Source organism: Carcharodon carcharias, chromosome 21 (assembly GCF_017639515.1).
Source record: "Carcharodon carcharias isolate sCarCar2 chromosome 21, sCarCar2.pri, whole genome shotgun sequence".
NCBI lineage: Eukaryota > Metazoa > Chordata > Chondrichthyes > Lamniformes > Lamnidae > Carcharodon > Carcharodon carcharias.
In genome coordinates this window covers 24430505-24533903 of record NC_054487.1, presented here as the reverse complement: position 1 = coordinate 24533903, position 103399 = coordinate 24430505, and the positions used below count along the sequence as shown (strand labels likewise).

At 43.5% G+C, this 103399-nt stretch overlaps 1 protein-coding gene across 1 annotated transcript; it reads right to left on the bottom strand.

Moving 5' to 3' along the window:
- Positions 1–1556: 1556 nt before the first annotated feature.
- Positions 1557–99200, bottom strand: LOC121293045 (nuclear receptor-interacting protein 3-like). The gene is made up of 9 exons (XM_041215637.1): positions 99020–99200; positions 94795–94953; positions 93326–93440; positions 78524–78851; positions 57264–57440; positions 36565–36647; positions 18589–18728; positions 6578–6630; positions 1557–4163 (listed from the first exon to the last, which is right to left on the bottom strand). Exons 1-9 carry the CDS (start codon positions 99198–99200, stop codon positions 4041–4043), a joined length of 1359 nt encoding a protein of 452 aa, XP_041071571.1. The 3' UTR covers positions 1557–4040.
- Positions 99201–103399: the final 4199 nt, after the last annotated feature.

The following is a 103399-nucleotide window of genomic DNA, read 5'->3' as shown; positions in this document are numbered from 1 at the left end:
TTCTTCGGTAGAAGCCATCCAGGGACTGCTCTGGCGGCTTTTTAATCGGCTGCCGGGTCGCCATTGGACCTGTCGGACATTAAGGCCAAGCCTCCATCCCTGCCCGCCCTTTCAGGCTCATTCAAAAGCTGCATCTCATGCTGGGCGGGCCTTAATTGGCTCGCCCCCGTAAAATCGCGACATGCTGCCGATTGCGGGCGGCGGTCAGCTTCCTGACCACCCCCATCCGCCCCCACCAAGCACCCCCGCCAAGGGTAAAACTCTGCCTAAGATGATCAAAAGTGTTATTGCTGCTGGTTCTTGCTTTAACATTCTCACAGTGCCAGATTGCACTCTGTGCTGTTAACATATTTTCCAAACATTAATAAACAGTTGATAGATTTTCTATGTGATTTTCTTGCACCAGGGGCTATTGGATCATCTGGGCGATTGCAAGCAAATCAGGATGGGAGAGGACCACCCCAATGGACCTCACGAAAACTTTGATTCTTTAAATAGATGGTTAAGTCAAATTGGTGCCCCTATGAACATGTGCTCTATTTTCTTGTATTCTGTGCCGCAGATGATCCAATAGCTCCATGCACAAGGAGAGGAAAAGCTGCTCCAGGTAAAGGGGGACTTAGTAGCATGGCACAGGATGTGATAAGACCTGGGTCTTTGCTTGTGATTTGCATCATTACTGAGTTCTCAATCCGAGCAAGTCACTTTCTCAGTGGGGCAAGGAGACAGTATGAGTGAGTTAATCTGGGCTTCACTCCTGATTGGCTGGTTACTGAGCAGTATTGGCAGATGCTCAGCAGCAGCTTACTGGGGAGAAAAATAATTTAACATTTCGATTTAATGGAAATAAAAGCCTTAAGTTAAAAATTAACTACATATTTTCTACTGTCATGTGCATCTTTTTTAGTAACTGGACAAAAATTTGGCAGAAGAATAAGCAGGTATAGTATTAGACAATGAAAAACATGATGTAGTGTACTTACTAGAATGTGTGGTTGTAAAGGGACAACCGTTAGCTTATTGAAGCTTGAAAAGACTGATGGCTGAGCTAACCCATCTGTTTCATATATTGCTGGTTGTAGATCTAGCAAGGATTCACTGGACCCAATAAAAATCCATACTTTTGGTATCTACATTTGGATATTACATATTGCATAGCCAGTGGTGTAGTTAGCAATCAAAAGTTCTACAGATATTACCAAATCCAATCCCATCTCCCACAATTCTGGGACTTGAGCATAAACACCAACTTGGCAGACATCATCATAAATATTGCTTCATTTCTGTATCGCTGACATCACCTGTATGAAATTGAGCTATGCCGTGAATCTCTCCAATTGATTTGCCTACTGCTGTTGAGACAACGCTGAACAAATCTAAATGTGTTTTTATGCTTATCTGCCCAATATTGCAACCACTATTTCTGATTTTTTTGTACACCACTATACAATATATCCAGTGTTATTGAATCCCAAAAGCAATCTAGTATAAATTAATTTTTGTGCAGACTGGTGAGATTGTTTCAGTTGAAAATCAGAAGCCCAGGTACACTCTGCTGTTTGACAACACCAGTTTATTGTGAACAATAAAGTGCACACCAGAATGACAAGATAACATACAATACTGTTGGGAAGACATTGGTCAATAAACATTATTAGCTAATGAGCGCATAATGCTGGAATGTCTGCTCTGGAAGAATGCAATTTGCAGTGGAGCATTCAGGAATGAATAACATTGATCTTGTATAGTATTGCAAAATAAAACAAACCACCCAAACCAGAATCAAATACCATGCAGTACCTCCAAAGTCAAATGACAAGAATGTTGATTTGCCCCGATCTGAATGGTTTTCGTTTTTTCCAATTTCAATACTTACTATTATGAAACGAATTTAATGAGTGACAAATAGTTTGGACTTACTTTCCCTTCTGCAGCTTTCCCCATCCCCACAACTCAAATTCTAGTTCTTTGCTTCCAATGTTTATTGTATAAAAGAAACAAAGGTTACCGAGGAAGTGGGAAACGCTTTGTTAGTTTTGATTTTGCAGAAAAATAGCTAGCTATTTTGGAAACGTCATGTGAGTTATTGATAGGTTTTGACAATTATGGTGACAATTCAGTAAGATTCAAGAGCTGCATTTAATACATAAATTGGGGTTTCACTATGAAAAAACATGGAGACACTGTCCCATTTATAGGGAGCATGACAAACTTGAATATTTAACCTCGTCTTCCAGGTTAAATGGTTTATAAATATTGCAAGTAAAATAATGTTCAGGCTATTAAAATATATATAGCTACAGTATTAGTCTACACCACTAACATGTATATTTTCAAATGAGTTTTTCATGTTCCACATGCAGTTTGATAAATGTTAACAATAATCTTTTAAATTCTGATTTCCATAATGGGAGCTCCAGTAGCCACAAAAACACTATGTTACAAAGTAATGGGACACAGATCCTTAACATACTGCCCCACTTTAACTTGTTGCACATGGCATCACAGGGCTGAGCTCAAGCCAAGATCAGACACTTTATTCAGAGGGAGGGAGGGAAATCACCCAGAAGTCAACCAGTTGCACAGCTCCTAACAGTTGAATTAACCATACCAAGCTTAAACATCATGTTGTCCAGGAATATTTAAGTAACGGGAAAAAAGAAATACTGTATAAGAGTAAAAATACAGATTTTTAAAATGTATTTGTTGGTAATAGCTCTAATGTGAGAAGGGATTTCCCTCTTATTTTTATTGGTTGCCATCTTCTGTAATATTGAAAAAATGTACAAAGGTCAAGAATATTTTGTACTGTTTTTCATTTGAATGAAGTGAGACACTGTGCTGCACAAAAATGTAACATGTTTGCTGACTGGGGTTCTTTATTCCTATGTTGTTCCGAAGTCAGAATGATGGATGTATTTTAACAGTGGGGTAAGGTTGTGTCTGTTGGAATATTACCCAAATATGGGGTTATTGGCAAAAGATTTGGCCACTGAAATCCTAAAAAGGGAACTAATGGGGCCAGGTTTGGTGCAGTCGAATTCTAAACAGCATGAATGAACTAAAAAGGATTCAGTTTATTGGAATTTTTTATAATGGTAGTGAATGTGAAAGAATTTATTTGTTGGAGCTCTATTTATGTGACACTGACGACAGTTTAAGGTTATAGAAACAGAAAATTTCTATCCGCCTGCCAATCATTGAACTGAGGGAAAAACTGTTGACCTTATGATGAACTGGATAACGTTGTGATGCTGGAAATAGCATACAACATCTCAAGTTTTTGACAGGCTGCAGCTGTTGCAATGTCTACTTAAGAAATGGTGTTGCACCTGAGCACTGAAAGTTTTTTTTGTTTTAAATAGAAAATTTTAGAGGAATCTTTTTCTAGTATACTTTCTTAATTAAAACTTCATTGATGCAAATCTCTGTAGTATAGAAATAATTCAGTTCAAAAATACATCCACATTTGCCATTACTTATTTCCATTACAGGACATGCTTCTGTCAGGGACTTTCTGCTCACTGTTACATCAATATTTTTCAACAAGATCAGATCGATTGTTCCTCACAAATCCAGGTAGGCTGTTGTAACATTTGGAACCAATAACGCAATTAGACTGGGCAACACAAAACAGCCATAAGAGGAAATAACCTTTCAAATGACCTATTGTTAAAATTTAATTTTAGTTGCCCGTTGCTGAAACTATTTTTAAAAAAAGCAAATGTTTCTTTCATGCCACAGCACATAAAACCGGGAGCAGCAAAAAAGAAAGCAGAATGGACAGGCCTAGTATTCCCAAAACTAGTTAAAAACCTAAAGTGGAACAATCTTTTGGTGATTTGAGAGAATGGTGGTAGGAAAGGAGGCGGTTTACATAATTGTCCTCTCCTCATCTCAGCCAGCTTACTCCTGTTGTGAGACAAGCCAAAGATTACAGCAGTCACAAAGGGTCAGAAAAAGAAAGACTGAGTAACCTCAGGGTGTCAATCCGTCATGTGAGCTTTTTTGTTCAAAACACTAGATTATAGTGTGCTTTTTCACTCATTCTCTTCCTCTTCATCCTTCTCCTTCTCCTCCTTTTCCTCTTCTTCATTTATGAATGGTAGCTGTGTTTTTGACTTGCCCAGCAGCAGTGCTCCCCTTTCCAAGTCAATCACACACTGTGGGTAAGAAATACAATATTTTTTTCATGGAAAGTTCAATATTGTGAAAGTAACTGAGCTATTGATTTGCTATTAATGATGGTGAGAGGAAATTGCATTATTCACCAACTTTGGCACTTCACAGAGATGAAAATGGACAAGAAGTATTGGTAGGAGAACAATTAGAAAAGGCAACTGAAGGCTTGGTGAAAGATTAATTTTGAGGAAGCTTTTGAAGAAGAAAGATTAATGGTTTATGGAAACCATTCAATTGAGGTTGGAGAAAGTTGATGCAAAGAAGATTAGAACTGAAAAAGTGGAGGGTATGCACTATCTGGATGAGCTTGCAGTGTTGAACAGAAACATGGCAGAAACAAGGATAAGCATTATGAATTTAGGTTTTAGGGCAAGCTAGAAGTCAATGTAGGTTAGCAATGATGGTGGAAGGGAAGCAGAACTTAGCGTGGATAGGTTGCAGATGGTAAGGATTTAAATATGGAGATTATGTTGTCATCTTAGCTCAGTTGGTAGGATTCTTGTCTTTGCATAGATTGTGGGTTCAAGCCCCACAATATTAACAGCCGCAATGCTGAAGATCTTTCTTTTGCATGAAATGTCGAATAACATCTATTTGTCCAGCTAGACACAAAAGATCCCATGGCACAATGAAAAGTAGAATGTTCCCATTGTACTAGCCAAAAGTGCTCCCTCAAATGACACCAGCAAAAATTCATTAACTAGTCATTCATCTCATTCACTGTTCATTGTTCTTATGGCTGTTTGTCTAAATAACAACAGTGATGCAGTGATTTATTGCAAAATGCTTTGGGATGTCCTGAGAATATAAAGCACTATATATAGCACCATATAAAGGACGAGGGAAGATGCAAGATTTTAAAGAAGCTGGGAATGCACTTTGGAATGCTGACTGGAAAGAAAGTGCCAGTGTTAATTCAGAGGAATGGGGAACTAGAGTTCTAGTATGAATTGGGGTGGAGGGGAAAGTGGCGGAATGCAAGGGGTTGGGCAGTGCCAGTGTGAAGTGGGAAATTGGAAAAAAAGTATCAGCTTAATTGAGGAAAGACAAGCGTCAACAGCACTGGATGATAGATACCAAATCAGCTGCCCATTATACATTTTTCATGATTATAATTTCCATTGATTTCAATGTTAACAAAAATTAGGAGAGAAGCATGATGGCAGCTGATTTAAGTCACTTTATTCTATCGCTTTAAGTAAAAATGACTCTCAGCATTTTCTGAAACTTTTGCCAATTTTCTAGGTTGGGATGTATGAGGGCGATTCTCCTTTTGTGTTCTGACGGGGCACAACTTCCACACCATGCCAGAGCAGAGGAACAGAGGCCAGAATCTTTGGGTTGGCACGCGGGGCCAGGCCCTGCTCGCCGATGTGTAAAATGACGCGTGGTGACATCAGGTGTGCGTCCTGACGTCACTGCGCATCATTCAGACCTTCAGTTCGGCGGGCGCGCACCAGAGTCGGTTGCGCGCCTGCTGAACTGTCAAAGGCCTATTAAGGCTATTTAAATATCAATTTAAACAATTAACATAGCTGCCCGTCCAACCTTAAGGTTGGCGGGCAGGCAAAGAGTCTAGGTGGCCTTCGCTTTTATCATGAAACCTCATCCACGGGCAGCATGAGGTTTCATGAAGGTTTTTAAACTTAATTCATGGACATGTCCCAGTCACTATCGCTGTCATGAGGGGACATGTCTTAAAAATTTTTTTCTTTCTTTATTTAAATTTTAAAAAATCAAACTAACTCAGGGAGATTTCTGCGCTCTTTCGTGCCGCCTGCTCCCGCCCAGACCCCCCTGACGGGGAGAAAATTCTCCCCAAATGGTAGAGATGGTTTAGAAGATTGGGATGGTTGACAGTACTGAATACAATCAAAAAGTTGAGAGGGACAAAAAGGATGATATGCTAAGGTTGCAGTCACAGATTATGTCTTTGAATTTCATCAGAGTAATCTTAATACTGTGGATAGAAAATAGACTGAAGAGACTTGAACAGATAAATATGTAATGAGTGGGTTGTGGTGTGGGTTGGAGTATATCAAAAAGCAAAGAGGTTTGAGATAGCCAGTTCCTCAGCAATAAAAATCATCCAGCACAGTTTGATGTGTTTTGGGTGTCCAGTGGGTGTGTGACAATGGTCCCAGAAATGAGTCATACTGCGCCCATTTTAAGCCCATAAAATGAGCACATTGAGGTTAAATGTATATTTCTATAACTCTACACTAACTCTGGACCTGATGGCTTCAAAAGCAAACCATAGAGAAGGAAACAAAAGAAGTTAGATAGATGGATAGAAATGGAAAATAAGAGACATACAGAAAGACAGAAATGGAAAAAGATTGAAAATAAAAGAGAGACAATTCCAAATAAAATTAGAGACAGACAACTTACTTACTTTGAGAGACAGCAGTGTCTGAAGACCGAGGGACAGCTCACATGTCTCATTATCTACAAAACAAATGCACAAGTGTTACATATCCCAAAAGTAGGACAAAACAAATTCAGATCATTTAACAACTGCTTTCCAGGCTATGACTGAACAGTAAAGTACAAAAGCATTGAGGTGAAACATTCTTCCATCTTCTAACTAGTCCTCAAATTCATCATTAATTGGCATGAATCTGGAACATATGCTTTGGAAGACCATGGGTCTGAAAGGCTTCTTTACAGGATTGGAATTGTACAGAGCTATATGGGAGCTCAGGGCTAATTGGTGATGAACTGAGTTTGTACTGCTATATTCTGGTACACTGACAGCTCACTCTCTCCCAAAACCACAACTATGATAGGTAAAATCTGAACAAAATCTTCCCCTGAGATGGCCTTGTATACTATCTAATGACCAGTTACAGTTGATAGAGGTGTAGTATTATGTCACTGCCTATCATCTTACCTAGGGAATGTATGCCATAAAGAGACCTAAAAGACATGAAATTGATAAAACTGATAAAAACTGTCACCTTTGCCATTAGATAAGTAAAGTTGAAAATTATACTTCAGAAGGACTTTCATCAACATTGGACAAATAATTTTACAATACATCCTCTGACTACTTACTCATCAGTCAACTCAATTTTAATTACAGTCCATGGCTGTTTCCTATTAACTAAGGAGTCCTTTATACATCAATGCTGATATGCAAGCAATTGAGCTTCAGGATTTTCTAATGTGATTTTCTACCTATTCATGGAAGTCTGTGACATAGTTCTATGGGCATCAGTGGCATTTTAATATCAATTTGTAATCCTTTATTTCAAAGCCTAGAAAATGTTGTCATGCTATAAAAATTGGGTGTGTTGTGAATTCCATAAGGTCATAATTTGCTCAAGTAGGCTTCTTAAAAAAATTTCCATTGCAGGTAATTATTTTCATTTTAAATTAACAGTTTTGCTTCATGCATTATTTTTATTTTTTGGTCAGTTCTCCATGTTTGCTTTTTTGCTAGTTATCCCCTCACAAGCTAGATAATGCATGCACTACCCATTTTTGTCAGCCTTACAAAACTGGGTAGCAAAAGTATCCTTTCCTCAAAGTGTCAAACCAAGAAATTAATCAAATCAATTTTGGCCTGACAAGAGATTGTCTACAAAGTCATGAGTAACAGTGGATTTTCCCCTTGAATATAAACTCCATTCCATACCATAAGACTAACAGCACTGTGGGTGTACCTACACCACATGGACTGCAGCGGTTCAAGAAGGCAGCTCATCACCACTTTCTCAAGGGCAACTAGGGGCGGGCAATAAATGCCGACCAAGCCAGCAAAGCCCACATCCCGAGAATGAATAAAAAAAAGACCTGGATTTATTTATATTACACTCACCTGCTCTCATCAAGATAAAGAATTTCTTAATAGACATAACTTCCACTTAAAAAAAAACTTTAAGCCTAGTTCAAATTCATCTAGAAATATAAGGTATAGGAAGGAACTAATTTGGATCTTATTCTTTAACAGTTGCAAAGATAAATATTGTTGGAGGATGATAAAATTATAGATGGGTGCTGCATCCAACATTTTCACATTTTTCTAATTCTCAATTGAGTTTACCTCCAGACATCACCAACTCCCCTGACTTCTTTGGGATTAAGATGATCCCTAAAACTTAAGCCCCCAAATTTTCATTCAGTGTGTTGTGCCACATTTGTGTGAACGTGAGATGAGTTATGGCTGCCAATGCATTGCAGAGCTATTTCCACTAGAGTTTCTTAGGTCAGGTATTTGCATATCCATTGGAGAATTCATTGGCAAAAATACTGTGCGTAATGTTCTGGAGTGTTTAGAAATTAGAGTGCAACTTAGAAAAAGCCTGACATTTGCAAAAAACAACCTAGGTGAGCAGCAGGTAAGTAACAAAGTGCTGAGAGGTAACAACTGTAAGTCAAGTGAAATTGTGCCACTTTTCAAGAATGCCAACCATAGGAGCATTTGGGAAAAGGAATCAGAGAAGTGACATGGGCATGGCATGCGAGCATAAAAGAAGAATCCACAATTTAAATGAGTCAGATCTACAAAGGTCTCCTCAGTGGAACAGAGCCAAAGGAGAGACAAACTGCTTGATCTCTATGTGAGGAAAGTTCCAAAAACTATCACTTGAGCCGTGTGGGGAGAGGTGCCACTAGCACTGAGTGGCAACAATCTCATCTCCAGAACAGTCAGCTTCAAAGGTTTCTGCAGGAACACACTCAGGTGTCCGTGATCTTGCACCTCTTTAAATTGGATTGTCTTTCCTCATTCTTCCAATCAAAAATGATCACCTCACACTTTACTTTGTTGAACTTCATCTGCCATGTGTCTACCTATTCAATCACCCTCTCTATGGCCGCATGAAGTCTATTACTATTTTCCCCACTGTTGGCTACGTTTTCAAGCCCCATGTCATCTGCAAATTTTGAAATTGTACTGTGCACATCACTGCCCTTCAAACAATCCCTTTTCTGCTAATATACCTATGGAAGATCTTCAGATACCCTTTCATTTTAGCTGTCAATCTATTTTCAGACTGTTTCCCTCTGCCTCGTTTCCTTTTCCACTTCTCCTATGTACTTCTTATCAATCTGATTCCTCCTTGTATTATGAAGCTGATATCTATCACATTCCCCCTGCTTTTCTACTTCATTCTACTTTCTGACTCCGATGTCATCCAGGGAGCTCTGGCTTTGGCTGTCTTCCTTTTACCTCTTTTAATAATGTACCTAGACTGTACTTGAACCATCCCCTCTTTAAAGTCACCTAAGTTTCTGTCTGTCAATCTTTGACTACAATTTACCTGGGCTGGATGCCTCCTCAGGTTTCTGAAATTAGCCCTCTTCCAGTTAAGTATTTTCACTCTAGATTGCCCCTTGTCCTTTTCCATAATTAAGCTAAACCTTAAATACTGTGATTACTGTTCCAGAGACTCTCTTCAACTGTGACGTTCTCCACTTCATTCCCCAGGTCTAGATCTAGCAATGGCTTTTTCCTTGTTGGTCACAAAATATACTAATCAAAATAATTTTCCTTCAAGCCAGCAGTGGTGCTACTGAGTCACTCCTGGTGATGGACATTGAAGTCTCCCATCCAGAGTACATTCTGCGCTCTTGCCACCCTCAGTGCTTCCTCCAAGTGGTGTTCAACATGGAGGAGTACTGATTCATCAGTTGAGGGAGGGCGGTACAGGGTAATCAGCAGGAGGTTTTCTTGCCCGTGTTTGACCTGATGCCATGAGACTTCATGGAGTCCAGACTTGATGTTGAGGACTCCCAGGGCAACTCCCTCCTGATGGTATACCACTGTACTACTACCTTTGCTGGGCCTGGGAGAGGACATACCCAGGGATGGTGATGGTGGTGTCTGGACATTATCTGTAAGGTATGATTCCTTGAGGATGACTATGTAAGGCTGTTGCTTGACTAGTTTGTGAGACAGTTCTCCCAATTTGGCACTAGCCCCCAGATGTTAGATGGTTCTGCAGGGTTGACAGGGCTGAGATTGCCTAGGTTGTCCGGTTTCATTCCTTTTTTGTGACAATGTGTAACGGTTTGTTACACCGAGTGGCTTGCTAGGTCATTTCAGAGGGCATTTAAGAGTCAACTACAACGCTGAGGCTCTGGAGTCACATGTAGGCCAGCAGATTTCCTTTCCTAAAGGGCATTAGTGAACCAGATGGGTTTTTACAACAATTGGACTTTTAACTCCAGATTTTTATTGAATTCAAATTCCACTATCTGCCATGGCAGGATTTGAATCCAGATTCTCAAGCATTAACAAAAACAAAAATTGCTGGAAGAACTCAGCAGGCCTGACAACATCTGTGGAGAGGAAGACAGAGTTAATATTTTGAGCCCGTCTGACTCTTCATCAGAACTGAAGAGAAATAGGAATGTGAAATATAAGCTGTTTAAGGGTTGGACAGGTGAAGCTCAATAGAGGGCCAGTGATAGGTGGAGGCAAAGGAGAGATTGCCAAAGATGTCATAAGCAAAAGGCCAAAGGGGTGTTGACGGTGGTGATTTAGCGAAAAGATGTGCTAATGGTGTGGTGACATTAAGGGTGGAAAGCAGGTTTCCATTGTTTCCAGGACTGTCACTGACCTCATCTCCTCTGGAGATCTTCTGTCCACAGCTTCCAACCACACAGTCTCTCAACCTCGGATGGCCCGCTTCTACCTCCTACCCAAAATCCACAATAGGACTGTCCCAGCAGACCGATCATGTCAGCCTGTTCCTGGCCCACAGAACTAATTTCTTGCTTTTTTGACTCCATTCTCTATCCCCTTGCCCAGTCTCTTCCACCTACATCCACGATTCCTCTGATGCCCTACATGACATCAACAATTTCCAGTTCCCTGGCCCCTTCACCATGGACATCCAATCCCTTCTACACCTCCGTCCCCCACCGGGATGGTCTGATGGCTCTCCGCTTCTTCCTTGAACAGAGGCCCGAACAATCCCCATCCACTACCACCCTCCCCCGTCTGGCTGAACTTGTTCTCTAACTGAACAATTTGTCCTTAAACTCGTCTCACTTCCTCCAAATAAACGGTGTGGCTATGGTACCCGCATGGGCCATAGTTATGCCTGTCTCTTTACGGGGTATGTGGAACATTCCTTGTTCCAGTCCTACTCAGGCCCCCTCCCACAATTCTTTCTCCGTTACATCGTTACATCGATGACTGCTCCCGGTGCCACTTCATGCTCTCGTTTGGACCTGGAAAAATTTATTAATTTTGCTTCCAATTTCCACCCCTCCATCACTTTCACATGGTCCATCACCGACACTTCCCTTCCCTTCCTTGATCTCTCTGTCTCAATTTCTGGCAATGGACTATTCACCAATATTCATTACAAGCCCACTAACTCCCACAGCTACCTAGACTACAGCTCCTCACACTCTGCTTCCTGTAAGGACTCCATCCCATTCTTTCAGTTCCTTCACCTCTGTCGCATCTGTTCTGATAATGCCACATTCCAAAGTTCTTCTGACATGTCTTCCTTCTTCCTTAACCGAGGTTTCCCACCCACGGCGGTTGCCAGGGCCCTCAGCCGTGTCCGGCCCATCTCCCGCACATCCGCCCTTACACCTTCCTCTCCTTCCCAGAACCATGATAGGGTTCCCCTTGTCCTCACTTATCCACCAGCCTCTGCATTCAAAGGATCATCCTCCACCATTTCCACCAACTCCAGAATGATGCCACCACCAAACACATCTTCCCTTCACCCTCCCTGTCAGCATTGCGTAGGGACCATTTCCTCCGGGACACCCTGATCCACTCCTCCATCACCCCTACATCTCAACTCCCTCCCACAGCGCCTTCCCATGCAACCGCAGAAGGTGCAACACCTGCCCCTTTACTTCCCCTCTCCTCACTGTCCAAGGGCCCAAACACTCCTTTCAAGTGAAGCAGCATTTCACTTGCACTTCCCTCAATTCAGTTTACTGCATTTGCTGCTTGCAATGCGGTCTCCTCTACATTGGAGAGACCAAATGCAGACTGGGTAACCGCTTTATGGAACACCTTAGGTCTGCCCGCAAGCATGACCCAGACCTTCCTATCGCCTGCCATTTCAACACTCCACCCTGCTCTCATGCCCAGGTGTCCATTCTTGGCCTGCTGCAATGTTCTAGTGAAGCTCAACGCAAACTGGAGGAACTGCACCTCATCTTCTGATTTGGCACTTTACAGCCTTCCGAACTTAACATGGAGTTCAGTAACTTCAGATCATGAACTCTCTCCTCCATCCTCACCCCTTTTTGATCCCTTTTTTTTCTAATAATTATATATATTTTTATATATATATTTTTTTCTTTTCCCACCTATTTGTATTATTATTTTTTAAAATTTATTTCCATCCATTGTTTTATCTCCAACTTTTAGTCTATTTCGATCCCTTACCCCCACCCCATCCCCACTAGGGTCATCTGCCACTTGCTTATCCTGCTTCCACCTTTAATGTCACCATTAGCACACCTTTAGCTTATATCACTGCTGTCAACACCCCTTTGACCTTTTGTTTATGACATCTTTGACAATCTCTCCTTTGCCTCCACCTATCACTGACCCCGTATCCAGCTTCACCTGTCCATCCCATCTTAAACAGCTTATACTTCACTACGGCCAGGATTTTCCCCTCGGCGATTTGGGGGCGGGGCCTGCTCGCCGAGGGGAAAATGACGCGGGATGATGTTGGGAGGACCCCCCCGACGTCATCCCGGTCCCTTTAAATCTTTAGGAAGGCAGGCGGACAGCGAAATCAGCTGTCCACCCGCCAACCTGTCAATGGCCAATTGAGGCTATTGACAGGCTAATTAAAGTAATTAAAGGACCTGCCCGGCCACCCTTAAAGCTGGTGAGCAGACCAGGAGCCCCAGCGGGCTCCTGATTATTCATGAAACTTCATCCACTGGCGGGATGAAGTTTCATGTCAGTTTTCTAAAAAAGTTATAAAGTTTATGTGTTTTTTATTAACTTGTCCCATCTCGTGTGACATTGTCACATGAGGGGGACATGTTAATTTTTTTTATTTTTTGTATTTTTAAAGTTTTTTGGACTGTCACTGGTCTCCCTGAGACAGCACTTTGCCTCAGGGAGAAGTGCGCTCTTTCGTGCGCATGCGTGAAAGAGCGCACCTTGACAAATGGGGAATCCCTCCCCCCCCCCGGAACAGGAAGCACATAGCGCTTCCCATCGGGGATGCAGCTGGGTGGGCCTTAATTGGCCTGCCCACTTAAAATGGCGGCGGGCCCCGTTTCGGTGGCAGGGGTCAGCTGGCTGCCCGCCGCCAAGCCGGTGGGGCCTGCACGCCATCCGAGGGCAAAATTCTGCCCCACATTTCTATTTCTCTTTAGTTCTGATGAAGAGTCATACGGGCTCGAAACATTAACTCTGTCTTCCTCTCCACAGACCTGCTGAGTTTTTCCAGCAATTTTTGTTTTTGTTTCAGATTTCCAGCATTCACGGTATTTTGCTTTTATCACCAGAGCATTACCCTGGGTCTCTGGATTATTAGTCCAGCGAAAATACCATTGCCTCCCCCTCGTAGCCCTTAAAATTTGGTGGCCCTTAAAATACTCTAAGGCAGAGATAAAAGATAATAAAGGATGAATCACAAATGTAGATTTTAGTCTGTAGATCACTTAATCATGAAAGGGAGGTGGAAGAAGAGATATCCAAACAAATTAGGAAAATGGGTTATATAAACACAATGATAATTAATCATGGGTGATTTCAATTTGGCCGGAAGAGGTAGGTAAATGGGATTAGGGACTGGAGTTCCAGCAATGTGTACAGACTCCTTTCTAACCCAATAAGTAAAAAGCTCAACAAGAGTGGATTCCCTATTGGATCTAGTAATACGGAATGAGCAAGGTAAAAGAAGTCAGGGAACATCTGGGCAATAGTGATCAGAATATTATAAGCTTTAAGGTTATATTTGAGAACAACATAAGTATGACTAAGACTGGGGTAATAGATTGGATAGAGTCCAGGGAAAATATATTCCAATCTTCTTATTGTGTCCATAGACAATTTATACATGGCCCAGCCAGAATTGGACACATTTTTGCGCCTTGTTGTTGAATTCGGCAAGATCTGCAACAGTGCAGGGTTCCTCTAGCGATAGGCATTGCAGGAGATGTTGCATAGTCTGTGGCTCAGTTCCACATTCACAAGTTGGGCTGGTTGTATATCCCCATTTGCTTAGTGACACCTCTGAACAACCTACACCAGTCCTAAGTCTGTTAAGGCACTTCCAGGTTGCCCAGTTGCAATTAGCTCCTGGGGGATGGCTTTCATCCAATAGAATTTCCATCGCTGGGGGTTGTTCCAGACTGGCGAGCTGGTCTTTCCACAAGGCGATGTGGGCTTCAGATGGGTTGATTGTAATGGAACAATACTGTTCATGAAGCTCTTCCTTGACTTTAGGCGGCTGGGTGTAGGTGTATGACCATGAAGAGGGTGCCTCTCATCTGATGTTTGACAGAGTCGCTCTTTCTTGCTGGCTACCATTCTTCTTATATCAGGGGGAGCGATACCCGCCAGGATATATAGGCTGTTGGTGTTTGTTGGTTTTAAACAACCTGTGATAAGTCGGCAGCTTGCATTCAGAACGGCATCCATCTTCTTAGTATGAGTAGATCTTTCTCATGCAGGGCAGGCGTATTCGGCAGTGGAATAGCAAAGAGCAAGTGCACTGGTTCGCAATGTTTTCGAGCTTGCTCCCCATTTTGTGTTAGTGAGCTTATTCAGAATGTTGTTTTGTGTGCTCACTTTTGCCTTTGTCTTTTTGATGTGGTTCTTGAGGGTGAGGCATCTGTCAAGGGTGACTCCTAAGTAGATAGGGTGCTCACAATGCGTCAGTGTTGCTCCACACCAGGTTACCTTAAGCTGGCGTTTGGCTTCACGGTTTCTGAGGTGGAATGCACAAACTTGCGTCTTTGATGGGTTTGCGTGAAGGTGGTTTTCTTCATATATTCCAATAAAAATCAACAATAAGCTGAACACTAATGAGTTACCATGGATGGTGGGGAGAGCAATGTTGCCCAGGATTGGGAACTGGGGAAGGTGAATTGGCCAAAGCATACCTGTGATGATGTGCATTATTGAGTTAAGTTACATATCGATAAACTTGGTGTGGGCAGGTTGGTACCATACTGGGGGGCAGCATTCTGCAGTTGAGTATGTGATGGCAAGAGTAGGGGCAGGTGTTGCACCTTCTGCTTTTTAAGTGAAAAATATTAGTGTTGGTAGGCATTTATTTTGAAACATGTGGCATTTTGAATCATTAGCCTTTAGCATAGCTAAAATTTCATTATGCAACAGTTTCATTATTTAATTCAAGCCTATTAAAAACATGAATAACAGAAAAGTTTGCTTGCTTCTGACTGGGGGATGGTATATAGAGGGACCACTACTTTTCTTGATTTATATTAATAACTCAGCCCTGGGTATGCAGTGCACAATTTCAAAATTTGAAGACGATGCAAATCTTGGAAGTATTATGAACTGTGAGGATGATGGTGATAGACTTCAAGAGGATATAGACAGGCTGGTGGAATGGACAGACATGTGGCAGATATAGAGAAATGTGAAGTGATAAATTTTGGTCAGAAGAATAAGGAGAGGTGACATAAAATAAAGGACACAATTCTAATGAAAATGCCACAGCAGAGGGACCTGAGTGTTTTTGTGCATAAATCATTGAAGATGACAGGGCAGGTTGAGAAAGCAATGAATAAATTATACTGAATCCTGTGCATTATTAATAGGGGCACAGAGTACAGAAGCAAGTAAGTTATGAACCTTCATAAAACACTGGTTCAGCCTCAATGGGAAGAATGTGAAGGTTTTAGAAAGGGTGCAGAAAAGATTTACGAGAATGGTTCCGAGTTTGAGGCACTTCAGTTATGTGGGTAGACTGGCGAAGTTGGAGCTGTTCTCCTTGGAGAAGAGAAGGTTGAGAGGAGATTTGTTAGATGTGCTCAAACTCATGAGGGGTCTGGATAGCGTAAATGGAGAGAAACAGTTTCCATTGACAGAAGGTTGAGGAACCCTAAGGTGATTAACAAAAGAACCAGAGGCAACATGAGGGAAAACTTCTTCACGCAACAACTGGTTTGGATCTGGAATGCATTGCCTGAGCATGTGGTGGAAACAGATTCAACTGTGGTTTAGAAAAGAGAACTGGATAATTATCTGATGGGAAAAGATTTTGCTGGGCTACAAAGCAAAGGTGGATGTGTGGGATTGGCTGAGTTGCTTTTGCAGAGAACTAACACAGAGACAATGTGCCAAATGGCTTCCTTCTGTGCTGTAACCATTCTATGATTCTAGTATAGATACTTCCAAGGAACTTGATAAACACATGTGGAATAAAGAAGCTGAAGACTATCCCAATAGTGTGATCAAAGGTAGGAAGAGGCTTGTGTGGAACATAAACACCAACACAGATGAGACGGGCTAAATGGCCTGTTTCTGTGCTGTAAATTCCATTTAAAGCTGCCAGCAGGGAATACAAACACTATATTGCATTTCACATCCTCAGGGCATCATAGCGAAGGAATTAATGTTCAGTAGGCAAACACAGAAGTGTGTTTGGGGATAGTGATGCTGCTTTAGATCCCAGGAACTTTGAGCTTCAAAGACCCTGAAATATTATATTTATAGGAGAGCTGTGTGCAGGGAGTTGTAAGGCCTGTATTTTTTTATAGTCAGGGAGCTACTCAGGAGGGTTACTACTGTTGCTGCTATTGCACAGTGAGTCAGAGACATTCAGCAGCAGCGTGAGGCCTGGCCTTCCCTCCGCCACCTCATAACCTCCCCAGGCTCCGGATTCACAGCCAAGCCATGAGCTCCGGACATTCCAGTCAACTCTTATCATCCAGCTTGAACTCAAACTCCAAGACCAAACTTGCCCTTGTGCCCCACGTAATAATGCAGGTAGAAATCACTTGACATGGACCCCATGCCGGCCCCTTCTGCATACCTGTCACGCAGCCCCACATGGTTGCGAGAGGATTTCCCTCCAGTTCTGATTGTTGCCACCATTGAGCCAAATCCCCCTGCATGTGTTAATCCTGGAAACAAGTAGCTTCAATAGTGGAGGAAGTGAGGATTAAAATGAACACTAATCTTACAGATTGAAAATCCAGGCAGACAATTAATGGAGTGAATTCCACTGAGATCAGTGGAAAGAAAAATCAAGTAAGGCATATAACGGATGGCCAATCAGCAAAGGAGAGTTTGCCATTCAGCCTTTAAATAGGAGGTGCCGAGAGAGGTAATATTGAAGAGAAGAAAGGCTGGAGCCAGAGTTACAAAAAAGCCAATGACTTTTTCTAGCTATTAAGTTTCAGGACTGTTCTCATGTTAGTTTTAAATTTAAAACAGCTGGCCTCTGGAAGTTTATATCAATGCATCTTTCATGAGTGATTTCACTTCCTTAGCAACATATCGTATATCAGGAAACAGACTGGATTTGGACAGGTTGAATTGACCCAAGAGCTCTTTGAGTTAAGGTCAGGTGTCTAAATGCTGCAGGCAGCATTGGTAACTATTTATTATGGTCCCTATGAATCATGGTGGATTATGGGTGGTGGATTACAGGACTAGCTATTAAAGGCTTTAAATAGGAGATGCTGGAGCACCCCTGCGAATAGTGAAATCTAGAGGTCTAGAGTTAGAACATAAGAACATAAGAAATAGGAACATGAGTAGACCATTCAGCCCCTCGTGCCTGCTCCGACATTCAATAAGATCTTATGTTTCAATTTCCATGTTCCCATCTAATCCCGTTAACCTTTGATTCCCTTGCCTAACAAGAATCCATCTACCTCTGCCTTAAAAATATTCAATGACCCCACCTCCACTACCTTCTGAAGCAGAGTTCCAAAGTCACACAACCCTCTGAGAGAAAAAATTTCTCCTCATCTCTGTCCTAAAAGGGCATCCCCTAATTTTAAGACAGCGCCCCCTGGTTCTGGACTCACCCACAAGGGGAAACATCCTTTCGATATCCACCTTGTCAAGGCCGTTCAGGATCTTGTATACTTCAATCAAATCACCCCTCACTCTTTGAAATTCCAGTGGAAACAAACCCAGTCTGTCCAACCTTTACTCATGAGACAACCCACTCATTCCAGGTATCAATCTAGTAAACCTCTTTTGAACTGTCTCCAATGCATTTACATCCTTCCTTAAATAAGGAGACCAAAAGTGCACACAGTATTCGAGGTGCAGTCTCACCTGTTAGACTTCGGAATCCCTTAACAGTTAAGCTGAGTTTTCATCACTTAGGGAAAAAATTTGCTCAAACATATTTTAATTGGAAATATAGTCACATGTTCCCTTAACTGGAGTAAATAGGGTTCATATCAAATAGTTCATTAAAGAATCTTCTACAGTTCATGGAAAAGATACAATGAGGTTCTTACCTACAACCAGAGCTGAACACTCTACTTTCTCTTTCCCCAACATGATTTCTAATTTCTCCACACGCTTCATTGTTTTTGAAGTATGTGTGAATCTGTTATCTCCACAGTCTTCATTCTCCGCTGCAGGCAATTCCTTTAAACTGAAAAAATGGATCATAGGTCAAATGCATTAGTTTATGAATTGCAAGAAATAACTAGGAGATACGCTCCATACCTTCCTGTAACTACATTCACCACACAGCCAATTTGCATTTTACCATGAGAATGATGCCCTTTAAATGGGTTGCTAACATCATAAGCTATTTGAAGATTAGTCTCTAAACTGTACTTATGCCAGTTGAAATTTTGGGCCCCTTTCCCAAATTTTAAACCCAAAAATGGATTGGAAAAAAAAGGAAACATTAAATGCAAGAAAAATTACTGCCAGTTGGACTTGTGAGTGATTGAAGAACTTGTGTTTACAAAGAATTAACAAAGTAAGTTCAAACCAACCAGAGCATTTTTATAGCAAAGTCCCAACAGAAGGGAACGGACCACTATTGCAGCATCCCTTCAGCTGCAAGATGAGGCCTAACCTTAATTTATATAATGCTCTGGCCAATTCCTATGAAACTGCAACATGCCCCATTGATGTCTGGAACAATGAAAAAGATTTCCTATTGTTGCTGCAAATAAGCGATACAAGCCTAAGAGAACTTGTCAGTTGTTGCACATCTTCAGAAACTAACATATGTATCTCCAAATAGATATTGGGGTGGAATTTTACGGTCCCACTGAAGTCAATGGACTTTTGAACGGCTCGCCACGTTTTACAGCCCCGCCCCACCACAACGGGCCATAAAATTCCATGATGTTCCTTGACAATCCTTCCTTTCAGGCAAGTTCTGTGTCCACACTTTTGAAGCCATGGGCAGCCCACTATTGAGCCTCAAGATATCATCATCCACTTTTCACTCCTCTGGCTCTTTCAAGCTCTATGTTTCAGTCCTCCCATATTCTCGAAAACAATTGGGCCCTAACTTCCGAGCTCCAGGGCATCATATTGCGGGGTACCCCAAAAAGGTGCTGGGGAATGCCCTTCAGAAGTTCACAGGTAAAATTTGCATGGCAATTGCCCAGAAGTGCAAATTTCTCTGGACAATTACCCTGGACTGGGAACCAACCGAAAATTTAAATCGCAAACTTTGGATGGTTCTGTCTGGGCTACATCAATAATTACCCAGAAGAAGTTAGAAGAATTAAAACCTTTTCTAACTTCCGGGTAACTATTACACAGACCCAGACTGAACCCCCACTGGACTTTCCCCACACCCCTAAATCCCCAGGGGACACCACCACACCACCAGGGGACCCCCCCATCCCCTGACTAATCCCCCCCATGGGACTCCCACACCCTCCCCAACCCCTCAGGGGTCAAGCCCATTCCCCCATGGGACTCACCCCACCCCCAGGGGATTACATCACCAACGGGAACTCCCTAACCCAAAGGATACCCCGGCACCGCCGGACCCGACATACCTCCCCACATCCCAAGCCTGACCCGACCCAATCTGACACCCGCATCCAAATCCCCGTGGTACGACTCAATCCCCCGAGACCCTCCTTCCTGAGGCCTGACCCAACACCATTGCCGGCCACCACCCCCCCACCCCAACCAGCCTGACACAGCACGCGCCTTACCCTCCACCCGACACAACACCCTCCCCAGAGGCCCAACCCGATCCAACCATCCCCCAAGACCCAACACCTCCAAAGGCCCGACAACCCCCACCCACCACCTGATGCCCGACCTGACACCCCCCCACCGCCACAATGCCCAACCCGACCACCCACCCCACCCACCCCCCCCCCCACCCCCCCCCCCCCCATGACCAGACCCGAACTGAACCCCTTCTCCGCAAAATCCCCACTTATCTTATACATTTACCTTCTCCCTGACCGGTCAGAGTCACTTAAACTCGGCCGGACCTTTAAACATACCTGGTTTATGGCAGCTGGTGCTGTAAAAAAGGGGCCTGGCCTCCTTCCCTTTGACAGAGCTGCCTTTCAAAGCTAGGCCTTGGGATGTGCTGCGCTGCCTGAATCTCGCCCAGCCTGAGTCGAAAGGTCGGGTAAGATAGGATCCAAGAAAATTTCAGGAGCAGAGTAGCAATCTGATTCTGCCACTCTGATGAAATTCAAGCTTTATTTAGTTCTTGTCTAATCTGGCACTGGCACTATACCCTCATTTCACATGAGAAGAGTAGAATACCTTGCCATGTGATCCATTACTTGATCCTCATAGGGTATTCTGCACCATTTCCTCTGGCAAGGAGATGGAACAAGTTGGGTGAAGGTTAGCATTTGAGGAATGTATGACAAGTGGCATGGGTGAGATGTAGTGGCATCAACATATTAAATTGCAAGATTGGGTTTTAGGGTTGTGCATTTAAGTAAGTTAATTTAGGGGAAATGAATAGCCATACTGTAAAATCTTAAGCTATTGCCCCTGCCATTGCTGCCTCACACCTCATCCCCTTTAACCACAGTGCATTGGGCGGGGTTGGTAGTATAGCTGTTACTTTTAAATAGACTGCTGGTACCCATTATGTCTTAGGAAGTAAAGGGTGAGTAGTGGGAATGGTACATTGCCTGTCATGGTTAGGTCATTGAACCTTTTGCAGCATTGGTCTTCAGTCCTGGGGTAAGACAGACCTTTTTGGCAGATTTATTGAAAAGGCCACCCAGACTCTGGCCTGATTTTAACTCTATGAGTTTTGAGTGAGTTAAAATCTCTGGGTGGAATTTTCTGCTCCTGCCAGCAGCAGGAATCATGGTGGGTGGGGGCACTAAATTTGCTGTGATGGAAGATCAGCTTCCTGCCGGCAGGAAATTAGTTTGAAATTTTGTTCCCCCGACTTTGATGACAGGTTAAAGGTGGGTCGAGGTTTCTGCTGATCTATATTGGGAGCCACATTTGCATTCATTTGCATCTCCTGAATGCTCTTAAAAGATCAACACTCTGGAATTACATCCCCCTTCGAATTAAGTGCCCTGTCAGTGGATAATTAGAATGGTCTGTATCCCGACTGTAAATAAGTGGCGTGCCCCTGGCAAGCATTACTTTATCAGCGACTTCAAGGTATGTAGATACTGCTTCCTAATACCTTTATGAGCATTGCTATGAGATTTTGGGTGCTGGTATCAGAAGCTACACCAAGGCTGAGTACGGGAGGAAATACCAGCAGGGAGGGGAAGACAAAGGCAAGGCAGAGGGGAGGGTGGTGGAACACTGGAGGAAATACAGGGGCAAGACTGGGGTGGGTTGGGAACAGAGTGGAGTAGTGAAAGACTGTCCTGGGGCAAGAGTTATAAGACTGTCCAAGGAGGAGTCAGGGACTGGCCTGGGGCTGAGGCCATGCTGTTAGGGGCACATTGAAGAGGCTGCCCTGGGGCTGAGGCCACGCTGTTGGAGGCATGTTGAACAACCTGTAGTGGAAGGGCAGCACGGGCCATGTTAGAGGGCTCTGCATGGCATGCATGTCTTGGTCCTGGTCTTGTGCTGGAGAACATCTCTCTGGTCAGTGATGGTGGTGCACAGGATGGTCTACAGGGTGCGATCAGTCACCTAAGGAATTTGGTTCTGTGAGTTAGCGATGTGGTACTGTGAGACATGGCACAGTCATGGGAGGCATCTGCATCCTGTAAATCAATAGCTGAAAAGTCATGGACGGTATTGGATGGTCTAAGGTGGGGGGGGAGGGGGGGGGGGGTGCTCCCACAAAGTCAGGGTGCACGTGGCCTCGAGAAGGGAGGATGAGAGGGATTCGATGGGTGACAGGGGGATGTTGAAAGTTGGTCTCCCAAATGAAGGCTAGCAGCACCATTTTTGAGCTCACCTTGCAATGATGCAATTCGAAAAGCTAGCTACAATAAATGGGTCAGAGAGGGGCATTTGGGAGGAGTTCAGCATAGCAAATCTTGACCCGTTGAAAGGGTAACCTATAATTGTATTGTTCAAACCATTCAGAGAATGACTCAGCTGAGCGTTGGCCTTGAAGGTCTCATGCACAGTGAATGAGCTTGGCTCCTTTACTAATGGTGTGCATTCAGGTGAGAATCCATTAAGTTTAGGTGCTGTGGTGCATATGGTTTTAATTGGCACCTGATCCTTACAGAGGCATGTCTGAATGGATGCAGAGCCCAAGAATCAATGGCCACTTCTGTTGCGCAGAGGCAGCATGGGCCCTACAAGCCTCCATATTCCTAGTGCGTTGGTCAGGGCATTCAAGGCACCATGCTTGCAGTCAAGACATAAGCGCAAGGACTGAATATCTCTAGTTGTTGTAAAGGCCACTGGAGGACAACCAACACAAAGCTGACTGTGGCTCCTAGGACTTGGGTCTTTTGACCCTAATTAAGACCCTCGTTGTGAATGTGCATTCTTGAGTGTGGGGAAAGATCAACCACCTGTCGTCCTCCAGGATGAAATCATCCTGCAAGGGGTGGCCTTGGTATTTGATGTGCAGACTAAGGGAAAGTCAAGGGCTGGAGAATGCAGAGCTGCCTTGTATATGGAGGAAGACAATTCAGTGGGAGCTACCATTGATGGCTCAATTGTATCTGTTCGCTGAAACAAGGAGAAGTGGAGAATGCAGGCAATGCTGCCTCTTTTGATTAGAATGAGGAGCAGAAATTGCTAATAGGCACAAGTCAGGGAAGGCCATCACCCAGAAGAACAAGAGCCAGCGGAGCCCCAGAAAGACCCAAACGCTGACAAGGAGGGGCCAAGTCCACAAAGACGTTGGTCACAACCACTGGTCTACAAAAGACGCAGCTCATATATGGATATGAATGAAATACAATACTGCAGATGCCTTTGCTTGTCTAGAAATGTGGTAACTCATATTTGCCAAATTCCCCGTGAGGAACTCACACCGCACAGACTTGGAGGGCATCCAATGCCAGTTGCTCTGAAGGTTATTGCTGCACTGAAGTGTTTTGCCCTTGAATCCTTCCAAGGCCCCACTGGAGACCTTTACAGAATCTCACAATCGGTGACACACATATGTATAAGGGAGCTGACCAATGCCCTTTTCAATAAAGCTCACCATTGCATGATGAAGCATGCCAAGCTGCCAGAGTTGTGGGATTCACTACAATCTCAGGCTTTCCACAAGTGTAGGGCACTATCGACTGCTTACACATTGGCCTTAAGAGCTCCCTGGCAGCAGCCTGTGAGATTCATTGATAGAAAAGGATTTCATTCTCTAAACGTCCAGCTAATTTGTGATCACAGAAAGCAGATCATGCATATTTGTGCTAGGTATCCAGAGAGCTTACACAATTTGTATATTTTGAGTCACTCCCAAGTGCCAGAGATATTTGAGAGAGCTCAGCACTTATGGGTTTGGCCCCTCGGTGATAAGGGGTATCCCCTAAAGACGTGGCTAATGATGTCCATTCATCATCCACAGAGTGCATCTGAGGAGAGATATAATGCTGCATATTCAGCCACAAGGTCCTTCATAGAACAGACTACTGGCCTCTTAAAAATGCGTTTCAGATGTTTTAACCGATCAGGTAGGGGTCTCCAATACTCACCACAGAGGTTGTCCTGTATCATTGATGTTTGTTGCACCCTGCACATCCTAGTGCTGCAAAGGGGGGATGTTTTGCTATAGGAAGACACAGAGAAACCTGGACGTTGAACAGGATGAATCTGAATAGGACAAGGGTTCAGAAGAACCACATGAGGCCATTGCACATGCAGCAGACGGGACCACGACAACCTCATAGCAACAAGATTCCAGGAGGAATAAGTTGTTACGAGTGCAGTTCTCTTCACACTTTGATGCAGGGGAGACAACACCTTCATTGTCATCTTCAACAGATCATGAAAGGTCATCAATCTCATAATGATCATGGGAAGCTTAAGTCACTTTCAACCGTAACAATCTTGGGAGGTGCAGTAGCCTGGGGACCATGTGGCTGCTGTGGAATGGGATAAGCAATCCCATGTGCAATCCTTTCAACCACTGAGTCAGTGGCCATGGCATCCTTAAAGAGGCTGAAACACTATTGCACACATAGGATCACCCATGCTAGTGTGACAGCAGCTTAGCAAGGTGACTCTAAGATGAAAAATATGTGTCAATGGTTAGTGCTTGACTGTCTCAAGACAGAGCTACATCCAGACAAGACCATTTCTCCAAACATCAGCTCTCATGCATTAACGCAGAAGCTTCATCTTGATATTGAGCCCTAAGATGCCACTGGACACCAGGACACATCTGTCAGATGACAGCATGGACGCAAAGCTGCAAGTTATGTTAACATTGTCCTCAGAGTGGTTTAGCAGGACCATTATTGACACTCATTACCCTTAATTCAGTGGAAATCTGCCAAATTTACGTCCTGCATTACCTTGGCATCTGGGAGAAATGTGGCCCAGTCAGTTTTGACACAGCAGTCAATGATAACTTATTCCCTTCACAGATACTGCTAAGCACTCAGGACATATGCCTGAGCATCGCTTTCATATCATTTCAGTCCTCAACATTGTCCATCTCACAAAGGCCATTCCTTTCTATGAACGCTAAGTCAACGAATGCACAGTCATGCAATGAATTCCATATCGACTGGCGTTCTGTGACTTCTGTGATTCCATGAAGCAACACTAGGCAGCCATTCAGGAACAAAGTAAGGTCTTTACAGGTAATTTGACAGCTTCACCAGGACAAGCACACATCTCTGACATCACACACTCACTCCCATCTAGCAGACACTTCAAATGTCATCAAGTGGAGCCAACTTCCATCACATGGCATCATAGGCTTCAATGAATACAGGACCTTGCATCACATTGACTAGCCATGAAATACCTGAGAACTCGGGGAGGGATAAATACAAAATATATTTACAATGGTGCAGTTAAAGTTTATATATTTACAATTGTGCATTCAAAACTTCTTAATGTTCCTAACACTATCGCTAAATCTAGGTGCAGCCCGATATCGCAGCAGAGGTAAATGTTGCCTGCTTACTGCGATGCCTTGTTATCTTGAGATGACTTTGGCGGGAGTCCTCTGAAGGCTGGAAGCCTGGATGGTTCTAGCCTACTTAGGGTGTCCTGCTCTGAGGCAGGTGCACACTCCTCTTCCTGACCTGTTGATGGGGTCACAGGCAGAGGGGATTTGGAGCAGCAGGACACCCTTGATGAGTCCTGAGTGGATGCGCCCAGGGTGTCTGGCGAGCACTCCTCCTCCGTTTAGGTGCCTGAGGGCCCTTCCCTGACTCCTTGAGGAGAAGGGACACCTGTAGGGAGATTGAGGTGCCCCATCCCTCTCTCGCCTAGCCACCGCTGGAAAGCACCCTTGACTAGAACGATGGTGTGTATGCCCGAGTGCAAATCTGGCAGAAAATGCGCATTATGCTGGAGCTGGGTCTCCAGAATGGCCGCTATCTTTCCCATGGAGACTTCAATGTGTTCACATGCCGGAGCCACGACATCAAACAGAGCACGGACGGACTCCATCCTTTGTTCCAGCTAACTTTCGGCCTCTGATAACTCTGCGTGATGTTCCCCTGACTATCTCAGCATCTGCAACACCTCTCTCAGGGTCGACTCCAGAGGCTTGTCTTCAGACTCTGACTCTGCAGGAGCCTGGTATCCAACAGTCCTCTAAATGTCAGAGACCTCAACTGTCACTGCCTCTGCCTGCTATGGAAATGTGTCTGTGAAGTGATCACAAGATAGTGAACTGAACCTATTCTAGAACTAGGACCCACCAAGGTGCATGTATCTACACTGGTGGAGGGTGCTGGTGAATGTGCAGGTTTTCATCTGATGGTTCCTCATTGGAGGTGGTCTGGGGCAGGCTGAGGTGCTTGCTGGAGGTCTTCCTCTGCCTTTCTTTGCTGATGGCTGGAATAGAGAAAATAGATAATTAGTAATTAACTGGGCAGATTCCTACATTATAAGTCATTGTCTACATGTGGCCAATGTATACTGTATGGAGTCTTACAGACTTGTTGGGGGGAGTCCAATCTTGACTTCTGCACAGAAATGATCTCTGTCCTCACCAGCCAGCTCTGCAGCCTGCTCTTCATGGGGCAAGAGCGCCCTCAGCTCCCAGGTACCCCCGCTGGGCTTGGCTCTCTCCCACCGATTATGGGCAAGCTGTGAGCAGTACGGCTGAAGGAGCAATTCAGAAGCATGCATGTGTGTGCTGAACCCTCCCCAGTAAGGGGTTAAGATGCATTCGCGCAGGATCTTACATGTGATGGTAATGTTAAAACAACTGGCAGACATTCAGTGCTGAGGTCCAATCTGCTGGTGGTGTGTGTCATCTCTCTGGACTCTAATCCTTAGGCTGCCTGATGCCCTTATGAGAGTGTGAGTTTGGAGTGAGAAGGTTCACTTACCGTGGCGGAACACATCAGATCATTAATTTGTTTCCTGCACTGCTGGGCAGTCCTTTTTTGCTTGCTACGGGCACTGACCTCTCTGGCGACCTCCTCCCAGGCCGGTGTAGTCAGGTGGATGGACCTCCTGCTTCCATCCCTCAGAAAAAGGACTTACCACCTTTCCTGTTCGTCCTGGAGGAAAATCACCAGGGAGGTGTCACTGAAGTGTGGAGTAGAATATTTGGCACATTTGGCGTTGTAATGTATATTTTCAGCACACCTAGTGAACATACAAATTAGGAGCAGTGCGTGAAGGTCTGCACGGGCAGCATCACCTTCGACCCCATGAGGTAACAGCGAGGTGGACAAATCAATGCCTGTCCCACCACGAGATTTGATGAGCTGCTCGCTGATGCATAATTAATGAGCTGGAAGGCAGAAAATAAGGTGCAAAAATCCGCTCTGCAGCCCAGTGGGAATCATGGCAACTTTCCTGCCCTCCACCGCAGTTAGACTCTAGAACGGAAAATTCCGCCCTCTGTCTTTTTCCTATTTCATCATTTCAGGCCAGATTAAGTTACCTAGACGGTTAAGCTGTGGTAGCATACAGCCATGGTATTAGACTAGGAACCAAGGTGTCATGTGCTCACATCCGACCACAGTAAGCTAAGAAACTGAATTCAATAAACCTAATAATTTGTGGGCTGTCACCAGAAGAGTAGAGAACTGTACTGTAACTACAGTTCACTAATGTTTTCAGGAAAATGAACTTGTCATTTCTTCATATGACTCCAATTTCACACTAAATAGCCCTAAGGCAACACAGAATTGACCATAAATACCATTTTGTCAGTATCATGAACAACCCAAAAACTGTAGCATTTTCCTCTGTGTGTCACATCCTGCTGCCTTTTTTGCCTGTTTCTGATTCATCTGTGTATAAACGTTCTTGTAAAGTGGCACAAAAAGCACTCAGGAGACAATCATTCAAATTAGCTGACAATCCACTCACTGAACCAAGCACTTGCTGCTGCCACATTTTTCAGTCTATTAACTTGGCTTGTTAACAACTGCACTCTGACTTCAAAGCATCCCAGCACATCAGATCACCCTCATTTTACAGGAAATCTACGCCAATGACTACTCCAATAGATATGGAAATGCAAATGAGCTGATACGGGAAATTCCATTGCAAACAGCTCTCTAGGCTGTGGGAAGTGCAATTGATTTCTATTGATGCAAAGCTGGCACAACTGACCACATGAATTTGAAGGCCCATATATCACTTGCATCAGTGATCTGAATCCTTACATTAATTATTACAAATTCTGTCTGCTGTAGGAGTCTTCTCAGGTCTTGTGGCTCCAGGTGCTCCCATAAGCATTCTCAGCAAAAAACTCTAATTGCTTGCGTACTTGCATGCCAACTTTGTATTCGTTGTTCTGTATATACACGTGCTTTTGAACATCAACATTTAAAAGTTTAAACTTTTTTTTAAAAATTCTGTTTTTCTATTCTTACTACCAAAGTGAATATCCTCACACTTCCCCACATTATACTCCATCTACCACCATGTTGCCCATTTGTTTAACCTGTCTATATCTTTTTGCAGCCTCTCTGTGACCTCCTCACAGCTTGTTCTTCTACCTAGCTTTGTGATCTAGAGAAATATTGTGTCTTTCACGTGAATGTTTCTTCAGTTTCTCCAAAGGTGCTTTCAGAAGACTTAGTGAAAATAAGTCAAATACGAACAGTTAAGCTGATTTATTTCACCAGATATGAATATACAGAGTACCAGTTGTAAATGAGAGTCACTTATTTCATTCTGTTTCACTTCGAGGCCTGTATATAATGAAAACATGAATTTGCTGTACTATTAAATTGATGACTATCTTACTCAGAATGACCTTTCTGGGTGACATTTGCCTACAGGAAGCTGAACCTTTGCATGTTAGCCTTTAGCCCACAGCAGGGCTTCCTCTCTCTGTAGTTGCCTGTTTTTTTTCCCTCAAATCAGTATCATTGTATTGTCACCTTTCAGGCAAACTGATATGCCCTTTCCTCATCTCATCCAAGAACAAAGCCATTCACCTATGATTCTGTTGCATTTAAGTGAATACTTGCAGCATTAATACCTATAAAGTAATCACTACAATGTTCAGCTATCCCTTGACAATGTTAATCTATATTTTCAAACCTTGTTGCCTTGTGAATTAAGCCCCCTGAGGGATAGGTTTAGCTCAACAGTCACATTTTAACATCTATTACGGCAAGTTTTTTCCCTTCTTCTGTTAATGGATTGTTAATTGTATTATTATGGTTAAGGATACACAGGTGAAGGGCATTGATTGATTAAATACGTTGAGCACATATGAAGAGAGTTATATCCGTCAGATACAATTGGCTAGCATGTTCGCCTGTTAAACAAAAGATTGATGGTTCAAAACCACCGAATGATGAGAAAGCTCATTGTTGTGCCCCTTTAAGGGGCTGTCAATTTAATTAATTAATTTATTTTATTGGTTTCAAAAACAGCATATAAAGAGAGACTTTTGCAACATGGGGTGTTGGTCGGGAGGAAGCAAGCATGTAATGTTGCATTCTGTGGTATTAAGTGAAAGAGTGGCATTTGGTTTCCTGCTTCACCATCTGGCTTCAAATGAATTAACATGGTAGCAGAGGATGGTTATCTAAAGGTGAAGGTTGGAAACCAAGAATTTTTTGTTCAGACTTCAGTTATGCAGATAGATTGCAGAAGCTGGGCCTGTTTCTTTTGGAGAAGAGAAAGTTGCGGGAAGATCTGATAGAAGTATTCAAAATCATGAGGGGTCTGGATAGAGTAAATTGGGAGAACTATTCCTATTGGTGAAAGAATTGAGAATAATAAGGCACAAATTAAAGATAATTGGCAAAAGAAGTAATAGTGACATGAGGAAAAACTTTTTCACAGTGAGTGGTTGGGATCTAGAATGTGCTGCCTGAGTGTGGTGAAGGCAGGCTCAGTCGAGGCATTCAAGAGAGAATTGGATTGTTATCTGAAAGGGAAGAAGGTGAGGTATACAGGGAGAGAGAAGGAGTGGTACTAGATAGAGAATGGATTATTATTTTAAAATATATTTTTGGGGAATATTGTGTTATTCTGGGAAGAAGACTGTGAATGTAAATGATTTAATTAAGCTGGGGAAAAGTTACTAGAGGATAAGTTGTCTGGGGGTTTTAAACATGAAAGGATAGAGGCATTAGGTTTGAAGTACAAGTAAATAGGTTGGATCTAACATTCTAATTTTTAGATAAGTTGTACATTTGTTTGAATATCAAAGGGAGGTCAGAGGTACTGAGAAACATGTTTGCATCTTGCAAGAGTTCCATAGGTAAACTGAAGAGGGTAAATTACATTTTATTGATCTGAAAGCAGCGACAAATAAAAACATGAAAGATTTTAAACTTGGAAGGATTTGAGTTTGAAAGAGGTGAGAACAATGGAACCTGAGATGAAAGAGGGGGAAAGGTATTTTAGTGTTACTGTGTAGAGCTTAGGTTAGCTGGTAGCTGTTAATCTGGAGCTGTTAGCTGTAGCTGTGGGCTGTTGGCTGTGTGAGAAAGATCTCCTAGAAAGAGCCCTAGGTTGGGAGAAGATGCAGTGTGAATCAGCCATCCAGAAAAGCTTTGGGCTGCAAAAAGTAGTCTTATTCTGAAGTCTTGGATTTCACAATGTTTAAGAGGTCATGTGGTATGCAGTTTGCCTTGAGTAATATCACTTTTTTTTTTAAAGTTAAATATCTATAAGGGAATGTTGCTCAGAAGGCGTTGACTTGTGGGTCAGACCAAGTAGGAAGTCTTTTGTGGGAATGTTTTGTAAGGCTGATTTTAACTGTGCAACTATAATCTTATGTGCTTAAGTTTTCTTTTATTCTTGTAAATAAAGCTTTTATTTTTAAGTTTTAAAATCCCATAGGTGCTTATGGGACTTCTTGCTGCTGACGTCGATACATTTTTTTTCTTGTTTTCCAAATACAAAAAAGGTATGATCCGTAAGCCAAGTTTCCCTCTGGGATTTGGTTTGTACAGCAATTAACATCTGCTGTGGTCATAACTATGGAGAGCCAGTGCAGACAGTGGGTCAAATGGCATCCTTCTGTGCTGTAACAATTCTCTGATTCTGTGAAGATTGTAATCTGAGTTACTTTTGTGAAGCATAGCTGAAAGCATATATTAATTGTCAGGATATGATTACCCACCGATATTCTCTGAATCTGAATCTTATGACCAGTGGACAAATGAAGTGAATATATGTACACGTATTACATCCTTACCAAAGAGGAAACAAGGTATGGCCTTTGCATTGTCGCTTCCTAACAAAAGTAAAATCAGAAGCATTGTATTTTGTGGGCTGGATGCATACTTACAAACATAAATTAAGAGGAGTAGGCCATTCATTAAGATCATGGTTGATCTGATTGTGGCTTCAATGCCACTTTCCTGCCTACCTCTGATATACTTCGATTCCGATGTTAGTCAAGAATATATCTACCGCTGCCTAAAAAATATTCAACGACCCTGCCTCTACCATTCTCTGGGAAAGTGTTCCGCAGACTCCTGACCCTCAGAAAAAAATTCTATGCCTGTTAGTTGGATACTGATGAAGGTTTGGATCTTCTATTAGAAGCCTGCAAGGCATGGTCAGACTTTGATAGATTTCAAAAGATGGTGTCATTCCATAGAGCAATATATCAAGGACTTTAACATACCTGAGAAATTCAGTTTGGAGATTCCTTATTCAGTGTTTGCTTTAAATTGCCAATTGTGCTAAGGTGTCCCATATGGATAGGCTGCTGGTCTTAACTGGCATTTGAAAAATACACCCTTTTAGTTCAGATGTCTGCTGCTTTAAAAAAATTCCTGGGGAAGCAATTATTTTCAGCAGCCTTGATGGCGCAAATGGGACATTCTGCAGGGTCACAAAGGTTGAAGGCCTCACTAATTGCAGTGTTTTGAGATTGTTTAGATATGGATCACAGGTGTCAGTACAACAGAAGAGTTACAGATAGAAGGAATGAGGATGGAGGCATTTTGAGCAGATCTGGAAGATGACAGGATCGGAGTAGTAATAATGGACAAATAATGCCCAGGGAACAGTTAAGTGTTTCAGATGTGACACAAAATATCGTAATTCAATAAGCCTCCCAAATTGGAATAGCAGGGTTTTTGAAATGATGCATGATACATAGAATTCTGAAATTGAAGATGATGGCAGTGATCAGTCTGGGGGAATTGTACTAGTGAGCGTATTAGTCACAGGTTCATTTTGTTGGTGATAAATAGCGGTTGCCCCTTGACGGAGCTGCCTCAGGGAGCTGAAGACTTGAAAACAGTTAAGTTTGTAAGATAAGGAAAAATATGTCCAAGTATTACAATCACTCACCTGAACATATACATGATAAAAATGCTGTCCATAGATTTTTAAAATTTAATAACATAAACCTTTGGATGAGGTTTCATGAGAAATGCATAGTCTGCCTGGCCAATTTGCCCGTCCACCAACCATAAGGTTGGATGGACCACAAAAAATCAGAGACAATTACAACTTTAATGACCTTAATAAGCCTCTTAATTGTTGGTGGGTGAGCTTCTGACCGTGTGCCCACTGACCAAAATATCGCGCAAGCACAGGATGACGCCAGGATGCTCGCCTGACGTCATCGCATGCGATTTTGCATCCGATCGGGTCGGGCACCCGCCTGCACACTGACCTAAAAATTCTGCCTCATGTAAAATAGCTGGTGTAAGCCACCTTATCTGTACAGGGTTGTAGTCTTAGTGCGATACCCTTACTGCTAAGCAAGCCTTCCATGAAAAAGGCACAAATGAAACTGGACATGGAATATGATAGAGCAATTGTATTTGAAAAATCAGTAAATTTGCAGAGTACCCATTCAGGACATTATTGAATCCCTTTAACAAAAATTTGGCAAATCTAGTCAGTATGTTAAAGAAGTATTAATTGATTCAGGTGATCAAAATTTGAGGAAAAAAGAGCAAATTGCCTTAAAATTGCACAATCTGTTCACCCTTGTCATGGATTAAAAATACTACTAAAGGACACAAGTGTGGTTAATGATAAGTATATAAGGTTCACCAAAGAGATTTAAAGATTAGTGAAAAATGTGACGTATGTAAAAAGTATCAGAAGACACTGCCACATTCCATTGTGAGTCTTCCATTGGCACTTTAACGATGTAGTAGCTATGGATTTGACAGAAACATATTAATTTTACATTTTATAGATGTGACAATACATGATAAGGACAAAGGATGTAGATAAAGCCATGGAAAAATGGATAGGGACCAGACTGAGCACTGGCTAAATTTCTGACTTAAAATGGGGGAAGATTTGATATTGATGAGTTTAGAGATGTGTGAAAATATGAACATTGTGGCCATGATTGCAGCTGAAAGTTCCTTCAGTAATGAACTCTCTGAAAAGAAGCACAGGGGGATCGATGAGATGATCATGCTCCATAAGATTTTAGCCAATTAACCAAACTGCAAGTTAACAACTGTCCTGGCACGGGCAGTCTGTGCAAAGAATTCACTTCAAGTGATTGGGGGCTACAGTTCTTATCAATTGATGTATGGGAGGAATCCAAAATACTTTTGTGCTATGTGATAGTTCCCCAGCCCTAGAAGGGACTACAAGTAGTTCTATTTTTCTTTCATACTTGAATGCTTTACATTCAGAAAGGAGGACACTCATCAAGGCAGATGTCTCAGAAAATTCACTAAAGCATTACTCAAGACCGTCCAAGATAAACTTTAATCTTGGGAGTTTAGAATGCTATAAAAGATAGGGTCAAAGACTGGAAAGGTCGGCCTAAAGTGATGGGACGTGATGGTAGGACAGTGGTTGTCCAACATGATAATCAAACTATTAAGGTCCATTTGTTTTGGTTAATTGGCATTGATTACAAACTTTTCAGGATCTGATCAATTAATAGAAGATGACGAGACACCCTGAATCCCTCATACTCATGTTTGACAGTTATGAGGAACAAAATGCACTAGATAAGGGACAGATGGCAACAGCCACTGATACTGATGCACAGAACAGGGTTATCATATCAGAATGGGTACTGGAATGACATATGTACTAGAAGGGTCCAGTGAATGCAGGGATGCAACTAGTGTAGGGAGGGCAGGGAACGCTACCAGCAAATTCAAATATCAGCTAAATGCCCAAGATGATGGATAAAAGGCAAGATCTATGGATTGGCAACATAGGGTGAAACAATGGAAAGCAAGACAACGCAGTCACTCTTACACTAGGAAATGATCACATATTGGCAATAGAACCTCGTGGGAGGGAGAGTATTACTGTACTAGTAGTCCAGAAAGACAAAGACAAGGACAGTAGCTGCCCTAGCTTGACAAGGTTATGAAATAGTAAGACTACAGAACAATCTAGGAATACCACTGAATGTAGAAGCCCTTATGATTGAGAGGTTTTGGTGTATAACAACAAATTAGAAGATAAGTTAATAAGAGGCAAAACAAAAAGCTGGAAGGAATTTGGTGTCTCCTCCAAAGTGCCAGATAGAGGACAGCCAGCCATATCACATAGTTGGATATGTACCAAGAAAGTGTTTCCAGATGGGACATTAGGCTAAGGTGAGACTAATGGCTTGGGGTTTTGAAGAGAAACTTGGAGATCAGTATGTTAGTGGACTCCCCATGATGGGAAAAAGCAATCCTGAAAAACTTCTTGGCTCTGCTGGGCAAATATTCATGGGAATGTAGGCCCATCAATATCAAAGCCTCATTTTTAGGGAGAAAAATTTCACAAGTGTTTTTGAAATCACCTAAAGAGGCAAGCAATGTAGAAAGAAAGCTGTGGAAATCAAACAAATGCATTTATGGATTGAATGATACATAATGGTATGGTATTCTCAGTTAGGTCTGTCTTGCTGAAAGAGGCAGTACACACTAAGCAGATCTGGCAATGTTCTACTGGTACCACAAAGGTACCAGTACTCAGACATTTTAATGATGCAAGTTGATGATTTTCTATGGGGAGCTTCTGTGGAATTTGAGCAATTTCTTATAAGATTAAAGGTGAACTTAAGATTGCAAGCCAGGTTTCAGGGGCCTTTAAATAAAACAGGATAAAGGGGACGTCTTGTATCATGATGTGGTGCACTAAATATGGAAAATCATTTTTTTCTTCTTTGATTTGTTTTGAAATATTCTTTGTGTAATTTTTCTTTCAAAGAAAAGAAGGGAATCTGTTAATGGCATGTTAATTGTATTTTTAAGGTTAAGGATCCACAGGTGAAGGACATTGATTAAGTACCTTGAGGCATCTAGAGAACGTGGACCATTTTCCATATCTTGGGAGCCTCCTCCCCATGAAGGCGGACATAAGATAATGAAATTCATCTTCATCTCCATCTCCAGTGTGCCAGCTCAGCCTTCAGCCAACTGAGGAAAAGAGTATTTGAGGACCAGGTTCTCAAACCCGCAACTAAGGTCATGGTTTACTGGGCAGCATGCACTCCTATATACTTTGGAGACCTGGACAACCTATGGCAGGCACCTCCAAAGAACTGAAGAATGCCTTCGCAAAACCCTCCCAACTGGTGGCAAAAAAAGGTGGCCCAAGAGCAGCATCCTCTCCTAAGCCAACTTGAGCTAATTGCTCAAAACCAGCTCCTCTGGGCAGGACATGTAGTTTGTATGTCTGATACCAGACTCCTGAAGCAACTGTTGTACTCTGAACATGGTCACGGCAGGAGATTCTGAGAAAGTCAGCGGAAATGCTTTAAGGATGTCCTTAAAGCATCCATGAAGAGATCAAATATCCCTGCTGACTCATGGAAGTCCCTGGCTTGTGACCGATCAAAATGGAGAAGGCTCATTTGGGAAAACACATTGAGAGACTTTGTCAGGAATATGCAAAGATGAAGGCTGAGGGAGTGTATAAACCTTCCAACAATCCATCCACCCAATCTTTCAAGCACCACCTGCCCTGCATGTGGTGGAGTCTGCAGATCGTGAATTGGACTGATCAGCCATCCAGACCCCATCAAACTGGAGTAGAGGCAGGTCATCCTTGATCCCAAGGGACTGCCTAAGAGAAGACGGATAAAGGAAGACTTCTGAGACACTCGGTGTTGGTGAGGGAGGAGACAGACATATGAATTGTTGCATTCTGTACATAAATCCTAGTATTGAGTAAAAGATTGGCGTCTGGTTTCCTACTTCATCTTGTTTCAGAGTGAATTAATATCTTTCACCAAAGCATAGTCAGCAATCTAAAACATAGGTGTAGACAAGTCAGAAAAATCCAGCTGGCTTAAAATGCAGTCTATAGTATAACAATTAATAGATTAATTATTAATAGAGGTTCCAAAAAAAAGCATTTCAATTAGCTAACAGCCAGCTGATTGCAATTGGTTAAAGTGGCTTAATTGTCATTTACTGCCTTGTGATATAAACAGCACCAACCCTATCAGGACACATCTTCAGGTTAATTGTCTCTGAAAATCCTTTCCTAATTTAAATTAGTGGTTCATCTGCTAACTGATATCTTACCCTATTCTGTTTAAGCAACTGGTGGAGATTGTGTTCTGTTGGCAGCCTGTGTTGATGGTGACTTTGATCTCTTGGTCACAGCACTGAGGAAACAAGGGACATAAGTTACTGAGAGTAAATAAAAAGGAACAAGGAACAGTGTATATGTATTACCTTTCTATCTATATGTATTAAACTCATACTTTTCAAGCGCTATTTGTGCCATGGTTTTATACTATAAAATTCTCTGAACATTTCTAATAGGAATGTCGATGTTAACACTTATATGTAACAGCACTGGTGGTGCATATGGATTGTCTTTTAATTCCTTCTGCATTCCCCACCTGAATGTATGTTAGTTCATCATTCTTAGATTTTCTTCATCCCTTTAAAGGCTGCTTTCCTGAAGTTAATCATAGTTCTTCCCTTTTTTTTTTGCAATTCTAATTTGGAATGCTGTCATGTTGTGGTTGTTGTAAACTGCTTTCTGACTTTGACATTATCTACCATTCCATAAAGAAAATTTAAAAATAAAGACACATTTCACAATGCTACTGCTGCTTGTTGTTACTCCCACCAGGAGATATGTTGTCATGGTATGTCACACTCGTCTGTCTTGCACTATTCTCACATTCACTGTAGCTCATCTGCAACCACTATGTTATTCAACTATGCCTAGGTTGCCCCTGTTCCTACTGCCTGCCACTCTCATGTACAGGAATTTGTGGTAAGATAATAGAATATATAAAATAAATAACTGAGTAAAATAATGAAGTAATTAAGAAGAGATCTCTATAGCTTTTCAGTTCTGATCAAATGGCTGACATACTGACATTTGCTTTTCTAGATGTCATGTTTTAGAGTTTTTTGCAATTTCAAGCACCTCTTCATTTGTCTTACGGTCTATATATGATATTTTAAATTTCATAATAGCATGATTAAATTTTAGTCTGCACCAAACACTGCAGCTTCCACTGGCTATTTTTGCCTCAATGATTGGACAGTTCCAACTGAACTTATCAAGCTTTTTCTGCATTACAACAATTACCCACAACTCAACTTCATTGGCTGTAAAGTGCTTTGGGCTATCCTGAAGTCATGAAAGCTGCTATATAAATTCAAGTCTTTCTTTCAAAAAAATATGGGATCCTTAGTTTTATGAAAACGGATATAAATATAAAAGGAAGTTATGCTAAGTATTTGTAAAACTGCTTAAGTCTCAGCTGGAGTATGTTGTTCATTTCTGGGCATCACTCTTTAGGAGGGATGTAAAGGACTTAGAGGGTATGAGATGAAGATTTCAGCTATGTGGAGAGACCAGAAAAGCTGGGGCTATTCTCCTTGGAGCAATGAAAGTTAAGAGGAGATCTGATAGCAATGTTCAAATCACGAAGAGTTTCGATAAAGTAAATAAAAAGAAGCTGTTTCCGTTGGCAGAAGGGTCACTAACCACAGGACACAGGTTTAAGGTGATTGGCAAAAGAACTAAAAGTGACATGAGGAAACTCTTTTTATACTGAGTTGTTGACATCTGAAATGTGCTGCCTAAATGGGTGGCAGAAGCAGATTCAATATCTAATTTCATTTTGAAAGTTGTTAAACACTAGTCAAACCGAGGCCAGAATTTTGCCCTCGGTTGGTGGGCAGGCCCCACTGGTGCAGCGGGCAGGCAGCCCAACTCCACTGCCGAAATGGGGCCGGCCACCATTTTGAGTGGACGGGCCAATTAAGGCACACCCAGCGGCCTGCCCGACAGGAAGCGCTATGCAGGGGCAAAAGAGCGCACATCTCCCTGAGACTAAGTGCTGTCTCAGGGAGAATGCTGAATGTTTTAAAAAACTTTAAAAATAGAGAAAGAGAAACATTAACATGTCCCCCTCATGTGACACTGTCATACGAGATGGGACATGTTAACAAATGAGTGAAACTTTAATAAACTTTTTAAAAACTGAGATGAAACCTCATCCCCCCAGTGGATGAGGTTTTATCTTTTTTCCGAAGCCTTCTAGGGCTCCTGGCCTGCCCACCAGCCTTAAGGTTGGACCGGCAGGTCTTTCAATGAGCTTAATGATCCTGTCAACGGCCTCAATTTGGGGGCCCTACCCCCAAATCGCCAAAATTCTGGCCTGAGTGTAACCTCAATAGAGTGCTAAGAATTTGGTGAGGAGAGGAAGGAGGTGCTCCTTTTCTTTTTCTAACCTGTAGGAATTGGTTTTGCTCTACTACAGTAGAAGCAGCTGTTTGGTCAGTGGTTCAGGTTTATTCTATTCCTAAGGTTTAAAATTGTACAGGAATTTGTGGTAAGATAATAGAATATATAAAATAAATAATTGAGTAAAATAATGAAGTAATTAATTAAAACATATGGATGGGCAGGACAGGTGATATGTCATGGTTACAGCATGTGGGAGCTCTTGGATGCCAATATGAGCCAGGGCAAACATGTCTGCACTAAGTGACTGCTACTTGAGCTACAACTCAGTCATTGAGCTGGAGGCTGAGCTGCAGACACTGACACATCAGTGAGGGGGAAAGTTACCTGGATACTTTGTACCAGAAGGCAGTCACACCCTTTAGGATAGGGTCTTCTGATTTGAAAGGTGGTCAGGGACAAAAGGGTGTGACCACAGCTGAGGTAGATAACAGGGCCCAGAAGGCAGGAGTGCAGAAGTGTCAGCCTCTGCAATTGTCCAACAGGTCTGAGGTTCTTTCAGCTTGTTTGGATGTGATTGGGGGCTGCAGAGTGATGAGCTGACTGACCAAGGCACTTTGGTGCAGGAAGCCATTCAAATGGGGGGAGCAAAAAGGAATGTAGTGGTGGTAGGGAATAGTATAGTGAGGGGTAATTGACAGTGTTCTTTGCAGTAAAGAGCAAGAGTCCAGACGGCTGTGTTGCCTGCCTGGTGCCAGGGTTTAGGACATTTGTTCATAGCAGGAGAGGAATTTACAGTGGGAGGGGGAGGATTCAGTTGCTGTGGCCCATGTAGGTACCAATGACATTGGCAGGATGAGGAAAATGGTTCTGCATAGTCAATGAGGTGCTAGGCACCAAACTAAGAAGCAGAACTTCAAATGTAGCCATGTCTGGATTATTACCTGAGCCACGTGCAAATTAGCATAGGGAAAATAAGATTAGAGAAATGAAGGCGTGGCTCAAAGACTGGTATGTGAGAAGTGGGTTCCGGTTCATGGGGCACTGGCACCAGTATTGGGAAAAGTGTACACCTGAACTGTACTGGGGCTGGTGTTCTAGGAAGAGGATAATTAAGGAAGAAGAAAGGGTTTTAAACTAAATGGTGGGGGCAAGGGATCAAACTTGGGAAGAGGTGGTAAACCAAAGAGCAGAGGCAAGGTAAGAGAGAGAGAATGATAAACAGAGAATGGGAAATGATAAACAGACTGTGACAGGATGGGACAGAGTACAAATCTGAGTAAATCAGCAGATAAGACTAGATGCTTCAAAAATAATAAAAGGACAAAAATAAAGACTCTGTATTTGAATGCCCATAGCCTCAGAGATCACTTACACTTCTAAAAATATGAAAATTAGAAAAAAGAAATTCCCTAACATGTCCCCCTCATGCGACAATGTCACATGAGATGGGACATGTTCATAATTTACATTATAAGTTTATTAAACTTTTTAAATCCCTACATGAAACCTCATCCCACCAGTGGATGAGGTTTCATGTTTTTTCTATTGCCCGCTAGGGGTCCTGGCCTGCCAGCCAACTTTAAGATTGGACGGGCAGGTCCTTTAATTGTTTAAGTGATCCTGTCAATGGCCTCAATTGGCCATTAACAGGTCGGCGGGTGCACAGCTGATTTGTCTGTGTCCCACCTTCCTGAAAATTTAAATGGGGCGGGATGACGTCGGGGTGCGTCATTTTACTTGTTGGTGAGTGGGCCCCGCCCCCTGCTCGCCAACGGCAAAATTCTGCCCATAGTCTGTGTACTTACAATGAACGTTAAAGTCAAAGATAGCTTTTGTAACTTGTGTTATCTTTACAAATCTGTAAAAGTATAGTGTGTGTGAAGGAGTATTGTAATAAAGTTCATATTTTCTTGTTTAATAAATGTTTTATTCTTCTGTTTGAAGTTCATTAGCTGACTCCGATAACTCTGTTCAGTAATCACTCTCCACGTATATAAACAAACAATTAAAAGTTAGGATCTATCAAGCTGGATTCCACTCGGATCAGGCTTGTCCAGGGGTAACCTCAGCGGGAATCATAACAGGCCTTAAAAGAAGTGGCTAGTGAGATAGTTGATGCATTGGTTTTGAAGGTTCCACTAGATTGGAAAATAGCAAGTGTAACTGCTTTATTCAAGAAAGGAGGTAGACAGAAATCAGGAAACTACAGGCCAGTTAGCTAAACATTTGTTATGGGGAAAATGTTAGAAGCTATTATTAAAGATGTTTATAGCAGAGAACTTAGAATAGTTCAAGGTAATCAAGCAGAGTCAACATGGTTTTGTAAAAGGGAAATCATGTTTAACTAATTTATTGGAGTTCTTTGAAGAAATAACATGTGTTGTGGATAAAGGTGAACCAGTGGATATACTGTACTTAGATTTCCAGGAGGCCTTTATAAGGTGCCATGTCAAAGGTTATTGTGGAAAATAAAAGCTCATGGTGTAGGGGGTAACATATTGGCATGAATAGAAGATTGCCTAGCTAACAGGAACCAATAGGCATAAATAGGTCATTTTCTGGTTGGCAGGATGTAACAAGTGGTGTGCTGCAGGGATCAGTGCTGGGGCCTCAACTTCTTACAATTTATATAAGTGACTTGGATGAAAGGACTGAAGGTATGACTGCTAAATTTTCTGAATGCACAAAGATAGGTAGGAAAGTAAGTTGTGAAGAGGACATAAGGAGGCTACAAAGGGACATGGGTTAAGTGGGTGGGCAAAGATCTGGAAAATGTGAAATTCTCTATTTTGGCAGGAAGAATAAAAAAGAAGCATATCTAAATGGTGAGAGATTGCAGTGCTCTGAGATTCAGAGGGATCTGGGTGTCTCAGTATATGAATCACAAAAGGCTAGTATACAGGTACAGCAAGTAATTAGCAAAGCTAATAGAATGTTATCATTTATTGCAAAGGGAATTGAATACGAAAGTAGGGAGGTTATGCTTCTGTTGTGCAGGGCACTGGTGAGACCACATCTGGAGTACCGTATACAGTATTGGTCTCCTTATTTAAGGAAGGACATAAATGTGTTAGAAGCAGTTCAGAAAGGGCTTACTAGACTAATACCTGGAATGGGTGGGTTGTCTTATGAGGAAAGGTTGGTCAGGCTAGGCTTGTACCCACTGGAGTTTAGAAGAGTAAGAGTCGACTTAATTGAAACCTTTAAGATCCTGAGGGGTCTTTACAGGGTGGGACGTGCAGAGGATGTTTCCTCTTGTGGGAGAATCTAGAACTAGGGGTCATTGTTTAATAATAAGGGATCGCTCATTTAAGACAGAAATGAGGAGAATTTTTTTCTCTCATCGGAGGGTTGTGAGTCTTTAGAACTCTCTTCCTCAAAAGGCAGTGGAAGCAGAGTCTTTGAATATTTTTAAGGCAGAGGTAGATAGATTCTTGATAGCCTTTCACCCCTTGCTTATTGGGGGTAGGCAGGAGGTTACAATCAGATCAGTCATGGTCTTGTTCAGTGGCAGAGTAGGCTCAAGGGACTGAGTGGCCAACTCCTGCTCCTAATTCATATGTTATATGTATGTACAAGGGAAAACATTCATAGGACAATGTGGAAAGAGCAGAGGAGTGGTATTAATTGGATAACGCTGCCAAAGAGTCCGCACAGGAATGATAAATGTCTTCTTTTGTAATATATCATTCTATTATTCTATGAAATACAATTCTCATTCTTACAGTCCTCCTCCCTCTCACCCCTTGGTGTATGGTGCCATGCTTCTTATGACCACCTTTTCTGAGTCATTGGCCCCAATATTAACTCCAAGGCATTTGGGCGTGTCAATGTCTAATATCATATGGGCAACCCGGAAGTAAGTTCGGTGTGTCTGTCAATGGCATTTTAATGTAGCAAACTCATTATCATTTTAGTTCCAGGTTTGGCATTGATTGCACAGAAGTGGATGTGATGACGACCTGCCTGATGTGATATCAACTCATGTTTAAAGGGCCAGTGCAAAGATGGAGTTTGGAGGAGTTCAGAGTTGGAAGCAAGGGAAGACATGGCGTGACAATGGATTCAAGCCATTCAAAGGCTACGTCCCATTTCAATGACATCTCTCTTGATGTACTGTTGGGGGTTGTGCAGAGCCAGAGAGAACTACTATTCCTGTGCGATGGAGGAAGTAACCTGCTGCTGCCACAAAGAAGGCACAGCTGGAGGTGACCCATGGAGTCACCCGCAGGAACTGTGTGCCATGCTCTTGGATTCATTGCAGCAAGCACTTTTATGACTTAACCAGGAAATGTGAGTACAGTTGCACATTTCTGTATATCCTACTGCACGCATTACCCCAACCACTTAGTCTGCCCTGTGATGCCTATTCCTTCATAACATTCCTGTCACCCACTTATTCTGTGTATTTCTTTACATGGCCATCTATACATCCAGCACTGCCACTCACCCTTATGCAATTTCAAGCCTCTCCCTAGTCATCATCTTCACCAAATGCACCACATCCATCGGGTTAACACGCCCCACCACACCCTCTCATAAATCTGTTCTTTCTCCCATTGCAAGAGAAGATAGCACAGAACATTAAGGAGAGAACCAGAGGTGGTCCTCCACATATTTCTCAGTTAACAATTGCAGAGGAGGAAGAGCTGGAGATCTGTGGCATTTCAGCATCCTTTGCCATTGCAGATAGGGGCCTCCTAGCCTCATGGTGACACAATTAAATATCAGCAAATCACATGCCATTCATCAATCAGTCATGTTGACTTAATTTCAACAGCAAGTTTTCATAATGTTAAGTTGCAACATACTTATCTTCCCATACTAATTCATATCTTTACTCTCTACCACCTGCTTCACCCATGCAACAGTAGACCATGGACCTCCTAGACAATGAATCGTCACATACAAGTCTCAAGATCTCATCACTGAGACATCAAATGCCATCCATAATTAAACATGGTGAGTAGTGGCGGTGATACAAAAGATGGCATTTTAAACAATGAACCCAAAACAGGATCCCAAGGTATGTGAAACTAAAAGCAGCTGAAGGTTTACCAGCGAGACGTGCACCTAAGAAGAAAACTTGAAGAAACAGCTGAAGAAACTTCACTACAGACTTGAAGGTTGAGGAATCCATCACATTCTACCAGAATAAGTGGAAGTCCATTGTAAGACCCCCATGTGACACAGTAAAACAGAAAAAAACCTGATCAGATCACAAAGACGGGTGATTACAACTACAAAAATTGCAAGACCCTGAGTGATGCAGAGCAGAAAACACAATTAGGGTGAGCAGTGCTACAGAAAATTGCAAGACTCTGAGTGACACTGTGTCAAAGGACCTAGACAGTTCATGAGATTGTGAACAAAAATAAAAAAACACAATCCGTATTTACATGGTAGACTAGGTGGCAGTCCTAGAAGCTCCAGCGATTGGAGCAATGGTGGCCGTGCTGCACTGAAGTTAAAAAGAAGATAAATAAAAATCAGCTGTCGGAGTAAAGAGAGAAACTTGCAGAGCACAGTTTAAAAAAAAAGGGTAAAGCCTGCAGAGTTTAAGAGACAGGAAACCCTTTTGGTTGAGAAGGGAAAGTTTTTCAGTTTTTAAAAAAAAAAAATTGTTGCTATTCTGAAGACTTAAAAAAAACAGCACTGAGAGTAAGGGCTCCCCAGGCTCCTTGTTAAAGAAAGAGCTTTGGCAGAATTAACAGTTCATAACTTTTAAGAAAAGCATACTTCTGCCGAAACTTCCAAAGTGCAGGACGTTCAAAAAAAAAAGCACCTGCGGAGGGAAAAGAAAGGAAAGAATCGCAGAGAAATGATCCTGCCTTGAAAGTTCAGAAGTTTTAAAAAAAAACAGGCCTATGATCATTGGAAAGCCCTCCAACATTGGAAAAGCACAGGTCAGCCAAGCGTACTGAAACCAGCAGATTGCAGACAGCCTAAGTGGGGAAAAAAAAGTTACTGCACTGACAGCTTTAAAGGGAAAGTGACATTTAAATTAGTAACTGCAAGAAAACAATGGGCAGCAACTTAGAGCCAGAAGTATTTTGCATAATGAAATGGCTAAACAAGACCAAAGAGTGGGAGCCTTGGAGAAGACAAGCTGTAGTTTATATGAGACTTACAGGATTAAATAAGGAGTCAGAAGTACAAGTTTTTATTCATCTTTGGTTCATTTGTTGATGTACACCACAGCCAATGTATAGATCAACACTCGACAGCATTTGGTCTGATATTAAAAGGCTTTGATAGATATTTTAAACTCCAAGGGCAGGATTTTCCCCTTGTCAGGCAGGCGCAACGGGAGGGCCCAGGAGTGGCTGCGATATTGACTGCCGCCTGCGATCGGGCCCAGACATCGATCTCATGCTGCAGTGATTAATGCTGTCGGGTGGGGCGGGAGGAGGGTGAGTGTGGAAGTTCTCACATGCGCATGAGTGTGCACAATGTAAGCTCCCTGAGGCACAGAGCTGCCTCGGGGTTGAAGGTTTGAAAAATCAGGAATAAAAGATTTAGCAATGTTAAAAACCTGTCCCCTCATGTGACTCTGTCACATGAGCAGGGGCATGTTATAAATGAAATTTAAACATTTTTATTTAATTTTTAATTGCTGTTGGAAACCTCATCCTGCCTGTGGATGAAGTTCCCTAAAAAATCCAAAGACTAGTTGGCCTTTCCACTTGCCTGCTAACTGTAAGGTTGGACGGGCAGCAACATTTCACTCAATTATAACTCTAATGGCTTTAATAGGTCTGGTAATTGTCGGTGCTGCCAACCAAAATATCGGGTGAGTGCACGATGACCTTGGGACACTCACCTGACGTCATCGTGCATCATTTTATGCTTGAGTGGGTCGGTCGCACTGCTCAGCGCAAATTTCTGCCCCAAGTTGTAGAGAGCACAGACACTAGAAGTCTGGCACACTCCCAATATAGTGTGCTGAGGCCAACAAGAGACCCTAGAGGGAGGGCAACTCCCTATAGAGCACTGAGGGTAACACAAGACCCCAGAGAGAGGATGACAGCAATAAGGGACTCCAGAGCAAGGGCAACAAAAGATCCCAGAGCAAGGACAACAAAAGACCCTAGCGAGAAGATGACAGAAAACCCCAGAGAGAGGAAGTCCAGAGCAAGGGCGACTCCCAATAAAGTGCCAAGGGCAACAGAAGACCTCAGAGCAAGGGAAACAGATAGCAGTACGGAGATACCAGATGACTGTGAATGAAGGGAAGTTATCTGAAGCTACTCAAAAGAAACAAATATGCAAAAAGTAAATAAAGCTGTTTACAGGAAAATATTCACATCAGAGCTAGAAGATTTGAAGTGCAAGATTCAAGCTGAGTATATACCTCTGAAAACACATGATAAAACTGAAGTCTTCAATGAGCCATGCTGTTTGAGATCTGAATGAACAAATTTCAGAGATGACACAATGGCATCAGCAGGAAATAGTAACCCTCAATTCCACAGTTAGCAAATCAAAGCAGAAGTTGGAAAAACTCAACCAGATGTTCAGCCAGACAAAACATCAGGCAGAAAAGGCACGCAAATAAATTGTGACCCTGAAAGTCTCCTTGAAGAATCAATATGTAGCCATGGAAAAACATGAGGAACTAAAAGGATGTTGTACATTACTTCAGAAAAAGCTGCATTGGAATTATCAGTAGCAGCAAAATGATGCACTGAAGCCCAGAGAGAGTTGGCAAGAGGTCAACAAGGAAATAAACAGTTGAAACAACAGTTGATTGTCCTTCAAGATCAAATGCAAAAGGAATGTGTAACTATCCAGCAACATGGAGTAATGAGGACTGTCTTAAGCAGCAGAATGGAACAACAGTAGAAGAAACTCAAAGAATCTCTGAATTATAGCAAAGGTCAAAATGAAGCAAGTAAGCTTCACAAAGGAAAGGGAAATGTATTGAAAGATCTTCACACACTACAAGAATCCTTCAGCACAAAGTTTATTCTTCTGGAAAATTGCGAAGGGAAAGAAAATGAATTTAACATCACTCTGAACAAATTGAGGATGCTGAAAGCTACAAGAACTGAAGAAGCAGTTGAATGGCAAAGAGGAGGCATTGAAAGGAAAATCTGTGGAACTTTCCTAACTGAGAGAGGATAATGAAGCCTTGAGCAGCACAGTTACAGAACTGAACCAATTAAGACTTTGCCGGAGACGGACCTAGCAAAAATGAAGCACAAGGACAAAGTTCAATTGCAGACAGGGAAAGAAAGACAGAAATAGGATGGGAAAATGTAAATCCAACACTGAAGCGCAAGGAACTAGAAGAAATAGCACAGGATGCCTCAGAGGTGCTGAGAAACATTGAGCTGAGTGAAAAGATTCACAAGCTTGCAAAACAATTGGAAAAAACAGCAAATAAATGTTTGGCTGAAATTGTGAAACAAGTGGAAATGAAAGTTCCATTAGTGAAATATATAAGTCCAGCAAGAATATAACAAACATCATGGAAAAAGAAAATTTGAGTCCATTCTAGGAATGAACGGAGTGCACATTCCCTATGGAAAGAATGGGACAAACCCACAGTGTCTGGAAAAAGCAGAAGAGTTGTTAATAAAGAGAAATACCACTTGATGGAACACATGATGTGAATCAAATGGAGGTAACCAAGTATTAGTACTACTACCACTCCTCAAACAAGACAGACCACGATGTAAAGGAACTGACAAGCCTCAAGACCATTTGAATTTATAAAGTCAGGCTTGAGGTGGGGGCGAAGGGATAGCAAATAAAGATTGTATTGTAATACTCCATCAGAAGGGAGAAAATTTTTCTTTGGAAAAGGGGCATATTGTATGTGCCTGCATGCCATTGTAATGTAAAAGTGCTAGGCAGAGCAAGGGTTAATGTGTGACTGGAGAATAGCCCCACCAAGGTATATTGCATAGAGTCATATGGTAACAGACTGAAAAAACAGTCTAGAAAGAACACTAGAACCAGCCTACCTGCACGGAGCAGTACCATGCACGATATTAGCTGGGATATGTAAGCAGTTAAAGATTAATAATAAAAGGTTCATATTTAAATATACAAGTCTCAAGACCTTATAATTGAGACAGCACAGTGATGGCACCATAAAAGAACATGGTGATCAGCGCTGATAATACAACAGATGTCACAGGACATTGCATCGATATCTTCTTGCATGGATAGTTAGCCAACTCTCTGAAACATCAAATGCAGCAATCAATTGAGTCCATGCATTGCTTGACCGTGGCCGTGTACACTCTGGATGTCAACATGTCTGCTGTCATAAGTTGCATCACAGGTACCTTAGTTATGCAGCGTTGCACTGATTGGTACCTAAATGCTCTCCAGCTGAGTGGTAGCAGTGAAGTATGGCTGGTCCACGAGAGGGATAATGGTAAGACGGGGACATACAAGTAGCAGCACTGCTCAAGGTGCTTCTACTTTTTACCCATTGTTTTCCCCAACCGCCAGTCCCGCCCCCTCCAGTCAGTATCTGACACGCTACCATGTGTTCTGATAGCCGAGTACAGGTACAGATAGCATTGGTACAGGTGAAGCAGTCTGCAGCGGGGCCCCCATGGGCTCCAAAACCCAGAAGTCATTGACTAAAAGATCTCAGCAGTCAGAGCAGGGATCTGAGCAATTTACCTCTACCTCTGCATCATGTAGGATCGGTGGGAATAGGAACAGTAAATCTTTGTAGTTGCATTAGGGTGTATGAGAAAATGTTAAGTTGTGAAGTTTCCATCCTTTAGTAGAAGTAAATAAATGTTATTGGTTTGCATCATTTTCCACTCTTACCCATTCTTGGTTTCTGGGTGGCAGGACACCTTTTAACTTGCTTGGTAATGACTGGGTAGACATGAATTGAAAGGATATGCGATGATTTGGTTGCAGGACTGCTGATGCTCAGTTGCCTTCATTTGCTTTTTCCTCAGCTATCTCATCTTCCTCTTCTTACTTGGAAACATCCCCAGATGATCTCTGCTCTGTGTCTTGTCCCTCTTGCTGGTCCAAACTGAGTTCAGTGGGCAGCAAGCCACAAACATTTGGAGGCTCTGACTGAAGGTTGCCTCCAGAACTATCTTAATCACTGAAACACATTCTCAACATGCTAATGGTTTGGGCAATCACACGCTTGGTCGTCAAGCAGTGCTGTTATGCATCATTGGTCAGGCTTTTGACAGATGTCATCAGTTAAGTTTGAAGTAGGTATCTCTTGGGCAGAATTTTCTGCCTGTCCAGTGGGCAACCCCGTCCCAATCTCCGGCTGGTGGGGAGCCGATCCCCGCCAGCGAAGCAGGCCGCACCGCCATTTTACGTAGGCGGACCAATTAAGGCCCGCCCAGCGTGACATCCGGCGGGAAGCGCTATGCATGTGCGGGCGGGGAGGCTAAGTGCAGCCTCAGAGAGATCGCTTCCACTTTGAAAAATATTAAAAATAGAAAAAACAAAATTCCCTAACATGTCTCCCTCATGTCACATCAGATGGGACATGTTCATAATTTACATAATAACTTTATTAAAATTTTAAAACCCTGCATGAAACCTCAATCCACCAGTGGATGAGGTTTCATGTTTTTTCTATTCCTTGCTGGGCTCCTGGCCAGCCCGCTAACCTTAACGGACAGGTCCTTTAATTGTTTAAATGATCCTGTCAATGGCCTCAATTGGCCATTGACAGGTCGGTGGGCCCGCAGCTGATTTTGCTGCGCCCCCACCTCCCTGAAAAGTTAAATGAGGGGGGTGACATCGGGGATTTTGCCCGATGTCATCCAGCGTCATTTTACGTGTCGGCGAGCGGTCCCACCCCCTGCTCACCGATGGCAAAATTCTGCCCCTTGTCTCTTTGCAGTAACCCCTTAAGTGTTCATGCAGGTTTGAAGAGGTTAAGAAGTTTAGACTGCTGCAGGATGAAAGAATCATGGAAGTTTCCTGGGAATCTTGTGAACGCTTGCAGCAATAGCTTTGTGGTTGTACACCAGCTGCACATAGATTGAATGGAAGCCCTTGGAGAAAATAAACACACAACAAAAGCACTATAAACAATCCTTTTCCCACTAGTAAACTGCTCTGAGTACTGAGTACTTGTTCCACTATTTCCATGAGTTTTGAACAGCCTCATCAATTGCTATGTATCCATTCCTTGCTTTCAATGATGAGTTTCAGGAAGCCTAGGAATCCCAAGATGCAATATAACACTTACACTACATTGAAATATTGTTCCAACTGAGTGTTTACCAAATGTGAATAGGCAACCCTCCTCTCCCAAGGGTACTGGTTGCAATGAGTTGGAGTCAGTTTTCTGGTGTGCTTGTATTTTTACCAGATTTAACCCTCTGCACCCTCACCTAAACCCAACTATTTCTCCAGGTTAAAATTCCATCCCATTGTTACTAGCTATTTCACAGTAGTCCATCAATAATTTTCTCTTGATAGTTTAAATAATTCAGTGGTTCCCTGTACCTACGACTCCAGACTACCTCCTACTATCCTTACAACACTATCCTTAACTTTTAGTTTGGCCAGTTGACTCTTAAGTGGATCTCACACACTTATGCATTTCAGTTGACTTTCACTGCCTTATATGTACTTATTGGGGTATGTAAGAAATGCATTCCCCTTAACATTTGAAGTGGATTCTGCAAACTTATACATGCACTCATCCAATCGTTTAACATACAAAAATTATAACTGCTGGTAAAGGCTAATGGCAAGTCAAGAAGCCGGTTTATTCTGCACAATTCAAATAACTGAACAAATCATTTTCAAACAACTTTTTCAATGTTTGCTCTAATTAGACAAAAAACAAAACATGCTATATGCTATCCTGTTGGATTAGCTTCTAACAAAGAAAACCAACCTGCTAGATCTTACTTCACAATTTAGGTCAAGACTTGTCTTTTTTGCAGCCAGTGTTAGATCTGACTGACCCTAAACATGGAGTTTTCTCTACCTTTTTGCAAATTCTGATGCCAGAAAGCAGAAATTTACCAGACTTGCCTGGAAGATAGCTCTGCTGAACTCAAATCAATAAAGTCACAACCTGAATGAGCGATCACTGAGATATTCAGACTGACTTCAATTTTCTGAAGAGCACTAATTCAGACACCCTGGACTGAACTTTTGGGCCCTGCTGATGTCAGGAGCTGGATGAGGCCCAGGAAAGCTGCCTGCCCCCACAAAGGCAGGCAAGCAATTAGGCTCATAAAGCACCTTGTTAGAGGTAGGTATTGGAGGCCAACTAGGATTTTCCTGAAGGTGGGCACCCAGCGTCAGGCTCCTACAGGCTTAGAAGCCTCTCCCTGGCTGCCTGGATAGGGATACTGTCAAAGGCAGCCCTGTGGAGGAGCTCCATACCCCCCACGAAAACCTCCACAGTGGCAGCCTAACCGCTTTCTGTATTTTTTTCATTAAAGCTTTTAAAAAGTGGCTGAGAGGACACCTTCTTGTTGAGGACACCTTCTTCCCACCTTGCACTGCAGCCGGATGCTTCTCTGACGCTGGAAAGCCTCTGGTCCTCCAACATGACAGCCCATCCGCCACCCTTTATTGAACAGGGAAGGGCTCACCCACATAATTTTTGATCAAAGAGCTCGCCCACATAAAAATCTTGACTTTGACAGATTTCCACTGGAGGTGGGTTTGGGACATGAAAACAGTTCCAACTTCTGTTTCCTGCCTCCATGGGAAAAGTTCAGCCCCCTGTCTGAATCTTAAGCAGAATTTAATGCCCCCGCCAGAAGTGAGCTCAGAAGCTGAGGGGGTGAGGTTGGGTGAGAAGGTGCAGGAGGTGGAGATCCTGCCACCTTCCTGCCTCCAATTAAGCCCAGGGCAAGAAGGTTTGAAGGCGGCCTTCTTACCTGGAGAAAATTTGAGCCCCTTAAGGGCCTGATCCTCCCGCCAGTGGTGGGCAGGAAACCTTTCATGCGAGGAGGCCGCACAGCAAACCCTACTGGGCAAAAGCCTGTGGCCTTCTCTGGGGAGGCGGGGAGAGTCCCTCATTCAAAAGTACTCTGTGCTCAAAAATTGGACCCGGCATTGGGAAAGGGGGGAAATGCCAGAAGGAAGCCATCCCTCTGCCTTTGCTGCTGACACCCACCCTACTTACCTGTCTCTGGAGGATCCATCATTGATCCTGTGAGTAAGCCCCAGTGCAATACTAACTGTGGCCACCGGTCCCGGTGGTGCTGCTGATACTGTAGAGCTGCCACTCTGATTGGCCAGCAGCTCTCGCAGGCAGGATATCTGTCCCAGAGTAGGAAGTGAATCGATTTAATGACCCTGGGGAAAGCGGGAGCCCTGGTGGGAGGGTTCTCACTGCTAATTAAGAACTTTATTCCTTCAGGGCTCCCTTAGATCAGGTTGGCAGGAATGCTACTATGTTTCACTGTGAGTGATGGATCCCTCACTTCCCACATTAAATTCTGTACTTATTCTGCATTTATTCAGCACATTGAACTATTGGTGGTATTTTCCAAGCTCGCTGGCAGCGGGTGTGATAGGCGGCGTGTGCAGAGAATATGGTGCGACCCACTTCACGATGGTGTGAAGGCAGGTCGCGATCGTCCACTCAGCCCACCAATGGCAGGCCGTGTTTCCCACCATCGGTCGGTGGGGAGCTAATTGTAATACATTAGCATATAGTTAAAAGGCCATCCCTCCAGGCTCTTGGAACCCCACCGTATCGTCCGTCCATGCCAGTGGGAAAGCACGCCGACGTGTTTCACAACAACACGCAGGCGACGTGCCCTTCGCGGCCTTCACTTTGGGGGCACTGAGGTGAGTGAGCAGCAGTGTTCTCCACAGCTCGCCCGCTGGTTACAGGCCTCAAGGGTATCGGGGGGGGGGATCTACTGATGCCTGGCCCTGGAGGTGACAGCTGAGGGGTGGGGGTATGGAGTCCAAGGGCAAGTGCTGGCCAGCCTTGGTGCCAACTGCTGAGAGTGGGGGTTGTCAAGTGCTGCCCTGGTGCTGCATCCCGCGCACAGGCAATTGAGGTGGGGTGGGGGAGGTGGTAAGCCAGGGAAGTGGCCACGCATTAGGGTCACCTGTATAAACTGACCATGCCTCTGCAACTAAGATGGATCAGGCGCAGCCACAGTGATATGATTGGGGTCGTGCTTCTAGCCTGCCCACCCATGCCAGCAACACAGAGGCACCAAAGGGCCACCAAGCTCCAGACCTTACTGCCACCACCCCCATCCGCCACCCCGCATCCCCCACCCACCCGGCACAGACTTCGACTCTGCCCCCACATGGACCACGGAGCAGTTGGACTGCACACATTGTACAATCTCCTTGCCACCGCTGGCCATGTTGCAGGTCACGGCTGGAGGCACTCAGCCCTTTGCAATCTCTGTTTCCTGATTTGGACCAGTGTTCCCCATGTCGCAGGCTGACAGAGCGGCCATGCAGCGCAATCATCTCTGGCCATTCAAGGGGTAACCAGCACTCTCCGGGAATCATTAAGGGGCGATCACACAGGGCCAGGAAAGATGCTCAGTACACCCATGATAACCACGTCTCTCTCTTTCATCTTACAGGAGGACCACATCAGGATCATGGAGCCTGGTGACCTAGCTGTACGCCTGATGGCCTACAGAGACCATAGAAGACGGAGGAGAGAGCTACTAAGGCTCCTGGCCAGGAGCGACAGCGAGTTGTGGCTGGTCAGCGCCTGGCAACACCCAGGATCTATAGACGCCGCCTACCATTCCTGCAAACAACTGAGAACCAGAGTTGCCGATGACTGCGCATGTCTAGGGACCTGGTGGCTCACATCTGCCACTTGCTGCAGGACCGGATGCCGGGGACATGGAGGGCATCCACTGCCAGTGGCTGTGAAAGTGACCGCAGTGCTCAATTTCTATGCCAGTGGCTCCTTTCAGGGCTCCACAAGTGACCTTGTGGGATTTCACAAACCGCCACCCACAAATGTATCCATGAGGTCATGGATGCCATCTTCTCCATGGCACACAACTTTGTGCATTTCACCCAGCACCTTGCCAGGGTGCAAGGACGATTGGATTCGCCCTGATCTCAGGATTCCAAAAGGTGCAGGGCATGATTGACTGCACTCATGTGGCGCTCAGGTATCCATCGCTACACTTAGTGGGCTTCATCAACCACAAGGGCTTGCACTCACTGAACGTGGAGCTGGTATGCAACTACCAGATACGCATCCTGCAGGTAGCTGCATGTTTTCCAGGGACTGTTTTCGACACTACATCCTGAGTCACTCTCAGATTCCTGCAGTCTTCCAGAGCCCACAGAGGCTGCAGGGTTGGCTGCTTTGGGACAAGGCTGTGGCTGATGATGCTATAATGAGGCTCATGCAGCAGCTCCCACACTGGTGGAGCAGACCACTGCTGATGCAGTTCCAGTTCCTGGGCCAGCCTGGTGGAGCCCTGCAATATAGTCCACAGAGGGTGTCATGCATCGTCGTCATCTGCTGCGCCCTTTCCAACTTGGCACTGCAATGGAGGGAGTAGCTGGCTAAGGAGGAGATGGAGGAGCTGCAGGTTTCCTCCAATGAGGAGGTTGCCAACGGGGATGAGAGTGAGAGGGTCCTTGGTGATGACAACGATGGGGATGAGGCTCTTGCACTGGCTAGACAAGGCAGGTGCACTCAGGAGGCCGTCATGAACTGCCCGATTTGTGGAGGATGATGCCAACATGCAGTGAGGTGTCCCTGTAGATCCTCACATCGCAGTGTGAACGTTTGGCTCCAGTCTGGCTTATCCCAGCACCAATACCCTCTGAGAATGCTACTATCACAGAGATGCAGTGGGGGCCCTAATAGTCACTCGATCGCAGGACAACATGCAATGAGGTCACTCCATAGATCTTCACATAACCTCTGAGAATATCTGACTCCTGTCTGGCTGAGGGCAGCTCACTTTCGCTCCATGATCAGGGCCATGAAACTTTAGCTGCATCTGATGCTGTGTCCGCCTTCAAAACCTCAGCCCTTCAGGAGTTGGTGCACAGCATCACTGATTGCAGATGCTGAAGAGATGGGGGTCAGCCCCATCTTAAAGGTACTGAGAGCACACAGAGAGTATGAATGAACTCTGTGGCACCTGCCCACTACATTCTGGCAGCAATGACCAGCACTGCCGAGGTGCAGACATCAGTAATGTTTCCAGGGAGTGTGAGGCTGGACCATCACTGTGGTCTGAAGGCTGCACAGAGCACAGGGAAGAGACCCTGGACTGAGACACCTGCCTTTTATCTTATGCAGAAAGGTTTCGCATCTGAGTGACAAGAACACTGCTCATCAGAACAAGGAGCCACAGGCAGGGTGATGTTCTTAGGAGTTTATTGACAATAGTGAACAGTATGTACAATTGATCAACATTTGTGGCCAGGCTGTGCAACTACTTTTACCTAACTTTCCTAACCCTGCTGCTACGTCTTGGTCTTCCCGGACATCCACAGCGAGGTGGAGGCAGCCTGCTGACTGTGACACCCTGTTTGTAATGACTTTGGCGGGCGTTCTCTGGAGGGCTGAGACTTGGAGGGCCCCGGCCTGCTTTCAGGATCCTGACGTGTGGCAGTGGCGCCCTCCTCGGCCTGAGAATCTGGATCTGCGGAGGTCACAGGAAGAGGGGAGTCAGGTGGGCCAGTCAATCCCAGAGTCACCTGGGTAGATGGTCCCAGAGTGTGAACCTGCTGATCCTCCTCCCTATGGGTGCCCGAGGGCCCCTGGCTGACTCCATGAGTGGAAAGGGTAGCTGGAGTGAGATCGAGCTGCCCAGCACACCTCTCGCATACACACTGTTGAAGGCCAACTATGGCATCAGCACAGGAGTTAAGCCCGCGCATCAGTGCAGGAGTGACGTCCTGGACCAAGATTTCCATGGCGGCCGCCATCCTGCCAGTGTTGACCTCAGTGCATTGCAATGCCAGCGCTATCACCTCAGCCTGAAGGCCGACGGACTCCTCCATCATGCCTTGGCAATCTGAGGAGTGCAGCGGACATCCCTTCCTGTTGTTCTTTTGCTTGCCTTTGCAGCTCCAGCAACTGTGACATGACTGAGTCCAGAGGCTCGTCACCTGACTCAGACTCAGTAACGTTCTGGCCTCTAGCAGTCCTCCAAGTGCCAGGGACCTGGGAAGTCCCTGCCTCTGTCTGCTGTGGATCAGAAAGTGCGATGTGCTCACCAGATTGTGATTCCCGAGTCTACCCTAAAGCTACGTCCCACCACGGTGTGTGTCTCTGTGCTGGTGGAGGGTGTGGGTGAGCTCTGTGATGGGACTTCAGGAAGGGTGCCTTCAGATTCCTCTTCAGAGGTTTCTTTGGAACTTGATTGGAGGCCCTGGATCATGGGCTCTGTCAGCTGTTTGGCAGATGTGCCTGTGAAAGCAAGGAGAGATAATTAATGCATGGCAGTGGCCTGTGAAACAGGACAAATCACTCACGGCATAGTTGTCTGATGGATGTTGCACTGTTGAATCTTGACTTGGCAGAGCAGCATCGACCTCACCGTCAGCACAGGACCAGACCCAATCATCGCCGGCCAGCTGGATGGCTCTGTTTTCGAATCCGAATCAGAAATCTGATTTCTGGCATCCCTCCACCTGTCTGCGACCTTTCCCTCCTGTTGTAAGTCAGTTTGTCCTGAAGGGATAGAGACGCGGAGAGTGTATCAGGACTCCTGCTGGACCATGGATGCGGTGAGGACAATGACGATGTGTGTGAAAGAGTGAATGGTGATGTCCCTTGCACCAGCAGTGAGTGAGGGCCCTGTGGATGTGTGATGGGTTTGTGAGTGTGTGTGTTGGGAGTGAGGAAAAGAGTGACTTACCCTTGTGGAACGGAGGAGATCATTCATCTTTTTGCGGCGCTGGGTGGCTGTCCTCCTCTGCAGGGCGTTCATGCTGACCACCACTGCCACTGCCTCCCAAGCCGGGTTGGTGACATTGCTACCCGTCCTGCGGCCTAAGCGGGGGTAGAGAAAATCCCGTTAGGCCACCGTGGCATCCAGCAGTCGCTCAAGGGACCTGTCGTTGAAGCTGGGGGGGGCTTCAGTCTTTTTTCTTTTGCTGCCATGTCTCCCGGACTGCAGTGGTGAGCTGGTGGCGATGAGCGTTTGCTGGCAGCTGCCTTTTAATGATGGCAGCTGGCATGATGCAACAGTGGGGTGATGGCGAACGGGCGAATGAGATTCCGCCTGCCATGGAAACGGCGTGTTTCCTGGAAATGCATAAATAACGAAGCACGCTTGGGAAGATACGGCATGCAAGCCCACCATTTTCGTTGGCGGTTTGGACTCTGTTTTACCGCCCCCTACTGCACTTAGCGAAATTCTGGGAAAATTCCGCCCTCTGTGTTCTACATATACTATGACCTCCCAATAAAATAAGCACAATAAAATGTTTAAATTTCTCGTTTTGATCAAGGTGATCAAGTGTAATAGACATTTTCAAGTCACTCTCCATTATCATTTTGTTTTCTTTGAAATGCTCAAAATGGTGTACAAGAAATTCTGTAGCAATAAAGATTACAGGATAATTAGATGGAGAAAATTACTATATCACACTGCAAGACAACTGTACATACCTTGCAGTAGACACTGAGCGTGTCCCATTGCTGTGAACATGCTGTGTCCTTGTTCACGCTGGACTTCATCTCCTCAGCAAGTGGTGATTGAGTCATAGACCTTGTGTCCCTTGGATCCTCATGCAATTTTGTGATGTTGCTCTCAAGTAACCGTCTTTGAACAATGTTATGAGGTTGCTGTGTGGACAAACAGAAAGTAAAACAAAACAGCATGTGCGTAAAAAAAAGCCCACTGTTAAGCTCTCTCCGTCATTGGAGTACCAAACTGCCTTAAATTCAAGATCTCTGATAGTTTCATTCATAAGGGACATGAGGAGAGGGTTATAAAAAGGTTATGGTTCCTTTCTTCTTATCCAAAGCATAAAAAAGATATCAAATATCCGTTTAAAATTTGGGCTATTGCTCACAAACCTCAAGCTATCTAGAGTATCAGTTCATACTGTGGCATGATTGAATATTTGAAACCTTTCAATATACTATTTATTTTAAATAGATAAAATACCTCAGTTAAAAAATGGACAGAACAAGAGTATATGAAAATATTAAGCGTCTGTCTGCTATTATCATCAACATTAATTTCTAGCCTTGGGTTTAATTTTCAAAATGCTACTAGTTCCTTATTGGTATCTTCATTTTTTTATTCTGCCAATGACACAATAAATGTTCTAAAGGATACATTTATGGAGTAAGAAGCAGATCACAGCTGTTCTGGAAGCCAAGGTGGAGAAATGGGAATTACAGTGCAAAGTTATTGCTCACAATTAGTCCATATATATAAAACACAGCTTCAAATACCCAGTATAAAAACTGAAAATACTGGAAATATTCAGCATTTGTGGAAAGTAAAAATGCAGTTAACGTTTCAGAAAAGTTAGACTTTTCTCAGTTAGGATCAAAGGTCACAGATTTTCTCTCCACAGATGCTGCCTGAATTGCTGAGTATTGCCAGCATTTTCTGTTTTTATTTCAGCTTTCCAGCATACCTCAGTATTTTGCTTAAAATCTTAGCAGTTGCAATAAGAGCTTTATTGTACCTGGGCTGTGCTTCAGTCTATGGTAGCACAATGGGTGGCATGACCTATAGCTGCACAGAACAGTCTTAGGCTGGGAACTATCCTTTCATCCTTTATTTCCCTGCAGAAATGGATGGCAAGTCTATTTGACTTTACATTAGGACATCATGAGAGCTTCCTGCATGTTGCATGAATGTGAGCCAATGCTCAGACTGAGAGAATAAAATACCTTTGGGTCATATAGGCCAATGCATTATGCAGAGGTCCAAATAGCAAAATGGGTTCAATTGATGACCCTCTAGACTCTGATAAAGCCAGTAATACTATTGAGTTATTTCTTTTTGTTTTGCTTCTGTTAGTGGAAAAATTAATGAAGCTGTTGGCCATACTGAATAACTCATCTATAACTTCTTTGATACATCCACAAAAAGCAAACAGGATAACACTGCAAATGGCCTCATTGGTAGTCTGAAGGAACCTGACATGATAAAATTGAAGGTTTTGCTTCTTTTGCCACTTGCAATGCCATACCTGTGTAACATGTCATATGAAGGTTTTCCAACGGCAGCCTCCCTAGGCACATCTGTACCGTCACTACCAGATTACTGGGTCCACTATAGTAAATCCACTGTATATCGGAACAAGGGAACTTGATGCTGCCCGTGCAGCACGTCCTGTGCTTTTGTTGGCAGTCCTCTGTCAATTCAAGTGCCAGCCGGGCACTGAATGTAGTTCTTATAGGGTAGAAAATGCTGAAGAGTTTGGAAAGAAAATTCACAGTAGCATATCCGCAAATTGTAACTTCAGCAATGTCTGTTCCATTTGAAAAAGGTGAAAGCAGCAAGCAAGCAATGTGTTCATGTGATAATGAGTCTCTGCTAAGTGCCAGTTTAATGGGCCTTTAGCAAAAATTGGGTGCATTATCCCTCAATCTAAAAATTCTTCATACAGTAACTTTTAAATGGATGTAAGAAAGAAATATATTTCAGCAGTAGTCTAGCCCACTGCCAGTATCAGGGACCATTACTGCACATTTACTACAATCATTATATTAAAAGCTGATGGTAAATTCAAGCTTTTAGATTAATGTTGAAGATGAAAAGCTTTACTCCATATCCAACTTCTGCCTGATGTGGAGGTGTTTCATGTGACAGTGCAGAGCTTTTACCCCGCATCTGATCAACATTCATTTGCCCAAAATGACTAGGAACATAACAGATCCACGGAATAACCTATTTAGTTTAAGAGCGAACTGTAATACTGCATGGAACATGAAGTTGAAGCACTGTATACAGAATACCATCTGCAGAAAAGATTTTAAAAATCCCAGTTTCACTCCTCCTCTCCAGAAAGCACTTTTTGTTGAGAGATGGTTTCTCAGGCACAGTTTACAGGTATCTCACTCAAGTACCTTCTTCGATGTTAAGCCATGATACAGGACCTAGTCTATATGCATTAGTATTACACTTGGCAGATCCTTTATCCAATTTAATATTGAGAAAACAATAACTAAAAATATTTAATTACAGTTCAATCAGGAGATTTGTTCGGTATGCTGCACAAAAATACATGATTGCACAAAATATCCAAAAACACAGAAATATTTTGTAAAATGAAATTCTCACAATATTTGATTTTCTTTATTTAATGTAAAGATGATGAGACTTGCTGATTGAGTCAGCTGGTAATCAATTTATCATGTGGGAAAGTCAATTCTCATAAATATTAGCTACAGAAACACATTTACAGAGCGAAGGCACCAAGTGCCTGGATTCTTTCAGACAGCATTGTGTTTCAAAAATTTGGACAATTGTTTTCTTCAGAATCCAAAAGTTATTCATAATAATGCATCTCTGAGGGGTATTACTGGCTGATGTATCTTGTTTCAGTATAGTATCAGCTATTTTCATCAAACTTATGATTTCTTACACAGTAAACAGGGAGGGTTGCTATCAGGACTAATTATTTTAAAAATCCATTGTAATGAACTGAAAAAATGAATAAAGTGTCATTTTATTTCTCTTTCTCTGTCTTTGTTTATTACACCACTCAGATCCTCTGGTAGTGTTGATTCAAACTGTTGTTGAAGGTTGAAGCTGTGATTGTTCTTAGAGCAGAGAATGTTAAAGGAGATTTAACAGAGGTGTTCAAAATTTTGAGAGGTTTAAATAGAGTAGAAAGGAAGAAACTGTTTCCATTGACAAGAAAATCAATTACCAGAGAAAACAAATATAGGAAACTGGCAAAAATCCAGAGAGGGAATGAGGAGAAATTCTTTGCTATCACCTGGAATGCACTACCTAAAAGAACAATGGAAGCAGATTCTAAAGGGATTTAGATTTGTTCTTGAAAAAGAGAAATTTGCAAAGCTAGAGGGAAAAGCAGCAGAGTGGGATGAATTGGTTGGCTCTTTCAAAGAGCCAGCACAGTCATGATGGGTTGAATGGTCTTCTTCCGTGCTGTATAATTCTACATTCTATTCGCTCATGCTGTCAAACTTCTGAAAGCATTTTCCTCAATGCTTTTTCATGTTGTTGGTCATAGCATCAAAAGGGAGAGTGTCTAATATGTTACCCTAGCTTGGTCAGGTCATTGAACTTCTTGAGCTACTGGTCTACATGCTGCAGGTGAAAGAGCCAGAAGTTTGACTTTCCTCTGCTCCATTTCTTCGGGTGGGTGGCAGAGGAGGGGTGCGGTGGGGGAAGCGTGGTTACAAGTTTGACACATTGGAATTGTGAACCCTCTGTGCCTCTGTTGCACCTGGGTCTCTTCTTTGGCTGCCTCTGCTGGATGCTCCTGTTGTGGACAATTTTTTAGAATTGCTTAAAAAAAAATCTTCAGCTAGAATTGGCTTTTTTAAGATTGCCCTCTAATTTCCAAGAACCTTGGTGCATTGGCCCCATTTTATCTTCCCTACATTGTAGAAGCCAGGCAAGGAGGCAGTCAAAGCTCAGCAGGTCTGACAGCATCTGCGGAGAGGGATACAGTTAACGTTTCGAGTCCGTATGACCCTTCATCAGAACTTCATCAGTTGTGTTGAACGGTCATACAGACTCGAAACATCAACTGTATCTCTCTAAGCAGATGCTGTCAGACCTGCTGAGTTTTTCCAGGTAATTTTGTATTTTTGTTTTTGTTCTAGGTTTCTAGCATCCGCAGTATTTGGCTTTTATATTAAGGAAGCAGTTAAAATGCACTGGGGGCTTGCCTGTTCCTTTCCACCACAGTGTAAAGTTGCAGGTGACAAAAAAAAGCTGTTCCAAGATGGCGGGGTACTCTTTAAATATGACAACATTGGAGACTGATCTTCTATTGTAGAACTGAGTGAGAAAGCAGTGCCGGGAGCAGGGTTGAGTGCCAGAAGAGAACCAACAAAGTTTAAAAATTATGTATTTTTTTGTTTTCTTGCAAGCCAGGAAAAAACAGAACTTCTTCCCCAATCCTAAAAGGAAACCCTGGGCCTTCCTTGCCCACAGCCTCCCCAACCCTCAACTGCAATCAATTTTAGAGCCCCTGTCACCACTTACATGATTCATGGGTTCCTGGAGTCATCCTCTTGCCATCTAAGTAATCTCTCCCAATACTGGTGAGGCAGGTTTGGGCTCAAGTTGGAACCTGCATATTAGAATGAGGTCCGGGAGTCAATGGGCTAATAATTAGTGTGCCATTATTTGGGAGCGGAAGTCATAACTTGCTGCATCAGCTCTGGTGGAGCCAGACAGCATACAAATTTGGTGTTGCCATCTCATTTCCATGATTGTAGTGTAGCATTGAGCATCTATCATACTGCAGGCTGCCTCTATGCTCAGCAGGGAGTTGAGCAGCATTTATTAATAGAACGTGGTACAGCCAGACTTATGTCTTAAAGGCAGTCTGTCCCTTTTGAGCAGAAACTGCACCAAATAACATGAGGCTGCTGCTGAACACTATTGCTGCAATTCTAAGCAAGAAAAATGGAATAGCAGGGCAGAGAGAGAGCTCCAGGGTCACGGATACAGAGCTTGAGGCCTTAATGATGGAGGTGGACAGGAAGGGATGCACCATGACTGTGTGTGTGGCGGGCGGTGGGGGGGGAAGCAGGTAGCCAGGGAAGTCAATTGAGAGTTACTTTGCCAAACACAGAGCTACACTGATATTCTTCCCTGTCTCTTGTACAACAAGCTGACACACAACAGAAGGGAATGGAGCAGAGCCAACAGGGGACAAGGATATCTGCATTGCCTGAGTTTTAAGGCAGAGACGTTCCCCCTCATCGGGGAGACAGAGCCATTGGCATCCAATGTCACTGAGAACATTGAGGATGATTATATATTCCTGCCTTCTACTCCTTCTCAACTCCCAACTCATCCTTGTCCTACTATCTGGCATGATTAGAAGCCGTAGCTTGTTTGACCGTGGACCTCTTGCTTTATACCCTACCTGCTCCTTCCCTCACCCCAACTTTCCCCTTCTGATTTTCTGTCCACCCACAGCAGCCCTAGAAGAGGAGAGAGAGCAATGGCTCAGCACTGATGATGAGACTCTATCACTTGGTCTGACATTCACAATCACCAGCTCAGATACAAGCACTGCAGGAACATTACAAGGTGGCATAGGTTGGGATCTGCATGTGGTGAGTGACTGGCCATTGGTTTGTGTGCCAGTTCCCTAGAGGTGGAGGTCCCAGGCAAATTCTGCTCCAAAGGACTCAAATGAGAGCAGCATATATGAAAACGCTGATGGACATACACACTGAGATGCTGGCACATTGACTGCCTGCCAGACAGCTTCCTGTCACTTCCAAGAAGCATGGACAAGTCTGACTCCAAATTCGCAGAGGGCATCTTGCAGAGTTTGTCCTCTCCATAGCCTCTGATCTGTCCCTGTCATGCTGCAGACCCAGGGACACTCCCTCCATCTCCCTGCTGCAGCTTTTCTATGGACATCTGACCTACTCTTATGCCCCCATGTGAGGATGCAGCAATACTTCCTGTAAAATCCAGTTACTCACCACAACACCTCAAAAAACACTCCACAATACTTTCAGACGCTTTACAATTGCAGTAATTCTTCAAAATTAACTTGCCTGCAAGTTGGATACCTGACCCTTTAAAACATTAGTGGCGGGCCCCTCTTGAGCTGAATGCTTAATCTTTATTGAGTGACATGAGAGTTTATTGAATGGCCCTGCCTAGTCCAAATTTGGAAAATAGGCATCCTATCAGCTGGTAGAGATATGTGATATCATGATATCACCAGTTCAGTTGCTTCAGATTCTTGCAGGGAACACCCCTTTCTCAAGATGGTGGGCTGCGCAGGTCATTCTAGAAGCAGTTGCCAGTATAGTCTGCACCCCAGAAGAGTGTTTGGTTTCAATAGTGTCACTGAAGGTAGTGCTAATGATCTAAATTTTGCACCCAAAGTCTCTCCAGACTTGAACGTGTGAGCTTGTTATTCACTCAGATTCCTCCATGGACCAGCTCACCCCACTTTAAAATCAAGGCCATTACACCTGTTTGGCATGAGAATTGCACCAATTAATTCTCTAATGAATATGCAAATGTTATGATCTGTGAAACTCTAGTGCAAACACCTCTGCAGACCATTGGCAGTTGAACTATTTCATACTGGTGCAAATGTGATGCAAACCTAAGGTGGAAATTTGGGGCCATAATTTTAAGCAGGTTCTGATGACATTATTTATCTGTCTTTTTATCTAAAAATGCTACTCTGAACACCAACAAATTCTGTCTATTCTAACTCAAAATAAGAACATAATACATAATGTAATTTTTTTGCTGTCTTTACTGTACAAAGCTTCAGTCATCAGTTTCATCTGTATAGGTCACAGATTATTGTAACATGTTCACTAGAGAATGTTCACAAGGACAACTGCTAATTAGAAGGACTGGTTCAAGTGCATGAGAAGAGAAATATATATTAAGCCTAAACAAAAACAGAATTACCTGGAAAAACTCAGCAGGTCTGGCAGCATCGGCGGAGAAGAAAAGAGTTGACGTTTCGAGTCCTCATGACCCTTCGACAGAACTTGAGTTCGAGTCCAAGAAAGAGTTGAAATATAAGCTGGTTTAAGGTGTGTGTGTGGGGGGCGGAGAGATAGAGAGAGAGAAAGGTGGGGGGGGTGTGGTTGTAGGGACAAACAAGCAGTGATAGAAGCAGATCATCAAAAGATGTCAACGACAATAGTACAATAGAACACATAGGTGTTAAAGTTAAAGTTGGTGATATTATCTAAACGAATGTGCTAATTAAGAATGGATGGTAGGGCACTCAAGGTATAGCTCTAGTGGGGGTTTTGTTTTATATAATGGAAATAGGTGGGAAAAAGGAAAATCTTTATAATTTATTGGAAAAAAAAGGAAGGGGGAAACAGAAAGGGGGTGGGGATGGGGGAGGGAGCTCACGACCTAAAGTTGTTGAATTCAATATTCAGTCCGGAAGGCTGTAAAGTCCCTAGTCGGAAGATGAGGCACAGCCAGATACCACCAACAACTTTGAGGGAAAGATAGGGAGTTATAGAGAAGGGTTCATCAGGTGAGACAGGCAGACAAGAACAAATAGGAGAGAAAGTCAATCAAAGAGAAAGGGAGCGAGAGACAGACAGGCTTATATATTAAGCCTGTCTGTCTCTCGCTCCCTTTCTCTTTGATTGACTTTCTCTCCTATTTGTTCTTGTCTGCCTGTCTCACCTGATGAACCCTTCTCCATCACTAAAACAGAATTACCTGGAAAAACTCAGCAGGTCTGGCAGCATCCAGACCTGCTGAGTTTTTCCAGGTAATTGTTTTTGTTTTGGATTTCCAGCATCCGCAGTTTTTTTGTTTTTACCTTCTCCATCACTCCCTATCTTTCCCTCAAAGTTGTTGGTGGTATCTGGCTGTGTCTCTGCGTTTTTCTTCTTGCGTTTTTTAACTTTTCTTCAGATTTTTGTCCACATATTCTTATTTTCAGAGTTTCTCTTGTCATCTTTGCTTCCTACAGTCAACTTTTCACCCACCAAATTGCCCTCCTGCCTTCCTCACTTTTTCTCCTTGATCTATCAGCATCCAGTTTCTATTTTGTAGTACTTGCTTGGAATTTTTTTTTCTGACATCACACATTAATTGTAGCTGTCACACTAAGGAAAGTACAGTACCATTTGAACATGCTGTGCTCTGGGTATTATTGTTCATGTGGAACAAAATGTGTTTGTTCCTAATGGCCTGAGCTCGCATGTGAACTGACTTTAAATTCAGCCTGAGGAAGCTCAACAAACTTAGCAGCAAAATACAGTATAGATTATCAGTGATTCAAATCAAGAAATTTGTGCCCCAAGCTGTACAAAAGCTTCATGTGGAGAGGCTGTTTAGGACAGAGTAGAGAATAACAACCACCAAGGCGAGATAAAATAAAGGAATTGCAGATAGACATCAAAGAGGACAAAGCAAAGAATGCAAGATTGAAGATCAAATGGCTTATCAACTAGGACAACTACTTTTCTTGATAAATGTTAATGACTGAGACTTGGGTGACAGAACACAATGTCAAAATTTGCAATTGAAACAAAACTTGAAAGTGTTGTGAACTGTATGCGGTTGGTGATAAACTTAAGAGAACATGGGCTGGTGGAATGTGTGGATATGTGACAGAGGAAATATAATGTAGGTAAATGTGAAGTGATAACTTTTGGTTGGAAGAATGAGGAGAGGCAATATAACGTAAAAAGTACAACTCTGAAGGGGATGCAGGAACAGAGAGACAGACCTAGGGGTATTTGTGCACAAGTCATTGATGATAAGAGTAGGGTAGATTGAGAAAATGATTAAAAAGACAAAAGGGGTGCTGGGCTTCAAAAACAGAGACAAAAAGAAGAAAAGCAAGGAAGTTATGATGAAACTTCATAAAACACGTTTGGCCTCAACCAGAGTACGGTGTCCAATTCTGAGCGCCGCACTTTGGTGCGGATTTGAAGGCTTTAGAGACAGTGCAAAAAGACTTACACAAACGGTTCCAGAGATGAGGGACTTCAGTTACATAGGTAGATTGAAGAAGCTGGGGTGTTCCCCTTAGAGAAGATTGAGAGGAATTTGGATAGAGGCATTCAAAATCATGAAGGATCTAGATAGCGTAAATAAAGAGAAATTGTTCCCAATTCCAGAAGGGTCAAGAACCAGAGGATACAGATTTAAGGTGATTGGGAAAGAAACCAAAGTCAAGATGAGGAAAAACTCTGCCGGAAAAAAAATGCAGGCCTATGGGGAAACAGTGGGGGTGTGGGACCAGCTGAGTTGGTCTTGCAATGAATCAGCATGAACTTGAGGGGCAAAATGGCCTCCTTCTATGCTGTAACCATTATGTAATTCCATTAAAATTGCAATTTCTGTACTGTTACAAATACATAGCTTTATAAGATGGTTATGTTTTAAACTGTCTCCTTTAATTCAAGGTAAAATGTGATAGTGGAGAGAGACATGTAGTAACCTCCTACTAGTTTTGCCTGGATATGCCCATGTGATCTGGTTGCCATGGAGAAAGGGAGGGCCAAGTCAAGCTCTATTGAAAGCAAGGTGCAAATTTTTAACACTGTGGTCTTACTGCTGCCAGACCTCCAGACTCTGGACGGAATCATCCTACGTTTGCAATAAATGTGGAGGAGGGCATGAAAAAAGATGTTTTACTCGTCAGCCACAATGGCACATTTCTGTGCCGTATGGCCTTCTTTCCACCTCATATATTATGCAGTCATGGGAAAAAAGAAGCTTCCGATTTGCCTGCCACGCCATTACCTTGCCGCTTCCTCACTCCGGGCACCACATTTAAAATGTAACCACACACACAGTTCTCAACGCTTGCAGCCCAGGGCTACTCCGGTGAAGACATGGCCCCAAAAGCCAAGAACAGAGCACCCCCCCCCCAATTCAGTGACTTATTCCTGGACTGCCTTTTGGATGCCGTGGAGGCCCACCATGATGACCTCTACCCCCGTTCTAGCTGCAGGAGGCCATCAGTCTCGCCACTCCAGATTGAGAGCAGTGGCAGGGGTGGTCAGTGCCAATGCTGGACACAAGAGGTTGGCCATCCAGTACAGAAAACGGATGAATGATCTCATCTGTGCTGCCAGGGTAACTCAACCATCTCATCACTCTCAACTCACACATTCACAAGCCCACCATACATTCACTGGCGTCTAACTCACTACCAGCTCAAGGGACATTGCCACTCACTCTCTCACATACACCCTCATGTCTCCATCTGGCCTCATCTCCTCTGGATACTGCCTCCTCATCCCATCCATGGCTCCACTCAGCATACACACACATGCCTGGCATCCTTCTCATTTGGCCGGGCATCTGCCTTGCTCACGCTCTCTCTTTATCTGTCTTTATGCAGGCCAAGATCTCGCACAATCGACAGGAGAGGTCCGAGAACAGGGGGTGGAGTGCCGGATATCAAAGTCCTCACTCCGTTCGACAGTTATGCTTTGGAGCTGGCCAGGAAGGATGTGGACTGTTCCTGTTGTGACTTTGAGGTAAGCGGCAAGCATCCACATGAGGATCCTGCACCACATCGCCCCTCTGTCAATGCTATTCTGAGTCCACCATTCTGTGTGTAATGCAGCTGCCAAGCACTAATAATCTCTGTTTTCTCTCCTAGGCACATCTGCCATGTCATCCTCAAGCAACCTTGACCCCAATTCCAGCACCAAGAGCACCTCGGATGAAGACCCTGAGGGCAGTGCCATTGAAGACCCTCTGTGTGTTCACCCACACCATCCACCAGCGCAGCGACACACACCTCGGTGGGGCCCAGATGTAGAGCAGCTTCAGGATCACAATCTGGTGAGCACAACACACAATCTGTTCCACAGCAGGCGGCGGAAGTGACATCTGAGGTTGCTGGCACTTGGAGGACTGCTGGAAGAAGGGCATCTGCTGAGCCCGGTTCCGGTGATGAGCCTCTGGACTCAGAGTGGAGGTGTCAGTTGACCTTCAGTCTGAGGTGATAGCACCAGCATACTGACGCACCAAGATCAACACTGGCAAGATGACAACCACCATGGAGACCTTGGCCTAGGACATCGGTCCTGCACTGCGGCGTGGGCTGATCTCCATCGCTGATGCCATAATTGGCCTTCAACAGTATCGACATGAGAGGGTTACAGGGCAGCTTGATCTCACTCCAGCTTCCCCTTCTTATTGAGTCAGCCAGGGACCACCGGACACCCAAAAGGAGCAGGACCAGCAGCTCGACACCCCAGGGCCATCCACGCAGGTGACTCTGGGAATGTTCAGCCCATCCAAATCCCCTCTTTCTGTGACCCCATCATCTCCAACTCCATAGGCTGAGGAGCAGAATACCCAAAGCAGGCCAGGGCCCTCCAGGTCTCAGCCCTCCAGAGGACACCCAACAAAGTTATCACAGACAGGGCACAGCAGTCAACAGGCTGCCTCTGCCTCCACTGTGGATGTCATGGGTGTGTCAAGGCGTAGCGGCTGGGTAAGCAAGTTTAAGAAGATGTAGTTGTATCACGTGGGCATGGGTGTTAATCACTAGTACATAATGTTCACTATTACAAATAAACTCCCAAGAATGTCTCCTTGTCTATGGCTCCTGTTATGATGAGTAGTGCTTGTGTCATTCAGATGTGAAACCTTCATTCCTGCACAACATAAAGACAAGTGTCGCAGTCCAGGGCTTCTTCCCTGTGCACTGTGTAACTTTCAGAGTAAAGTGGTGGTCCGGATTCACACACCCTGGACACATTACTGATGCCTGCACCTCGATGGTGCTTGTCATTGCTGCTGGAATGTCGTGGGCAGGCATCACAGAGTTCCGTCATTCTCTCTATGTGCTCTCAGCACCTTTGAGCTGGGGCTGGCCCCCATCTCTTCAGCATCTGTGTCCAGTGATGCTGTGCTCCTGAAGGGGACAGGTGTTCAAGGCTGCCAAAGGATCAGGTGCATGTAAAGTTTCAAGGCTGCATCTCCATTATATGACCCTGATCACAGAGTGCATGTGAGCTGCCCCTCAGCCAGACAGAAGTCAGACGCTCACAGAGGCATTGTGAAGATCTATGGAGTGTCCTCACTGCATATCGTCATCATCTTCCTGGAATCTTGCAAATATTAGGGCCTCCGCTGTGACTCAGAGCCTGAGCACTGAGGGTACAGGTGCTTGCCCTCAACCATGCAGGAGTCAAACATTCACAGATGTAAGGTGAGGATGTCAGAACTGTCCTCATTGCATCTCGTCATCATCATCCATGAATCTTGTGGCTATTAGTGCCTCATGAGTGCACTTGCCTCATCTGATAGCCTCATTGCTGGCATCCTCGCCTTCGAGGATCTCATCATCGTCATCCGCTTCAGCATCCTCCTCATCTGAGGAGATGTGCAGCTCTTCCGTCTCCTCCTCAGCCAGAGGCTCCTCCTGTTGGAGCACCAGGTTGTGTAGTATGCAGCAAGCTACAATGATGCATGACACCCTCTGGGGACTGTATTGCAGTGCTCCACCAGAACTGTCGAGGCACCGGGACCTCATTTTCAAGATGCCTATTGTTTGCCCCACCAAAGTTCAGATTGCAGCATGAGCCTCAATAGACCGTCACTCTGCTGCAGTCTGAGGCTGCCACATGGGCATCATCAGCCACATCCTCTGTGGGTAGCCCTTGTCCCCAAGGAGCCAACCCTGCAGACTCTGTGAACCTTAGAAGATGTCAGGGATCTGAGACTTGTTAAGGCTGTAGGAGTCGTGGACACTTGTTGGGAATTGTGCGCAAACCATGGAGGATGCGTTTGTGGTGGTCACAGACCAGCTGAACATTCAGCGAGTGGAAGCCCGTGCAGTTGATGTAGTTGACTCTTTGTTGCCACAGAGATCTAAGCAGCACACAAGTGCAGTCGACCCTGCACCTGTGAAAAACCAGAGATCTGCGCAAACCCCAGTGCTCTTGTTTCCTGGCTTTCCTGATCTCGGAAGAAATGCACAAAGTTGTGTGCCTTTGTGAAGATGGCGTCCATGACCTCCTGGATGCACTTGTGGGTGCAGGCTTGCGAGATCCCGCACAGGTCATCCGTGGGGCCTGGAAGGAGCCAGTGGCATAAAGACTGAGCACCACGGTCACTTTCACTGCCACTGGCAGTGGATGTCCTCCAAGTCCCCATGGCTCCAAATCCTACAGCATGTGGCATATATGACTGACCAGTTCCCTAAACATGCGCAGGCTGCAGTGACACTGGTTCTCAGTCATCCGTAGGAATAACAAGTGCCGTCTATAGACCCTGGGTCTAGCAACGCACTTATGAGCGATGGCTCACTGTGGCTCTTCAACTGCATGCGCAGGAGGCGCTGCCGCACCTTCGTCTTAAGGGTGGTGCTCCTCCCATTGGTGAGCCAAGCGCCTCCATCACACTCTTCTCCTTCCCTGTTGCCTATAAGCCATGATGCATGCTGCTAGATCGCCAGGCTCCATGATTCTGATGTTCTCTTCCTGCAGGATTAAAGATAGAGAGATGCGTGGATTAGCATATGTGTCCTAAGGACCACAATTGTTTAAGTCTCAAAGCCCCTTCCTGCATGGCGGAGAGTGCTGCCATCACTTAGATGATCAGTGTGTAATTCATGGTTGTCCGAAACCCCCACCACCTCCACCCCACTCCACTTGACTGATCGGCAGAGGCTTCAGCCACCGGACTGCATGCTGTGCTCTCAGCTCAGGCGCAGGCATTCTCCTAACCCGCACTGCAAAGCTGCACTGTTAGCTTGAACCATGAGGGATACTGCTCCAAACCTGAATAAAGACATTGCAAGGGGCTCTGGGCGCCTCCTCCCACCTTTTGTAAGGGGATTCTATGCCAGTCATCCAATTGTTCAAAAATGCAAATTAATTTGCAGTCTGTGCCCGAGGGGTGAAAAGTTCTGGAGCATTTGGTGGCACATTTGTCTTTTGCGTTGCTTAAGTGGGCAGAAATGCTTCAGAGGTCTGACTCCAAGCATGTCAATGGAGCTGCTGTTGAACAGTCTCAGCTTCAGAAGAATGCTCACTTTTTACAAGCTTTTCCAAGTGCGTGGTCGCTTCCCTCAACCTCCCACCCCACCTGCAACCCCCCCCCACCCCCCAGCATGTGCTTGTATACTTCCTTCAGTTTGTGCTGCCTTGCTCCCTCCCCACCCCAGCCCCAACCACACTGGAGTGCTTGTCTAGCGGCATGCATCATGGTTTATAGGCAACAGGGAAGAAGGAGAAGAGTGTGATGGAGGCGCTTGGCTCGCCAATGGGAGGAGCACCACCCTTAAGACGAAGGTGCGGCACCGCACCGAAAGTGGCTGGGGAAAAGCGACTTGCCTGTGCCCCTCAAGAATGCGCGGCGCCTATTTCTTAATATTCTACAGGCTATCCTTGCGAGTGCTGCGCGATGTTGTGTGCACACACCTCCAAGTTCCCTTTGAAGCTCAGCTTGCCAGGTGCACGCCCTTTAAAGGCAGTAGTAAGTCACACCGTTCTGAAGTCACACCAACGTGGGAGGTAAATTTGACGTGGGGCGATTATTCTGGCATGTGGCCACAATGCTGAGATGCAAATGCATTAAAATTAAGTTCTTGACATTGGACGGCATGACACCCGCCACCAACAGGAGCAGATGATTCAGGTCATGGAGACCACAGAGAGAGAGAGAGAGAGAGAGACCCAGAGAGAGACAGGAAAACAGCAGCTGCTGTGAACAGCAGAGGAAAGGACTGCTTCAGTTATCCCCCAGGCAGGATGGTGTGGGAGCTTGTTTTCTGGTCAAAGAGATGGGACTTCTGAAGATTTAAGGGCACTGGAAAGCTAGTTTAGTGTATTTGTTGCCTGCTAACTAACATTTAGTCGATGGTGATTTTTGTTTGCTTATTATTACAGGAAAAGTCTTAAAATGAAATATGAAATATTGTCATGCGGTACTGGGAATTCAAATCTCTTTATAAAATTATAGATCTCTACAGGGATCATAAATTGGGGGCTCACCTGGGATACAAATTAATTTGGAGGCGGTGGCAGAGGAGTTAGGAGTAGATTAAAAAATAGTGGCTAAAGAGACAAAGATTGTTGAAGTATTGGCTCAACGCCTGAACCTTGAGGAAGAAAAGAGTGATCACGATAGCACTCTGCTCTGGTTAAATTAGCTAGAATTTAATTGCAAATAAGGCAACTTGAATTGAAAAGAGAAAGAAGAAACTAAAAGTTTGAATTCAAAAGAGAAAATCAAGAGAAATGTGAAATCTTGAATTAGAGTTCCAAAGAGCACAAGAAAAGGAAAATCTTGAATTGGACAGAGAAAATTTTTGATTATGCGAACGGGAGTGGCAGGAAAGCTTGACAATGTCTCAGATTTAACTCCTGGTTTTGATCTGGCAAGGAATATTCTTTTAGTGCCTAAATTCAGTGGGGAAGGAGCTAAAATGTATTTTGTATCATTTGAGAAAATTGTCACAAAGCTGCAATGGGCAAAAGAAAGGTGGATGGTTTTACTGCAGAGTGTGTGAAAGGGGAAGGCGTTAGAAGTGTACTCATCTCTTCCAGATATACAGTCTAATAATTATAATACAGTGGAAACTGCCATTCGCAATGTGTTAGTTCCAGAAGTTTACAGGCATAAGTTTAGAAATTTAAGGAAAAAACAGAACTAAACTTCTGTGGAATTTGCTAGAGAAAAGGACATGACATTTGATAGGTGGTATAGGGCTATGAAGCTTGAACAAGGTTTTGGAAACCTTAGAGAGGTAATGCTAATGGAAGAATTTAAAAATAGTGTCCCTTTGGGAATAAGGTCCCACCTGGAAGACCATAAAGTTTCTAAGATAAGGGCAGCTGCTATAATGGCTGATGATCACAAATTGCCTCACAAGCATGTGAGTAGCAATAAGACTTTGTTTGCAAAGCCCCACAGAATATTATTACTATGGTAATAATTTTTCATTTTTAGGGGGAGGGGTAATACATGTGAGGCTTTATAAAATGGTTGGGATTAAACTGTAAAATGGGGTAGTGGAGAGAGGCATGTGACCTCCTACTAGTTCTGCCTGGCAATAAGCCTATGTGATCTGGTTGCCATGGGGATATGCAGCCCTGATCAAGCCCTTTTGATAGCAAGGTGCAAATTTTTAACACCTGAAGATAAAGGAAAAGGGAGATGGCCTTACTACTGCTAGACTTACAGAATCAGAGCATCCCAGACAGAGAGACAGATAGGGAAACAGCAGCTGCTGTGAACAGCAGAGGAAAAGGCCACTTTCTGTTAGCCACCAGGCAGATGGGAACTCATTCTCTGGTTAAAGAGAAGGGACTTGTGGAGAGTTAAGGGCACTGGAATTCTTGCCTTAGCATGGCCAGAAGGAGGAGTCACTGGAGTGGAGCTTGTCCCGGAAATTGGTTCGGGGATTCTCAGAAGACTGAGAAAAATGACATTTGATGGACACTGAATATTACAATTCAGGGAAATGGGGAGAAGTAACTTTGGACTGGTTCCTGTAAAAACTACAATTCTATGGAGAGTTCAATGTAACGTATAAACATAATGTGGAAAGAAGTTGTTTTAGGAAGCTAATGGGGGATATCTTTCCTGTAGCTTAGTGTAATATTTGCGTACTAAGTAATGTTTAGTTGATGTTGATTTTTCTTTGTTTGTTACATAAAAGTCTTAAAATGTGAACTCTTGTCATGTAATCCTTTGAGTCAGTCATTGGGAATTCAAATCTCTTTTTAGAAGTTATCAGTCTCTACGGGAATTGTAACAGTATGCATAGAGAGACCAACAGTTATATCAAGGATTCTCAGGAGTAAGTCAATTTAAGGACTGATTTTCCTCACTTTTCTTCCGCAGAACACTCAGTTTCCTGAGTAAAGGTCAGAAAATGGAGAGTCAAATTGTCACATTTTTATATCTTTAATTTCTACTACTTTCAGAAATAATGGCGCTTTGGCCTCGTCCAGGACCTCTGTTGACCAATGAGTCCACGGGAATCTCAGGAGCAGGCTGGTAATATTATGGTAGGCCAAGGATCAATTCAGAACATCTTTCTGGAAATCTTCATCAGCAGCCAGAAGGTCCCAATCACTCAGGCCTACAAAGGCCCTCAGCTGCCATTTCCACTTTTGATCCTAACACAGCCCCCACCATCACCCCCAATCAGTTAAATAGTTTCTAACAGGAAATGCCAGCCATTTGAGCTAGACAGGAACCGAGCACTTTTGGAATTAGTATAGATATGCTATATGATTATTTGGAAAGAGCAGCAGTTAATAGGGATTTTCAACATGGCTTTTGGAAACAGATGTCCTGTCTCAACAACTTGATCCAATTTTTTTAAAGAAGCCGCAAAGTTGGTCATGGATGGTGGCCTTGAGAAAGTGCTGCACAATTCTGTAAAGCAATGTGGACTAAAAGTCAAATTTTAGACTAACTTGTGAATTGGTTATAATTGTGCAGCTAGAAAGTAATCAATAATCCTTGTGCTAAATTTAGGGCATTAGGAAGGAAACTTAAGGGAAAGACCTCCATTGCATTATTTTCTGAAACAGCATCTGTACCTGAAAACAGATGGTTATTAGGCAGACCAATGTGTGAGGAATCAGGATTTCAGTTCCTCGAACAATATGATACATTTTGGAACAGGGGGAACCTTTTCAGATGGATGGCACTTCAACAAAGGGATTGAGGTGCTGGTTAGCAAGATAGGTAAAATGGTGTGCAGTGTTTAAACTCGATAAGGGGGACGTTGCAGTCAGTGTAAGACAGCACCCTTAAGGTGCAACCTTAAGGTGCACCAATGAAAAGCTCAATCCCAATAATAGGAGATGAACAAAGTAAAAATGTTACAATGTAAGGAGGTATGACAGCTAATTTACACAGAGCAAGGTCCCACAAACAGCAATGTGATAATTACTAGATTTTTGGGAGGGATGTTGGCTGAGGGATAAATATTAACCAGGACACTCGGAAGAACTTCTCTGCCGTTCTATGAAATAATGTCATAGGATCTTTTACATCCACTTGAGAGGGCAGATAAAGCCATGTGTTGACCTTTCATATGAAATATAGCACCTTTGACAGTGCAGCACTACCTCAATACTGCACTGGAGTGAGAAAAGGGCTCTATAACAAGTGCAGGATCCTAATTTGAGTATTTTTCATTTTAAATAGTTTTGGTGTGTGATCTGAATGTCTATGGAGTGACCCAATCCAACATGGCGGCTGATGCACTTCTGGCTTGTAATGAGCTTGCGTGCCCCACCTGCCATTCAAAATGTGCATTTTGTGCATACGAAAAGGGGGCTGTGTCATTGAATCACTAGGCCATTGCCTGTTTTGTAAATTATGAATGAGGCAAATAATTACACAGAGAGGAAAGAAACATCTCACAGTTCTATGTTCTGTAAATGCTGTCTTGCATTGGCCTCCTGGCAACAAATGGAAACGTGACATATGACATTTGCTCACTGACTTAGGCAGGCATGATTAGCTGCTGTGGAGACATGATGCAGTGAAGGAATTGTATTAATTTGTTCACTGAGTTAAAAAAAAATGAATGAACCCTCCCAAGCTGTATTATGTCCCTGTGGCACCCAATTTCTCCAGAGTGACAAAATGTCAAATGACAGACATTACCTCCATGAGCTGCCATGAGGCTAACCTTTTTCTCAAGCATCCCTCTGGCAATGATTAGTTCAATATGCACTTCCAAGAACAGAGCACTGCACCAAGGTAATAATTTCATAAAATTGCCCTTTTACATTTCATTTCTGGTTGGCTAGTCTAGTATTATAATACTTTGTAGATTTATGGAGCTCCAGTTCAACCACTGGAAAGTAATTTCTTGCTTTTAAAATACTGGTCAGGTAATCAAGATGAAGACCTAGAAGGCCTGAGATTGAAACTATCAAACTTGAGGCTGGTAGACATTGGTTAGATTTGCAAAAGAGGTGAAGAAACTACACAGCAAATATTTCAACGGGAGCACTACAAATCAGACACATTGGCTTCCATACACAACTCTTCCATCTATGATGTTCCTGATTTTATATTAATTTATTTTAATCAGAAAATTAGAAACACCTGATATTGGAGTGTTGACCCCTATGTTTGATTCCCTGATCAGTGCTGCTTTCAAGCAAAGGCTCCCCACCAAGATTTAACCTTTATGTCTGAAGAATTGAAAGAAATAAGTTTGTCATTATATCACCAAAGGGCAGCATGAAAGCAAGGATGTCTTACTCATACCAAAACACTATGAGAGGAATAAAGGAATTGTGCACACTAAAATATGTGACCTGAAAGAAGCTGATGAATGTATACTGAAATCTTCAGCAAAAGAGGGGCTAGGTGGATAACAATTCAAGAAGATGATTAATATGAGGTTGTGGTAGAGTGGATAGAGTCCAGGGAATTTTTGAGTAAATGGATAATGAGTCAGAGCTTGAACCATCAACTACAGCACAATTTTCTCATTTTTTATTGCTTTCTATCTGCCCCATGCCTTTCAATTTATCTCTTTTTCTGTCAATTATCCTCTTTCTCTCTAATGCAGCTTCCATCACTTTCTCTCTCCCCCATCTCTGTCTCTAGCCATGATTCTACAAACCTGAAAAGAGGGGCCAAAAAGCTGGGGAAGATATCCTAATCCTCCAGACCCAATGAAGAATTGTAACTAAATATAACCCAAAACTTATTGGGCCTCTTCTGATCCGATGCTGATTGGCTTTGCAGGCAAATTTGGTGCCACATGGGCCTCACGATCCTGGATAGTAGAATCGTGATGGCGATGACATCATCAGCTGCAATTCTCCTATTTTAATTACAAAATTGCCAACAGGGGTCAGGCAGCCTCCACAGTGCTGGAATCTCACCAGTTAAAACGGGATGAGTGAGAACAAGTCAGGGATGCGTCATGACCACCCCTCCACATTCCCGTCCTGTTCGTGCTGCGGGGGCTGAGTTAAAATTGAGGCTTCTGTTTATGTCTCATCTGTTTCTCTTTCCTGCCAGTGTTTCTTATCAATCTTAATTTTTGTCTGTTTGTTTTGCTCTGTTTCTCCACCCTTTTTCCTATTTCTTCCTCCCAGTTCTTGCCTATTCCTTTCTCTCATTTATTCCTATCTCCTAGTTCTATCTTTTGTTCAGGAATGTTTTTCTACAAAGAACTGGAGGGGAGATGAGGAGAACATTTTTTATTCAGCATGTTGTTATGACCTGGAATGCACTGTATGAAAGGGTAGTGAAAACAGATTTAATAGTAATTTTCAAATACCTGAAAAATAAATTGCATGGCTAGGGGGAAAAAGCAAAGGAGTGGGAATAATTGGATAGTTGTTTCAACATCTGACACGGGTACTGTGGATCCAATGGCCTCTTTTGGAGCTGTATGATTCTATCCCAACTGTTCCTCTCACCTTTTTCTCATTCATATCTTTATTTCTCCCTCTCTCTGTTTCTTCCAGCAGCTTTTTCCCCCTTTTCTTCCTATATGTGCTCCTTCTTCTCTTGTATTTTTATTTCTTTCCTTCTATCTCTCACCTTCAATGGTTTTCTCTTGTTCCTCTTATATTTCTCAATTCCCTTTGATTTGCCATATTCCTACGTACCTGTACCTCTGGTCCTATCCCTATCCTCAATCATCCATCTGTCTCTATTTGGTTTCATTACTTTTTCCCACTCTGATAGATATACTGACTTGGTTTGATATAATCTTAATTTTTCTACTAAAGTTGAGACTGTAAAGGCTCCAACATTCTCGGGTAGTGCATAATTCCCAGTCACCGTATGAACCCTGAATCCTGTATTTCAGCAATCCAAAATTGTATTTAATTTTAACAGGATCCTTTTCCTTCAATGACAAGTAGTCCCTGCTTCTGCCTATGGATAAATAGCTGGACAGACGCAAACTGTTCTTGCGTCGAACCTTAAACTAATACTAATCACGTATTAATCATATATGATACACATCAATTTATAATATGAAATGGATGTAAACAAATATGCATACAAAAGATACGTATATAAAAGAAAACATGTATTCAAACACGTAAATATAGAGCACGAGCACGCATCCACAACGATATATATTCATTCACATATCTCCGCATATAAACACACCTAAACTATTGAAGAGTTCACATCAGACATATATTGATTATAAGTATAAACGTCCTCCCTGATCAAAGCTCATACATTGTTACCGCTGCTCACTGCAGACATCGCTGACTACTCGCTGCCAGAAGAAAGGGCGACTCACCAGATCTTTCGATGTTCCCAACCTTTTCAGACCATCCAAAGGGAGCAAATCTGCTGAATCTTTATGGATAAACTGTGTGGCTTGCTTTAGACGCCTCTGCTGATGCAGGATAGCTTTGTCCCTGATTTCCATTTCGTTTTTCTTGAGATCGGACATTGCTGCTGCATCTGTTTTCCCTCTAGCTTGCGGTGTAAGTGCTTCCGTGTTGTTGCCCTGTCCTAATCCTCTCCGCTCGCACTTTGCTTCTTCTCTGCAGCTCGCTCGCTGGCTCTGGGGTTTTTTTTCTCCAGGGTGTCTGTCTGCAACATACGTCACAGCCAACACATTTCTAGAAATAACAAAACAAAACACCAGAGGAAATCTGCGGGGATATAGAAGAAAAAAGTGAAAAAAATACTGTGAGAGGTGAAACGAGGAGAGGGGAAAGGTATCGTATCGATTAGGACCGATTTCTTGTCAGGGATTGTTTTCAACACTGAATGAGTAGAATAATGATTCCCACCAAATTTGTCTTTTAAGTCCAGGTAGAATTAGTGCTCAAAACCTAAACAAAAAGAAACTCAGAACGGATGGTAAATCATAATAAATAATTTTAAAAACCAGGAGAGAAGTCATTGAATTTGATCCAGATCGTTGTATAATTGATTTAGAATTTGGTACAGTGGAATGTTTTCTCTTCGCAATTTTACTTGGGAAGAGTCGCAAAACTGAATTTCAGTAAAACAACGATTCGTGTTATTAAAACATAACAATGCAGCCTCTTAATGTCTTGTAGTGAAATCTCTGGTGTTTAGAATTATTCCCTCGCAGGATCAGTTTTGGCAGGATCTGCTCGCAGTTTCGGCGTTCGCCTGACTTGATTTGTTAAACAGTGGTTTTCTAACCGATTTCATTTCGACCCAAATCCTGAAAATCTGTACAATTTATTCAGGAATGTAAACAGAGTTAAGTAACACTGTGAGCAGACGTTGATTAGACCCTGCCCTACCCCTCCTGGTCTTCCGATCTAATACTTGGAAGTGTTTTCGTTTAATGGACACTATGTAAATCTATAGCTACCTTTTGTGATCATTGCATCAGTCTTGGTGCTATCGATATGCAAATACAGTTTAATATGTTTCGTCTTGTAGATGGACAGAGAAAGCAGCTCGTCGTAGACTGTTAACAGCACTTTTAGCAAACAGACTACGTGACACTGCCGCGCATCCTGCCGTTTGCAATGCGATGTGGTTCTCAAATAGATGTTTGTCCTTAAGGGAGCTTCGCATCAACTGAAACAAATATTTTGCATTAAGAATTAGCTTCCTTTGAACGCATGAGATAAATGAATTTAATCTTTATAAAGCAATTAGGCCTCAGCTTAGAATTGCTTTCAATTCTGGCATCACACTTTAGTAATTCCTTAAGGATGCCAAGGCCTTTGGAGAGGGTGCAGAAGAGATTTACCAGAATGATGCAAAGTATGAAGGACTTTAGTTAGGTAGAGAGAAACTGGGATTGTTCTCCTCAGAACAGAAACGATTAAGAGGAGATATGATGGAGGTGTTCAAAATGATGAACAGATTTAATATAGTAAATAACGAGAAATTGTTCCCAGTGGCAGAAAAGGAAGAGAGAACACAGATTAAAAGGCAAAAGAACCAGAGGCAACATGAAGACAGGGAGATGTACTGGAATGTACTGCCTGAATGGGTAGTAGAAACAGATTCAATAGTAACTTTCAAAAAGGAAATGAATAAATACTTGGAAAAGATTTGCAGGACTATGGGGAAATAACAGGGGAGTAGGACTAACCGGATAGCTTTACCAAAGGTGTGACACCATCACAAAGGGCCATATGACCACCTATGTTGTATTATTCTTTGATTCAATGATAACATAGAATTAGTAACAATCACATAACAAACTCATGCATAAATCAACCATATAAACTTTCAGCACTGAAAGCAGCCATGGGATTAATAACGCTAACTTTATATGGCCCTATGTCATAAAATCTTAAGAAATAGGAACTAGAGTAGGCTATTTGGCCCACCAAGCCCACTCTGTCACTGGATAAGATCATGGTTGACCTGATTGGGTGCTTAACTCCACTTTCCTGTCTGTCCCCTACTACCCTTGACTGCCTTGTCAATCAAAAACCTGTCCAACTGAGCCTTGAGTATATTCAATGACCCAGCCTCTACTGCTCTCAGGAGAAGAGAATTCCAAAGACTAACAACCATCTGAGAGAAGAAATTCCTCCTCATATTCATTTTAAATGGGAGACCCCTTATTTTTAAACTGTGCCCCCTGGTTCTAGATTCCCCCACAAGAGGAAGAACCCTCTCAGCATCTAAGCTGTCAAGATCCCTCAGAATCTTATAGGTTTCAATAAGACCACCTCTCATTCTTCTAAACTTCAATGAGTACAGACCCAACCTACTCAACCTTTCCTCATAAGACAACCCTTTCATCTCAGGAATCAGCCTAGTGAACCTTCTCTGAACTGCATCCAATGCAAGTATATACTTCCTTAAATAAGGAGACAAAACTGTACATAGTGCAGGTGCCATCTCACCAAACACTCTGTACATTTGTAGCAAGACTTCCCTACATTTATACTCCAACTCCTTGCAATAAAGGTCACATTCCATTTACCTTCCTAATTACTTACGGTGTTCTAGGCTTCCTTAATAGGGACATAGAGCAGGGTTTTGGTTAACTTATATAAGACACTGGTTAGACCTCAGCTGGAGTATTATGTAAAGCTCTGGGCGCCACACTATAGGAAGGATGTGAATGCACTGGAGAAAGTGCAGAAGAGGTTTACAAAAATGGGTCCAGGGAAGAGATACTTCATTTATGATGAAAGATTGGAGAGGTTGGGACTGTTCTCCTTGGAGAGGAGAAGGCTGAGAGGAGACTTGATAGAAGTTTTTAAAACCATGAGGAGTCTGGATTGAGTAGAAATTGTTCCTGCTCGTAAATGGATCGAGAACCAGAGGGCATAGTTTTAAAGTGTATTGCAAAATAAGCAAATGCAAGTTGAGAAAACACTTCACACAGCCAGTAGTAAGGGTTTGGAATGCACTGCCTGGAAGTGTGGTGGAGACAGGTTCATTTGAGGCATTCAAGAGTGCATTAGATGATTAGTTAAATAGAAACAATGTGCAGGGTTACAGGGAAAAGGCAGGAAATTGGCACTAAGTTAAAATGCACAGAGAGCCGGTGCAGACAGGATGGGCTAAACGGCCTCCTTCTACACTGCAATGATTCTGTGATACTTGCTGTATCAGCATGATAACTTTTTGTGATTCATGTATAAGGACACCTAGATTCCTCTGAACTGCAACATTCTTCAGTCTCTCTCCATTTAAATTATATTCTGCTTTTCTACCCACCAAAGTGGACAACCACACATTTTCCCACATTATACCCTATCTGCCAATTTTTTTTGCCTGCTTACTGAACCTATCTATATCCCTTTTGTAGATTCTTTGTGTTCTCCTCCCAGCTTGCTTTCCTACCTATCTTTGTATCATCAGCAAATTTGACTACAATACAATCTCTTTCTCTAAGTCATTAACGTAGACCTTAAATAGTTGAGGACCCAGCACGGATGCCTGCAGCATTCCACTAGTTACAGTTTGCCTACCTGACAATGGTCCATAAATCTTGACTCTCTGTTTCCTGTTAGTTAGCCAAACCTCTAGCCATGCTAATATATCACTCCCAATACCATGAGCTTTTCTGCAGTGACATTTTATGTGGCACCTTATCAAATGCTTTTTGGAAATCCAAATGCACTGCACTTACTGGTTCCCCTTCAAGCACCCTTCTTGTTACATCCTCAAAGAACTCTAATAAATTTGTCAAACATGATTTCCCTTTCACAAAACCATGTTGATTCTGCCTGATTGTATTAGAATTTTCTAAATATCCTGATACTACCTCCTTAACAAGGATTCCAGCATTTTCTAAATGACAGATGTCATTCTAACTGGCCTATAGTTTCCTGCTTTCTGTTTCCCTCCTTTCTTGAATAGTGGTGTTAAATGTGCGACTTTCCAAGCGATGGGTCTTTCCACAATCTAGGGAACTTTGGATGATTACAGCCAATGCATTCACTATGGGCAGAATTTTCTGCCTATCAGGCGGGCGGGCCCAACCCAATCTCCAGCGGGCGGGGAGCCGATCCCCGCCAGAGAAGCACGCCCTGCCGCCATTTTACATGGGTGGGCCAATTAAGGCCCACCCAGCGTGACATCCGGAGGGAAGCGCAGTGCACTTCCTGTGCAGGCGTGGTGGGGATTCTCCAAAAGTGAGAGTGCGCTCTTTCACACATGCGCACGAAAGAGCGCATAACTCTCTGAGGCTAAGTGCTGTCTCAGGAAGATCCCTACAACCACCCTCCCCCCACTTCTCTCCCCCCCACACACACACACACACACACACAGCCCCCCCCCCTCCCTCCAACCACCACCACCACCTTAAACCAGTTTATATTTCACCCCTCTCCTATTTTTACTCAGTTCTGTTGAAGGGTCATGAGGACCCAAAATGTCAACTTTATTCTTCTCTGCTGATGCTGCCAGACCTGCTGAGTTTTTCCAGGTAATTCTGTTTCTGTTTCATGTTTTATCTGTTTGCTGCTGGGGCTCCTGGCCTGCCTGCCAACCTTAAGGTTGGATGGGCAGGTACACTAAGTATTTTAATTGATCTGTCAATGGCCTCAATTGGCCATTGACAGGTCGGCGGGCGCACAGCTGATTTTGCCTGCCTTCCTGAAAATTTAAATGGACCAGGATGACGTCGGGGGTTCCACCCAATGTCATCCCATGTCATTTTATGTGTCGGTGAGCAGGCCCCGCCCCCTGCTCGCCGACGGCAAAATTCTGCCCTATCTCTACAGCCACTTCCTTTAAGATCTTAGGATGCCAGCAATTACGTCCAGGGGACTTGTCACCCTTTAGTCCCATCTTCCCCTATGTAAATACCTACCCAAATTCCCTGAAAAGTTGTATTCATCTCTGCTTCAAATGCATCCAGAGACAGAGCACTCTATGTTCCGACAACCCACTGCTTAAAGAAATCCTGAACCTCTCTCTCCTCATTATTTTAGTGACAATATTAAATTAATGGCATGTTATAATTGACTCTCCTACCAGAGGGAATAATAACCTTTACTTATTCACTATATCAAAACACTTTATAATGTTAAATGTTTATTGAATCTCCTCTTAGCCCTGCACGCTGCAGTAGAAATATTCTTCTCAAATTTCTTCTCATTACTATAGCTTCCTTTCACTATCATCTAATGCACTAATAGTCTTCAATAATCTTTCTAAGATGCAGTACGCCAAACCATACATAGTACTCTAACTGTGGCTTAACTATTCTGTCACACAGGTGTATCACTATTTTGTTGTTTCCTAGTTCTAAAACTTATACTGCTGTTAACCTTTATTATGGCTTTATTTATCTTCACTCAATTTTTCAGGGAATTATATATTTGAACCTTGGATCTCTTGGTTCATCCATATCTTCAAAGTAATCCTCCCAAGTCTACAACCTCACACTTCGCCACAATAAATTTAATCTGCCACCTGTTTATGACATCAATCCCACACACTCTGTGCCTTACCCCCTACCTCTGAGTTGTCAGAAAATGTTGAGATTGTGTTCCCTATGCGTAATTTCAAATCATCAATGTATATACTGAAAACAGAAATGGACCCAACAAGGACACTTGGGGTACATTGCTTCTCCAGTCCATGCAGTCTAATTCAATCCCGACATATGCATTCTATCCAATCAGTCTCTTCTTCAAAAATCTTTTTGTCAAACACAGCTTGCCTTTAACAAATCCATGCTAGGTGCTCTTAATTAACCCATGCATTTCTAAATCCTAACTAACTTCATCTCAACCATGGATTCTAAAGGCTTGTCTTCAAAGGACAATAAGTTAATTGGCCTATTGTTACCCAGTTTACCCATTTCTCTCGAATAAAGTTATTATGGCCCCCCCAATCCCATGCCACAACTTGTTTACTTAAGGAGGATTGAATAATTGTGACAAGAAACTAATTCCTCTCTGACTACCTTCAACATTGTACAAGCCCCAGAGATGTATCCATCCTAAATTCTGCTAATTTGTTTAGAACTATTTTCTTTGCTACAGATATTTCTAACAATTTTTCCATGTTCTCCTTTAGTAAACTTATAATCTGACATTATTTGTAAAAATCAATACAAAATATTTATCTAATATATTTGTAATATCTTTATCCTGCATAGTTAGGCTCCCTCCTTCATCCCTGAGCAGCTGTAGCCTCTTTTTTTTTCACTTTTTATGTGCTTCCAAATACCTTTACTTTTCCTTTAGTTATTTGCTGTGCTTTTATTCGTCATTTCCTTCAGCCGTTCTAATTTCCCTTTTCAACTTTACCACACTTTCTATATTCCTCGTGATTTTCTTAGTATTGTTATCCATAAGCCGTCTTCGTCTCCGGGCTCACTTCTTTGGGCAGGAGTCCTCTCCCCATTCAACGGATCCTTTCACCCACCTCCAATGTTCTTCCTCCACCTGGACCCCTCCCTCTGGATTCTTACCTTCTCTTGATCTTTTAATTGAGAACTGTCGGCGCGACATTAGTCGTCTCAATTTCTCTGCTCCTCTCACCCATTCTAATCTCTCTCTCTCTGAACTTACTGTACTCCATTCTCTCAGGTCCAACCCTGACATTGTCAGCAAACCTGCTGACAAGGGTGGTGCTGTTGTTGTCTGGCGCACTGACCTCTACCTCGCGGAGACTGAGCGTCAACTCGCAGACACTTCCTCCTACCTCTCCCTGGACCATGACCCCACCACTGAACATCAACCATTGTTTCCAGGACTGTCACTGACCTCATCTCCTCTGGGGATCTTCCTCCCACAGCTTCCAACCTGATAGTCGCCCAACCTCGGACAGCTCGCTTCTACCTCCTACCCAAAATCCACAAACAGAACTGTCCCGGTAGACCGATCGTGTCAGCTTGCTCCTGCCCCACAGAACTCATTGCTCGTTATCTTGACTCCCTTCTCTCTCCCCTTGTCCAGTCCCTTCCCACCTACATCTGTGATTCCTCTGACACCTTAGGTCACATCAACAATTTCCAGTTCCCTGGCCCCAATCACTTCCTCTTCACCATGGACGTCCAATCCCACTACACCTCCATCCCCCACCAGGATGGTCTGAGGGCCCTTAGCTTCTTCCTCAAACAGAGACCCGAACAATCCCCATCCACCTCTACTGTCCTCCGTCTGGCTGAACTTGTTCTCACACTGCACAATTTCTCCTTCAACTCCTCTCACTTCCTCCAAATAAAAGGTGTGGCTATGGGTACCCGCATTGGCCCCAGCTATGCCTGTCTCTGTATGGGGTATGTGGAACATTCCTTGTTCCAGTCCTACTCCGGCCCCCTTCCACAACTCTTTCTCCGGTACATCGATGATTACTTCGGTGCTGCTTCATGCTCTCATCGGGACTTGGAAAAATTTATTAATTTTGCTTCCAATCTCCACCCCTCCATCATTTTCACGTGGTCCATCTCTGACACTTCCCTTCCCTTCCTTGACCTCTCTGTCTCAATCTCTGGTGATAGACTGTCCACCAATATCCATTACAAACCTACTGACTCCCACAGCTACCTCGACTACAGCTCCTCACACCCCGCTTCCTGTAAGGACTCCATCCCATTCTCTCAGTTCCTTCGCCTCCGTCGCATCTGTTCCGATGATGCCACTTTCAAAAACAGTTCCTCTGACATGTCTTCCTTCTTCCTTAACCGAGGTTTTCCACCCACAGTCATTGACAGGGCCCTCAACCGTGTCCGGCCCATCTCCCGCGCATCCGCCCTCACGCCTTCTCCTCCCTCCCAGAAACATGATAGGGTCCCCCTTGTCCTCACTTATCACCCCACCAGCCTCTGCATTCAAAGGATCATCCTCCGCCATTTCCGCCAACTCCAGCATGATGCCACCACCAAACACATCTTCCCTTCACCCCCTCTATTGGCATTCCGTAGGGATAGTTCCCTCCGGGACACCCTGGTCCACTCCTCCATCACCCCCTACTCCTCAACCTCCTCCTATGGCACCACCCCATGCCCACGCAAAAGATGCAACACCTGCCCCTTCACTTCCTCTCTCCACACCATCCAAGGGCCCAAACACTCCTTTCAAGTGAAGCAGCATTTCACTTGCATTTCCCCCAACTTAGTCTACTGCATTCGTTGCTCCCAATGTGGTCTCCTCTACATTGGAGAGACCAAACGTAAACTGGGCGACAGCTTTGCAGAACACCTGCGGTCTGTCCGCAAGAATGACCCAAACCTCCCTGTCGCTTGCCATTTTAACACTCCACCCTGCTCTCTTGCCCACATGTCTGTCCTTGGCTTGCTGCATTGTTCCAGTGAAGCCCAACGCAAACTGGAGGAACAACACCTCATTTTCCGACTAGGCACTTTACAGCCTTCCGGACTGAATATTGAATTCAACAACTTTAGGTCTTGAGTTCCCTCCTCCATCCCCACCCCCTTTCTGTTTCTTCCCCCTTCCTTTTGTTTTTTCCAATAAATTATATAGATTTTTCTTCTCCCACCTATTTCCATTATTTTAAAATATTTTTAAATCTTTTATGCTCCCCCCACCCCCACTAGAGCTGTACCTTGAGTGCCCTACCATCCATTCTTAATTAGCACATTCGTTTAGATAATATCACCAACTTTAACACCTATGTGTTCTTTTGTTCTGTTGTCTGTGACATCTTTTGATGATCTGCTTCTATCACTGCTTGTTTGTCCCTACAACCACACCAACCCCCTCCACTTCTCTCCCCCCACCCAAACCCCCAGCCCCCCCCACCCCCCGCCCCACACCTTAAACCAGCTTATATTTCACCCCTTTCTTGGATTCACTCAAGTCTGTCGGAGGGTCATGAGGACTCGAAACGTCAACTCTTTTCTTCTCCGCTGATGCTGCCAGACCTGCTGAGTTTTTCCAGGTAATTCTGTTTTTGTTTTGTACTTTATTATATGCCTCCTTTTTACATTTCTAATATACAGTAAAGTCTCTGTTTTCCAGCATGCTCCAGGAATGGGGTGAGCCTGTTAATCAAATATGCTGGTTAACTAAGATGTAAGATGAGTTTCAGGTTTTTATCAAATCAGAAAGCTCCTGGATGATCTCGCAGTAATGCAAGTGGTGAGTCTTGCGAGTGGTGAAGAAGTGAGCGAATCTAGTGAGTGACGCCAAGGAAACATGGTGCTGCAGAACAGTGGGAGGCTGAGACTGGGGCGAGTACAGGCCACCTAGAACAACTACCTGTGAGTTTGACAATTATTAGCATTGAGTGAGAATGGGACTTGATGGAGGACAAAAGTTAGCGCCGATTTCTAAGGGATGAGAAACATCGCCAGTCAAAAAAACAGACCCGACCCCAAAATTTCAGTTAATGAAGAATTCCAGTTGGTAGAGTGCTGCATAACAGAGACATTACTGTATATAGCAGACTTGCTTAACCTTTTCACTTGGGGGCTACATTTCCATTTACTTCGCACTCAAGATGCTGATGAACAAATTTCTGAAGGATAAGGTTTGGCAAAACGTTAAACTGAGTTTCAAAATTAAGTTGAGGTATGAAGAAAAGAAACAGCTTGTTGAGCAAAAATAAAGCATTGTCAAAGCAATAAATTGATAATTAAAAGTAAAATAATTAATAAAGATCACCATTAGATTGTGAGAGGGACAGAGTCTCTTTGCCTGGCTCACTCACTCACACTGATCCACTGTGTGGTTGTCTGTTGGTGTGTGGGGGTGAGAGTGAGTGGGACCCCTGAGATTGTGAGTGAGCCAGACACGCACACACTTCCCTCACTCATTCTATCTCCCACACACACTCACTCATTCTCTCTCCCACACTCACTCACTCGCTCTCTCTCGCACACTCACTCGCCCTCTCTCGCACACTGACTCACTCGTTCTCTCACACATTTACTCACTCGCTCTCTCTCACACACTCACTCTCTCAACTACACTCACTCTCTCTCTCTGATACTCACTCACTCTGTCCCCCATAGTCACTCGCTTTCTCTCCCACACTCACTCATCTCTCTCCCACACTCACTCATCTCTCTCCCACACTTACTCACTCTCTCCCCCACAATCACTCATTGTGTCCCCAACACTCACACACTCACTCCCTCACTCACGCACACCCAATCTCTCCCACACCCCGGGCAGACGATCTTTTCATCCTCACCACGGACCCTCCACCCCCTTGTTTGCACTATTGCATCCAGCCTCTTCCGGCCTAGAGACCCTCCCTCCCCAACCCAGCCCAGCATGGAATGAGTCTCTCCCTCCCCAACTTGGCCCGGCATGGAGTGAGTTTCTCCCTCCCCCACCCAGCCTGGCACGCAGCGAGTCTCTCCCTCCCCCACGTGGCCTGGCACGGAGCGAGTCTCTCCCTCCCCCATGTGGCCTGGCACGCAGCGGGTCTCTCCCTCCCCCACCCAGCCTGGCACGGAGCGGGTCTCTCCCTCCCCCACCCAGCCTGGCACGGAGCGGGTCTCTCCCTCCCCCACCCAGCCTGGCACGGAGTGGGTCTCTCCCTCCCCCACGTGGCCTGGCACGGAGCGAGTCTCTCCCAGCCCAGCACAGAGCGAGATTCTCCCTCCCCGACCTGGCCCAGGATGGCATGTATGGCAGCCTCTCTCTCTCTCTCTCTTCTCCCTGACCACCGACTTCTCCGGGAACCGCTCGCCCACTTACAGATGCTAGAATTGCTGTTTCTCCAACATTTGCTGCTGTTAGGCTCACTCGTGAGTGGGAGAGGAACGGCCTGTGATTGGAGTAGTTTCTTTCAGACCCTTCCACTGCATTTACCGGCATTTTGAAAACTACCTCTGAGGTCCATCTTGGGGAGCTTCGTGGGCCGCATTAGGCCCGCCGGTTGTGCATTCGACAAGCCTGGTATGTAACATATTGGTACATGATAAACTGGAAATAGCCTTTCTACTATGTTACCTTTTTCCTTTAGTTACACGTTATAAATTGTTAATATAAGTGATATATAATTTGGTAATTTACAATTGCAAATTTACAAATTTGGTAATCCAAACGTGCAATCAAGCAATATATAAAGTATTTATTAATTGTAAACATTTGGTGATATATAAATACACAGATTATATATGTTTAATATATGTTCTTGTGGGAAGTATCATAATGATATTTAATGGAGCAGTAATAGCAGTACTGTCATTTGACTTGGCTAATGTACGGGCACCAATATGCTATTAAGAGTAGAAAAAATGTGCTTAGTCTATATACATTTACATAGTACTGAGCTCACTTGGCAACATAACAGCCAAGATTTTCCAATTAGGTTCCATGTGGCCGACCAGAAGGAGGATAGAATTTGATTCATGCCGACTGGCATGATAAACACTGACCTTTAAAGGCTTGCAGCAACTTAAAGGGACAGGCATCATGATTACCATTTGTGTTTTGAAAAGAAAGTCTGAGATTGGAGAATAGCTGAAACATCTGCAGGAGGCTAAAGGACCTCCGGTTCCCTCAGAGGGCAGTGAAAATACTGACGCAAGAAGCAAGCTAAGGAGGGTAATACTATTTAGCATGGAGGAGTGCAGAATCCAAGGGAGAGTTGCTTGGCAGGAGATTGGTAGGGCAGTGAGTGGCAATTCCACCACCCTACTTGATCAAACAATGTCAGATGATGATTAATGACCTTGTCAAGAAAACAAGAAATTGTAAATTTTTCTTCTGTTAATAACCCTGTCACATTTCTTATGTACTGGAAGACAGGCTGTTGGGGGTGTAAATATGGTAATTGGAGTAAGAGCCAGCATGACTGCAAGAGACGAAAGCCAACAGTAAGGCACATTTCTGATATGTTAATGAACCAAGAGGAACTTCGATTAGAGTTTTATATAAAGCAATAACAGGAGTAGTTTTGAATTGAGTTGTTTCAGTTCAAAGGGGGATATATGCAGGTTGTAAAAAGGCGTAAATAAATATGGTAAAGATAGGGTAAATTTACTTTATTTAAAAAAGTCTAAGAGCTCAAGTAAAGAAGAGTCGAATCAAGTCTGGGAAGAAAGCATTTCTAAAGACTCTGGGTGAGACAATAGAGAGACCAAAGGAAAGGAACACATTTCAGGAAACACTGAAGCCTATGTGAGGGGCTAGCTGTTTAGATCTCTCAGAAGACGGCAGGGTAGCTGGTCAGAGCTCTCAGAAGCCAGTGTGAACAAGGCCAGATCTGTAGACCCAGTTGCTCTCAGAGGGCACCCCAAGAGAAAAAGGCAGTGTGTGGTAAATATTACTGGAATTTTATAGATTTTGAAATCTATAAGGATAGTTGCTGAACAGAAAAGGGGACGGTTAGCTCTGAGGGTAGTTAAGTTAAGATCTTGTGGAACTGTTTTAAAGTACTGTTTACTGTGTGAAGACATTCTTGTGTCCAAGTGTAATTGTGTTTTTCTTTGCTCTATTTTAATAAACATTTACTCTACTATAAAATCATCCCAAGTAGCTGGTGATATTGTTTCCTGATTTCAGAATCTTTCCTCATACTATACAAATTGCAAAAACCATTTTGGCAGCTGTTTCAAGTTCCCCTCTGGGATTTGGGCAGCTTGGCATTTACCATCAGCCGTGCCATAACAACCCTATCAGGGCAACCACATAAGACGCACAAACTACATCTTTCAGGAAGATATTTCACCATATTTCTACTTCCCTTCAGCTCTGAAGAAGAGTCATACGGATTCAAAACGTTAACTCTGTCTTTCTCTCCACAGATGCTGTCAGACCTGTTGAGTATTTCCAGCATTTTTTGTTTTTGTTTCAGATTTCCAGCGTCTGCAGTATTTTGCTTACATCTTTCAGGAGTCCGTTGTACTGAGCATTTCTGCCACTTACACTTAACTCCCCTTCACATTTTTTAAAGTAATTCAGTAGATCGCCACCAATGCTACCAAGACTTCAACATGTCCTTAGCAACCCTCTCCCAGCCGCCTTCACCTGGAAGTAACCTCTATTCTCACCCTTACTTGCATTCACCCAATAGAAACCTCATATCTCAGACTCCCCCTGAGGTTCACTCCATGTGATATCAAGCAGAAGGCACTGGATACTGCAAAGGCTATGGGCTCTTACATCATTCCAGCACTAGTAATGAAGACTTGAGCTCCAGAATTGACTGCGCCCATAGCCAAGCTGTTCCCATATTGCTGCAATACTGGCATTTTCCTGGAAATGTGGAAAATTGGCCAGGTATGACCTGTCCACAAAAAGCAAGACAAATCCAACCCAGCCAAATAATGCCCCATTGGTCTACTCTCAATCATCAGCAAAGTGACGGAAAGAGTTGTAGACAGTGCTATCAAGCAGAACTTCCTCAGCAATAACCTATTCTCTGATGTTCAATTTGTGTTCTGCCAAGGTCATTCAGCTCCTGACCTCATTACAGCCTTGGTTCAAACATTGCCAAAAGAACTGAACTCCCAAGGTGATGTGAGAGTGAAAAGCTCTTGACATCAAGACAGCATTTGAACGAGTGTGGTACCCCAGCAAGACTGATGTCAATGGGAAGCAGGAAAATGCTCTCCACTGGTTGGAGTCATACCTAACAAAAAGGAAGATGTTTGTGGTTGTTGGAGGTCAATCATCTCAGTCCCAGGACATTGCTGCAGGGGTTCCTCAGGGTAATGTCCTAGGCCCAACCATCCTCAGCTGCTTCATTAATGACCTTCCTTCCATCATAAGGTCAGCAGTGGGGGTGTTTGCTGATAATTACACAATGTTCAACACCATTCACAACTCCTCAGATACTGAAGCAGCCCATGTCCAAATGCAGCAAGACCTGGACAACATTCAGGCTTGGGCTGATAGTGGCAAGTAACATTCACGTCACACAAGTGCCAGGCAATGACCATCTCCAACAAGAGAGCATATACCCATTTCCCCTTGACATTCAATGGTATTACCATCAATGATTCCTCCACTATCAACATCCACGGGGTAAACATTGACCAGAAATTGAATTTGACGAGCTAAACAGTGACTACAAAAGCTGGTCAGAGGTGAGCATTCTGCGGCGAGGCAGCGAGTAATTCACCTCTTCAATCCCCAAAGCCTGTTCACTATCTACACAGCACAAGTCAAGAATGTGATGGAATGCCCTTCACTTGCCTGATCCAACAACACTGAAGAAGCTCGACACTGTCCAGGACAATATGCTCCTTGATTGTCATCCCGCCCACAAACACACACTCCTTCCACCACCGATGCACATTGGCAGCAGTATGTACCATCTACAAGATGCACTACAGAAACTCACCAAGACTCCTTCGATAGCATCTTCCAAGTGCATGACCTGTACTTCCAAGGGGACAAAGGCAGCAGATGCATAGGAATGCCACCACCTACAAGCAACACACCATCCTGACTTGGAACTATATCACTGTTCCTTCACTATCACTGGGTCAAAATTCTGAGATCATCTGTGCAGCACCATCCATAAATCTGCACACACTGCGTACAGGAAAAGAGATCAGGGCATTCTGACTGATTTGAGGTTTATTAGACTGAAATGGAGCCAGTTACAACAATCAAGAGGAGAGCTGTCATGAACTACAAGCAAGTCCCCAGCAAACAAAATCTAGATGCTCTCAGAACTGCCAGAATCAATTCTCAGCAGGCTGCTCGGCACTCAGCCAATCAATACTGGTTGAAACTCTGTGACTACATACAATCTGCTGCTGAATTCAGGGATGTTAGAGGGATGTATGAAGGAATCAAGTAAGCAACAAGCCCAACAGTAAACCAAATCAGCCCCCTTGAAGACAAAGACAGGGATGATCTTCACTGAAACAAGCAAGTAGATGGAAAGATGAGCACTATCTCAATCTCAATGCAAACAAGAGCAATGTCACTGAAGAAGTTCTCAGTGCCTTCCAAACTTTCCTGTCATGGAGGAGCCGGACAGTGAGCCCACCATAGTAGTGCTCAGCAAGGCCATTGACTGCCTTGCCAGTGGTAAAGCCCCAGGAAGCTATGGCATTCCACTTGAAATTGTCAAAAGTGGAAAACCAGCACCCCTGCAGCATCTCCATGAACTTTGTGTCTTTGCAGGAGGAAAGCTTTGTGCCTCAAGACATGCGTGATGCAAAATAGTCACTTTGTGCAAAAACAAAGGGGATTGCAGTAAATGTAAGAATTACTGAGGCAGTAACTGTAACAATTACTGGGGCGATGGTAGCGTAGTGGCAATGTCACTGAACCAGTAATCCAGAGAGCCAAGCTAATGCTCTGGGAATACAGTTCAAATCTCACCATGGCAGCTGATGGAATTTAAATTCAATTAATAACTCTGGAATATAAAGTTAGTCTCAGTGATGGTGACCATCAAACTATCGCCAAGTGTCAGAAAAACCCATCTGGTTCACTAATGTCCTTAAGGGAAACCTACAATCCTTACCTGGTCTGGCCTACATGTGACTCCAGATCCACAGAAATATGATTGACTCTTAAACACCCTCTGAAATGGCCTAGCAAGCCATTCAATTTAACAGCAATTAAGGCAACAAATGCCAGCAACACCCACATTCCATGAAAGAATTTTTAAAAATCTCCTTATTAAGAATGTCTTTGCTCACTTTGCTGTGACTAGACTGCAGACCCTGGCATCATACATCCATCCTGAGTCTCAGTGCGGCTTCAGAGCAGGCAGATTGACAGTGTGCATGATTCTTTCACTTCAGCAGTTACAGCAGAAGTGCAGTGAACAGTGCAGACTACTCTACATTGCCTTCATCGACCTCACCAAGGTCTTCGACCTTGTCAGCAGAGACATACTATTTAAACTGCTGTGGAAAATAGGCTGCCCACCTGTACTCCTTGGCATCATTTCTTCTTTCCACGAGAACATGCATAGTTTCATTAGTTACAATGGAGTATCATTTTGAGGCTTTCAAGATCAGCAGTGGGACAAAGCAGGGCTGCATCCTGGCACCAGCTCTCTTTGGCACATTTTTCTCCATGCTATTATTGCATGCTTACAGTGACTCAAATGAAGGTGTTTACCTGCATGCCAGAGCTGATGGAAAGCTGTTCAACTTGGCAAGACTGTATTCCAAGGCCAAAGTGCATAAAGTCCTAGTCTGTGTGGTGCTGCTTGCTGATGATGTCGCGCTAGCATCCTGTCCTGAAGTTCACTTACAAGAGCTTGTAGATCGGTCTTGCTCTTTGGCAAGCTTGCTATCGGCATAAGACCCACAGGTCACCCACGTCTGTAATGCAAGGATGTCTGCAAGTGAGACTTCAAGTTTACCGGGATCAGAGTCGATGTATGGGAAGCCCTCACTGCTGACCGAAGGGCCTGGAGACAAGCAGTAAGGAAGGGTATTGAAAAAGCAGAGGACAAAAGAAATGACCAGCTGGTGGAAAAGAGAGCTTGCTGAAAGGAAAAAGCATCAGTTGACCTTGGACCAATGCTATTCATCTGTGCCAGTTGCAGAAGGCTCTGCCACTCATAAATCGGCCTCTACAGCCACATCAGGCCATGTTCAGTGCGGAAGTGACATACACCCTGTAAAAGAATAAATAATAAAAAAGCATGATGCACCTATCATCAAATCCATTGTGGGCTATGCACTGACACTTGGGCTATGCTACAGGTCATGATAACAAAATCTAATTCTTACTCTTTGCATTTTTGTTCAAGGAAAGGATAGGGCCTTTGCAGAGGGAGAGGTGCAACAGTTAGTGTCCCACAAACTGATGACTTCTCACCCATTTGATGACAAGGTGCAGCAAATCCTGCATAATAAGTGCAGTGATTGCAGGAAAACATGTCAGCTGCAGTTTTTTCAGGAGCATGAGTTTTTCTTCTTTCTCATCCTTTGTGCTGTATTAGTTGTCAACAAACCATGAAACCGTCATGCCATTCCCTCCACCGTGAGTTATAATACAAACTCTGCTTATTGCAACCTCTTTTCCTCCTCTAGAAATAACATATAATTCTCAGGACATCCAGTTCCATCAATACTTCATAGCATGTATCCTTTTCAAGGGCTAGTCAGAGACATGCATAACTGGAAGTGGTAGATTGAGCCAGAAGTGAGTACACTGGGTAACAAACTGAGCATGAGTGACTGGAGGGGCTGCTGTTAGCAGACGAGGCAGGAGTCTTTAGTAACTGCAGAGTCAATGACAACAACTTGTATTTATAAAGTGATTTTAATGTAATAAAATTTCCCAAGGTTATAAAATCTCTGATTGAGGCATCAGGGTCATGATTTCATTGGTTCTATCTTTAAATAGTTTGTTGCAAAGCCAGATAGTGTGCTGCTGTTGGTGAATTAGACGGGGTCCATTAGAAGTCTGCACAGAACATTAGATGACAGTTTTGCTAGTGCAGTCCATTTTCCAGAGTGCAGATCCAAATAAAATTGCAGCAGTGGCTTAAAGACATTAAGGGCTGTCTGTGTTTCTCCCTGGATACTCAAACTGCTTCCCTAGAGGCTTAATTGCCAGTTTGGGGAGAGACTTTTCTTTCAAAGGATTGGAGATGGATCGCAAACAAATCATACAGGGTTTAGCTGAATGATTACCACCATTAGATTTACATTCCTAAATATCAATGGACATGTTGAGCCATTGCCCACCGCTAGCAGAGTGGCAGGATTGGGCTTGGACGATGGTCTGATCTATAAGGATGCTAACATATGCGCTCCATCCCACCAGTCCCCACCATTGCCTGCACATTTGGTAGAAAAAATGTAGGTCCAGGCTGCCCACGCATGACAAAGGAGATGCAATCTGCAGCAGTACTATCTCAGAAGATACTTGCTTTGGGGCATGAACTACCTGCAACACAGCAACCAATCACTTCACGCAATCCTGAAACTAGGAGAAACAACAAGCTGGGACACTGTGGTGCGGTACATGTAGTAAGGGGATTCATTAAAATTATGGTGCATGCAGGCATTGTTTATACAAAGGTTTTGAACTAGTTTTAACCAGATGATTAACTGGAAGCTTAGTGTGTAGTGTGCAGAGAAATGTGCAAAGATATTGGGATCATGGTCAATAGAAGGAAGGTGTAAAGAGGACTCTTAATTCATGGGCAGATGTAGAAGCCAAGAGAAGATCCTTGTGGGAGGGTCAGAAATTTTAAACTGATATTATCAATGTTAGCCTCTTTAAATTCTCTCTCTAACACCTAACAAATGTGAATGCCTGTCTTATATGGATGAATGGAATCAAAACAATGAGGTAGAAATAAGAGAAAATGGGGTATTAAAATGTCATTATGACACTCTTGTTTCATTTGAACAGACCGCTTTCTACGTCAACTGGAAAAGTATGACATGTAAATAGTGGACAGAGAAACTAGCATATTGGATTTCTGCCTGATTTTCCAATCACTGATATCTTATGTTCAGCAGGCAGAGACAATTGGAAAATCTAGGCTAGGTAGTTCATCAAGTGAATAGCTGAGTCATATAGAACAGGAGAACCCTTGGTTGGGGGGGGGGAATAGCCAACTTCCTTTAGTTGGCGCATTTAACTGGTGATCTATTGGAGGCACACAGGAAACCTCTGTGGAACAGCCAGACAGTGATTTGAATGTGTAAATAGGCCACTGACTGGATATTTAACACTACATTCTGGCTTTACCTGCCAGCGCAGAGATTTTTTGAGTTGGCTGAAACTCGCCAAGGGCAACGAGGTGAGAAGGGCATGGCATCAGTTGATGGGGATGTGAGGTTGGCAACCTTTAAATGCTGATCAAGGAAAGCTGTTTCTTTGCCTAAGGAAAGGACTTTTGCTGACCTGACTTGTACTGAGAGTGCGCTTTCATGTTTTGCAGGTGATTTCTTTGGCTGCCATTTTTGCTACCTTGGACTTTTTGACTTTAATCTGCATTTTCTAGCTGCCAGTCTTTGCAGCAGCATGGGGCAGTTTATGCAGCTTTACCATGGACCTCCGATGAGGAACAGGAGGAGCAATATCTGGAATAAACTAGCAGCAGGAATAACACCATCAGCAGCTGGAGCAACACTACCACGGGTAGGAACAACACCACATGCAGTAGGAGCATACAAATCATAGAAAATTTAAGACACAGAAAGAAGCAATTTTGCCAATGCTGGTTGATGAAGAGCTCCTCAATCTAATCTCACCTTTCTGCACTAGGTCCACAGCCCTGCAGTTCACAGTTCTTCAAGTAGACATCCAAGTACTTTTTAAATGTGGTGAGTTCCAAGTCCCTACCACCGTCTGGGTGAAAAAATGTTTCCTCATCTCCAATCTAATCCTTCTACCAGTTATTTTCAGGGTTCCTATTATTGACTATTATCTAGCAATCAGGCTGTCCATGGACATTAGTTGAAAATAGGGTGCTGTTAAATGGGATTAGGAAGGTAGGTCAGGTGTTTCTCACGTGTCGGTGCAGACTCGATGGGCCGAAGGGCCTCTTCTGCACTGTGTGATTCTGTGATTCTGTGAAAACTCACCCCACCTCCCTTCCCGCTCCCTCTGCTGTAATATGGGTTCTTTAGTTGTCTCAATTATGAGATCTTGAGGCCTGTATGTTTAATCATGAAACCTTAATTGTCAACCTTTAATTATTAACAGATCCAGATTACTGTCATGCATGGTGCTCTTATCTCCATGTAGGCTGATTCCAGAGTATTCTCTCTAGACTGTTCTCTAGACTTTCCTTTCCAACGGATGTAGATGGGAATGTGGAATTTGAAACAAACAGCCATGATCTTATTGCATGGCAGACCAGGGTTGAGGGGCTGAATGGCCTGCTTCTGCTCCTTTTTCACATGTTCATATGTTTGTAGACTTCATTTCTTCATGTTCCTGAATTGTTTTTGAAGGTCAATCAACTGTCCTTTCAACTGTTTATTTTCTTGTTGACCTCTTTTTAACTCATTCTGGGTATCAATGCATTGTTTTGTTGCTACTGATAATTCCAACACAGCTTTTTATGAAGTAATATTCAACGTCCTTTTTAGCTCCTCATGTTTTTCCATGGCTGCATATTGATTCTTCAAGGAGTCTTTCAGGGTCGCAACTTCTTTGAGTGCCTTTTCTGCCTGCTGTTTTGTCTGGCTGTATATCTGGTTGAGTTTTTCTAACTCCTATTTTGATTTGCCAACTGAGGATCATTATTTCCTCCTGATACCTTTGTGTTGTCTCTGAAATTTATTCTTTCAGATCTTGAACAGCTTGGTTCATTGAAGACTTCAGTTTATCATGTGTTTTCAAAGGTATATACTCAGCTTGATTCTTGCATTTCAAATCTTCCAGTCCAGCTCTGATGTGAATATTTTCTTAAGAGCTTCATTTACTTTTTGCATGTTTTGCTTCTTTTGAGTTACCTCAGATAGCTTTCCTTCACTCATAGCCATCTGCTCATTCTGCATTACCATCTGCCTCCCTCACTCTGGGGTCTTTTTGCTCCGTCTCTGTGGGGCTTTCTGTCACCCACTCTCTGGGGTCTTTTGTTGCCTCCAGTGCTTTATTGGGAGTTGCCTTCTTCCGGGGGTCGCTTCCAATTTTCTTTCCGTGGCTGTTTTCTTTTCTTGCAGTTAGGGCTTTAAATCGCATTACCCCTCCAACACTGTCAGTGAGGTAGCTGTTTTTTTTTCACTTGGGCTGTCTGCAGCTGCTAGCTTTCTGTGCTGTGGGTTTCCCATGCATTTGTGCTTTTAGCAGGCTCTCTGGCAATCATGGCTCCTTTTGTTTTTGAGCTTCTAAACTTTCAAGGTAAGAGCGTTGCTGTTCTCTGCGATTCTTTCCTCTTTTTCCTTGCAGGACCACCTTTTTTTTTGGAGTTTTAGTGGGCTTGTGTTCCGCTTGGGGCCCTTTTTATAAAGCTTAAAGCGTCAGCACTTTTCCCCTCTCCACCACCTGCCCTTTGTTTTCTTATTCATGTAACTTTTTTTTTAAGCAGATTCTTCTTAAACTTTTGACTCTGCTAGCCAAGTTTTCCTTAACTTCTTTTGTCTTTAACTTCAGTGCAGCATTGCTACCACTGCTACAATCTGCTCAACCCTGGGACCGCCACCTATTCTATAAGGTTAAGTACAGCTTGTTCTTTTTATGAGTTTTGCTCACCATCTCATGATCAGGCTCCTTAACTGCATCACTCAGGAGCTTGCAATTTTTGTACTTTTGCTCATCTGTCTCTGTGAACTGATCAGTTTTTTTTTTCTTTTTACTCTGCGCCACTCAGGAGTCTTGCAATGAACTTCCACTCACTCTGAAGGATTCCTCAACTCCTAAGGCTGTAGCAAAGCCTCTGCAATTATTTCTTCAAGTTTTCTTCTTAAGTGCAGGTCTCTCTACTTTAGCTTCAGCTGCTTTTAGTATTTTATACTTTGGATACTGTTCTGGGTTCATCGTTTAAAATGCTGCCCCCTTTCATACCACTGTGGAACACCATGTCAGATTATGGTACTATCTCTGACGTGATACCTTGTAGAAGTGACCACCGCTGCCAACCATGTTGCAATATGGGTTCGTTAGATGTCTCAATGATGAGATCTTGAATATTTAAACATGAACCTTTTATTATTAATCTTTAACTATTTAAAAATCCCGGGTTACTGTCATGCATGACATTGTTACCTCCATGCAGGTTGGTTTCAGAGTGTTCTCTCTAGAATGTTCTTTCAGTTTATTACCATGTGACTCTATGTGTCATACCATGGGTGGTGCTGTTCTCCAGTCCCACATTAACCCTTGTTGTCCTCTCTCAGGATAAATCTTTCGAGCTTCCACCATTCTGCCCTGCTGTTGCCTGACAGCCAGTCAGTCCAAACTGTTGCCATGCATTCTGAGGCGGTCCAATCTGAAGCCAGGCTTTTGGGGCCAGAGCTGGTTGAGGTCACCCTTCAAGGCCATTTGCAGCTTCCCCCACTGTAGATCTGTTTTTATTTCAGATTTCCAGCGTCTGCAATATTTTTATTTTGTAAAGTATTAACTTGGTTGAGATGATCACTTTTTGCCTATCAACCAGATGATTGTGCAATGAAGGTCCAGACCAGGAGATGTGGGAGGTGGTGATGTTGTGGTATTGTCACAAGACTGTTATTCTAGAGACCCATGGTGATGCTGTGCAGACCTGGGTTCAAATCCCACCACACCAGATGGTAAAAATCTAGAATTGAAAATCTGATGATGGCCATGAAATTATTGCCAGTTGTCATAAAATCCCATCAGGTTTTCATTAATTTCCTTTAGCGAAGGAAATCTGCTGTCCTTACCTGGTCTGGCCTACATGTGACTCCAGACCCACAGCAATGTGGTTGGCTCTTAAAATACCCTCTGAACAAGGGTAATTAGGGATGGGCAATAAATGCTGGTCTAGTAGTGATGCCCACATCCAATGAATTTTTAAAAATATATGCATAATCTCGGCTGATCCTCCAGTGAAGGAGTGCTGCATTATTCTTGTTGGATATTTCATCTTTTGGATGAGACATTAATGCAAGATCTTGTTACAGTAGTTCAGCTGGATGTTACAATCACCTAATCTCATGCACTGAATGAAAAAGGTCAGACAGCTATCCTAGTCAACATTCTTCTTCCAATCAGCCCTACTTAAAACAGGTTGGTCATTTGATCTCCAATTTTGTGGGACTTTGGGAATCCAGAATAGTTGTCATCATTGTCTAAGTAACTCCCACTGTATTCCAAAAGGATTCTGTTTTATGGAATGCTTTGAAACAACAGATTAAGGTGCTCTGGCAAGAAGTGAAAATATGATTTTTTTAAAGTTTTTTGTGAGGAAAGTTTAACTTTTTATCATAATGATAACATGTATAAGAAGCACAATGAAAAAGTTTTGCTAAATACAATCTTTCATTGAGACTTTAGTCTTTTAAAGAAACTTGGTAAACAACTCTTGCCTCCATGGCAATCAACTAATTGCTTGCTCATAGCCTAGCAACAGCTCAAAGCTACCTATGAGCAACAACGTTTAAACTTCAGAATCACATTGGATTGGTGAAAGACAGAGAGCGGAAATGAAACTTCAAACCTCTTGCTGCAGTTGCTCAGGAAACACTGCAATAAACAGAAGAGGAAGGGTCTCTGGAATAATTCAGTAAGTTACTTCCAGACTTATCATTAACCCTTAAAAACTATTCAAGTACATTGTGGTATCAAGTAGCTTATAATATTTAAATGGACAATCTGAAGTGAAACTATCAGAAAATAATTCATGGCTAAAAAGTAATGCTCCGAGCGGCTACTTCCTTTTACAGTTCTAGGTTCCACTACAATGACAAACATTCATAGCAATTATATTTTACAAGATTGATTTCCTTTTAATAGAATTTATTTTTGAGGGCTTCTTTGTAATCAGTAATGAAGAAGAGGTCAACTATGCAGTAATTTATGGACAGTTCTGTAATTTCAATGGAGGTTTTTACTTTAGTTTTTTGATTTTTACCATTTTCACAATCAATCTCCAGAGAATGATTTTTGTTGTTGTTGAGTATTAGTGCTTCTTATTTTAAAGTTTCCCTGACACTCCACTTCTTGGCCATTGATGGACCATGCCCCATCTGACCTTGACTTGCTTCCAAACCTCTGCCAACCTGTTTCTAGGCTTTCGACGATCAAACCTCCTTTTACGTCAATTGTCTTAAGGAAGGTACACTGTATTGCTTTCAGGGTCATTGGTTCCTGGATAACCTCCGCATTATCCAACAAGCTGGGATTGATATATCAGTGTGGGAGAAACCAATGCAAGTTCCTGCCACATGCCCTAATTCTCTGCAATTCCTTCCTTCTGACTACTTGATACCTATAAATGCAGTTAATTCGAATTGAATTGAACTCAAATTAATTTGGCTTGTTTCATTTGGAGGTTGTGTGATTTGCTTTCTCACCAGGCTCAATATAACTCAGTGTAAAATTTTACCAGGTTTTTTGTTGCATCCTCTGAAAGTGTGCATAAAAAAATGTGGACCTGATTTCAACATTTGAGAGAGGGCCCCAAACCAATTTTGGGGGCCCTGACACCATTTTCATGGATGACGTGTTGAACAGCCTAAGTCCTTAAGGGTATTGCTGAAGGCCACGTACAAAACAGTCCTGAGGAAGTATTCAAAAGAAATCGCATGGGGCCAGGAGGAACATGGATAACGATAATATATATAACATACATCTTTAGTAATTCTTCTCCTCTTCCCTGCTGCCTGTGAGTGCGATGTCGGTACTTGCAGCTCATTGTTATAAAGTAAATAAGGCCTGACCATTAAAGCTGGTGGGACATAAGACAGTTTCTATTGGACATATGGTGGATTTGCACCAACTGCCTCGCAGCCACTGGAATTGGCTGCTTGCTAATCAGCCATGTTGAATTTTGCAACTGTAAGGGAACAGGAAAGCTCATGGCCATTTTGTACCTTCTGAGTAATCAGAAACGTCAAGTCGAGTTTATTTCATGCCACCTTTATTTTAACATTTTAAGAGCAGGTTGGTTTCTGCAATAATAACAAAAATAATTGAAGTGCACAAAATCTGTGGATCAGCAAAGGTTTTTTAAAAAGTGGGCCAGCCAATTATTGTAATGTTTAGGCTGGAGTTTTTACTTTAATATATTTTTCCGTGAATGCTTGTGTTCATCATAGTAAAGAATATCAATGCTGGAGGTCAGAATGTTTTTCTGATTAGTATTGTTGCCATACCCTCCTAGCAAAGATATCGGGCTGAATTTTCTCAGAATTGCACTAAGTGCTGTAGCAAGCAGGAAAAATGGAGTCCTACCGGCCTCGTATATTCATTCCCGCGAA

What these genes read in the sequence shown, in the direction of transcription:
- LOC121293045 (XM_041215637.1), bottom strand. Translation starts at nt 99,200, where the DNA reads ATGCGATTTAAAGCCCTAACTGCAAGAAAAGAAAACAGCCACGGAAAG. An exon ending in CCTGAATTCAGCAGCAGATT is followed by an intron (nt 78,852 to 93,325) that starts GTATGTAGTCAC and finishes TGTTATTTCTAG; the next exon opens with AAATGTGTTGGCTGTGACGT. An exon ending in GTGTTCAGCTCTGGTTGTAG is followed by an intron (nt 6,631 to 18,588) that starts GTAAGAACCTCA and finishes TTTGTTTTGTAG; the next exon opens with ATAATGAGACATGTGAGCTG.